This window comes from Cervus canadensis, chromosome 13 (assembly GCF_019320065.1).
Source record: "Cervus canadensis isolate Bull #8, Minnesota chromosome 13, ASM1932006v1, whole genome shotgun sequence".
In the NCBI taxonomy this organism is placed as follows: Eukaryota; Metazoa; Chordata; class Mammalia; order Artiodactyla; family Cervidae; genus Cervus; species Cervus canadensis.
Window position 1 is genome coordinate 19,178,957 of NC_057398.1, and position 117,346 is coordinate 19,296,302.

Consider the following 117,346-nt stretch of genomic DNA (forward strand, 5'->3'; position numbering starts at 1 on the left):
TACATATACAGTCATTTAATTGACAGGTATTGTCATAAATATGGCCATGAGAAGAGATGTTTTTTTATCAGAACATATGAGTAACAGTACTGCAGTAACAGGATACTTTTGTCAAGAAGTCTTTTGCTGCAGTAAGAAATGAACTGAGCTCAGTCTTTGGTTTCTACTATGGTCCTGTGGAATGACAGATTAAGGAAGAGTTTGTACCAGATATCACCTAAATGGAGTTGAGAAGTACCTGGAAATACTATGCTCTAGGCAGAAGAGCTACTGCAGGAAAGTTTCAGTATGCGGAATCAGGAAATGCAGGAAGTGACTGAAACAGCACCGAACTCCTGTCACAGCAAGATGGGATGAGGTTTGGTGATCAGTGTGTAGAATAGTCCCCAGAGAGCATTTAAGAAACTGGGAGACAACTTATAAAGATTCGATAACATTGCTGTGAACAAGAGAAAGAAAACGAGTCTTTGAGTAGCTGCCAAGTACTTAAAAGGCTCCAGTGTGAAAGAATCTCCAATTTCATGGAATTAAGGTATTTATCTACAGGATAGCAAAGATTCACAAAGGTCAAAGTAAGTGAAGAATAAAGAGGTCATGCCCAAAATGAAGACAAATATTTTAGTCAAGAAGAATGTCAAATCTTTGCTTTTACTGTATAATGGAACTTTGTATTGTACTCCATTAAGTTCTTTAGGTCACACATTTAAGTGAAATTTTCATTCCTGCAGAATCATCACAACAAAAAGCACATAAAAACACCTCGACATTTTTGACAAAACAAATTCCAACTTCATAAATATTTAAATAAATCAAACAAAATGCTATTTCAAACTCCAAGAATTAGGCTGATCATAATTCTTTGAGACCAATAACTTCCCATGAGTTCTGTAACAGAAGTTTAGAGGGCAGAGAATCATATCTTGGTTTCCTCATCAATTTTTTATCTAAACTGTACCAGAAATAATAACCAAGTAAACACTGGTTCCTATATAACCATTTTCCATAAATTAAAAATTTAACAGAAATATAAGACAAAGTTTATACCAAACAGAAAAATAAAAGCATTTCCTGAAATCTATGCTTATAACCAAGAAAATTTAGTTGTGAATAAGTTCTCTATTCAGTTTTGGGGTACATCAAACACTCAATTTCATGTGAAAAGTGGTACACGATGATTTTAATGTTAAAGGAGCCCTCGACTGAAAAGTTAAAACAATTTCTGACTACCATGGTGTGAAGTACAGCAGAGATTAAGGTATTCTGGTTCCAAAAGGCTTATGACACCAAGAACTTACTCGGCTGACTGGTGACCGAGACAAATGACACCTGGCTGTTAGGAATAGGGTTGCGTTCAAAGCATGTGGACAAATTTAGTTCATAGGCGCCTTTGCTGACATCCTGAAAAATGTCATAATCTGAATGGACTATAGGAAATGAAATCTTTTAAATGTCTTGGTGATAGCTCCCGCAAAATTATGAACAATGTAGCACTGTACATATAAATAAAACAAATTTTAATTCTGAAAAGATACCAAAAGTTTGTTAGAAAGGCCTTGTTATCTAATATAGATGCTAATAGGAAGCCTCAGAAGGACTGCTTTGTAAGATTCTAGTTTCTCATCTCCCCAAAGATTCCCCTGTCCAGATTCTTCAGCCGCAGAACTGGCCCACTGTTATTTAAGCTATACACAATGAAGAACATGATATCTTTGTAGATCAACCTCTTTCCCCACCAACACCAGGGACTGCTCAGCTACCTATCAGAATCACCATTATTTTGGACTTAAGTACCAAACTTAAGTATGTTTTCTGGCATCAAATCATTGATATGACACAAGATGGTGTTGCACTATTTTCCTGTGGAAAGGTCCCTGAGCTAGGAGGCAGCAGACATGGGAATTTAAGCTGTGTGACCACAGGCAAGTCAGTCAGTCTAGGTTTCGAATTTCCTAATCTGACATCCTTTCTACATCAAAATCCTACAAATCTAAGTCTTTAGGCTAGACATAGTCTGACTGCAGGCAGAAGTCTCTAGTCACCCCTATGCCTTGAAACGGACAAGGGGCATCTCAAATGTGTGAGAGTGAGAGGGAAAAGGCATGGTTCAGTGCGGCGGGCACGGCCCTCTTTCGACTTCCCATGGTTTGTTTCTGGACAGGAGAGGGGTACTGACTACAAGCCACTGGAGTTAAAACCTGAGTGGCTAATAGTAAAGTCACTCTGTCTTTTCTACTCCTAAGGAGTTTATGGCCAGGAGTCTCCTGTGTGTTCTCAACCCTCCACGCCCTCAATACACACCTCAGGCTCCCACTGCCCCCTTAACATTCCTTGGGGACTGCCACTACTTCTAACAGATTAACTTTAACACCAAAAATATGGGGAGGGGACGGCGGTTTTTCTAAGTGTGGTAGATGTCAACCCCTCTTTTGACAATAAAATACAATTACTCCTAAACCATGAGCATTTCCCTATCTTTTCAACATTTCTTACTGCTACTCCTGCCCATATTCAGAAACCTATTTACTCATTTTCAAATGATCTATTAAATTTGTTTGATGCTTTGAGCTATTTCAGTTAATCACCAAACAAAGCCCACCTCATGGGAGAAGGTAGGGAAACATATTGGCAGATTGGCTGTCCTAGTCAAAGTCAAGTAGTCAAACTGTACAAGCCTCTCAAAGGTTCATTCCTTCACTCTTCTAATTTAAATAAGATCTTAACTATTCATTACCAAACAGGCCTCTGTCAAAGTGTGCTGACACACACAAGTTTGAGACAGCTCTGTTTTAAACGATCTGGTCATTTGCAAAGAGAAAGGACTCTGAAAGAGCCTTAATAACACAGTGATTCCATAATCCCCATCTAACTGGCAAAGTGTAAAATCAGTCACCACCAGGTTACCCAGTGTTGGCAGGGTTCTTGCTGGTACTTTTGTGCTGTTATAGAGAGAGTTACAACCTGACGTAACAAATATGTAAAGACTGCTGCTACCAGATTCACTCTTTCTGGAACCCAGTGACTGTCCATCTGGAGAAGTGAAGGGTAGAACTCAAACTTGCCTTTTTCTCTGAACAATCATTCAAAATGAGTTTTCTTCTTTAGAAACAAATTGGGGATAATTACAAAAACCTATATGAAAAACAGCTGTTCCAGTTCATATCACAGTTGAGTATCATACATGACATTTAACTGTCAAAGTGATATTTAACTGTTAATTGACCCTTCATATAACTCTTCGACTGCCTTCTCCAATAAAGCTGTCTGATACAAAACCCCAAAAACCCAAATGGGAAACCTGTTCTTTCTGGGTCAATGATCGGTGATGTTTTCAGATTACATTTTTTTTGTTAATTAGCATACCATCACTGTTATAGATATATTAGAATTAAAGGTGAATCTGGATTTGAGATTTTTACTGCATTAAAAATGCTCTAAGGTGTTTAAACCAAAACACTCAATAGTTAAGAGACTTTGGGTTTGTTTCATGATCACTTCATCCTAAGAAGGAAGCTTTAACGATTAATACTCTACATTTAAATGCACTCTGATATTTACTCTCATTTCACCCCCTTCCTCAGTAGACATTTTGCTGACTGACTGAGCAGAACAGAGGAGACATTCCTTATTGTAGGAGGAAAGAAAGGAACTAGGAGCCAGCTCTACCACTTAATGTCAAAGCAGGAGGCCTTAGAAGAGGGGCTAGGAGGGTGAGAATCTAGTCACACGCAGCAGGCCTGTAATTCACACCTCTTGCTCTGATTTTACCACTAAGAAATGCTTCCGTATTGGATTTTTTTTTAATTTGGGGATAAGTCTTGTATTTTACCACAAAGAAATTGGTATCATTCACATTCTTTAATTTCACCTTTCAGTCTCTTCTCCTGATGGTTTACACTAAGAGCTAAACAGAGTTTCCTATAATAAAGTGGACTTCAGAGAACATCACGCTCTATAATGCAGGCTTGCCTGGTGGCTCAGATGGTAGAGAATCTGCCTGCAATGAGGGAGACCTGGGTTCAATCCCTGGGTTGGGAAGATCCCTGGACTAATGGCTATCCACTCCAGTATTCTTGCCTGGAGAATTCCATGGACAGAGGAGCCTGGCCCCTCAGGCTATATAGTCAATGGGGTCACAAAGAGTTAGACATGACTGAGTGTTTCACAAGTGTGAGTGCATGCTCTATAAAAGCTTAAACAATACCACTGTTTAGCTACTGTTACATTAAGGCTCCAGAGAACTATGATGACTGCAGAGATGGCTCAGCTAGTTTCAACAACTAGTCTCTAATTTTCTTGTTAAGTCTTCAAGAAACTGCCTACACTGAAAGATAGTTTCATCTTTTTTTTTTTTAATGTAAAAGGGTTCACATGACCAAAGATTCATGGTGTGGATTTTTTTAGTGATCCTAGTATTTCAAAGAATTAATGATGGCAATGATTGGAGCCGTAGATTACTTCTATGGTATAGAAGTTTTCAAATGAGGAAAAGCAGCCTTAAAAGTCAGATATCCTCTTTCTGGAGACAGAGCTGCAACAATTTTTTTCTAACTAAATATGGATCACAAAACAGTTTTTCAGCTTACATTTATCAGTCATGATATATACAAGAAAAACATTTATAGAAACATAGAAACTGAAAAGTCCTTTAAACTTCTACATTGAACAAAGGTGAACAAAACTCTGAGAAAAATAAACATCATCCATGAAAATGATAATGAATGTTAGAAATCAATACTTACACAACAAAGGGGACTGTGAGCATAATAAATCTAACAAAGGGTTTCACAGAAAGACAAAGGCATCAACTTTGTCTAGAAACTTTGTCAACAAAATACTGTTTTTGTCTCAATACCTCCTTCTAGGTTTGGCTTGGGAAGTCACCACGCCCTAAGCCTCTGGTTGATTTTTCCCTCCCCACTGCCCTCATGTCTCCACCTTTTTCACACTGGGGTACCAGTGCAGGAGGCTCTTGGATGTGGCGAGCCTTGCGGCAGCTCCTAAGGCAGCAGTAGCTGTGCTTCGAGGAATGTAGAGCTTCTGGGAAATCTGGTGCTCAGGAGACAAAATCAAAGAGAGCTGGTCCACGGCTCCCTGACTTGTATCTTTGAACACTGTAATAGCAGAGCTACTAGAAAAATCTTCATTCTCTAGGCTCTTTGGGGAGCCTTCCACTGAAAAAGAAAGAAAACAAAGGTCTTTTCAGGAGGTCCTCACACTCTCCCAGTCTACATCTTTACTAACATCTGTTACAATGATCTTTTGATTTGTTGTTGTCATTGTTGAATTGCTAAGTCATCTGACTCTTTTACAATCCCATGAACTGTAACCTGCCAGGCTCCTTTGTCAAGTTATTTTCCAGGAGAGGGTAGCCATTTCCTTCTCCAGGGGACCTTTCTGACCCAGGAATTGAACCCACGTCTCCTGCATTGGCAGGCAGACTCTTTACCACTGAGTCACAAGGAAACCCCATTTTATGGTTAGGTGGTGAAATTACCAATGGCAAATCAAGAGAGAATGAAGCTCAGAAACCAGTCAACAAATGGAAAGGAAATGAGGATGGGGGATCATGCATCGAGATAAATTCTTGTCAGAGTGAGGTCAAAGGAGGAGGAAGGTCAGAGTGAGGTCAAAGATGAGAGGAAAAACATGTATTTGTGAACAAGGAAAGGGAGATCTCTTTCTAGGACATCATAAAAATAAACTGGGTATAATTCCAATTCCAGGAAAGAATCCTTAAGCTCTCCTACTTCCTTCCGGCAGTGAGCAAAATAGCGTCCCATAGGCCTTCTCTATTGCCAAAGTCATTCCAATTCCACATCTGCCTGTGTTAAAAACAAAACTGAACAAGACTGTGTTTGCTAAGAAATTCCAAAAACCAGTTATCAGCCATGAAAAGAATTCCTTGGGAATTAGTTTAACTTAGAAGGGTCTTTTCCATGAGATAAATTGCTGGGAATTCCAATGCCAAGAGCTCCTAAGAGCAAAGAAGAGGATACGAGGCACCTTGTGTGTGTACTCTGGACCAGGGATACTGAAGGAGCTGGTCTATGAATTGTTTCTTACCTGCCTACAATGGGAGGAGCTGGTGCCAGCACCTAAGCCAACACACTGCTTCCTTCAAGAAGGTCCTGCTTTAGGGAAAAAACTCTAGGTGAGCTAAGCAAAGTGCTGCTGTGTTGTCCATCATCACAAATGCTTCATAGACAAGTACTGGTACGCTGACTACATGCTGAAAAGCATTGCTCTAGACCCTAAAATTACAGACTTCAAAAAAAAAAAACCTCAGAAAAATCAGGTACAATCCAATATCCTATCCATCTTTCTATCTTTAGCATCTAGTGCACTAGGCGTGTGATATATGTGCCATACATTTGTGATAAATTAAGGAGAATTTGACAGGATATTCTCAAAAGTAAAACTCTGAACACAAGACTATCATTAATGCCCACTGGAGTGGAAAAGAGATGGTGAGTCCTAGTAAAATAATGGGTTTTATATGAAGCTGTTTATGAGTTCAGATTTTAAAAGTTATAAAAATATGAAAGCAGGGACACATGAAAGAATTTAAGAGTGCAACAAAACTTCAGCTTCCAGACATGATGCTAATTAAACCGGGATTGAAAAACAATCTCTCTTGCTTAAAACAACTAGAAAACTGGACAAAATAAATAAAACAACAGCTCTCAGACGTTGATCAACAAGCTTACGTGACAGCAATCCCTGAGAAGTGGGAAACAAATGGAGTAAGCTTTATGAGTGCCTGAGTTCACGGCCAAGATAAAGCCCAGGCTGAAGTACACGGAGGGTGAGTCCACACTGAGCCTGGAGGTCTCACTGCAGTGAGAAGACAGAGCGTGGAATTCAAGAAGGCCAAGGACAGAGGAGCCTGGAGGACTACAGTCCACGGGGTCGCAAAGATCGGACACGACTGAGTGACTAAACAACAAAGGTGTCTGGAATTAGTGGGGAAAGTACAAGCGAAAAAGCAGCTAGCTATAGGCAGAGAAGCAGCTGGAGGCCTGCAGAGAGGTCCCTTTGAGGCTCAGGCTAGGGAGTGACCTGGCTCATGCCTGTGAGAAAACCACCAAGGCCAGGGAGAAAACCTATCTGAAAGGAGTAGGCACAACAATCACTGCAGTTTATGTTGGGGCAAAACAGTCTGTGTTCCCTCTAGCTACAGTGTAAAGATACCTGTAGGACATCAAGTCCCATCAATGCCCTCAGAAAGGTACTGCCTAGCAGGGCCAACAGACTAAAGGCTTTTCTAATCAAACAAATGAAATCTAAAATAAATGCAGAAATAGTCAAATCAATTTCAGATAATTTAATTACCCCCAAACAATTGATAGATAGATACTATATACACAGCAGGGAGGGAGGGAAGAAAGGAAGGAAAGAGAGAAGAAAAAGAGATTCAGTCATTCAGTCAACAATCTGTAATTTGCAAAAATAAACTCAAAATGGATTAAAGATCTAAATGTAAGACCAGAAACTATAAAACTCCTAGAGGAGAACACAGGCAAAACACTCTCCGACATAAATCACAGCAGAATCCTCTATGACCCACCTCCCAGAATATTGGAAATAAAAGCAAAAATAAACAAATGGGACCTAATTAAACTTAAAAGCTTTTGCACAACAAAGGAAACTATAAGCAAGGTGAAAAGACAGCCCTCAGAATGGGAGAAAATAATAGCAAACGAAGAAACAAAGGATTAATCTCAAAAATATACAAGCAGCTCCTGCAGCTCAATTCCAGAAAAATAAATGACCCAATCAAAAAATGGGCCAAAGAACTAAACAGACATTTCTCCAAAGAAGACATACAGGTGGCTAACAAACACATGAAAAGATGCTCAACATCACTCATTATTAGAGAAATGCAAATCAAAACCACAATGAGGTACCATTACACGCCAGTCAGGATGGCTGCTATCCAAAAGTCTACAAGCAATAAATGCTGGAGAGGGTGTGTAGAAAAGGGAACCCTCTTACACTGTTGGTGGGAACGCAAACTAGTACAGCCACTATGGAGAACAGTGTGGAGATTTCTTAAAAAACTGGAAATAGAACTGCCATATGACCCAGCAATCCCACTTCTGGGCATACACACTGAGGAAACTAGATCTGAAAGAGACATGTGCACCCCAATGTTCATCACAGCTCTGTTTATAATTGCCAGGACATGGAAGCAACCTAGATGCCCATCAGCAGACGAATGGATAAGGAAGCTGTGGTACATATACACCATGGAATATTACTCAGCTGTTAAAAAAGAATTCATTTAAATCAGTTCTAATGAGATGGATGAAACTGGAGCCCATTATACAGAGTGAAGTAAACCAGAAAGATAAAGACCAATACAGTATACTAACGCATATATATGGAATTTAAAAAGATGGTAACGATAACCCAATATGCAAAACAGAAAAAGAGACACAGAAGTACAGAACAGACTTTGGAACTCTGTGGGAGAAGGAGAGGGTGGGATGTTCTGAGAGAACAGCACTGAAACAAGTATACTATCAAGGGTGAAGCAGATCACCAGGCCAGGTTGGATGCATGAGACAAGTGCTCAGGGCTGGTGCACTGGGAAGACCCAGAGGGATCGGGTGGAGAGGGAGGTGGGAGGGGGGATCGGGATGAGGAACACATGTAAATCCATGGCTGATTCATGTCAATGTATGGCAAAAACCACTACAATATTGTAAAGTAATTAACCTCCAACTAATAAAAATAAATGAAAAAAAGAAAAAACAACAACAACAAAAAAACAATGTGTAATTTGGTACCTGCCATCCAATAAAAAACTATCAGATGTGCAAAAAAGCAGAAAAATATGACTTGTAATCAAGAGAAAAACCATTTAGTAGAAGCCAGTTCAGAAATGACAGATGACAGAATGCAGAAATGATACATATGCTTGAATCACAAGATAAGGGTATTAAAACAGCTGTCACAAGAACACTCAAAGTATTCAAGAAGTGAATGATGAGTACACTGAGGAGAAAGAGGGGAGATACAAAAAAAAAAAACCCCTAGAGATTATAAATTGAACTTCTGAGATGAAAAATACACCAGAAAGGAAAAGAACATATTAAGCACAGAACAAGAAAAGGTTATATTATGCTCATAGAGAAGGAAACTCAATACTGTTAACACATCACTTCTCCCCAAATTAATCTAGAGATTTTTTTTTAATCTCAATAAAGATTTTAGCAGCCTTTCTGTAGAAATTAAGTTAATCCTAAAATTCATATGGAAAATGACCTGGAATAGTCAAAACAATTAAAAAAAAACAACAAACAAATCTGTATGATTTCAAGACTTATTATAAAGCCACAGAAATCAAGACAGGGGTATAAAGGCTGACCTAATCACAGGAGAACATAATTAAAGTCAGGAAAAAGACCCTCACATACACAACTTATTTGCTTTTGCCAAAGACATCAAGGCAGTTAAATGGAGCAAGAACTGCCTTTTCAATAAATCATACTGGAACAACTGAATACTTATATGTAATCAAAATAAACACTGATCCTTACACCACACACAAAAATTAACAACTGGATCACAGACCTAATGTAAGACCTAAAACTATAGAACTTTTATAAGAAAATGTAAGAGAAAGTTAATTATTTGAGTTAGGAAAGATTTCTAAATAGGACACAAAAAGTTCAAACCATAAAGAAAGAATAATTAACAAATCTGATTTTATCAAAAGGAAAACTTGCTCTTTCAAGAACACTGTTAAGGAAATGAAAACGCAGGCCATATACCTGGAAATATTTGCAATATAAGCATCTGACAAAGGCTTTGTGTCCAGAATGAAGAATTTTTACAAGCCAATAAAAACATAATCCAATAGAAATACACAAATACTTGAACAGGTAATTCAAATGGCACATAGACACAGGAAAACACAGTCAACGTCACTGGTAAACAGGGAAGTATAAATTAAAACCACAATAAGATGCCACTACATATCCACTAAAATGAGTAAATTCAAAAGATTGGAGATATAGTATGTTGGCATGAATATAAAACAATCAACAATCAAGTACATTGCTGATGTGAATTACCAAACGGCACAGTCACTTTGGAAAATATTTTGACAGTTCTTAAAAAGCTAAACATGCAGTGAGCATGTGACCCAGCAATTCCACTCCTAGGTACTTAATGAATAGAAATAAAAAATACATGTCTACACAAAGAGCTGAACATTCACAGCGGTTTTACTCATGACCCAAATCTGGAAATAACCCATCATCTGGTGAACAGATAAACAAACTGTCATATGTCCATACTACTGTGTACTACTCAGCAATAAATAAGAAAAAACATTAGACATTGGCAACAACATAGATGAATCTCTAGAACACTGTGCTAAATGAAAGAAGTCAGCCATAAAAACTACATACTGTGATTTCCTTTATATGAAATTCGAGAAAAGAGAAAGTAACATGCCAGAAGCCAACGAGAAGTGAGAGAGAATGACTGCAAAGACACATGAAGCTTTTCAGACTGACAAAAATGTTCTATTACCATAATTGTAGTGCTGCCTACAGGACTGTACACTTCTGTCAGAACTCACAGGATTTCCTACTTAAAAACTGGCAAACTTTAAGGTGCATAAACCTGACCATCTCCCCAAACTGCAGAAAAAAAGAAGAGTGGCAAAGTGAAAAGGAAGAACTAAGTCCAAAAATAACACGAGGATTTGAGACAAACGCTAACGTTTGTAATTTTTCAAGTTATGTTCTGAAAAAGATAAAGTTTTCAGCAACACGGCAAACCACTGCATCTGCCAACTGTCAACCTACCTGGCCCAGAAGTGACCAATGCAGGAGTTGAGGACAGCTGGATTTGCTTTGGTGGAGTCTGAATGCTGCTAGGCTCAAACTGGCCGCTTTCTGCTGACTGCTGTGACTGGATAAGAGAGATGTAGAACTCCTCTAGTTTGGGCAACATGGGAGAATCTGAGGCACTCTTTACATTTGGTTGCTACAGAATGGGGGAAATGGGGCAAAAGCGTGAAAAGTTACTATTAATTTAACAGTAAGAACTATTTTGTTTCCTCATTTATATACAAAAGAATATTTTTGTATCATAAATAAAACTCCCTACTTTTAAGAATCGAGATACTCTCTGGAAAACAAGTCCTTCTCCAACTGAGGGACCATTAATTTAAGAAGTGTTTATTGAACAGGTATTATGAGCAAACATGGTACTCAGGGCTGCTAAACATGGCAGGGAAGGACAGAAATAACATTCCCCGAGCACTCGTTGTCAGGCACAGTGCCAGGCTGTTAGCACATGTTTCTTCACCGAAATATCAAAACATTGTTCTAGGTTAGGTGTCATTGTGTCTTCTGTATTATGGCTTCTTTCACTTAGCAGAAAGCTTTTCGCAAGAGACGGAGCAAGTTATCCAGTGTCAACCAGTAAGGGACAAGGCAGAGATCCAAATTCAGGCTCGCCTATGCACTCTCTGCTCCATCACACCACCTCCCAGTAGATACGAACCCTGTCCCCGAAGAGCTCGTGATTCTCAGCTAGGGAAACAGAACCTGGCCTGTAGGTGCCTGTGAAGGAGGCATTAACTGCGTCTGCAGCATCAACAACACGCTAGGAGAACACACCCGCTTTAAAGGAAGGCTCCTGAGGAGAAGTGACAAAATGGAGTACCAAGAACCAAGGTTTGAGAGGAAAAGATGGAATTCCCAAACAAAGCCTCAATTTGTGCTAAAGTAAATTGCCCAGTTTTAATCAATAGATCCTATATCTTCCGACAGAGCATTGCTGAAATAGTTACAGCCCAGGGTGACTCAGCGCATTTATCTTCTAACTGGCATTAACACAACGAGCTGGGCCACACTAGGAGCTGCCATAATAAACCCACATAAGTGGCTTAGGGCCTGGGATCTGCCTAGAGTAAACTGAAACAAAAATTATACGAATAGAAAATGTAGCTTTGTGTGTTTAGACTGGTGTGTTAAGACATTCAATATCAGCTGGCTTTCCTTTTCTCTTCCATGACAAAAAAGCTTGTTCATTTTTAAACATGGCTGGCAAAGGATATGGCTTATATAATTACATTATATACAAATGGCTGTGCTTCTTTTTTGGGGCAGCAAAAACGAAATCTCTAAAAGCCCACATAGTTACCTTACCATTTAATATGCTACTTCAGGAAAGCAAAGACCTGGATTCAAATTTTTGATTAATTTATGCAACTTCATGTGTGTGCTTTAGTTACCCATTAGGTTTACTCTCTCTTGAAATGAAGCTTTGATGATAATTAGGTAAGTAAACATTAATATGATAAGATTTTATGGCTGGAAATATCATTAGTCAAAATCAGTTTTTGCAGATGGATACCTTAAGGCCCCAAAAGGCAACTTGCTCAAACTTGTGGTAAAGCTTAAGCTCTAAATTATAGAATTCCCAGGCAAGTGTTTTTTTACACTAAGCCCTGCTGCCTATTTTTAGCAGTGTGTCAAAGTATGTGTTAGTTGCTCAGTCGTGTCCGACTCTTTGCAACTCCATGGACTGTAGCCCACCAGGCTACTCTATCCATGGAATTCTCTAGGCAAGAATACTGGAGTAGTTACCATTCCCCTCAGTCAAAATCAGAAATAGTTTTCTAAAAGCTGCATTTTTTCCTTTCCTGATAAATATGATTTTGAAGAAAGACAAATTGCTAAAACACATTTAAGATGCATTCTGACAGTTTTTCACTCTGAAAAAAAGAAAAGAACATGGGTGAATGCCTACTAAATTTGTATGCCACTATGAAAGCAAGTACCTGTGGGCAGTTTAAGCACGTAAGTGAAAAGTTAAGAGTCTCTTCCTCCACACAGCAGTTTAGAGCACTGCTGTTCAAAGTGTGATTCACCACCAAGCAGCGTTAGCATCACCTGGAAGCTTCTAAGACATGGAGAACTTTAGTCCCCAGCCCAGTTCTGCTCAATCAAAATCTGCAGTCTCACAAGATTCTCAGGTGATCACTATGAACAGTGTAGTTCAAGAAGCATTGCTCTGCCAGATTCTCGCTCTGTAGTTATCAAAGACTCCTTAATGGTTGTCTGAAAATATACCCTTACGGGACCAGAGGTTAGTGGCAACTTTCAAGAAATATGTTCATGATTTATAAAACATTAACACATGTAATCAAAAGCACAGCCCCAAACCACAATAACATAAAACTTCATGCCCACTAGGATGGCTATAATTTTAAAAATTAGATAATAACAAGTGCCGGCAAAGATGTGGACCAAATTGGAACACTCTTAGATTGCTGGTGGGAATATAAAATGGTGCAACTGCTTAGAACAGTCTGGCATTTCCTCAAAATACTAAACACAGAGTTACCACGTATGTGTATGTGTGCTTAGTCACTTTAGTCATGTGCTACTCTTCATGACCCTATGAACTGTAGCCCACCAGGCTCCTCTGTCCATGGGACTTCCCAGGCAAGAATACTGGAGGGGGCTAGCCATTCCTCTCTCCAGAGGATCCTCCCAACCCAGGGATCAAACCCACATCTCCTGTGTCTCCTACACTGCAGGTGTATTCTTTACTGCTGAGCCACTGGGGGGTGGGATGGGGTGGGGTGGGAGGGGCTAGATTTATTACCACAGAACCTAGTAATTCAACTCCCGGGTATATACCTAAGAAAACTGAAAACATATGTCCATGTAGAAACACATACACACACGTCACAGCAGCATTATTCATAATAGCAGAAAAGCAGAAATAACTCAAATGTCCATCAGCTGATGCATGAATAAACAAAGCAAAAAACTTTATCTTAAAACTAGATCTGTGCTTTAAGAAACCTACATTTACGACACAGACTGTTTTATGTGATACAGCATACTTTATCAATAATCTCATGCAAAGTAATCACATTCTGCAGAAAATATATCACTCAGAAGGTTCATCTTCCACGACTCTGCTTTTTTAACAAGTCTAGACATGATGTCCTTCATTTTCAGTGTACTGCACAAAAGTACAGAGACCATTAGCCAAATTTCATGATTCACACAAATTATCCTTCTATTTTCAGGATGCTCATAATATATTTGAGAAACACAAAACAAATGGATTTTATTCCAGGGTTAGTGCTTTCTACTAAAGCAACAAAACAGAAAAAACTAGCCTAGATAATTGGGCAGCTACAGAACTTAAAATGTATGGCTAAGTAAAAATACCTGTTTTCTCTATCCCTAATGTTTCATCAATCTTCTAATTCTAGGCTCAGAATTTTCTATGAATAACTATAGTAAGATAACTGAATTTAATTTTTAAATAAACATACATTTTTACGTACATGTATTCTACCAAATGCTAAGATCATTCACCAGAATCTCACCTTCTAAAACTGAAAGCACTTCCTCAAAAAAACCTTGTCACGGTAACACTCATTAGACACTTACCTTCTGAACCCTGGTTGTGTCAATATGTTTTTCTTGACCACCCAGTCCTTCTGGTATTTGAACTTCTTTCATTCCATTCACAAGGCCTGAAGGCTGCCATGAATCATCCCATATATCTTTGGGTGTAGAAAAACACCAGTCCTACAGAGAAAAAAAATACTGTGATACTAAACCGAGATACAGTGCCACATGATTCATATGGAGGATAACCTGGGCAAGGCAAAGGCAAAGAGGTAGTGTATGCTAACTAAACAAGAAAAGATATTTATTAACTTTCTTATCAATGTGAGTTTTCCCTCTTGCTTTACTGGTCCATACTCAACACACTGAATTCCTTTGAACACACAGATCTCATAAAAGTGTAGTATCACCTTTAATACATTCTTCATGGCTAGTTGATTTTTCTAATCATTCAGTATTAAAATGGCACAAATAACAAGCAGAAACTTAAGTGTTGATGTATCTTCTTTCTGATAGCCAGGGTGATATAAATTAAAATTTAAATATATAGGGTCCAATATTAGTAAATATACTCAGATCCAGACATTACAAGGTTAAAGCAACAAAAATTAAATTAGGGAAAACACTTTATTTCTAGTTTCTAAGACCCTGACTAGGTGCCAACAATAAAACAAAAATCATAATGACTGATAGGGTAGATAGACACAATATGTCCATGGTTTATTCTCCCCTGTTTCATCCTGTCTCCCTCCCTAACACTGTCTTCTTTGCAGGGAGGAAGGGGCCAGGAAATGCATTCTTCTGAATTACTGTCTGAGAAATCCTCATGAAATGCAGAATGTAAAGCTTTTCTGAGGCTTGGGTAATTACATTAACAGTAATGATTTTCTTTATGTTTTTCCAAGGATCTAACCTTCTGTGGCAATTCTTTACGTGATGAATATGGTTTCTTTCCACCAAGGCTTGAGGTAAATAAGTGAGAGGCAGCACCACTTTCTTTTCCCATTTTAGCCTGCAAAGGTAACCAGTTCTCATCCCAAATATCATCACCTATGGTTACTGACTCCAGGCAAGGCATTCCAGTGGGGATCTCATCCTAGGAAACAAAGAAGAACTTTAATTTATTGTTCCTATATGAATACATTTTGATGTTTAGGTTTACAATTTTTCCTGACTCTGGGTAAAGATGGCAGTTTGAATATGCAATTCATTATGCTCTCCCCTTCTGACATAGCACCAAAATAAAATAGATTCAAGGTATAAACTTATAGTCAAAGAGAAATAAGAGGGGAAAACATCACCTATGTTCTGGATACAGGAAATCAGACAAGGTACAACTTATTAAGTAGTCCTGAGAAAGTGTAATCCTGAGCTTTCAGGAGGAAAATCTGAGAAGCAACCCAACTTATACCATAAATACTGCAAAAGTTCAGGAACTACTACTATGAAGTTTTTTGGAATTGAGGGTATAAAGTGAGAATGAAAACAAGAGCAACTCATTTAATGTCAGCTCATGAGGCTCAATACCAGAAAAACAAACAATCCAATCAAAAAGGGTGCAGAAGACCTAAACAGACATTTCTCCAAAAAAGACAAGACATATGGCTAATAAACACAAGAAAAGATGTTCAACATTGCTCACTATCAGAGAAACGCAAATCAAAAACTACAGTGAGGCATCACACTGGTCAGAATGGCCATCATCAAAAAGTCTACAATGGTTCAGCATCAGTTTTGCAAGAAATGTTAAAGGGACTTCTTAAAGCAGAAAAGATCACAACTAGACATATAAAAATTATAAGAAAAATCTCAATGGTAAAAGCAAACATATGGTAAAGGTAATAGATCAACTACTTATAAAGCTAAGAATAACTTATAACAACTACCTATAAAGGAAAGTTAAAAGTAAAATTGTCTATATCTACAATAAGTAGTTAAGAGATACATAAAACAAAAAGATATAAAATATGATGTCAAAAAATATTTTAAAATTCAATAAAGCATAGTCTTTCCAACAAATAGCACTAAAACCACTGAACATCCATAACCTTAACCTAAATCTCACCCCTTATACTAAAATTAAATCAAGATGTTTTGAAACTGAAAACACAGTACATAAAAGAAAAAAAAATGATGTACTTTGTCAAAATTAAAAACCTTTCCTATATGGAAGACACCATTAAGAGAATGAAGCTACAAGTGGGAGAAACTATTTGAAAATCACAAATCCGACAAAGGGCTATCCGGAACATATCCAGAACATATCAAGAATACTCAAAACCCAATAGTAAGAAAACAAACAACTCATTCAAAAAATGGGCAAGAGACTTTAACTGGCATTTCACCAAGAAATACATGTGGATGGCAAATAAGCACATGATAAGATGGTCAGTATCACAGTCATCAGGGAAATGCAGATTAAAACCACACTGTCATACTACTATTGCACACCTATGAAAATGGTTAAAAATAAAAATTCCTGACAATATCAAGTGCTGATAAGATATGGAACAACTGGAACTCATATACTGCTGATAGGAATGCAAAATGGTACAGCCAGTCTGTAAAAATCTGGCATACATTTACCACATGAACCAGCAATCCGACTCTTGATTATGTTTATTAAAAAGCCTGTACATGAATATTGATAGAAGATCCATTCATACCAAAATATAGAAGATCAGTTCATACACTAAATAACCATAATGTCTTTCAATGGATGCATGGATATACAAACTGTGATATATCCATACCATACTACTCATCATCAACAGAAATGAACTATTGATACATGCAATGATTTAAATGAAGGTACTGTGCTGAATCAAAGAAGTTTCTATTGGGAAGTTACATAGCACATGATTCCACTTAACTGACAGTCCTGAAAAGGTAAAATTATGGAGACAGAAAACAGAAATGCTTGCTAGGATTAGGGATTTGGGGAGATGTGATTATAAAGGAGTAGCATCAGGGAGTTTTTTCAGATGATGGAACCATTCTGCATCCTGATTATCGTGGTGGTTACATAAATCTATACATGTATTAAAGTTGATAGGACAGTACCCCGAGTACAAAGTCAATTGCTTACTGTATATTCACTTAGAAAGAAGTATTAACACCAGAGAAAATAAAAGTTATGCAGGAAAGGAAAACCTGACATCACATATTACTTAACTGTATATAGCATTTACAGAGTCACAATAACAAAATATTGAATGAATGGTGACCTAATGGAAAGTTTGACATATTAGTAAGATGATGAGAGAACAGAAAGGATATTTTTGTCTGGGGTGGGGGACAAGAGATGAAAGAGAACTAAACCTTCATCTCTCATGCTGGGAAGGCCATACATATGTAAAACTGAAAAATAAGGAAATAACAATATAAGCATGCTATTTAATGAAAGAAATAGAGACAAATTCCAAAAGAAGACATTAAAAGAAATGAAAATGATTGCTCTGTGAAATAGGAAATGAAGGGGAAGGGGTTATGGGGAACTCTAAGCTGTGCGTACATAAACATTCGATTTTTTCTTATTTTTTTTTGAAAAAAAAAAGAAAAAAGCTGTGAGCACATGGACATTTGATTAAAATATGTCCTCCAAAGAGAGCTGTCAAACATTTTTCTTGATGGGTCTTCCTAATACTATATATCAATACTACTTTCTAATCACAGCATAATTCTTCAAAATTGCCCAGGAGTCAGATAATGGCTTTTCTTTTTTCTGATCGAGGCTACATTGCTGAAACTTTGGTCTTGGTGATTGCTGAAGAGTTTGTAATTCATCTGTGGGAGATGCTCTGATGGCACCACAATGAATACGTCATAAAGAGCTATCTTACTTCAGTCTCCTTCACTTATGAATTTATTAATTACATTTTTAAAAAGCTATATCCCCTTCTCCTACCTCATTTTCTTCTTTCAGATCCTTTAGCTCTGGGATGGACCACTTTGAATCTTCTTCAGAGCTCTTATCTTGTATTTTCAAAGAATTTAATTTAGAATCCTTTAATGGCTCCTCTGAGGTGACTGATCTAAGGTGACTGAAAGTCTTTTCATCATTAATATCTTGCTAGTAGATAAAAAAGAGAAATTATTTTTGTTTCTATAGTAATGCTGTTTCCAAAATTTACACACCTATAAATTCTGGGGGCAATTTTTCACTATGGTTCATGCATATGCAACATTATTTTCTAACTTTATGCACTGACCCTAGGCATTCCCGTCCTGTTAAATTAGTTCAGACCAAGGGGTTCCCAGGCGGTGCAGTGGTAAAGAATCTGCCTGCCAATGCAGGAGACATAAGAGACACGGGTTCAATCCAGGGTCAGGAAGATCCCCTGGAGGAGGAAATGGCAAACCACTCCAGTATTCTTGCCTGGAGAATCCCATGGACAGAGGAGCCTGTGGCTACACTCCATTGGGTCGCAAAGAGTTGGACACAACTGAGGACGCATGCACCGGTTAACAATCATTGAGTACATATTATGTAATGTGTACAGGGTAGCTCTGTGGGTATAAAGATGAATGCAACAGGGGCCCAGCTCTAAGAGCTCAAATATAGCATGAAGATACACAATCAGATAATCACAGCACAACCTTCATGTAGAGCCAACACAGAGATGTCACACTGACCAAAACAATACTGGAGGAGGAAGATGTCTGAGAACATGTAATAAAGGAGATAAATCAAACTGTTAGGATGCCTAAAAGAAAAGCAAGGATTAGAGGGAATCAGATGTATAGAGGGGCTTCCCTGCTGGCTCAGCGGTAAGGAATCCGTCTGCCAATGCAGGAGACACGGGTTTGATCCCTGAGTTGGGAAGATCCCCTGGAGAAAGAAATGGCGACCCATTCCAGTATTCTTGCCTGGAGAATCCCATGGACAGAGAGGAGCCTGGTGGGCTATAGTCCACGGGGTCACAAAATAATTGGATATGACTTAGTGACTAAAAAATAACAAGGTGTTTAGAGGTAGGTTTATGTGTGTATGTAGCATGTGGGAGTCTTGATATGTTAAAATACAGGCTGGGGTACAATAGAGAAGCTTTAGGCCTTATCTCTTTGCAGAAAAGATGGCCTTATTTCATTTTCAGGACTTAACTATGATTAAAGACATCAACACAGTGATGATAAGATATTCTAAAAACTCTTAAGGCTGAAAATTCAATTCCCTATTTAAGAATCAGGAAACATAACTTCTAATCAAGTAATAAGGATTAACAAAAATTCAGATTTCAGAAAGTTTGACAGGTTAAACAAGCCCAATTAATTTTAACTAGCTTTAAACTAAAATGAAATCTAAAACGTTGATATTGCTTTAAACGTGTAGCAGTAAACATTCATACACATTTTTCAGAGTAGGTTAATCTCCCAGTAGTCAAATGCTCTTTTGAAAAAAATTTTTTATTGAAATATAATTGATTTACAATGTTGTGTTAGTTTCAGGGGTACAGCAAAATAGCCTTTCCTTTTTATCTTTTCTAAAAATGCAAGTCCACTAACAAAACAACGTTATCCCTATAATTTAAAAAGTCAGATATATAAAACATACTTACGAAACAATATTTTCATATTTTACTCAAAGAAAAAAGCTTTGTTGTGTCCGGAAAAAATAAATTTGGGGACTCTCAAACTGAGCCCAACCTATATTTTTAGCTCAGTACTTATTGCCATGAGGCATATGAGAGACTTCGAAGACATGTCTATTTATTTGCTCATTTGTTGAAAAGTCATTTAACTTATTATTTACTAATGTGCTTCACTTTACATATATGTAAAATGGGGATCTTAAAGAAACAACCTGGTAAAGTGGTTGTGAAGATTAAATTAACGAGTACATGCAAGTACTCAGAACAGCACCTGCCACACAGTACAAGTCCAGTGTCACTGTGATCTTTTTATCACGATGGTGCGATCACTCAACTAGAGTCAGACATCCTGGAGTCCAAAGTCAGGTGGGCCTTAGGAAACATCACTACCAACATAGCTAGTGGAGCTGATGGAATTTCAGTTGAGCTATTTCAAATCCTGAAAGATGATGCTGTGAAAGTGCTGCACTCAATATGCCAGCAAATTTGGAAAACTCAGCAGTGGCCACAGGACTGGAAAAGGTCACTTTTCATTCCAATCCCAAAGAAAGGAAATGCCAAAGAATGCTCAAACTACCGCACAATTGCACTCATCTCACACACTAGCAAAGTAATGCTCAAAATTCTCCAAGCCAGGCTTCAACAGTATGTGAACCGTGAACTTCCAGATGTTCAAGCTGGTTTTAGAAAAGGCACAGGAACTAGAGATCAAACTGCCAACATCCACTGGATCATTAAGAAAGCCAAGAGAGTTCCAGAAAAACATCTGCTTCTACTTTATTGACTATACCAAAGCCTTTGACTGTGTGGATCACAACAAACTGGGGAAAATTGATCAAGAGATGGGAATACCAGACCACCTGACCTGTCTCCTGAGATATCTGTATGCAGGTCAATAAGCAACAGTTATATCTGGACATGGAACAACAGACTGGTTCCAAATACGAAAAGGAGTATGTCAAGGCTGTATATTGTCACCCTGTTTATTTAACTTATATGTAGAGTACATCATGAGAAACGCTGGGCTGGAGGAAGCACAAGCTGGAATCAAGATTGCCGGGAGAAATATCAATAACCTCAGATGTGCAGATGACACCACCCTTATGGCAGAAGGCAAAGAAGAACTAAAAAGCCTCTTGATGAAAGTGAAAGAGGAGAGTGAAAAAGTTGGGTTAAATTTCAACTTCAGAAAACTAAGATCACGGCATGTGGTCCCATCATTTCATGAGAAATAGGTGTGGAAACAGTGACAAACTTTATTTTTTTGGGCTCGAAAATCACTGCAGATGGTGATTGCAGTCATGAAATTAAAAGACGCTTGCTCCTTGGAAGAAAAGCTATGACCAACCTATACAGCGTATTAAAAAGGAGAGACATAATTTTGCCAACAAAGGTCCATCTAGTCAAAGCTATGGTTTTCCCAGTAGTCATGTATGGATGTGAGAGTTGGATCATAAAGAAAAATGAGTGCCCAAGAATTGATGCTTTTGAACTGTGGTGTTGGAGAAGACTCTTGAGAGTCCCTTGGACAGCAAGGAGATCCAACCAGTCCATCCTAAAGGAGATCAGTCCTGAATATTCATTGAAAGGACTGATGCTGAAGCTGAAACTCCAATACTCTGGCCACCTGATGTGAAGAACTGACTCATCTGAAAAGACCCTGATGCTGGGAAAGATTAAAGGCAGGAGGAGAAGGGGATGACAGAGGATGAGATGGTTGGATGGCATCACTGACTCAATGGACATGAGTTTCCGCAAACTCTGGGAGTTGGTGATGGACAGGGAAGCCTGGTGTGCTGCAGTCCATGGGGTTGCAAAGTGTTGGACACAACTGACCAACTGAACTGAACTGTGGTATGGAATAATACATAATAATATTATTGTTATTGCTGTAGGTAGGAGTTGCCATGAGGTTACAGCAAAGTTAGAAATGAGAACACTTCAAAAACATCTCAAGTGTGGAGAGGGAAGAAAAAATAGCATTTGGATCCATGCAGGTAAGGTCACAACTGCACCAAGGTGGTGGCAGAATTCAGTATATGAGAGAAATTATGCAGGAAAAATCATGGCTGAAATCAAGGTTTAGACCAGCAAATGATGAGAGAAAAGGTAACTGTTGAGATTACAGTGTAGTTTCCAAACTTCCCCACGTTTGCAAATGCCTCAGTTTCCTCATTGCTAAAATAAGGTTAATTATAGTCACTACAACTTCCCTGGTTAGCTCAGCTGGTAAAGAATCCACCTGCAATGCAGGGACCCTGGTTCAATTCCTGGGTCGGGAAGATCCTCTGGAGAAGAGATAGGCTACCCACTCCAGTATTCTTGGGCTTCCCTGGTGGCTCAGATGGCAAAGAATCCACCTGCAATGCAGGAGACCGGGGTTTGATCCGTGGGTTGGGAAGATCCCCTGGAGGAGGGCATGGCAACCCACTCCAGTATTCCTGCCTGGAGAATCCACATGGACAGAGGAGCTGGGTGGGATACAGTCCATGGGGTTGCAAAGAGTCGGATATGACTGAGCAACTAAGCACATAGTCACTACATCACAAGCATTTTATGAGTATTAAATAATATAAAGTGCCTTTTATAGTGTTTGGCATACAGTAAGTACTCATTAAATATTAACAATTATAAAAAGAATATGACAATATTTGCAAAAACCTCTTACCAGGGTATATAAGTCACTCTCTTTTGATTGTGGACTGATCTCTCGGTCTTCATTAAAATAGTGCTGCTGGGAAGAATAGCCCAGCTCTTTCAGGACAATGTCCTCAGGCCTCACACTGGATTTAGTGTATAAAGCTAAAGGGTTGAGGTCTCTGAAACCCTAGAATAAGAAAAAGGAGGAGGAAGAGTTTAGTTTCTCAGAAAAAAAATGGAAACAGCACTCCATAATCCTCAAATGTTGTGGAAATGTATTATCTTCTAAAATTTAATAGAATTTTTCCCATACTGATAGTGCCTGCTAGCCACAAAAATGATCAACACCAATATTAATGGTGATGTAGACACTGCTATCAATAATTAGAAAATAAGAAAGTGTTGCTCTTCTCTAAGAAAACTTCAGAGAGTCAAATACTTGAGGGTAAGACAGAATCCTCCATTATTTAAAATAAAAGCACTCACATTCTAAGAGACAATAAGCCAAATGTAGTTTTCTGTGGTCATGTGAAAATTAAGAAAGTGCTGTGCATTCAGTAAGCCAGGCATCTCACAGATGTCTCTTAAAGAATCAATCAAATAACCTTCTGTATTAAATTCTCTTATACCTTGAAGGGTTGAGATTAAACAAAATACATTACAAAATACATTCAGACTGCTCCACCTTAGAAGGGACATTTTCTCGGCATACAATAGCATGACCCTCTGTCCTCAAAACATGGTGGAAATAGACATCTTCATTTGAGGATGTATCACACAGGAAAATGTTCAGGATCCCATCTACATATTCATCCACTACCCCTACTAATGGCTTCAAACCACACAACTTCTGGAACTGCAAAATAGCTCTGGGTGTCCAATGTTCCTGAAATACAATCAAGATATGAGATTCAGATGACAGCTTCAAACATCATTTATAAAAACCAAACCACAAATTACAAGTGAATTCCTAACGAACTAAAGATTTTAGTGGAAAAATCAAACCATGAAAATATCAGAATAACACAAGGATATTTATGATTTGGGGATGATAAAAGGTAGAATAAAGGAAAAATTATGAAAATGCGATTATGGGAAAAACTTATCTTAATGTGATGAAAAACTTCCATGTTTGGAAACGATTGGGTTAAATTATTGGACCAACCCTCCCACAGAAACTAAAAATTTTAGATAAAATATTTTTAAAACATGTCCAAAAAACATCAGAGAGCTAACAAAAGAGTAACAAATTAACAGGTCAAAGTTAAAGGGAAAGTGGCAACTCTTTTTGTCTTAAGGTTATCTGTTAATCCAGGCTAATCTGAACTTTGGTTTCAATGATTTTACAGGTCAGAGGACAGAAATTCAAGCCAGTATCCACCCATGATAGGGAGTGGAGAGGAGTTTATTAAGTTGAGTCCCTAGGGATACATGCTCAGACTAAGGCAAAAAAAAAAAAAATAAATTAGCCTTCACATGGATTTGCAGCTCAATTTTCACATCAGCTGGGTGGTACACAAATCTTCAGGTTGTTCATTTAAATTAACATGGTTCTAGACTGCTAGGTACCTGGCAGAAGAGAATGTAAATCTTTCTGGAGGCAGGCAAACTCAATCTATATTCCAACCAATTTTACAAAAATTTTTTAAAAAGTCAATGAGCAGGACATAGGCAAAGATAAAAAGTATATAAAGAGACAATGAATCACAAATAACAATATAACTAATACAAAACCTCAGAAACTTTAGATATCTGAATTTCCAGAGGAATTACAAAACAACTAAACTTACTACATGTAAAAACAAACAAAAAATGAAATTAACTTGAAAGCTTCTGCAGAGATCTGAAATCTATTAAAAATCGATCTAGCAGAATTAAATCATCAAGAGAACTTTTAGAAAGTAAAAATGTAATAATATTAGAATTAGAAAGTAAAAATAGAGTAATAATAACCAAAAGTAAAACCCTAATATGTGTATTCAATAACAGATTAGGTAGAAATAAAAAATAAACAGCTATGGCTGATTCATTTTAATGTCTGACAGAAAACAAAATTCTGTAAAGCAATTATCCCTCGATTAAAAAATAAATTTTTAAAAAATTAGTAAACTGGAAGATAATTTAGAAAAATTATCCAGAATGCAACACAGAAAACAGAAATGTATATAGACTACAGAAGAGAGGTTAAAAGATATGGAAGGTAAACTGAAAAGGTTTAACATATTTTTAATTATGGTTCTACAAAATGAGAGAAACGGGGGGGGGGGGCTATAAATATGAATATAGGGAAAAGATAGTAACTGAGGAGATAATGGCTAAGAATTAGCCAGATTTAATGAAAAGTAACAATGCACAGATAAAAATTCCAATGAACCACAAAGCAGGATAAATAAGAATAAATCGACACATAAACATATTAAAAATGAAGAACACAGTTTTCAGACTTCAGAAACATGGCAGAGTGGTAAAGACTACCATTGTCTCTCCCCTTCAATCTATATCCAGTGAAACATCCACAACTCAAAAAACGTACTTCTGCCCAGCACAACAGGGCACTGCAGAATTCCACACATCTGCACACCCAAAGGGGGATGGACTGAAATGCACAGAGGAGCGGGGCAACTGCAGAGTCCATGCTGGCAACCTGGCCCTCTGAATGAGGCGGTGGAACACACAGCTTCAGAGAAACTGGTAGCCACAAGGAAGGCGGTGCGCCCAACTGTGGCCGCCTGACCGCTCCTGGCACCCACGGCCTCAGGCAGGAGCAGCAGTGGGGCCTGGGGCCCCGGCCCTCCAGCATCCAAGGCGCCCACAGCCCCGCCTGCACCCTCTTCATCACCTTTCCCCACAGCAGGTCCTGGGCCTCAAGGGGAGCCCTAACACAAGGAAAGAGCCCACCATCCAGATGACAACAGCGGCTACGGCAGAAGCAAGGCAGCAAAGACCCTGGTGGCACAAAAAGCAGTGACAAATGAGGCGTGGAGCCACACCTCTTACAGGGAAGGTGGCGGCTGGAAAGGGCCAACTCTCAAATAAAACCAGAGGCAGCGCAGGTTAAAGAAACCCAAAACTTAAATGGTTGCGCCACCTACTGGAGGAAATCAAACTCCTACTCTGTCATTCAAAACCGGCTCAGGAACACTTCATCAAACAACACGAAGACTCACAGCAACACTGTACCACAAAAAGACAATGACAATTCTCCAGAAACCAAAGTTATAGAATATTTCAATTTAACTGTTAAAGAATTCAAGATAGCTGTTGTGAAGAAATTCAATGAGCAGTGAGAAAGGCAGTTTAATGAGCTCATGAATAAAATTAATGAACAGAAGGAATATTTCACCAAAGAGATTGAAACTAAAAAGAAAGAACCAAACAGGACTTTCTTGGTGGTCCAGTGGTTAAGACTCCACCTGCCAATGCAGGGGACATGGATTTGATCCCTGGTCCAGGAAAATCCCACATGCTTCAAGGGCAACTAAGCCTGTGGGCCACAACACTGAGCCCTCATGCAACCACTGAAGCCTGTGCAGCCTAGGGCCCATGCTCTGCAACAAGAGAAGCCACAGCAGTGAGAAGCCCACATACTGCAACTAGAGCATAGACCACTGTCTTACACCATACACACAAATTAACTCAAAATGGACTAAAGGTGTAAATGCAAGTGAAAGTCACTCAGTAGTGTCTGACTCTTTGTGACCCTATGGACTATACAGTTCTGGAGTTCTCCAGGCCAGAATACTGGAGTGGGTAGCCTTTCCCTTCTCCAGGGGATCTTCCCAACCCAGGGATCAAACCCAGGTCTCCCGCATTGCAGGCAGATTCTTTTTCAACTGAGCTATCAGGGAAGCCCAAGACTAAATCTAAGACCTGAGACTAAATAAAGCTCCTAGAAGAAAACACAGGCAGTATGCTCTTTGACATCGGTCTTAGTGATCTCTCTTTAGATATGTCTCCACAGGCAAGGAAAACAAAAGCAAAACTAAAACTAAATAAAAGGGACTACATCAAGCTAAAAAGCTTTTGCACAGCAAAGGAAACTAGCACTACAACAAGACTGTCTACCAAATAGGAGAAGATTTTTGCTAATGATATATCTGATAAGAGGTTAATATCCAAAACACATAAAGAACTCATACAACTCAACAACAAAAACAGTCTGGTTTGAAAATGGGTAAAGAAACTGAAGAGACATTTTCCAAAGACAACATGCTAAAGGCCAACAGGTACATGAAAAGATGCTCAACAGCACTAATTATTATGGAAACGCAAATCAAACCCACAATTTGACAGCACGTTACACCTGTAACAATGGCAATTATCAAAAAGGTAAGAAATAGAAGTGTTGGCAATGATGTGGAGAAAAGGGAACTCTCATATACAGTACTGGTGAGAATGTAAATTGGTGGACAGACAGAGACGGTATGGAGATACCTCCAAAAATTAAGTATAGAACTACTATATGATCTAGCTATCTCACTTCTGGGTATTTATCCAAAGAATATGAAAACACTAATCTGAAAATATATCTGCACCCTCACATTCTTTGGCATTATTTACAATAGCCAAGATGTGAATTAAGTGAAGTGCCCATCAATAGAAGGATAAAGAAGATGTGGTACTGCTCAGCTATAAAAAAAACAAAGCTGTTACCTTACCGTTTGCAACAACATGGATTGAACTTGAGCATTTTATGCTAAGTAAAACAAGTCAGATGGAGAAAGACAAACATCACATGATTACACTCTTGTATTTAAAAACTAATAAACAAAAACAAAATGATGAACAAACCAGACACATAAATACGTATATACAGAGAACAGAGTAATGGTTATCAGCAGGGAAGGAAGACGGTGTGGGCAAAATGGGTAAAGCAGGTTGGGTCATCTGATGGAAAATAAACTTTTGGTAGTGAGAACGTGGTAGGGTATATGTATATAGAAGTGGAAATACAGTGTTGTACACATGAAACATATAATGTTATAAATCAATGTTACCTCAATATAGTTTTGTTTCCTAAAGAGTAAATCTGTAAGCTTCAATTTCATTAGCAGATAGTTCTAATACTATATTGAAGGCAAAAGGAGAAGAGGGTGGCAGAGGATGAAATGGTTAAATAGCATCACCAACTCAATGGACACGAATCTGAGCACACTCGGAGACAGTGAAAGACAGGGAAGCCTGGTGTGCTGCTGTCCTTGGGGTCTCAAAGAGTGATGCACAACTTAGCAACTGAACAATCACAACAAATGGAAGCTACTGATAAGTTATTTAAACTAACAAACATGGGATAATAAATGTGTACCTTATGTATAATTAAGAGTTCTGAGGGGAAAAAGACAAAATTAGGTGCATAATTATAACTACATAAATATATGTATCTATATGGATGAAAATGACTCCTGTTCCATCCCATACCAATCATCTCCCATAACAATGTCAGTAGAGAATTCTTTAAAAAATGTATTTCTAATTGTGGCAGTTCCCTTTAGTTGCTTCCCAGAAACTAAAGGACAACGTCTAGCATGTACACACTGCTATATTTAAAATGGATAACCAACCTAACCTAAGATAAGTGAACTCTGTTCAATGTTATGTGGAAGCCTGGATGGGACGGGAATTTGGGAGAGAATGAATACATGTATATGTATGGCTGAATCCCTTTGCTGTCCATCTGAAACTATCACAACATTGTTTGTTAACTGGCCATACGACAATACAAAATAAAGTTTTTAAAAAAATAAAGGACAATGTCCAGACTCCTGCACATGACTACGGGTCTCCACCTTAGTCCCTTATTTCTCCGACATCATTTGCCATGCACCAACTGCAGCTCGTCCTCTATTACATAGCCAAACAGAACCACTTAAAATTCCTCAAATTTGAGATCTAACATGCTGCTCTTCCTTTGCCTGGAATGTCTTTCTTGTTTGTTCAATTATGGTGCTAACCTTCCTTCAAAGTTTCATGCAAATGTCACCTCTTTTAAGACACCGTCTCTGATTACCTTGAACAGAAACGAGGGCTGTTCCTTCTGTATCTCTATCATACACTATAAAATTCCCTAGGAAATCTGACACAGTACAATTAATTTTGTCTACATGCCTTTCTCCCATACTGTCTACAATGACTTTCTTTTTCATGTTTTATTTTTTTATCCTGAGAACTCTGAATTGTCCTTGGCATCAAATGTTTGCTGATTAAATGGGAAGCAAACAAACATACCTCTACTGGTCTCACCCACGCCAAAGAACAAGGGATCGCCTGAGCAGGAAGCTTGGTGTAACAGCACCTGCAACAGACAAATATATGAATATTTAATCATATTTTAAAACTGCATTTTATGGAATCTCTTATTTTTTAATCCCTTTTAAAAAATTATGTATTTTTGAGCACACTAGATCTTCTTGCTGCATGCGGGCTTTCTCTAGTTGCAGCGAGTGGCGCTACTCTTCACTGCAGTGCGCAGGCTTCTCGCTGAGGGGGCTTCTCTTGCTATAAAGTGTGGGCTCCAGGCATGTGGGCTTCAGTAATTGTGGTGCAAGTCTTATCCACTTCTTGATTTAAGTTTTTTATACCATTTCAGAGTATTTAATGCATGCATTTTTAAATGAAATGTCTTAACACTTCACACTAATGTCTAAGAAAGAAATTTGTAAAACATAACAGTCTTTGAAAACCATGAAATTAAAATATAGGTGGAAACAGTCCAAACTTCATGATATATAAATGCAACTCTTAGCAGGACCCAAAGCATCATTTTCTTAATAAGAGAATGAAATTTAGTCTCATGGTCCATTCAGATTCACAGCCATGTGAGAGAAAACATAAGAGATCCAGCTGTGAAACTAAATGACCATTTGCCAAATCTGCACTAAGAAGAAAGGAGGGTAGAAAGAAGAGAGGCAGGAGAAAAGGAAGAGAGGTCCTCACTCCCCCACAGCCTCAGCATTATGGTTCAAACCTAAATTGTTCTTAATGAATTTATGAACTCACTTGAGGAATCTCAGGGAAGACTTCTGAACAGTTCCAATGTTTCCAAAATCTGGATAGAACACTTCAACTTCCTGTCTCCCGAGAATTCGATGGATAATGACCCGATACCACCACTTATCCTCAGAAATCCTTACACAACAGAGATGTCCTGGCTGGATAAAACACTCTGGCATGGCATATCGATCAGAAACCAACTGATTAGAATAACATCGCCTGCAGAATTCCATAAAAGAAATCCATAGAAAAAGAAAAAAATTAAAGATCCTTTTTATTGATGTATCAAGAGCAGGAAAGTCTTGGCAAAAGGCAAAGAAAAATTCTCACTTTTTCTGATTTGGTAATGCTTATTACTGATACCAATTAATCTTCTTTTTCATATCCAAATCCTTTCTCTTTACCAATAAACTTCTTCAAATAGAAGTTTACTAAGTGGTCATTATGTAACATTATACCAAGTATTCTTGGCATATAGTATATAATATAGTGATACAGTTGACTTAGAAAAAATACAGTATGCTTTTGGAGAGATACAAAATAAATTACTCTTATATGTGACACCAATGTAAAAATCAGATTGCTGTTCATGAATAAATCTAAAGTGAATGAAAACATAAACATTTTACACAGTGTTTACTACCAAAAGACATCATTATTCAATAGAGAAAAGATAATTTAGAGCAGTAATTCTCCAAGTGCAGTTTACAAATTCCTGGGACCCTGACACACTTTCAAAGAGTTCATAAGATCAAAGCTATTTTAATATATGTATTATTATGAAAATAATTATTTGTCCTTTTCACTGTGTTAATATTTGCATTGATGGTATAAAAGCTACGGTGCCTTTGCTTTTACAAAGTTTTACAAAAGGGTAAAACTCCAGGTGCCTTTGCTGAATCAAGCCAGTGGCATTCAACTGTACTAGTCGTCATTTATTTTTCACTGCCATGCATTCCAATTAAATTTTTTTAAAAAAGAAAAAGGCTAATTTCACTTAAGAATGTCCATGATAAAGCAATAAAAATTATTAAGCATATTAAACCTCAAACACAGAGTGACTATCTTTTCAATGTTCTCTGTAACAAAAATGGAAGTACAAGTAAAATACTTCCTAAGTTGTCTTAAGGAAAAGCACTTATGGATTTCAGTTGTGAACTGAACTAGCTGCTCTGTGTGTGTGTATGTGCGTGCGGAGTATTGTTTTTAGTTGGAAGATGAATAAGACACTATTAAACACCATTTTTGCTTGAAAGGTCCACTCAGAAACTATGTTTATTCAGATTTGGGTATTTGACACACACTTTCTCAAGAATGAAGTGGGCTTGTCACTTTCAGGAAAACATTTACAGTATTTATTGTCAATGATAAAATTCAAAAGCTTTCCAATTAAAATTAGGATTTTCCAAATGTCATATCTAGCACCGTGAGCTTGATAGCTTCTTAACGCATAATACTTTTCTGATGATATCAGAGATACTAATGAGTGATATTTTTAAATATATACTGTGTGATGAAACATCCACATTTGGAACATGTATATAACTCACTGCACCAGTATTTTCCAAAAGACCAATGCATGATGTTTTAAAATCACAAATGGTGGTAAAATTGAGGGCCAGTTCCATTGAGTCCACACTTAGAAGGTCTCTATGCTTACTTATACAGTGGAAAGTGACAAACACACTCAAGGGATTAGATCTGATAGACAGAGTGCCTGAAGAACTATAGATGGAGGTTTGTGACACTGTATAGGAGGCAGTGATCAAGACCATCCCCAAGAAAAAGAAAGGCAAAATTGTTGTCTGAGGAGGCCTTACAAATAGCTAAGATAAGAAGAGACGCTAAAGGCAAAAGACAAAAGGAAAAATATGTACAGTTGAATGCAGAGTTCCAAAGAATAGCAAGGAGAGATAAGAAAGCCTTCCTCAGTGATCAGTGCAAAGAAATATGGGAAAACAATAGAATGGGAAAGACCAGGGATCTCTTCAAGAAAATTAGAGATACCAAGGGAACATTTCATGCAAAGATGGGCACTATAAAGGACAGAAACGGTATGGACATAACAGAAGCAGAAGATATTAAGAAGAGGTGGCAAGAATACACAGAAGAACTATACAAAAAGATCTTCATGACCCAGATAACCACGATGGTGTGATCACTCACCTAGAGCCAGACATCCTGGAGTCTGAAGTCAGGTGGGCCGTAGGAAGCATCACTACCAACAAAGCTAGTGGAGCTGATGGAATTCCAGTTGAGCTATTTCAAGTCCTAAAAGATGATGCTATGCAAGTGCTGCATTCAATATGCACAAATTTGGAAAACTCAGCAGTGGCCACAGGACTGGAAAAGGTCAGTTTTCACCCCAATCCCAAAGAAAGGCAAACAAAGCATGTTCAAACTACCGCACAATTGCACTCATCTCACACGCTAGCAAAGCAATGCTCAAAATTCTCCAAGCTAGGTTTCAACAATACATGAACCAAGAACTTCCAGATGTTCAAGCTGGATTTCAAAAAGGCAGAGGAACCAGAAATCAAATTGCCAAAATCCACTGGATCACAGAAAAAGCAAGAGAGTTCCAGAAAAACATCTACTTCTGCTTTATTGACTACTCCAAAGCCTTTGACTGTGTGGATCACAACAAACTGTGGAAAATTCTGAAAGAGATGGGAATACCAGACCACCTTAACTGCCTCCGGAGAAATCTGTATGCAGGTCAAGAAACAACAGCTAGAATTGGACATGGAACAACAGACTGGTTCCAAATTGGGAAAGGAGTATGTCAAGGCTGTATATTGTCACCCAGGTTGTTTAACTTAGTTACATGCAGAGTACATCATGTGAAATGGCAGGCTAGATGAAGCACAAGGTGGAATCAGGATTGCCAGAAGAAATATCAGTAACCTCAGATATACAGATGACACCACCCTTATGGCTGAAAGTGAAGAGGAACTGAAGAGCCTCTTGATGAAAGTGAAAGAGGAGAGTGAAAAAGTTGTCTTAAATCTCAACATTCAAAAAACTAAGATAATGGCCTCCAGTCCCACCACTTAATAGCAAATAGATGGGAAAACAATGGAAATAGTGATAGACTATTTTCGTGGGCTCCAAAACCACTGCACACAGTGACTGCAGCCATGAAATTAAAAGACACTTGCTCCTTGCAAGAAAAGCTATGACCAACCTAGGCAGAATATTACAAAGGTTTGCTGACAAAGGTCCGTTTAGTCAAAGCTAAGGTTTTTCTAGTAGTCATGTATGGACATTAGAGTTGGAACATAAAGAAAGCGGAGTGTCAAAGAATTGGTGCTTTTGAACTGTGGTGTTGGAGAAGACACCTGAGAGTCCCTTGGACTGCAAGGAGACCCAACCAGTCCATCCTAAAGGAAATCAGTCCTGAATATTCATTGGAAGGACTGATGCTAAAGCTGAAACTCCAATACTTTGGCCACCTGATGCAAAGAACTGACTCACTGGAAAGGCCCTGATGCTGGGAAAGATAGAAGGCAGGAGGAGAAGGGGGTGACAGAGGATGAGATGGTTGGATGGTATCACCGACTCAATGGATATACAAGCTCTGAGAGTCAGCGATGGACATGGGAAGCCTGGCGTGCTGCAGTTCATGGGGCTGCAAAGAGTCAGACACGACTGAGCGACTGAACTGAACTGAATGCTTACTTTAATAGTGCTCTGCTACTGCTGTCTTGAAATTCATTTTTTTTTTTTTTTGAATTGTAAATTTTCATTTTTTTTTTTTTTAAATTTTTTTATTAGTTGGAGGCTAATTACTTCACAACATTTCAGTGGGTTTTGTCATACATTGATATGAATCAGCCATAGATTTACACTTATTCCCCATCCCGATCCCCCCTCCCACCTCCCTCTCCACCCGATTCCTCTGGGTCTTCCCAGTGTACCAGGCCCGAGCACTTGTCTCATGCATCCCACCTGGGCTGGTGATCTGTTTCACCATAGATAGTATACATGCTGTTCTTTTGAAACATCCCACCCTCACCTTCTCCCACAGAGTTCAAAAGTCGAAATTCTTCATTTTTAAACAAGAAGTCTTGCATTTCAATTTTGCACTGGAGCCTGCAATTATATAGCTAATCCTGGACTCATTCAAAGTGCAAAGTTAGAAAATGTATTTTAACATAGTAGAGTTTGAAAAGTTCAAATTCCACATTACATCTAACTTTAAGACACCACTACTTGTCAAGTTTTCATATACCATCAAAAGAGTGTTCACAATTTTCTGAAAAGGCTGTTAAAATACTCTCTTTCCCAACTAAGTATCTATGTGAGGCCAGATGTTTTCATAAACTTTCACCAAGAGAATGTATCTCAAGAAATTAAAGACAGAAGCAGATACTGAAATACAACTTTCATCTAGTAAGCCAACTACAGCTATTTTCCATAAAAATGTTATTTATATTCAGAAAAATGAACTAATCATGATTTTTAAACAACATTTTACATTTTCGCAGTTTTATTTTTGGTACAATAAATACTGATAAGCAAAGGCTCTCCTGAGTCCTTAATTTTTAAAACCCATGAGACCAAAATGTTTGAGAACTGACTTAACAAGGTACGTGAAAAATACATTGAAAATAACAGATTCCTACCGCATTTCAATCATCATGTCCTCAAGTAACTCTGATGAATCCCTGCTGTAGATTCGGATGTAGAATTGACTAGGAGAGATGATATACTCCACAAAGACACCCACGAGGGTACTGGTATCTAATGGAGGCAGTCTGCATAACTTCTTGTCCCGCACAGCATCTGGTGGGATGTCATGATTTGCCATTGCCAAGTTGAGCTGGGATTTGTTAATTTCTACTTGCTACAAATTAAACAAACAAACAAAGAAACCACTATAAATCTTTGAGTAACATGTCAAACTTTGACAATGTTTCTTAAAGTTTGTTTCATGAGTTACCTTTACAAGATACACCTTGCAAATTATAAAAATGAAAAGTCTTAGGCTCTAGCCCAGATTCAGTGATTCAGAATATCTGGAAGTGAGACCCCCAGTTATGCCTTTAAAACAATTTCCAAGATGATCCTTACCTACCTTAAAGTACAAAAAGTACTGTCTTACATTATTACATAAAGAGAGTTAAAAGTGTATCACACACAACCGCCCTGTGCAAAACGGAAAACATGCTGCTTCAAATACTGAGGGTGAACTAAGTTACAGCCTCATCCTGACCAATCCCACCAACAAAGGCAACTTTAAAGAATGGATTAAGTTTCAGACTACTCTTCCAACCAAAAATGGGGCTTCTCAAACACTTTTATTCTAAAATATACTATTTTCCATTAGGCTTTTCTATCATCCTCTAGAAAACACAGCAGGCTCTCCAAACTAAATGTTTTCCCTCCACGGAAGAAGCCAGGTATAAAGGGCAAAAGGGAAGAAGAGGAAGCAACTAACACCTTAATAATGACAAAGCAACTAACAGGAGATGAGAACACAAAAGCGGAGAAGTGTGTGTGTGGACATCAAGTAAAAGAGAAAAGCACCCTACAACTGAGGCTAGCTGCAGGGGAAACCTGCAGCAGTACTGAGAATAGTTATAGCCAAGCTTCTCAATTCTTCCCACTGAAGCCCTGAAAGGTTTTCAAGCCTACTGAAACACATGGACAGAGAATCAATGTCTGTCAAGCAATGTCATCCTCAAATAACAGTCAGGTCTTCAAAGCCAATTGAAAACTTTGAAATGAGACTCAAGGAAAGCTAGTTATATAAAAGACTGAAAACCAGAATAAACACTGTATAAGATGACTTCAGACCAAAGTTCTGGTCTTGTCTAAGAAATCATATGTCCAGAAATAAGACTTTTTCTCAAACAGAAATTTTGTCTAAAGAAACACTCATTCAGTTACTTTTCATAATGCAGAATCTCCAGTACATGGAGACAGACATCAAACCATACTCACCAGCTGCAAAGGTTTTACCACCAGATTAGGCTTCTTGAAAATCTTCTGTTCTGGTTCCTTATGGTTTTTTGAAGGGCAATCCCAAGTAGTCTCCTTGATAATAGCAGTAGACAGTGAATTTCTAGGGGGACTGGACACACGAGCTTTGGCTTCTATTTTCTTATCTGATTGAACTAAACATGAATTTCTGACTGATGACACAGATCCATCTGAAATGACCAATAGAGAAGCCTATGTGTATCTATTAAAATAGTCTGTAAACTATTACTAAGCACATTCTATGTGCCAGGCACTGGACATATAATGATAGATACGAACCTGTCTTTGCAGACCTTTCAGTATGAACAGACACAAGGGAAGTTCCAGATGGGAACAAATCTTACATTATTTATGTTGGGGGCGGGGGTTGGAAGAGAAGTCTGGTAAGGTTTTTTAAACTTTGGTGAAAGGTTTTATTTTTCAACATCCTGATTTCAATGTATTTCTTGTTCAACTTTAGCTGTAAACATTCACTGTTGCTTAATGTACAATATAACTACTTGTACTACTAATGTACAACAGAACCCCAGTGTATGTAACCACTTAATATTCCATAATACAATCTCTTAGTTTTTAGGGAATTCCCAAACCAATCACATATTTTGTTCAAATTTACATGTTTATGACAATTATAAGAGGTTGACACCCTAACATGGATTCCAGATAGACATAAAACCATAGTAGCTCCTAAAGAAATACACTAGTAACTATACAAAGATGTAGGCACAAGGATATTGAACACTGTATATTTTGTAATATAAAAAAAGGGATACTCTCTACATGTCCATTGATAAGAGACTGGCTAAATGGACTATAATGTAGTTACATAAAAGAATTACAGATACTACTCAGTGCTCAACAACCGAGTTAAGACCCACTGAACTACCTAGTGTTTCCCCATGAGAGCATCGTTTCAGAAAATTTATTTCTTCAGAATTATTAAAAAATCTAAACAATGAAGAAAGTAAACTTTAAAAACTCAGATTTTAATACAGCAGCATTATTACAACATACATCATCAGGAAGGAGGTCATTATATACGAAACATTTTCAAGGCTAACATGTGATCTATTTAGTTGATGTGGTTACAATTAAGATTGTTAGCTAAATGATGCTTTCTTTTTCCTTGTCCTTACAGAGATAATTAAACATCAGGTTTGCATCATACTGTAATACAACTCACCAGATGCTAGAGGCTTCATATCAGCATCAAACACCAGCAAGTCTTGTTGTCCTTCCCTGAACTCAACATGGAGAACGTCACTAAGTGCTCCAACAAGCTCTATTACATTTAAGAAGCCCAGTTTTTTGGGTGAAAGTTGCTCTTTAAAAATTAACTGTCACAAAAACAAACAAACAAAAAAACAAAACAGGAATATAACATACATATGCTTCATGGACAATGCTTTAATCTGGACTTGGACTCCAAACTAAATTTGTAGGGGTGAGTAAATTCAGGCATTCAATAAATACTTGCTTCCATGTGAGTATAATACAAACCAAGCAACCTATAATCCCTCACCATAAACTTCTAGGCCAGCTTCAAGTTCCTTTTAGAGCATATGGTAATTAAAAAGAAAATTAGAGGATATTTTTACCTCTCATTTTTCACAATGTATGATTATAAAGCAAAAGTCTTTTTTAAAAAAGAGGGGAACACACAAAATACAGAAATCATAACTAAACTGTTGATATCTATGTTCACAGAAAGAATATTCACTACCACTTTTCACATGCAATAAAATAACACTATTTTTAAACATTTCCTTAAAACTATGCTTATTATTTCATGCTTGAAGTTAAGATAAATAGGTAAGTGTATTTTCTATAGCAAACTGATTTTCTTACCTTGGGAAAAAGAAGAATTATACCAAATAGAGACAGAAGAGAATATATATAAAATAAAAAACAAATATGTCTGGTTTAAACTGCATGGTGAATTAGTTAAGTTTGTCCTTGCTAATAAAGTGAGTGTGTGTTCAGTTGCTCAGTCATGTCCAACTCTTTGTGACTCCACAGACTGTAGCCCACCAGGCTCCTCTGTTTATGGGGTTTCTCAGGCAAGAATACTGGAGTGGGTTGCCATTTCTTCCTCCAGGGGATCTTCCTGACCCAGAGATTGAACCCATGTCCCCTGCTTCTCTTGCATTGGCAGGAGGATTCTTTACCACTGCACCACCTGGGAAGACTAATTAGGTGTTAGAAGGAAATAAATCCTTGCCCTGACTTAATCATCTTAGAGAAGATCACAGGAACACAGAGTGCAAACACTTTTAAAGGAATGACCCTTGACAAAGGGTGGGATGTCTTTGTTTTAGAGGCATTTTATTGAGACAAGGCAAAACAATTATATGTTCAGAAGTAGTGTACAATGAAAGAGAAGTCAAACCCATTGCTTTAATCATGTATTTCCTCTTCTTTGTAACTACCAACCAACCAACCCAGCTTTCTGCTTTAAGGGAAGAGTCAGAAAAATAAGCCAATACATTTCCCCTCTTCATAATAACATAAACAGCTACCAGAAATCTAACTGTAATAAGAGAGATTGAATGCTGGCTTATACAGATTCATTAAAAAGACAACAGACCATTGGACTACAAGAGTATAACTCCATCTGTCTTCATCTGATACTCTTGTGTTTTCACTGATAGGTATCACCAAGTTGGTAAGTTCTAGCACTGGGGCTTATTCATATTCCTCATTATTTACTGCTCATGTTTGCCTTAAGCAGAGAGTAACTCAGAGGCTGATGCTTCTCTGTGCTTGTTTTAGTCTGTAATTTGTGTACTATCTGTGGCATCTGTCTGATGCTCAGGCCATAACTTCAGGAGTTGAACTATAGATGGAATCTGAATTCTCTGAAGCAATTTCTTCACTCTCTTCTTCTGCTGTCTCTGAAAAACTGATCCTCAGGTTTGCCAGCTCACTACTATCTTCAGGAAGCACACCTTTCCAAAGACCATAGGTTTTCCTACCATAATCTGCCACAGTCTCTATGTTCCATCTTCAGAACCACTGGCATAGAGTTCTCCATCAGACTAAACCTCACACAGTGGATGGGACCAGAGTGTCCTTTGTAGGATTTAATTCATCTTTATAATCATATTTATAAGGTTTAAAATCTTCATTTGCTGCTACAAGAAATTCTCAGGGCGAAGAGATGCAGAGTTGATGGTTGCAGGAGCTTCAAAGGATTTGAGTCCAAACTTACTGCACTATGAAAAGCAACAGATGGTCCATACATTATTACCAGGCATTCCCTTGGGAATACATCCCATACTACTAAAGACATCAAAATTTAGAGATTTCACCTCTGTCATAGTAGTGTGATCCCAAAGTAGAACAGTTTTATCAGCAGCTGAAAGGATCTGTTTATCCTCACAGCACCACAGAGCCTTTTTAATACCAGAGGTATGACCATTGATTTCCTTAGGTTCTGTCTGGAAGACCATGTTGTCATCGTCCTTGGACCTGAAGAACATGGACACAAAGAGCACCCTGCAGGCATCCTGGATGCTGAACACAGACCTGCTGCATCACATGGCTGCCAGTATACCAGCCAACTCAGTTACTCTCAGGGGCTCGAGGGGCTTAGTACTCACTGGCTCTGCCAGTTCTATCTCCACCTTCTCAGTCACTGCCGCCAGGCCCAAAGGGTGGGATTTCTGCAGTGCATACTTCTTGTTGGTGTAATGCTCTCAGATCCAAGTCAACTCTTTATGACTTCTCCCAGGACACTTGTAAATGTGGTGCCCAGTATCAGTCAAGTCATACTTTAAAAGGGTCATTATATAGCCAATCATGAATATCCTGAGAGAGAAAGAATTGGTAGAGGGCAGCAGAAGGGTGGTAATGAATTAGATTTGGTACCTCTACTCACTTCTTTGTACATCACATACTATGGCTTCTGTCCTTTTTATGTTCATTAGTCTCTTTAAGGGTTTCTTTACGTTCTCTGTAAGTGCCTAGTACTATGAATGTGCAATTTAGCTGAACATAAGACTAGGTTGGGAAGGATTTTTTTAAATATAAGTTATTAATTTTTTGAATAAGTGATATTCGGAAGTTTTTTAAAGGTATATAGCAAAAACTAAGTCTCCAGTCCACTCCCATTTCTCAGCTGACCAGGAGAGCACCTCTTTGGAGGTAAGCACTACTAGGAGTTTTGTGTGGAAACCATCACCAGTAGATTGTGAAACTTGCCAGAAATTGTCAAAACTTGAATGTACATCATCCTTCAACATAATAGATTACACTTGTATTTTTTAATGAGTTAATACAGAGACATTTCCAAATCAGTACATGAAACATAGTTGAGTTTTGCTTTGTGATCCTCAGAATCTTGTAGTAAATTAGTTTAGTCCATCAACTGATATATCAGACACATTGCCCTAATGCCTTTGTTATGCTATCTTCTCTATATACTCCCACCGTAAGCAAGGAAGCAATTGACATTTATTTCTACTTCCACTCTCTTCCATCTCCAATCCATTTTAGTTATCTTATGTTTTCCTAAGAGTTTATATTTATGCCTTCAAATATATTACATGATTTAATTTCCTCAGAGTAGATTTTGCAGATGACATTTTCATAGTGCAAATTCTATTTTTTGCAAATTGGTAGCTGGACCCAGACACTTGATCAGGCTCATGCTCCATCCCTTTGACAAAACTATTGGTGATGTCATATTCTAAAAAGAGGAACACATAATATCTAGCTGTCTCTATGTTGGTGTTGTTATTGGAGCCATTACTGGTCAATGCCTGATTTACTATTCATTGAGAGTTTTAATATAGTGATATTCTAACTCTATCGATTCTTTTTTATTATTCAGTTGGAATATTTCATAGAGATATGGTCCCCTCAATCTGTTATTTGGTTACCCAGTCCTACCAGTTCATTCAGGAAAGCCAGGATAAGTGACTGGTTCTTTCTCTTTGTTTACCATTTTTTAAGAAAATGAATTAGTTCTCCATCATCTTCCATGATAACCAATTAGTTTTTAACATCATATGAGCTCACAAAATTAAACATATTGGATGGGCTTCAAACCACTGCAATTATTATCCTTAGTGAAACTTGAAATAACACTTCAAGTGGATTCCTAAGTCCTCCTGATGTGAACCTAATCTTTAATAGTCCTTGCTGGTCTGGAATGATAAGATGTTCCAGGTTCAATTTATGCAGTTAGAATATCCTTACACATACCATTTAAGTGATCTCATAATTACCCCCATATATCCCAAAATTATTAACATGCTCTGTATCACATTACTCAGTAGTCTCAGAAAAACAGTACTACTGTTTTTAAACCATCACCAGTATAATTAATAAAAGCAGTTGACATTTTTTGTTTATGGTTATCCCTTCCCAGTCATTTTATGTAATTGTCCTTTATACTGTCAGAGTATATAGCCGTGTGTGTGTGTGTCAGAGTATATAGCCGTGTGTGTGTGTGTGTGTGTGTGTGTATACACACACACTTAGCTAGACAGGGAAGCCTGCATGCTACAGTCCACGGGGTCATAAAGAGTTAGACATGACTTAGCAACTGAACAACAGCCTACAGCCATTACAGACTGTATTCTCTTCTTTCTAACCGCCATCTGGTCTTAGTCTTACGAGTGGCACTCACATTCAATTCTTTTGCTGCTGTCCCTCTAGTGATTTTGGTTCTTTGAAGTTCATCCTTCAGTTGATTCCCTGAGGGTCAGTCAGGGAAACAATGATACTTAAATTCTTGCATGATGGTAATAGCTTGTCTAATTTTGTATAGTTGAAAGTCGATTTTGCTAGCCATAAAATCCTTGGCTAACATTTTCTTTCCTTGAGTGTTTAAAACATGTTAATTTTTAAAATTTCTTTTCCTCCAAACACTGCTATGAAAATGTCTATAACGTAATTTTGTCTCCCTTATAAGTCATTTGTTCATTTGTTTAGAAGCTCAAAGGATTATTTAAGTCCAGTAATGTCAATCATCCTTGGTTGATATTCTCACGTATGAGTGTGCTCTTTCAATATATAATTTCAAGTCTTCCACTTCAATAAAGTTTAGTTAAATTATACTAAAGTACTCAAATTATATTTGAGTATATACTCAGTATTTGTTCTGTTTCATCTTGGTTTTATTTCATATGTTGACTCTTATCTGCCTGTTTTCAATACCTGTTACTTTCCTTTTTGTTCCTTTTTTTCCCTAGTATTTTCTTATGAAAAACTTTTAAACACAGAAAAAGGTGAAAGACTTGAACAGTGAACATCTGCCACCCAGATTATATAATTTTTAGTATTCTGCTATATTTGCTTTATCATCTTTATATCCATCTACCTACCAAGTCATCTTATCTTTTTCATGCATTTCAACAGGAGCTGTAGATGTCAGTACACTTTATCCCAAAATATGTCAGTATGCACATAATTAACTGAGTTCAATATCTGTTAGTTTTTTCCTGGTAAAACTTTCATACAGTGAATTGCACAAAACTTAAGTTTACCATTCAATTAGCTATAATAAATGCAAAATTGTATACCCCAAACACACATTTAAGATATAAAACATCTCCATCACTTCAGCAAGTTCTTTATTTCCCAGAGACAAACTCCTCTCTTTTTCTACCATAAATGAGCTTTTGCTATCCTGGGAATTCACATAGAAGGTATCCTACAATGTACACTTTCTGTTCAGCAGCAAATGTTTCTCAAATTCATCTATTGATGTGTTGGCTCATCTATCACAAGCTGATTTATTTTTAATGTTGAATAATTTCATTGTAGAATATACAATTTCCTTATTCAGTTTCATACTAATGAATAATAGGGTTGTCTCCAGTTTTGGCTATTAAGCATAAAGCTGTTTCAAATATAACTGTACAAGTCTTCTGGGGTAACACAGGCTTTGATTTCTCAAGTAAATACCTGAGAGTATAACTCTGTATCAAAGGACAAATATATACTTCTCTTTAACAAACTGTCAGAACATCTTCCAAAGTAGTACCATTTTATACGTGCAACAAAAATATATGAGTTTACTAGCATTTATGTTTATTAATCACTCATACATCTACATTTGTGCAGTATCTGTTCAAATATTTTTTTAATGGAGTTATTTGACTTTCTACAATGGAGCTAGCTATATAAGGTTCCCTATGTATTCTAGATATGAGTCTTTCCTCAGATGTATGACTGTAAATACTTCTTCCCAGTCTGTGGTCTGCCTGTTCAGTTTACATGAAGGCTCCTTAACAGTAAAAGTTTGATAAAGTCTCATCAACTTTCTTTTAAATGACTATTGTTTTCTATGTCCTAAGGAACTCTTAAATATCCCCAGTTTGTAAACAAAGTTTTCTTTTAGGAGGTTTAATTTTTTATTTTTCTCATTTAGGTCTAAGATATAACTCTAATTTTTGTACATGGTGTGAGGTTGGGGTTGGGATTTGTTTTTGCCCTATATAAGTAATTGTTCCAGCATCATTTGTTGAAAAAAATATCATGTCCCCACTGAATTCCCTTTGGTACTTTTGTTAAAAATCACTTGAGTGTGTAAGAACTGAACTCCTTATGCACTCTCATAATGACAAACTCATGGATTTGTCAATATTTACAAATATCTGATAAGAATTATGATGAGGATGAAACATTCTATAGATGAATAACAATACTAAGACTTCTTACCCATGAATGTTACAGCTGTTTAGTTTTCTTAAATTTCAACAATGTTAGTATTTTTCATTATAGATGCATAACTTATGTTTCTTTTGTTAGACTTATTTCCAAGTAATGTGACAGTATTGTAAATTTAATTTTAAAAATTTCATTTTCCAATTGTTTGCTGTCTACACATGTAAATACAGTAGATTTTTATACTAATCTATATTATACTGGGCTTCCCAGGTGGCATAGTGGTAAAGAAATCCTCCTGCCAATGCAGGAGATGCAAGAGACATGGGTTTGATTCCTGAGTCAAGAAGATCCCCTGGAGTAGGAAATGGCACTCGCTCCAGTATTTTCATCTGGAAAACTCCAGGGACAGAGGTGCTGGTGGGCAACAGTCTATTGGGTCACAGAGTTGGACATGACTGAGCAACTGAGTACATATTATATTATTTTTATTGTTAATCTATATAATTAATACAACATATATTTTTTAATATTTTATCTTTGACCTTAATAAATTCGCTTATTACTTCTAATAGATTTTCATGGATTCCTTAGTATATTCTATGCGGACAATCATGTATTCTACAAAAAATGAGCATTTCACTTAAAGTTTTTGTACCTTTTTTCTTATTTTATTACACTGTCTAGGACCTCCAGTACAACACTGAATTAAAGCAGTGCAAATGGACATAGTAGCCTTGCTGATTTTAGAGGGAAAGTCTCCACTGTTTTACCATTAAGTATGACAAGTATAGGTTTTTCATAGCTATCTTTCATCAGACTGAAGAAGCTCTATTCCTACTTAAGAGTTTTATTGCAAATGGGTATTAAATTTTGGTAATTCTTCTTCTGCATCTACTAAAATGACCCTAAGACTTTCTTCCTCATTCTGTTACCAAGGTAAACTATATCAGCTCCTTTTGAGACGTTACTCCCACTTTGTATTGCTGGGGGGAAGATATCCTCTTGTTTACATACTGCTGGATTAAATTTACTAGTATTTTGTAATATTTTTTATCCTATGTTATCATAAACATGATCTAATTGGGGTTTTTTTGGTAATGTCTATGTCAAGTTTTGGTAGCAGGATAATGTATTCATAGAAAATACTCCCAACTCATTCTATTTTATGAGAGAAAGAATGTATGATTATTAAAATCTCCCCCTTAAAAGTTAGATGGAATTCACCAATGAACCATACGGGCCTGGAATTTTTTTCTTCTTCTCCCTTCCTTTGTGGAGAAGTCTTTTTGTTTTATAGTTTTTAAATAACAAAAATTCATTTCTTTGATACAGGGATATTCAGATTTTCTTTCATCTTGTCTCAGTTGGGTAATTTGTGTCTTGTGAGGAATTTTTCCATTCCATCAAGTTGTCAAATGACAGGCACAGTTGTTCATAAAATTTTCTTATTGTCCTTTTAACATCTGTAAGATGATAATGATATAAACTCTTTCCTGACATTGGTATTTGTGCCCTCTTTTCTTCTAATTTAAGAAGCTAACGGTTCATCAATTTTGGGATCTTGCAATGAATCAATACTGGCTTTCTTAATTGTTGCTATTTTATTAATGTCTATTCTTGTTTTTATCATTTCTTTTCTCCTACTATTTTGACTTTATGTCATTCCTCCTTTTTTAAAAAATTTATTTATTATAATTGGTGACTAATTACTTCACAATTTTGTGGTGGGTTTTCCTTGTATATTTTTAAGATTAATTCTTTGTCAGTTGCTTTGTTTGCTATTATTTTCTCCCATTCTGAAGGCTGTCTTTTTGCCTTGCTTATAGTTTCCTTTGTTGTGTAAAAGCTTTTAAGTTTAATTAGGCCCTATTTGTTTATTTTTGCTTTTATTTCCATTACTCTGGGAGGTAGGTCATAGAGGATCCTGCTGTGATTTATGTCAGAGAATGCTCTGCCTATGTTTTCCTTTAGGAGTTTTATAGTTTCTGGTCTTACATTTAGATCTTTAATCCATTTTGAGTCTATTTTTGTGTATGGAGATAGAAGTGTTCTAGTTTCATTCTTTTATAGGTGGTTGACCAGTTTTCTCAGCACCACTTGTTAAAGAGATGGTCTTTTCTCCATTGTATATTTTTGCCTCCTTTGTCAAAGATAAGGTGTCGGTAGGTACATGGATTTATCTCTGGGCTTTCTATTTTGTTCCATTGATCTATATTTCTGTCCTTGTGCCAGTACCATACCATCTTGATGACTGTAACTTTGTAGTATAGTCTGAAGTCAGGCAGGTTGATTCCTCCAGTTCCATTCTTCTTTCTCAAGATTGCTTTGACTATTCAATGTTTTCTGTGTCTCCATAAAAATTGTGAAATTATTTGTTCTAGTTCTGTGAAAAATACTGCTGGTAGCCTGACACAGATTACATTGAATCTATAGATTGCTTTGGGTAGCATATTCATTTTCACTATATTGATTCTTCCAACCCATGAACATGGTACATTTCTCCATCTATTTGTGTCATCTTTGATTTGTTTCATCAGTGTTTTATAGTTTTCTATATACAGGTCTTTTGTTTCTTTAGGTAAATTTATTCCTAAGTATTTTATTCTTTTTGTCACAATGGTGAATGGGATTGTTTCCTTAATTTCCCTTTCTGTTTTCTCATTGTTAGTGTATAGGAATGCAAGGGATTTCTGTGTATTAATTTTATATCCTGCAACTTCAGTATATTCATTGATTAGCTCTAGTAATTTTCTGGTGGTGTCTAAAGGGTTTTCTACGTAGACATTCCTCCTTTTTCTGACTTATTCAGGTAGACCTTTAGGTCAATGATGATTTTATACCTTTCTTTTCTTCTAATTTAGGCATTTGAAAGCTATAAATTTCCCTTTGAGCACTGCTTCAGCTGCATCTCACAATTTTTGATATGTTATATTTCAATATCAATGGAAAATACTTTAAAATTTCCCTTATTCTATCTTTAATAAATCATTTAGCTATATTCAATATTTTAGCAATAGAAAAGAATATGAAAAAGTATACATATATATATATATATATATATATTTGAATAACTGTGCTATACACTAGAAACTAACACAACATTGCAAATCAACTATACTTCAATTTAAAGCAGTAAGTTATCTGGAAGAGAACTATTTAATTCTCAAATTTTCTGGAGGGTTAATACTTAGGGAACTTATTATATTGATTTGTAATTTAATTCCATCTTAAAGAACATACTCTAAGATTTCACTATTTTGAAATTTGTTTAGACTTATTCTATAACCAACTACATGGCCTGTCTTGGCAAATGTATCTTCCATGTGTACTTGAATACAATGTGTATTCTGCAGTTGTTGGGTATAGTGTTCTATAAAAGTCAAACAGATCAAGATGATAGAGAGTATGGATAGAGATTTTCCAAGTCCTTATTCATTTTTTTGACTATTTTATCAATTGCCAGAAAGAGAAAATCCCTAGAATTGTGGGAGTTAATTCATAATTAGTTCTGTTAATTTTTAGATCATTTATCTTAAAGCATTATTAGGTGAATACACATTTGACCACTGTGTCTTCCTGATTAATCCTTTATTCTTACAAAATGTCTCTCTGTCTCTGATAATACACTTTGCCTTGAAGTCTCCTTTACCTGATTTTTTTTTAGTCTTTTTAGTTCTTTTATGCTTATTATATATATATCTTTTTCATCTTTTACTTTCAACCAACTTATGTCTTTCTACTAATAGTATATTTCTTATGGACAACATTTAGTTGCATTCTGCTTTTTCATTATATCTCATAACTTCATTAATTTTAATAGATGCTCCATTATATTTATGAAATTATTAATATAAGTGGATTTACAGACACCATTATTTAAATTGAAGTATAGTTGCTTTACAATGTTGTGTTGCTTTCAGGTGTATAGCAAAATGGTTCATTTCACATATACATTTTTTTTTTCAGATTCTTTTCCTTTTTAGGTAATTACAAGATATTGAATACAGTTCCCTGTGCTATAGAGTAGATCCTTGTTGTTTACTTATTTCATATATATTAGTATACATCTTTTAATCCCAGATATATCCCTCTTTCCCTTTCCCCTTTGGTAACCACAGATTTTCTATGTCTGTGAGTCTGTTTCTGTTTTGTAAAGAAGTTCACTTACGTCTTAAGATTTCACACAGAAGTGTTATATGATATTTGTCTCTGACTAACTTCACTTGGTATGATAATCCCTAGGTCTATCCACGTTGCAGCAAATGGCATTATTTTATTTATTTTATGGCCGAGTAATTCCACTGAGTGTGTGTGTGTATATATACATACACCACATCTTCTTTATCTATTCATTTGTTGATGGACACTTAGGCTGCATCCATATCTTGGCTACTGTAAATAGTGCGGTGCATGTATCTTTTTGAATTATGGTTTTCTCTGGATATACGCCTAGGAGTGGGATCACTGGATCATATGGTAGCTCTATTTTTAGTTTTCTAAGGAACCTCCATCCTGTTTCTCCATAGTGGTTCCACCAGTTTACATTTCCACCAACAGTGCAGAAAAGTTCCCTTTCCTCCACACCCTCTCCAGCATTTGTTATTTGTAGATTTTTTGATGATGGCCATTCTGACTGGTGTGAGGTCATACTTCATTGCATTTGCATTTCTCTAATAATCAGTGCTGTTGAGCATCTTTCAAGTGCCTGTTGGGCCTCTATATGTTTCTGAAGAAATATCTGTTTAGGTCTCCTGCCCATTTTTTGATTGTGTTGTTTTTTATATTGAGCTGCATGAGTTGTTTGTATATTTTGGAAATTGAGCCCTTGCTGTTCATATTGTTTGCAAATATTTTATCCTATATGGCTACCATTTTTTGCTATTTAATTTCTGCTGATTTTGTTTCTCTCAAAATTTGTTCCTTTGTTGTCTTTCAAGCAAAAGAGCTGAACAGTAAACCTAGTCTTCCTTTGAGTTTATTATTTTTATACAATTCCATTTTAATGTATCTAGTGCCTTTATACCTATAACTCTGCATTATTTATTGTTCTCTACACCCTTAACTTTTCAGTATTACTGTACTACTTCACAAAAAACACAAGAAGCTTGCAAACTATAGTTCCATGTGCTTATTGCCCCTCTGTCTATTCAAAGCTATGGTTTTTCCAGTAGTCATGTATGGATGTGAGAGTTGGACTATAAAGAAAGCTGAGCGCTGAAGAATTGATGCTTTTGAACTGTGGTGTTGGAGAAGACTCTTGAGAGTCCCTTGGACTGCCAGGAGATCCAACCAGTCCATCCTAAAGGAAATCAGTCCTGAATGTTCACTGGAAGGATTGATGCTGAAGCTGAAACTCCAATATTTTGGCCACCTGATGCGAAGAACTGGCTCATTAGAAAAGACCCTGATGCTGGGAAAGATTGAAGGTGGGAGGAGAAGGGGACGACAGAGGATGAGATGGTTGGGAGGCATCACTGATTCAATGGACATGAGTTTGAGTAAACTCTGGGAGTTGGTGATGGACAGGGAGACCTGGCGTGCTACAGTCCACGCAGTCACAAAGAGTCAGACACAACTGAGCAACCGAACTGAACTGATTGCCCCTCCACTCATTATGCTATGGTTTTCACAGGTACTAAATCTGTATGTTACAAACCCAGTTATACAATGTTGTAATTTTTGCTTTAAACAGTCACAGACTTAACTGATTGAAAGTCTTTTATATACCCACACATTTTACATAAGATTTCCTCTGTATTCATTTTGAGGGCTTTTCTGGGCTTCTTAAATCTGTAAACTCTTTCATAAAATTTATGAAATTTTCAACAGTTATTTTCTCAAATTTTTGTTACCATCTTTCTTTCCTCACAATTATACATGTTAGACCACTTGATACTGTCCTGCAGGTCTCTCCAATTCTGCATTTGTTTTTCTTTCTGGCCATGCTGCACAGTTTGTGGTATCTCAGTCCCCATCCAGGGATCAAACCCAAGTCACAGCACAGAAAGTGCCAAATTCTAGATATTATGCCACCAGGGAACTCCCAGATTCTGTTTTTTAAATTTGTTTATTTTATTTTTGGTTGTGCTGGGTCTTTGCTGCTGTGCATAGGCTCTCTTGGGTTGTAGTAAGCAGGTGCTACTCTCTAGTTGTGGTGCACAGGCTTCTCATTGAGGTGACTTCTTTTGTTGCAGAGCATGGGCTCTAAGGCTTCCATAGTTAAGCTTAGTTGGCCCACAACAAGTGGAATCTTCCTGAAGCAGGGATCAAACCTGTGTCCCCTGCACTGGCAGGTGGATTCTTAATGGCTGAACCACCACAAAAGTCCCCCGGTTCTGCTTTTTAAAAATTTGTTTTCATTTATTCTCTCTCTGTTCTTCAGAATGGATCATTTCTACCAATCTGTCTTGGGGTTCACTGATGCTTTCTTCTGCCATTTCCAATTTGTTCTTAAGATACTGCAGTGAATTTACTTCAGATATTTTATTTTCAGCTCTAGAAAATCGTTTGGCTTTAGTTTCTTTTTCTCCACTGAGGTTTCTTATCCATTTGTTCAATATGAATACATATTGCATTATACTCTTTTTAATGTGGTTTTAAGAATTCCTTTAAAACCTTTTTTGCTAACTTCAACATCTGCATTATCTCAGGATCAGTTTCCATCAATTACTTTTTCTCTTCACCAAGGGTCACATTTTCTTGTTTATTCAGTAATTTTCATTTGTATTTGGGACATCGTAATAGGTAAGCTGTAGACTGTGGGATCTTTTACGATTCTTCTGAGAGTACTGCTTTTTGCTTAGTTTTAGCAGGGAGTTAACCTGACTAACCTTAAACTCAAATTCTGAACCCCTGTGGTGAGCCACAGCTGAAAGAGATTCAGTTCTTTTAGTCTTACTAGGCTTCTGTGAGTCTGCCCCAGGCATGTGCAATTCAATAGTCAGTCAGAGATTTGAGCAGAATTTGATGCTCCCTCTCTATCCTATGATTTCTTCCCTCATTTTCCAACTGCTTGGCTTCCCTGGTTGCTCAGATGGTAAAGAATCTTCCTCGAATGCAGGAGACCTGAGTTTGATCCCTGGGTGGGGGAGATTCCCTGAAGAAGGGAATGGCAACCCACTTCAGTATTCTTGCCTGGAGAATTCCATGGACGGAGGAGCCTGGTAGGCTACAGTCCATGGGATCGCAAAGAGTCAGATACGACTGAGCAACTACACTCACTCACTCTCTATAGGTGGCACTTCAAGAAGATCCAAAACCTATGCTGCCTCTGCACTATTTTCTTTCAATCAGCAATTTAACAAAAGATCCTGAAAGAATGTCAGACTGGTGTTCAAGTATTTCAAGAGGACAAATCACAAGATAGCTTTTATATCATGTTGGATAAATAAAGGGTTAGTAATTCTACACGTTAAAATAAAGATTAAATTAAATCTGTACTTATATTTTTTTAATAATAATGTTGAATTTCTGCAAAAGTTTGTTTACTACGAAGGGCAAAGAGCTTTCCTGTTACATTAAAAGGTTTGTTTTACAGACTCACAGACTTAGAGAACAAACTTCTGATTACCAGGGGCAAAAGGTGTGACTGGGGTGGGGGGAGGGATAGATGGGGAGTTTGGGATTGACGTGTACACACTGCTGTATTTAAAATAAACAACCAACAAGGACCTACTGTACAGCACAGGAAACTCTGCTCAATATTCTGTTATAACCTAGATGGGAAAAGAATTTGAAAAAGAACAGATACATACATATATATAACTGAATCACTTTGCTGTATACCTAAAATCAACACAACATTGTTAATCAACTGTGCTCCAATATAAAATAAAAATTAAAACAAAAAATCCTGTTTAAAAAAGGGTTGCTTTAATTTCTCCAAAATTGTTGACTTGGAACCTTAACTCCATGAATCTTTAATACAGGAAACTACTTTTTCTAAAACATTCATGGTGGGAAACTATTCACTTTGAGTTGTGAACCTAGCATAGGAAGTTTATTTTTACCCATAAATTTTGTAATAATTAAGTCTTATGCTATTACTTTACTACTCTATTTTATACTTTATTCTGTAATTTCATTATTAAGTGACTTGACTTGTTAATCCAAAAGATATCAAGACTGTTTAAGCTTTCTCTCATGGGCCTATCTGAAATAAACTTTGAGGTTTTAAAGGAGTCATGGCTTTAATTCATAATATGAAATTAAATTTTCTGCATTACTATCTGAGGGGTGATATGTATCTTTTCTAAAAAAGTTTTCTTCTTTTTCTTCTACTAAAACTAAAAGTTTTAATGTTTACCAAACAATTACTACGCGGCAGGCACCGTTCTAATTATTTTAAGCCATTTAAACTTCACAAAACTTTATCAAGTAGATATAACATTATACACATCATCTGTAAAATAGCACACAGAGTTGATCTATCAATCATTACGCTATATAGTATCTCAAACAAACTTGTTTATATGTACGAATATATGATAATGTTCATGATATAGTAGTTAAGAGTTAGGATACTGAAGTCTGAAGCTAGGCTGCCAGGATTTCAAATCCTGGCTCCTCTCATTACAGGCTACCTATTTGGTAGGCAAGTTACTTTTCTATGCTCCAGTCTGTTGTGAAAACAAATGGACTACTATAAGAAAGGCATTCTGAATAGAGCCCACCACACCTACCCCTTTTTTAAAATTAGGCATATGGCAGTATCTGAAATATCATTCTGCAATGTGATTTTTTTTTCACCTAACATGATGGGTTCCAAAAATGATCCATGTTGCATGGGTGAGCTAAATCTTGGTTGTTTGTTTTTTCTACTACATATTACTCCACTGTATAAGTATCAATCTCAACTTATTTATCCATTCTCCTATTGACAGACAGTTAATTTATTCCCAGTTTTTAACCATGCTGTAAAGTATGTGTCATTTGTATGTCTTCATGTGCACATGTTTAAGAGTTTCTCTAAAATACGTCTATAGAGGTGGAACTCCAGAATTATCAGCGGTACATTTTGTCAAGTAAAGCCATATTGCCAAAAGCTCACCAAAGAGGTTTCGTCCCACAAGCAGCGTATGAGGTATCCTGTTTCTCCATATCCCCACTGACACTTGGTATTATCAAACTAGAGAAACAAATTAACTCTCATTCTAATTATATAACAATAGTGGCAAAAACATTCTTTTCATGCATAATCAAGTATTTATTAAAAATCATATTAACTCTTTGAGTAAAAAAGCAGCTACCAAAATACAAAACAAAATGTTTAAGTTCTAGAGCACAGACTTGGAGGATCCAAGGAGTAGCAACAAAATTTCCATCAAGCATGAGAAACATATGCAAGCCATAAAAAACCATGGTTGATGCAAGAGAGAACACTCACCTCAAACTCTCTTAGCAGTTTAGAAATAAGCAAACCCTCTGGAAACTTGGATACAACCTAATAAATAAAAAGTGAAATACAATATAAATAGAGACAATGGGAATGCTGGGTGACAAAATATCAAAATAAGAAAGTATAAATTTACATAGCAACAAAGACAAAAATAACATTATTAAGTGAATGAATTAAAAGTCACAGTAATTTTTAAAACTCAGCTTCTAGTTTTAAAAAAGTTGTAACAACCAAAAATCGCAGTGAATTCCAACATTTCCAGAGTTGAGTTGAGAAATCACTCCTGCATAAAACAGCAGTGCCACAACTCCTCAGAAATTCCTGAGTTCTTTAGCTCAGCTAACATATTTAGCTTTAACTCACGTAAAATAAATATTCTATGGCATAATTTCAAGCATTTTAAAGGGCAGAGAAGAAATACAATGCACACTATAAAAAACACTGGAAAACACAGTTAAGCAAAGATACTGGCCACTGTTGTCCATATGCACATAAAAATATCTTTAATATGAAAATAAGGTCATTGCTTCTCTAGATTTTTAATATCATCATGTAGACCTCTTTCCATACCAGTAAATATGGATCAACATGTTTACTAGTGAAACTGAACTGGAGACTGTGGGGCTCTTGGGCACAGAAGTCTTTCCATGTCCCCCATTTCTTGCAGGGAACAGACTCCAGCCTCCATGACCTTCCCCGAGTTCCAAAGAACAAATCGGAACTGAACTGAGAATTAAAATTCAATAAACAGAAGGTATCAGCATTCTTCATACCAGGAAAGACCACCTGTTCAGTTCAGTTCAGTTCAGTTGCTCAGTTGTGTCCGACTCTTTGTGACCCCATGAATCGCAGCATGCCAGGCCTCCCTGTCCATCACAAACTCCCGGAGTTTACTCAAACTCATGCCCATCGAGTCGGTGATGCCATCCAGCCATCTCATCCTCTGTCGTCCCCTTCTCCTCCTGCCCCCAATCCCTCCCAGCATCAGGGTCTTTTCCAATGAGTTAACTCTTCTCATGAGGTGGCCAAAGTATTGGAGTTTCAGCTTCAGCATCAGTCCTTCCAATGAACACCCAGGACTGATCTCCTTTAGGATGCACTGGTTGGATCGCCTTGCAGTCCAAGGCACTCTCAAGAGTCTTCTCCAACACCACAGTTCAAAAAACATCAATTCTTCAGCGCTCAGCTTTCTTCACAGTCCAACTCTCACATCCATACATGACCACTGGAAAAACCATAGCCGTGACCAGACAGACCTTTGTTGGCAAAGTAATGTCTCTGCTTTTTAATATGCTATCTAGGTTGGTCATAACTTTCCTTCCAAGGAGTAAGTGTTTTTTAATTTCATGGCTGCAATCACCATCTGCAGTGATTTTGGAGCCCCAAAAAATAAAGTCTGACACTGTTTCCACTGTCTCCCCACCTATTTCCCATGAGGTGATGGGACCAGATGCCATGATCTTAGTTTTCTGAATGTTAAGCTTTAAGCCAACTTTTTCACTCTCCTCTTTCACTTTCATCAAGAGGCTTTTTAGTTCCTCTTCACTCTCTGCCATAAGGGTGGTGTCATCTGCATATCTGAGGTTATTGATATTTCTCCAATCCTGATTCCAGCTGAAGCCAGACTAAAAGAACTAGAGAAGCTTATTAAGAAGACTACCCAAGATTAAAGGAACAGCAGGACCTTCACACACCCCTATCTTATCAGCAACCCCACCCTTGAAGCACTGCCTTAAAACTCCTCACCAAACTCCCTGGGTTGGGACACACAGTTTCCAAGGCAAAAGCCTACACTGTCTCCCTTTGCCTGGAAAAGCCATAAAGCTGTTCTTTTCTGCTTCACCCAAAACTCTATCTGAGATTTGATTTGACACCGGTGTGCAGAGGCTGAGCATATGGCATCACTAACTATAGTTTTTTCAAATATTCACTATAATTAAATTTATTTAATTAATTATTTATGGTTATTTCCTATTTTTCATCATCACAAATATCACATAATTATCTTCATATTTGCATTCTGCACACTTATACAAATATTTTTAGTATAAATTCCTAGGAGTGGACTTACAAAGGAAACTCACTAGTCATGTATGATTCTTTGCGACCCCTGGACTGTAGCTTACCAGGCTCCTCCATCCATGGAATTTTCCAAGCAAGAGTACTGGAGTGGGTTGCCATTTCCTATCCCAGTAAGGTATAAAAAGCTTTATGTTTTCCTAGACTTTTCCAGATACTATATATCTTATTAAAAATTCTAACTCAAGCTTCAGAAAAATATAAAGTAAAAATTATTTCAAAATCCTGTGACCCAGAGACAGTTATTTGTTGCACTTCAGAAAACATCCTTTCAGAAACCTTTCTATGCCCACACACACTCATATCATTCATGATTTTACATGAAAAGACAACACTAAACATGTTATTCTATAAACCCTGTTTTTCATGTTCAACAATATGTCAAGAAGATAATTCTTTGTAAATTAATCAAGATAATACATAAATTTTATGAGCTGCATGATACTCCCTAGTTGAGTGGCTATTTTAAGCAATCCTTTTTCAATGAACACTTTTGTCTAATTTTTTGTTACCATAAAAAAAGTCATATTGGACATCCTTGAATAAATTGTTGGACACTTAGTCAAACATCCAAACAAAACAACAGGGCCTGAATGCACCAAGGTTTTTGCATTTCTAATAAAACCACAACAGCTAAAACAGAATAAAATAAGGCAGTAAAAGCTGTAATGATGCTCTGACCATTCAAATCAGAATTAACAGCTCCCACCAAAATTTTGGGCTTCCCTCATAGCTCAGTTGGTGAAGAGTCCACCTGCAAGGCAGGAGACCCGGGTTCAATTCTTGGGTTGGGAAGATCCCCTGGAGCAGGAAATGGCAACCTACTCCAGTATCCTTGCCTGGAGAATCCCATGGACAGAGGAGCCTGGCAGGCTACAGTCTATGGGGTCAGAAGAGTCAGGCACGACTGAGCAACGCACACACCAAAATTTTAAGTTTACATACCCTTTGGCCCAATAGAAAACTGCTAAAGAGTTTTCACAAACTAATAAGGAAAAACAATGAATTAGGCCAAGGACATGAACAGGCAATTCACATAAGAAATATAAATGGCTATGAAGCACACAAAAAGATGCTCAATGTAAAAATCAAGAGGCATTAAGTTGAAACAAGATGATTAGATAGTGTCATTTCATTGTCAGTGGGAATGTAAATTTGATCAAACCTCTTAGAGGGCAATTTAGCAATATTTATCAAAACCTAAAATATTCAATACCTTTGGCAACTCTACTTCTAGGTAAATGTTCAAGGACATTAACTACAGCATTTTTTAATAGCCAAGACTAGAAATAACCCCAAATGTTAACTGATAACAGATCATACAAGTGAAATATGGTATATCAACACAATGGGATACCATGCACTATTTAGAATAATATTTGACATACATACATATAAAATTGGTATTGGAAAGACCTTGAACTATGAACAATGATTTAAGGGGAAGAAAAGAGAATTTATGGAGGAATTACAGTTTCTTAATAATTACATTAAAACTTTTAATTAATTCATTTTTTCTGATCTTAAAAGATTAGCCACTCCATTTGCAGTATATATGAAAAGATCAAGAATAAATATAAAACTAAAATACTTGTAAGCAAGTAAAATTAACCATAAATGATACCTAAATGTATAATCAATTATTCCCATCCATTTCACAAAAACAAAAAATACTTACAAATTTTATCTTATGTTTTAGTTCTGGATTAATAGTCCCTCCAGGTCCAATCTGTGCAATAACTGATTTGAAGGTATTCTCCAACTATGAAAAAAGGGGGATAAAAGTTCAAATTATAATAAAAAAAAATTTTTTAAGTCAAAGATAAATCTAAACAGTAAATAAAGGAAACATCTATCAAAGAAAACACATTTCATCCAAATAGATAGACTATTGTTATTAAGAAACACTGTAACATTTCATACTCTATAAAATACATTCAGAGTAGGCGAACTCATTATAAGACTAAACACTGACATTTCCCAGGATAATTAGCATTCTCTATAACAATTAGGTTTAGAATCTTCAAACAGAAAATCCCACACTCATACCCAGAAAAGATTTTTGTTACTAATTTTCTTCTGTTTATAAAATTATTCAGTGTTTATTAAACACATTAATGCAGGGAAGAGATGGGATGAATCAAGGTCCCTGGGAGCCAGGGCAGTGGTGGAATGTCTCGCCCTAAAAAGCAGGAGGGTGAGCTCTTCCACCATCACAAAAATGAAGGAGGAAAAGGACCAGTATGGATTCAGAAAAGCTCCGTAAATGTAGGGTCAGCAGGTGGAGAGAGTCACTACCTGATAGCTTCAGCATTCCCTTTTTGAGTTCAGAAGCAAGGCCCACTCAACAGCATGAAAGGGAAGGGAGCTCAGATAGTTGAGAAAGTAGAAAAATAAATCTGAGGATAAGGGATGGTTATTTAAACTCATCAGGTAGGGAGTAAAGATAGGTGAGGCCTGGAGATAAGACAGTAGGGGTCAGAGGACTTTAGTAGAAAAAAATAGATGGTACAGAGAGGTCCCAATATGGTAAAAAAAAAAAAAAAGACAATGCATGGGAATAATTGAAAAAATAAGCTGGAAGCATAGGAGGTTAGGAGTAGAGAGTATCATAGAGCATAACCAGACACCAAGGTCCAGTGAAGAGCCATGGAGTGGAGACCTGTAATAGAATGAAAGATCATGAAAAATGGAAAAAAAATAAATAAATAAAGACCATGGAGTTATATTTAAAGCTAACTAAATGTGAAAAAAATACATATACATATGTACACACACATATGTTAGAAAAGACACAAAAGTATAAAGAAAACTACCTAAAATCCTATCACATAAACACAATCACTATTTGTTTTTTCCTTTTAAACTTTTATTTTTTAATATTTCTTCTTATTGTCACTTGGCCTGCCATTACTTACAAAGTATATGAACTTTTAAGGTTTCAGTTTCTTCATCTGAAAAATGAAGATAATCTCTGTCTCCTAAGGTTGACAGGAAAGTGGGATCTGGGAAGGGGGGGTTAGATTCCTAAGACTGTATAACTTAGCTTTCACAAAATGTCTCAGCCGTTGGTCTTAGGTTCTTTGTATTTCTTCTAGAACTGTCATGAGATAATTCCCTAAAGATCTTCCAGTGAACAATAAAAGAATCTAAAGATAACTGATTCTTCACATCCCAACATTTGAAGATTCAATACAACTACTTATTATCACCATGCTAGGTATTTCAGGTGACAAAAAAGTGTCACTTTTGACAGCATCATTCCTCTCAAGCCACTTACAATTAAGTAGAGAAACGAGATAAATGCATGAACAGCTATAACCTTAAGGCTGATTCTGTATGTGTGTGTGTGTGTGCGCTCAGTCCTGTTGGACTCTTGTGACCCCACGGACCGTAGCCCACCAGCCTCTTCTGCCCATGGATTTCCTAGGTGAAAATACTGGAATGGGTTGGCCCTCTCCTTCTCCAGGGGGTCTTCCTGACCCAGGAATTGAACCTGTGTCTCTTGCACTGGCTGACTCCTAGCGCCATTAAAGAAGGACAAGAATGCAGAAGGACATATTATACCAAGTCATACAGAAGGCTTCCTTTCAGGAAGGCCTTGAAGGATGAAGGATATTGTAGAAAGAGATGGTAACGGGGACAATGAAGGTAGAAGGAACGTGGTAACAAAGGAGAAAAGAATGAAACAGTTTGCCTGAAGGCATTAGAAAAGTAGTAGAAAACTGAAGGCAGGCTAAGGTCATATTGTAGCCACTCCTCAAAGCCAAACTAAGGAGTTTTTCTTGGTTACATAGACAAAAACTGGTATTAGAGAATTTTAGCAAAGAAGAAACATTTTCAGAATTTTAATCTGGCAGCAGAAAATTAGACTGTCGCAGTGCATGACCAGTTAAAACACCACAGCTCTGAGGTCAAGAGTTTTAACCAGGGTGCCAAGACAGTAAGAAGAGAAAGAGGAGATAATCAAAGGAGGATTCCACAGAAACTAGGGAAGAATATAATAGAGAGGAAGGAACAGCTGATTCTACAGGGATGAAAAAAAAGAGACCAGGGAAACAGCCTCAATGACCTCAAGTTTTATGCAGAAGGCTAAAGGATCTTAAAACACAGAGGCAGATTTTTGATGGCTTTTAATCAATTCCAAGTTTGGGAAACTAGGAGGTAAGTGGCAGGATGGTGATTATAAGCATGAGTTATCTCTATGGAGCATGGCTTGTGACACAGTCAGCAAACTACGGCCCATGGGTCAAAACTGGCTAAGAACTGTTTCAGCATTTTCAAACTGCTAGGAGAAAAAAAAAAAGTAATTTTTGTGACACATGAAAATTTTATGACATTCAAATGTCAGTATCCATAAATAAAGTTTTATTGGAACATGGCCATATTCACTCATTCATATAGCTTTTTAATTTATCTACTTTTAATTGGGCAACAATTGCTTTATAATATTGTGTTGGTTTCTGCCATATATCAACATGAATCAGCTATAGCCATATATAAATGTCCCCTCCCTCGTGACCCTTCCTCCACCTCCCCTACCACCCTACCCTTCTAGGTTATCACAGAGCACTGGATTTGAGTCCCCCGTGTCATTCAGCAAATTTCCCCTGGCTATCTAATTTTACATACGGTAATGTGTATGTTTCAGTGCTACTCTCTCAGTTCATTCCACCCTCTCCTTCCCTCTCTGTATTCACAAGTCTGTTCTCTACGTCTGCGTGTCCACTGCTGCTCTGCGGACAGGTTCGTCAGTACTGTCTCTCTAGATTTCACATATATGCATTAATATACAATACTTGTCTTTCTCTTTCTGACTTATCTCTGTATAATAGGCTCTAGGTTCATCCACCTCATTAGAACTGAGTCAAATGGGTTCCTTTTTAGGCAGAGTAGTATTCCATTGTGTATATGTACCACAACTTCTATATCACTCATTCACATACTGTTCAAGGTTGCTTTAGCACTATGAGGGCAGTGATTGGTAGTTATAGTGCAGATCATTAGGCCCTACAAGTTTCAAATACTACTGGTCCTTTTGAGAAAATATTTGCCAAGCTTGGGTTAAGAGGTCAAAATGACAGACTCTTAGCTAAGAACAGAAAGCATCTCAAGATAAGAAAAAAAGGTTTTTTGCCTCAAGCTAGAAGACTAAATTCTGCTGACTTTATACCGAATGGGGTGAGGGAGATCTATTAAAGTCCAGGTTATCTTGGAAATATCTGTAAGCAGAGGTTAATAGTTACAATGTGGGAGGGCGGGGAGTAAGACTAGAGGTCGGGCTTCCCTGGTGGGTCACCGGTGAAGAGTTAGCCTACCAATGCAGGAGACACAGATTTGATCCCTGATCTGGGAGGACCCCACATGCTTCGTAGAAAGTAAGCCTGTGTGCCCCAACTATTGAGCCTGTGCTCTAGAGCCCGGGAATGGCAGCTACTGAAGCCCGCGAGCCCTAGAGTCCATGCTCAGCAACAAGATAAGCCACCACAACGAGAAACCTGAGCATTGCAATAGAGAGTAGCCTCTGCTTGCTACAACTGGAGAAAGGCCTGTGCAGCCAAAAATAAATTTAAAAAAAGAGTGAGAGGCAATCAGTGATTGACATGAAGAAAGTAATCAAGAGGGGACCCTGATTTCAACAGTGCTTTAGTCTCAGATGCCTACACACCAAACAGAAAAAAATGGACAATAATCAAGTGAACAAAGGATTATAAAAGGGGATAAAGATGGAAAATAACACACTATATATATATATATATATATACACACATATATATATTCAGATAGGAACCTACAGGACCCAAGAAGAAGCAAAGAGCTTTGAATAAAAAAGATACACTCCCGAAAAATGGACAAAGATATAAAAAGGAATTGATTCAAAAAAATTAACACGAGCTAGCCAGTAACAGAATAAAAGTTCAACCTCTAATAAACGGATATTAATAGTCAGATATGGATATTTGCCTATCAAATTGGAATATTATTTTTACAATAATGCTCATTTATTCACTCAACAAATATGTACTGAACACATACTACACACTTCACATTGTACTCAGCACTAAATATACAGGGGTAAATAAACTAGGTATGTTCACTGCCCTCATGGAATTTTCAGTCTAATGATGAGAGACCACCATGAAACAGTCATATAACTACATAATTACAATTTTGATAAAGATTATGAAAAACCCACAGGCTTGTCATAGAATACTATATAGCATCAAAGTGTCAAATACTTTGTCAAATATAGCGTCAAATACTATAGTGTCAAAGAATACTATACTTGAAAGTATTAGGAAAGCAATGGGAGCTCTAACTTAGACAAGGGTTGGTAAGGAGGGAGAGGTCAGGGGACAGTGTTCTGATGAAGCATCAATTTATACTGAGTACTAGCAAAGGTACAAATTAAAGAAGCCCATTCACAAGCATCTTACGTGAATGTTAACTGAAACAACTTTTATGGAGGACAATTAACTACATACGTCATGAGTCGTAAGAGTACACATTTCTTTAGATATAGTGATCAGTGGTGGTGGTGGTGATTTAGTCACTAAGTTGTGTCCGACTCTTGCGATCCCGTGGACTGTAGCCTGCCAGACTCCTCTGTCCGTGAAATTCTCCAGGCAAGAATACTGGAGTGGGTTGCCATTTCCTTCTCCAAGATGTAGTGATTACTTATCTAGAATTTTATCCTATGGAGAAACTGAGATTTGTACAAATTTGAGTAAGATTTTCAACAATAAGGTTATGTTTAATAGCAAAAATAGCAACATCCTAAATCCCCAAGTTAAAAAATTATGGCATATCCATACTGCCATTAAAAATTATGTTGTACTACAATATTTAACAATGTGGAATATTCATAATTCATAATCCTGACTTAGAAAAGCAAGTCACAAACCTGGACCAGAATGATGCTAATTTTATTTTCTTTAAAAGAAAATGTCAACTTTTCTGGGTGGTAAAAGAGTAGGTGATTTTCATTTTCTTCTGTGCTTTTCTGTATTGTAAATCTTTTGCAATCAATCTGTATTACTTTTGTAATAAGAAAAGTTTTTTAAAATGTAAGACACCTGGGTGATATTTAGAAACTTGAGGGTGGAAGCATTTTGGAAAGAAGATGCATGAAGCTAAAAGCAGAAAGGAACAGAAGTAACATCTTTAGAAGAATATATTGCAGACCGTTTGGCCATATGGTAAAACATTAATATATTTCTGATTAAGATCACAAAACTGGCACAGACACACACAGAGGTGATGCTTTCAACCGCTCAAATACTTGCTAAGTATCTCATCTGACTAGAAACTAGGTAAGTATGGAATCTGACTTGCCAAACTAAAAATTGCATCTGAACTCATGGAAAAAACAGGCAGGGAACAGCTACTCTACATTGGACAGAAAATGTACCTTTCAGAGAACCACATAACTGTGTAACATATCCAGTTACTTGTTGAGGTTACTCTTCCGAGACAGTTAAGCCAGGTCACCAAGTAAAATTTTTAAAGTTTCTTTTCTTAAATAAATAAATAAAAAGTTTCTATTCTTATATACAACACCAATCACAGAATCTAATTTATGTAAAAACTATCAATTGTTTGAGTGCAAAAGTCAGTTGCAAACTAACACCCAGCCCTGATTTTCAATTCACTCAAGACCAGAACTTTGTTTATGATTCCAGGTTTACCTACTTTAAATCTCATGTTGAATATTACAATAAAGTTTTCTAAATGTGGGGTAGGACAGGGTACTGTGAAGTAAAATTATTTTAAGACAGGACAGGAAAATGAAACATAAATTTCTCTCTCTGCCCATTTGAGCTATTACTCGCTTTAGTGTGTACTGTATGTCTGCATTATACATTAATTAGGTTCCCTTGGAAGACACAGGAATGCCCACTTGCCAAAAAAAAAAAACAACAAGAAAACACACACAATTTCCTTCTGGCTCCAGCAAAGTAACTCCCTAGGAGACAACATTCCTTTCTCAATCCTAGAGGGTCACAACAACCCACTACTTACCTTGTTGGACTATGTAAACTTCGATGTATAACTCTTGGTCTCAAAACTGATTTAACTGTGCCTTGACCTCTAACAAGTGGAACAGTCTTCAGAACTTTCTGAAAGACAGCCTCATGGGTTATAATCCTCAGGTTGGCTCCAATAAAATTTCTCATTTCTTAGATCAACTATTGATTCATTTTTTTTTTTTCACTGTCAGTACTCTTGGTTGTAAGGCTAAAGAACAAAGAAGTGCCAGATCCCTGTACTTGAACCAAACACTCTTCCAGTCAATAACCTATTAAGTAACATCACTGTTAGCTGTGCTCTAGGCTTACACACTCAGGCAAAGAATTCTGAAGAGCTGGACTGGCTAGAGTATCCGAGGCTTCATTCACTAGAATGATAATGGCTAACCCATACTTGCTAATTCACATTTTCATCTCTCATCTAAACTTACCCTAAAAAGATCAAAATAAAGGAAACTGAATAGAATGTGGTAAAAAGATTATTCATGTCTTGCAAAAATAGTTTAAATTATTCTAACCACTAGCTTTTGTGAAATAAAACAGGAAAATGGGAAAACACAGGATACTAATGAACAAGTTGGCCTGTTCCTCTTACAGGTGAAAAAAATGAAGAAACTCCAGTCCTCATTTTACAAAGGAGAAACTGATTTAATAACATGTTTTTCTTATTACAAAAATAATATATGCTTACTACAAAAAAATATAAAACACAGATGATCAAAAAATTCTCAAATTAACAAATTTGTCACAAATGTATCTATTATTTTTCTATGAATATAAAAACACATACATATACTTGTAGAGTTCTGAGGCAACACCTGGCAAATTTATAGGTCTACAATTTTAAGGAATAGAAAGTTGTACTTTTTATAAATAGAATTATGTAGGATCTGATAATTATGTAGAGTCTGTCCAACCAGGAAATTCAAATATATAATTTAGGAATTAAAGCCTACTTCTTAGAGAAAGATTTAAATAGTTTTGGTGGCAAAAAGCTCCAACGAGAAGTGAAATGTTGTGATCAAGTTGCATCTATGAAGAATTCTTAGGGCTGCAAAACACAGGATGAAACTCAAAGGAAAATAAATATAGAAAAAGTGTCTCTGTGTCTAACTCCTCTCCTTGGAGCCATGCCAGGTGCAAATGTCCTAAACTTGGCATGCCCTAGAGCCCGTGCTCTACGAGAGAAGCCACCTAGATTCCTAGCCATAACCACAGAAGACCCCACAGAGCCTGTGTGCTAAGTCAAGAGTCCACGTACTGCAGCAAAACTTTTTAATAAAATAAAAGAGAAAGAGTCCAACAGTTAGTTCATTGTAATCTTCTGAATTTCAAAGATAAAGACAGGCATTGACAAGCATATAACAAGTTTACCTATAAAGGAAGATGAGTAGATTGGTGTGAGGTCTCTCCAGCACAGGAGATGCCAAGAAAAATAAAAGAGATCTAAAAAATGGGGAAATCACTATGAAAGGAATGGAGTGAAAACTATCTTTTGGTAGTAGGACTATGAATACCTTTTTTAGGCCGAGTTTTCTGTATTAAAACATCTCTATCATTCCAAACAAAGTTATGACTCCCACCCTCCTGCCATAAACAGCTAGAGTTACAGACGAGTTACAGATGTTAAATAACAATGCACAACTGGGTGGAGGGCCCTAAACTGCCCCACCTGGCAGCCTGGAGAATTTTCAGTCTGCAGCCCAGAAAGAGGTAATAGAAACAGATGAACTGAGAAGGCAAATTCGAGTTTGGGAAGGACAAGGATGCTAATATATGTACAGGCATAGAGAAGAGGGACTGGCACAGACAGTGATAGCTCTGGAGATCTGCAGAGGGACTCCTGAAGTTTCTGGATGACGAGTGATCTATACATAAGGCAGGGGAAGGGGACGCTCTCTGATTCTGGTGAAACAAACAAGAAGCAACAGGCCACACAACACCCAGAGCTCACATGGAGTTGAGAAAAATTAACTGTTCCCACTAAGGAAGTGGTCATGTATGGAGATGAGAGCTGCACTATAAAGAAAGTTGAGCACCAAAGAATTGATGCTTTTGAACTGTGGTGTTGGAGAAGACTCTTGAGAGTCCCTTGGACTACAAGGAGATCCAACCAGTCCATCCAGAAGGAGATAAGTCCTGGGTGTTCACTGAAGGACTGATGCTGAAGCTGAAACTCCAATACTTTGGCCACCTCATGCGAAGAGCTGACTCATTGGAAAAGACCCTGATGCTGGGAGGGATTGGGGGCAGGAGGAGAAGGGGACGACAGAGGATGAGATGGCTGGATGGCATCACCGACTCGATGGGCATGAGTTTGAGTAAACTCCGGGAGTTTGTGATGGACAGGGAGGCCTGACGTGCTGTGATTCATGGGGTCGCAGAGAGTCGGACACGAATGAGCGACTGAACTGACTGAAGGCAGGATGGAAGGACCTTCTCTTAACACATCCAGGTGACTCCTCAGAAAGGAAATGCCTCAGTGGTGGAGCCAAATTAGCCCTAGACTGAAGGTTTCTTTGGATTAGAAGTCTTAGTCTACTAAGGGTTCCAGAGCAAAATAACAGACACTAGGTGGCTGCAAACAACAAAAATTCATTTCCTCACAATTCTGGAGGCTGGAAGCCCAAGATCAGGCTTCCATCTGAAAAATAAAATTGTTGTTTAGTTGCTCAGCCGTGTCCAACTCTTTGCAACCCCACGGATTATAGCCTGTTCCTCTACAGGCTCCTCTGCCCATGGGATTTTCCAGGCAAGAATATTGGAGTGGATTGTCATTTCCTTCTCCAGGGGATCTTCCCGACCCAGGGATCAATCCTGTCTCCTGCACTGGCAGATAGGTTCTTTACTGCTGAGCCACCAGGGATAAAACATTGCTTGCCATATCAGTAAATAAAGGATGTTGCAGTCATCAGCAATTTGCAGCCACCCCAGACATGAATCCTAAGGGAGAAATAAGGAATGCCCACCATCAGAACACAGCTACACCGGACAGAAGAGCATAAGAAAACACAGAGCACTGGCCCCAAATAGCGGAGGTGCATGCCAAAGGAATGATTTCAGTGAGCCCAGACTCTTGCATCTTCCCCTATACAGAAAAATGCTAACTAAATTCCATAACTTGAGCTATCTAGTTTTCTTTTATTAACAGTAGTCTTTTGTTCCGACTACCTGGTATTATTACAAAAACTTCTATATATCCTTCCTGCCCCCCACCCCGCACCTTCCTGTTCAGAACAGTCTCCTCGGCATTTATCTGAAAGGCTGTCTCCGAGGCTTGAAATACTAAGAATGTCTGCTGAATAAAACATAACTCTTAGCTCTTGGGTTGTGCTTTTTTTCAGTTGACACAGCACAGTTGGATCCTGGTTTGGATTCGCTTTCTTGCTGTATGCTCCCACAGCCTTTCCTCGTTATATGCACATGGAGAAGGAGAGCAAGCTCTCTGGTTTCTCTTTTTACCTGTCATGAGGGTTCCACCCTCACAACTTCATCTAAACCTAACTGCTGCCCCAAGACTCCATCTCCAAATACTAATACATTGGGGGTCAGGGTTTCAACAGATGAATTTTAAGAGAACAAAATTCAATGGATGGTAAACCCTCTAACCTAACCATAACCCTCTAGGGCTCAGTAGTATCCAACTCTTTGCAACCCCATGGACTGTAGCACGCCACGCTCCTCTGTCTGTGGAATTTTCCAGGCAAGAATACTGGAGTGGGTTGCCACTTCCTACTCTTGGGGATCTTCCTAACCTAGGGATCAAACCCACGTCTCTTGCATCTCCTGCACTGGCAGGCAGATTCTTTACCAACTGTGCCACCCAGGAAGCCCCAGTACTTGCCCTAACAAGTCTTAAAAGCAAAACTCAAAATAATCAGTTGAGTCCAAGTAAATTAACTGAGTGAAGCTCAACAATGAAAAATTCATAATGTCTAGCAGCTAACCAAAGTTGCCGGTCATGCAAAGAGGTAGGAGAATATGACCATATCAAAAAGGAAAACAGGGAATTCCCTGGCAGTCCAGAAGTTAGGGCTCCACGCTGCCACTGCAGAGGAAGCAGTCAAGGAATTAGGTTCCTTAGTCGAGGAACTTCGATCCTTGGTCAAGGAACTAGGATCCCACATGCTGCAGTGCTTCCAAAAAATAGTTATATATATAAGGAAAGTATGAACACAATAAAGAGATAAAGGATATAAAAAAGATCTAAGTGGAATATGCAGAAATGAAAAATATCTAAAATGAAAAATAATCTAAATGGGATTAAATGCAACAGAAGATCACTGTTATCAAAATAAATACTTTAAAGCAAAACAAAAATGTGTTAAGGAACATATAACATATATATACAATTAAAATGTATCACAACAGCACAAAAGATGGGAAAAGTGAAATGTAAATCTATTGTTCTAAAGTTCTTAATCTACATGAAATAGTGTAATATTACACAAGGACCAACTTTGATAAATTAAAGTATATGTTGAAAGCCCTAAAACATCCAAATCCCCTAAAAATGTTTTTTAAAGAGTTACAACTAATAACCAAATAACAGCAATAAAATATAATCATAAAAAACAGTTAATCAGGAACAAGGTAAGAATGTCCTCTCTCACTGTTGCTTCTCAACACTGTTTAAGGAGGAAATGGAAAGCACAGCTGACACTTGAACAACATGAATTTGAACTGCATGGATTCACTTACAGATTTGTTTCAACAATATATAAAATGATGGAGATTTATGAAAATCTGAATGAACTTGTAGGTGAACTGTGTAGCCCAGAAATATTCAAAAAAATTTAAAAACATATGTCATGAACATATAAAATACATGCAGATACTGGTCTATCCGTACACAGGCATAAGATGAGTGACATTTAAGATAAAATTAACAATGTGTTCATTTTCTTACTGCTTTATAACTGTACTTTCAAAGAATTATATTACTGTGCAATATACCTTTCCTAATTGGAGAAACTGCTCATCAGCCTATAGTTACAGATAAGTGGTTTTTTTAAAAAATGTAGCAATGTTCCCAAAACTGTATTATGAATGTAACTATAAAGTTGTATGTCATAAAAATTTTATGACAAGTCATAGTGTTGTATAGAGGCTAGGCAACCATGAAGCAATCATATCAATTACTTTAGGTTATCATAAAACAATCATATTGCTGCTTCTACAATATCAATGTATGAATCACTGTACCTATAATTAACATTAATTTTGTTTCACATTATCTTTTCATTTTTGACAGCTAGTGTTAATAATATGTAAAATACATACAATGTTTTGTATCATGTAAGACATTATTGCTATAAGTACTGACAGATGATTCATCCTATAAACAATGTAAACTTATGATATTGATAAATACAATAGAGTTCTGTAAATACATTTTTCTTATGCTTTTCTTAAAAACTTTTTTCTCTAGCTTCCTGTATCATAAGTATGTGCTTAGTCACTCAGATGTGTCCAACTCTTTGGGACCACCTGGACTGTATCCTGCCAGGTTCCTCTGTCCAGGGGATTGTTCAGGCAAGAATACTGGAGTGGGTGGCCATGCCCACCTCCAGGGATCTTCCCAACTCAGGGATCGAACCCAGGTCTCCTGCATTGCAGGCAGATTCTTTACCATTGGAGCCGCCAGGGAAGCTCTGTATCATAAGTAGACAGTATATAATAACACTTAATATACAAAACATGTTAATCAACTGTTTATGTTACCAGACTTCTGGTCAACGGTCGGCTATCAGTAGTTGTTTTGGGGGAGTCAAAAGATATATGCAGATTTTTGACTGTGCAAGGGGTGGGAGCCCCCAACCCCCACAATATTCAACAAGGGTCAACTGTATAATAATTCAGAAGGAAGAAATATAACTACCTCTGCTTGAAGATGACATATTTGTCTATAAAGAAATCCCAAAGAGTCAACAAAAAAAAACTAGAATGACTATGCAATGATAGCAATGTTGCAGAATACAACATTAATAAGACAAAAGTTAATCACTTTCTTATATACCAGCAAGGAAGAAGTGGAACTCAAAAGTAAAAACACATGACCATTTAAGTCAGTGCACCCAAAATGAAATACTTTGGTATAAATCTAACAAATTATATGAAGAACAATACAAAACTCTGATGAAAGATATCAAAGAGCTATTAATACTACAAAATAAATGGAGAAATGTCCATGTTCATGGACAGGAAGACTTAATGTCATCAAGAGGTCAGTTCTTCCCAACTTGATCTACAGATTCAATCCAATCCCAATCAAAATCCCAGCAGGCTTTTTGGGAGATATCAACAAACTGATTCTAGAACTTATATGGAGAGACAAAAGACCCAGGATAAGTAACTCAATATTGAAGGAGAAGAACAAATTTGGAGGACTGGACTTTCCTGGTGGAACAGTGGCTAACACATCCCACTCCCAATGCAGGGGGCCCAGGTTCAGTGCCTGGTTGGGGAACAATGAGACCCCACATGCTACAACTAAGAGTTCTCATGCCACAACTAAAGAGTTTGTATATAAAGAATCTGCGTGCCACAACTTAAAAAAGAAAAAGATCCCACTGCTACAAACAGAAGACCCCACATGTCACAACAAGTATGGAAGATCCTGAGTGCTGCAGCTAAGACTCGGCACAGCCAAATATAAACAAATACTTTTTAAAAACTGGAGGACTGACATCATCTGACTTCAATACTTACTATAAAGGTACAGTAATCAAGATAGCTTGGTAATGGCAAAAGAATAGACAAACAAAACAATGGAAGGGAACAAAGAATGCTGAAATAGGTCCACAAAAATACAGCCAACTGATCTTCAACAAAGAGAAAAAGCAATACAATGGAGTAAAGAGAATCTTCAACAATGGTGCTGGAACAACTGGACAGCCACACGCAAAAAAAACTTGACTCTAGACAGAGACCTTACATTACACCCTTCACAAAAATTAACCCAATGTGGATCACAGACCTAAGTGTAAAATACAGACTATTAAAATTCCTAGATAATAACATTAGAGAACATCAAGATGACCTTGGGTATGACAATGACTTTTTAGATACAACACTATAAAAAAAATAACTGACAAGCTGGACTTTATTAACATAAAAAGCTTCTGCTTTGTGAAAGACAGAATATAAAGGCAGTGAAAAGAAAAGTCACAAACTGAAAAAAAAAAAAAAGAAATTACAAAAGATATACTGATAAAGACTTGTCAAACAAAATATACAAAGAACCATTAAAACTCAACAATAAGAAAACCACCTAATTAAAAGCAGGGCAAAAGATCTGAACAGACATTTCACCACAGAAGATATATAGACAAAAAAAAAAAAAGATATATAGACAGCAAAGTAAGCATATTAAAAGATGTTCAGCATAATGTCATTAGAGAAGTGTAAGCTAAAACAACCGTGAGGTATCACCATACAGCTAGTGTGTATTAGTTGCTCAGTTGTGTCCGACTCTTTGCAACTCATGGACTGCAGGCCACCATGCTCCTCTGTCCATGGGATTCTCCAGGCAAGAATACTGGAGTCAGTCGCTATTTCCTTCTCCAATACATCTAGTAGAATGATCGAAATCCAAAACACTGACAACACCAAATGCTGTTGGGGATGTGGAACAAGAGGAACTCTCATGTTGGTGGGAATGCAAGATGATATAGCCACTCTGGAAGACAGTTTGGCAGTTCCTTGCAAAACTAAACCAAACTCTCATCATATAATCAAGCCATCATGCTCCTTGGTATTTACTCAAAGGAGCTGAAAATTTATGTCTACACAAAAAACTGTACACAGATTGTTTACAGCAGCTTTATTCATAACCAAAACCTGAAAGCAAACAAGCTGTCCTTTGGGAGGTAAATGGATGGACTACAATATATGCACACAATGGACTATTACTCAGCACTAAAGTGAAATGAGCTATGAAGCCATGAAAACACATGGAGAAACTTTAAATGCATATGATTAAATGAAAGAAGGCTATAAAAAGGCAACATACTGAAAACTGGTCAACCACTTGCAAAAGAATGAAACTAGAACACTTTCTAACACCATACACAAAAATAAACTCAAAATGGATTAAAGATCTAAATGTAAGACCAGAAACTATAAAACTCCTAGAGGAGAACATAGGCAAAACACTCTCCGACATAAATCACAGCAAGATCCTCTATGACCCACCTCCCAGAATATTGGAAATAAAAGCAAAACTAAACAAATGGGATCTAATGAAACTTAAAAGCTTTTGCACTACAAAAGAAACTATAAGTAAGGTGAAAAGACAGCCCTCAGATTGGGAGAAGATAATAGCAAATGAAGAAACAGACAAAGGATTAATCTCAAAAATATACAAGCAACTCCTGCAGCTCAATTCCAGAAAAATAAATGACCCAATCAAAAAATGGGCCAAAGAACTAAACAGACATTTCTCCAAAGAAGACATACAGATGGCTAACAAACACATGAAAAGATGCTCCACATCACTCATTATCAGAGAAATGCAAATCAAAACCACAATGAGGTACCATTACACGCCAGTCAGGATGGCTGCTATCCAAAAGTCTACAAGCAATAAATGCTGGAGAGGGTGTGGAGAAAAGGGAACCCTCTTACACTGTTGGTGGGAATGCAAACTAGTACAGCCACTATGGAAAACAGTGTGGAGATTCCTTAAAAAACTGGAAATAGAACTGCCATATGACCCAGCAATACCACTTCTGGGCATACACACTGAGGAAACCAGATCTGAAAGAGACACATGCACCCCAATGTTCATCGCAGCACTGTTTATAATAGCCAGGACATGGAAGCAACCTAGATGCCCATCAGCAGATGAATGGATAAGGAAGCTGTGGTACATATACACCATGGAATTTTACTCAGCCTCAAAAAGAATTCATTTGAACCAGTCCTAATGAGATGGATGAAACTGGAGCCCCTTATACAGAGTGAAGTAAGCCAGAAAGATAAAGAACATTACAGCATACTAACACATATATATGGAATTTAGAAAGATGGTAACGATAACCCTATATGCAAAACAGAAAAAGAGACACAGAAATACAGAACAGACTTTTGAACTCTGTGGGAGAAGGTGAGGGTGGGATGTTTCAAAAGAACAGCATGTATACTATCTATGGTGAAACAGATCACCAGCCCAGGTGGGATGCATGAGACAAGTGCTCGGGCCTGGTGCACTGGGAAGACCCAGAGGAATCGGGTGGAGAGGGAGATGGGAGGGGGGATCGGGATGGGGAATAAGTGTAAATCTATGGCTGATTCATATCAAAAAAAAAAAAAACCTAAGTTCAAGATTCTTGGTAGATAATGGCTTCCCTCCACTCAGTACTCTGCATACACTAACGCTTCATATACATGTTCTCATCATTTAATCCTCACACAAGCTTTATTAGACAGAAGTTATTCCCACATTACAGATGAGAAAGAAGTTTGTGAGAAATCACAACACCTGTCCAAGATGACACCCTGGCAGAACTGAGATCAGATGCAGAGACTACACTTAAGTTAAAATATATTTGGATTTCAAATGCAAATATTTCTAAAAATGATCTAAATTTCTTCATCACTGAGGATTATCCAGACCCCTTTTACAAAATGTGGATTCTTGCTGAATGGCTCCAATTAGACTGATATTATAGCATTTTACTTTTTTGAGCTCATCTTCCAAAATATCAGTAAATTTAGCAAACTGATGCCGAAATCTACAGGGGAAAAACCCTCTCCCAAAGCAGAACCCTCTTCACACCACAGGCTCAGGCATTTCTGAAACTGGAGTAAAACGGAGGCTAAAAAAAAAAAAAAAAAAGGCAACATACTGTATGATTCCAACTATATTACATTCTGGAAAAGGCAGAACTATACAAACAGCAAAAAGATCAGTGGTTGCTATGGGCTAGAAAGGAGGAAGAGAAGAGCTGATAAGAGCACAGAGAATGTGAGGGGTAGTGAAACTATACAGTGTGGTATTACAATGGTGGATATATGTCATTACACATTTGTCAAAATCCACAGAATTTACAGTATCAGGAGTGAACCCTAATATAAACTATAGACTTTGGGTGATTATGGTGTGTCAGTAAAGGTTCAACTGTAACAAAGGTATCACTCTATTGCAGGATGCTCATGGTATAGTGAGAGACGCTGCCTGAATGTAGGGGCAGGGAAAATATGGGGACTCCCTGTATTTTCTGTTCAAGTTTGCTGTGAACTTAAAACTGCTCTAAAATTTTTAATTTTAAAAATTAATCCAAAAGAAAAAATAGGGAAAAACCTGTAAAAATTAGATTTAAAACACAAAAATCATTTTTAAAAAACTAAATATACATGGTATAAACATGCTCATTAAATGACAGAGACTAACAGAGTAAATAATAAAGCAAGACAACCATACACTGTCTTAAGGAAACACATTTGAAATATAAAAAAGTATGTTAAAAATAAAAGTATATAAAAACACACAGTGTTAACATCTAAAGAATGCTAATATCACTATGGTAATATAAAACAAAGTAAACTTCAAAACAAGGAATATTGTGAGCAATAAAAAGGGGTATTTCATAATGATAAACAGCAATTCATCAGGACACGCATAAATCCTAATTACTGGACTGACTAAAATAGTTCATTCAAGTTATTCCATAAGATGTTATGGAACAAACTTTTTGGCCAACTCAATATATATGCACCGAGCAGAGATTTATTTTTGTTTTTATTTTTATTTTCCAAACAGAGATTTATATCTAAGGCTAAAAGGCAAAATGGCATGGGTTTGGGTAGACTCCAGGAATTGGTGATGGACAGGGAGGCCTGGCGTGCTGCGATTCATGGGGTCGCAGTCGGACACGACTGAGCGACTGAACTGAACTGAAAAGGTAAAATAAACAAATCCACAACTATATTTAAATATTTCGACACTGATCCTGCAGCAATTAAAGGAAAAACTAGGAAAACATCAGTAAAAATAAAGAATTCCTAAATGATACTATAACCAACTTTACTGACATTTATAGAACACTCTACCCAAATATATTAGGTTGGTGCAAAATTAATTGCAGTTTTCCATTGTTGAATTTTGCTATTTGATATTGGAGTACATTCTTAAATAAATGTGGCTATGTTATACATCATTTTAATGTATACATTGCTTTATGCTTTTTTGCTAATGACTTATTATTTGCTATGTATCCTAGAATTCAACTCAATTCTGACACTGGAGATAGCATTCAGATTCCGTGGCCAAGTTCTATAAGACTGAACACCCATGGCATCCTCTGACTTTAGATGACAATTCCAAGTCCAGGTTGCCACCTGAGCGGTGGCTATAAAGCAGGTTTCCATAACCCTCTCCTTGGGTTCAATTTAATTTGCTATAATGGGTCACAGAACTCAGAGAAACATTTCAATTACTAGATTACTGGTTTATTATAAAAAGATATTGGAGAAAGAAATGACAACCCATTACAGTATTCCTGCCTGAAGAATCCCATGGACATAGGAGCCAAGAGGGCTACAGTCCATGGAGGACACAGGGAAGTTGGACACGAGTTAGCAACTAAACAATGACAACAATAAAAGGGTATAACTCCACACCACACACAAAAAGTAATTCAAGGTGAATTAAAAATCTGAACATAAGATCAGAAACCATAAAAATCCTGGAAGAAAACTTAGGTGATACGCTCCTTGTCCTCAGTCTTAGAAATGACTTTTTGGATTTGACACTGAAAGGAAAGGCAGCAAAGGCAGAAATAAACAAGGAGGAATACATCAAACTAAAAACCTATAGCACAAAAAAGACTATCAAAAAATGAATGAGAGAAAATATGTGCAGATCTTATATTTGATAAGGTATTAATGCTCAAAATATATAAAAGAACTTCCACAACTCACCATCAAAAAAAAAAAAAAACCCTAAAATTTCAACTAAAAAAATAAGCAGAGGATCTGAATAGACATTTCCCCCCCAAATACACAGACAGCCAACAGGTAAATGAAAAGGGACTGCTTGATACAAACAATCATCTTCCCTGGTGGCTCACATGGTAAATAATCTGCCTGCAATGCAGGAGACCTGGGTTTGATCCCTGGGTTGGGAAGATCCCTTAGAGAAGGTAATGGCTACCCACTCCAGTATTCTCAACTGGAGAATTCCATGGACAGAGGAGCCTAGCAGGCTACAGTCCATGGGGTCACAGAGTTGGACATGACTGAGAGACTAACACAGGAAATGCAAACCAAACCACAATGAAATATCACCTAACACCTGGTAGAATGACTATTATCAAAAAGACTAGAAATAACAAATGCTGATAAAGATGTAGAGAAAAAGTAATCCTTGTGCACTGTTGGTGGGAATGTAAATTGGTGCAGATACCATACAAAATGGTATAAAGAAGCACCATATATATCATCCAGCAACCTCTCGGTATTTATCTGAAGGAAACAAAAACACCAACTCAAAAAGATATCTGCACACCCATATTGACTGCAGCATTTACACAAACAACTTAAGTGTTCATTGACAGACAATGGATAAAGAAGTTGTGGAATATGTGTATCAGCCATAAAGCAAGGAGGAAATCCCACAATTTGTAATAACAATGAATGAACCTTGAGGGCATTATGCTAAGTAAAACAAGTCAGACAAATACTGCATGGTCTTACTTACATGTGAAATCTGTTCAACAAAAACAACAATAAAGAAAACCAAACTCACAGAAACAGAGAATAGATGGGTGGTTACCAGAGGCAGCATGCAGGGGATGGGCAAGAGGTAAAGGTGCTCAAAAAGTACAAACTTCCAGTTATAAACTAACTAGTCTTGGGGATGTAATGTACAGCATGGTATTTCTTTTATATATAAATATACACACACACCCATAGATATTAACTGTATATTAATAATACTGCATTCTATAATTAAAAGTTGCTGAGAGTAAATCTTAAAAGTCCTCACCACAAGAAAAAAAATTTGTAACTCTGTGGTGATGGATGTTTAGTACACTTATTGTGATCATTTCACAATGCATACATATATCTAATCTTGTTTTAATCCTATTGTATGAAGCTAATATAATGTTATATGTCAATTATATAAGTTTTGTTAATGAATAAAAAATAAATAAAAAGATATAACTCAAGAAAAGTCAAATGGAAGAGATACAGAGGGCAAGGTATGTGGGAAGGAGTGCAGAATTTTCACACCTTTTCCTGGCATGCCACTCTCCCCAAATCTGTACATGTTCACCAACCCAGAAGCTTTCCAAACCCTTTGGGGTTTTCATGGAGTCATGGTTACATCAGCATGACTGAATAACCATTGGCTATGAATGAAATTAATTTTCAACTCTTCTACCCTCCTAGGAGGTTTAGAGCGGGACTGAAGAGTTTCAACCTTCCAATTACACAGTTGACTCCATTAGCAACCTAATGGAGTTAGGTTGAACCTAACTAAGAATTAGCAATTCTTAGGTGCTTTCCAAAAGTCACCTCATCAAAATAACAAAAGCCACCTTTATTGCTCTCTTTACTTAGGAATTTTCAAACGTTTTAGGAGATCTGTGCCAGAAAAGGTTGAAGACCAAATATATATTTCTTATAAAATCAGTGTCTTCCAACACAATACTAAGAAAATTTGATTTTTAAGAGTGAGCAAAAGATATGAATAGACACCTCCAAGGAGATATACAAATGGTGTATGCATGCTCAGTTACTTCAATTGTGTCCAACTCTTTGCGACCCCATGGACTGTAGTAGGTGAGGCTCCTCTATCTATAGGATTTTCCCAGCAAAAAGACTGGATTGGGTTGCCTTGCCCTCCTCCATGGGATCTTCCCAACCCTGGGATCGAATCCATGTCTTCTGCATCTTCTGCATTGCAGGTGGATTCTTTACCCCTGAGCCACTGGGCAAATATACCCAATATTATTCATCACTAGAGAAACTTCAGTTAAAGCCATAATGAGATACTACTATGCACCCACTTAAATGGCTACTGTTTTTAAAATTGATAATACCAAATGTTAACAGAGATGCAAGTGGAACTCTTATACATAGCTCACAAAGTAAAACTGTACAGCCACTTTAGAGTTTGGTAATTTCTTAAAAGTTAAACTTACTGTTTGACTCAACAATCTAACTTTTAGGTACTGACCCAAGAGAAATGAAGTCAATGTTCACACAAAGCATAAGCAAATGTTCATAGCAGCTTTATTCATGATACCCCAAACAGGAAACAATCCAAATATTATCTAATGATGAATATAAAATAAATTGAGGTATATCAGTACAGAGAAACAATACTCAACAAGAGGAACAAACTACTGATACATATTGGGTGAATCTCAAAAGCATCCTGTTAAAGAAACTAGACACAAAAAGTTAAGCATTATTTAATTCCATTCATATGAAACTCTTGGAAAGTCAAAATTATAGTAAGTATTGGTTGTCTATAGGTGTAGTTTGGGAAAGAGATCAACTACAAAGTGGCATGAAGGAATTCTGGGGGGAAGACTGAAATGCTGTTTCTTGACTTTGATGGCAATTACACATGTAGATACATATGTTAAAACTCAAGCTGTACATTTTCAACGGACAGATTTTACTATATGTAAATTAAGTTATACTAAAGCTAATTTTTTAAAGTTATAGAAAAAAGGACTTTTTAAAAACTTTTTATTTTGTATTGGGGTATAGCAAATTAACAAATAATGTGATAGTTTCAGGTGAACAGTGAAGGGACTCAGTTATACACATTACATGTATCCATTGTCCCCCAAACTCCCCTTCCATCCACGCTGCCATATAACATTAAAAAAAGAGTTTCATATGATATACAGTAGGACCTTGTTGGCTATCTATTTTAAATACAGCAGTGTGTACATGCCCATCCCAAATTCCCTAAGTATCTTTTACCCCATTCTTCCCTCCTGGCAACCATAAGCTCAGTCTGTCTGTTTCTGTTTTGTATTAAGTTCATTTGTATCATTTCTTTTTAGATTCTACATATAAGGGATGTCATACAATACTTCTCTGACTTACTTTACTCAATATGACACTCTCTATATCCATACATGTTGCTGCAAATGGCATTATTTCATTCTTTCTAATGGCTGAGTGTTATTCCATTGTATAAATGACAAAAATTCAGCACCCATTTATGATAGAAACTTTTCAGAAAGTGGGCACAGAGGGAACATACCTCAACATAATAAAGGCAATATATGACAAACCTACAGTTAGCATTATACTTAATGGTAAAAAGCTGAAAGCATTCCCTCTAAGATCAGGAACAAGACCAGAATGTCCACCCTTACCACTTTTAGTCAACATAGTTTTGGAAGTCCTAGTTACAGCAATCAGAGAAGAAAAAGAAGTAAAGGGAATCCAAATTGGGGAAGAAGAAGTTAAATGGTTACTGTTTGCAGATGACATGACACTATACATAGAAGATTCTAAAGATCTACCAGAAAACTACCAGAACTCATCAATGAATTCAGTAAAGTTGCAGGTTACAAAATTAATACACAGAAATCTATTGCATTTCTATACACTAACAACAAAAGATCAGAAAGAGAAATTCAAGAAACAATTCCACTGACCACTGCATGAAAAAGAATAAAATACCTAGGAATAAATCTACCTAAGGAGACCAAAGATCTGTACTCCAAAAACTATAAGATGCTGATAAAAGAAATAAAAGATGATACAAACAAGTGGAAAAATACACCACGTTCATGGAGTGCAAGAATCAACATTGTCAAAATGACCATAATATCCAAGGCAATCTACAGATTCAATACAATCCCTATCAAATTACTAATGGCATTTTTCACAGAACTAGAACCAAAAAAAAATCTCAAAATTTGTATAGAGACACAAAAGACCTCAAATAGCCAAAGTAAATATAAAGAAAGAAAAATGTAGCTGGAGGAATCAGGTTCCTTGACTTCAGACTATACTACAAAACTACAATCATCAAAACAGTATGGTACTGGCACAAAAATATTAATAGAAATATAGCTCAATGGAACAGGATAGAAAACCCAGAAATAAGCCCATGCAACTATGGATAATTAACCTATGACAAAAGAGGAAAGACTACATAGTGCTGGAAAGATACTCTCTTCAACAAATGGTGCTGGGAAAACTGGACAGTTACATGTAGAAATAAAGCACTTTTATGTCTTTAATTCCCATGACCTTATTTTGAGCTCTACTTGTTCATCTTGCAAACTTAACCAGGTTTTTATTGGTTCTAGTCTAATAGTTTTAACTCAAAGTCCTTCAGCATTACAGTCACATAAAAATACCAGGACTGCAGTGTCAGGGCCAGCATTCAGGTGAAGATACTCATGAGGTAAGTTGCAAATATGCTCTATAACTCTGATGAGAAGCTGGAACTAGAGATACAGATTTGGGAGTCATCTGCAGAAAACAGTAGAAACCAAGGAGTTGATAAAATTGTACTCTTTTCTCACGGCCAGGTCTCACTTCTTACTAAACCACAGAAAATGCTTAAGTTAAATATGAAATAAGTGAATGACTTGAATTTCAGAAGGGCAATTTTTCTATGAGAGTTAAGAAATAACCACTGAATTTAAACACAGTTTTGGTATATTTATAGCTCCAAACTTGGACATCTTACCTGGTTTAATTTTTCACTCTGATTCAGCCTTGAAGTCTCCATTACATTTGATCTAGTATTCCTTTCCATGCCCAGTATTTGCTTCGGTGGTTCCATGTTTGAAGCAGGTTGTGAAAAGCATGCCTTTGCTACTGGGAAGCCTATGGGACATGACCCTTGTTGCTTCATTCTAAAAGGTTGGGTGAAAATCTTACCTTTTGTGAATAAAAGAAGAGGAGAGAAAAATTGTCACTACCAATTTCTAGTTTACCTTCTGGTGGCTATATATAGAGGTTAGGCCCTTAGAACTAAAAAGTCAGCTTGCATTTTCATGTAAAGCCAATAAAATTTACATACAATGGAAATGATTAGTCATCTACAGAAGAAAAAACAAGAGATAATAAATGTGTTACTGAAAGATTGGGGGTTTCTAAAACTCTACTTAAGGACACCTGAAAATCATTACAAACAGCCAGGACTCAGTAGGTAAAAATCAAAAAAGCTGTATCTTATTTAGGAAACCATTAAGTCTTCAAATAAATAATCTGCTTGAATCATGCTTTTCAAACTGGATAACCATCTAGTGGTATGGGGGGAGAGGTGGAGAATGAAAAGCTACAGAATAAAGAATATTATCCTAGAGTATAGATTCTTTTCTTCAAGGTTAATAGGTAAGGAAGCACTACAGGAGAAAGGTTTATTGTTAAAAAACATGAAAGATAACTGAACCCCAGCAAGGCCTAGCTCTTTCTTTACCCTAAGATCAAGCTGACAAGAGGAAATTACTTCCAAGATAACCTGATGAGGAATAACAGACTATGGGTGGAGAAAATCAACAATTCAATCACTGGGAAGTAATGTCCACCCCCTACAACTCAATAAATTGTCAAACTGCTTTATACAACTCAACCTCATATAAGTTGAATAGCATGAGTTACTCTCCCAAAGTTTGAGCACCTCAAGAATACTGACACAGGGAGTTCCCAGGTGGCCTAGTAGTTAGGATTCAGCACTCCTCACAGCTGTGGTCTGGGTTCCATTCCTGGTCATGAAACAGAGATCCCACAAGTGGCATGGCACAGCCAAAAATTAAAAAAAAAAAGAATAATGATGCTGTTGAGGTTTAGACTCAAAACACTCAGTGGCCCCATAGTCTTCCTTGACTGTAAACCCCCTACCATATCCTTGTCAAATTACACTTCCCATCACAATTTAAATATTGGTTTGTAAATGTGTGATAGTCTCATGATTTTTCTGTATTAATCTAAAAATACAGATTTTTGAGAAAAAGAAAAATCACTGAAATGGACATAGAGTTCCCCAAATAGGCAGTGAATGGATTCTATACTGTCAAGGGTCTAGAGAGACAGTATATCAATAACCATATTAGTCTTCTGAGCTTTTAAGAAAGACAGTAATTGGGGAGGCAAAGCACTGAATTAGCAGTAATGAGTTCAGTACCTAACTTTAGCTGTTAGCCATGAAATTTTTGAAAAGTCACTCAACTTTCTTGAGTTTTGACTTTCTGATCTGTAAGACAGTTACTCAGCCAACCTGTCTATAGTATGAGAATCCAAGGTAAAATGCTATACAGATAAGGTGGTTATTACTACACTACATAAATTAGTACAATGCCTGCTAGGGTATGAAAGATTCAGTGATAGCCAAGATCAGATAGCAAATGCCACAGATCAGTATTATTTTTTAAACTTTTCATTTTCTATGCTATATCTTCTTTACCTGAATACACAGAACTGATGTTCATTTACAGCACTCCAGAGAGGGCTGATCTTATGTTTTCATAATAGTAGCTACCACTTACTGTGGGCTTACTAAATGCCAGGCACTTTACAGATCTTGTCTCATTTAATCCTCAGCATGACTCCAACAGCCAAGTATTATTATTCCTATTATAGAGATGAGGGGACTAAGGGCTTAGCCATTTTAACTCACCTGAGATCACACAGCTAGCAAGTGGTAGAGCCACGATTCAACTTCAACAAACTGGAGCTTAGTCATTACATGCATACATACCTACACATATGTACCACAACAGCTCCAAAATCTGCTGATCTGCAATACAGTTACCTTTACTAATGTGCTTACCTGCAGGCCATCCTCTCTGCTTTTCCTCTGATACACTCTTCTTCAGCGTCAACAAAGAACCTGCTCTGGTCTGCTCCACAGAAATAACATCTGAAGCGGCATTCAGCACTTCGAACATAGAAAGGAAGCCATACTGCACATACTGGAATGATCGTCCAAATCGATTGGCAAATGCCTTTTCAAAATCAGAAAGGAGAACAGGAGATAACGCCAAGAGGTCTTTCAACTCACTCTTCACAACAGCTGGAAGAATAGGGGACACCCTTCCTCGGTAAGGTACTCGCCGGCGAGAGCTGGGACCAGAGCAAACACTGGCCCTTCCCTTCTGCACGGAGTTTCGAACCTTATGGTTGCTCTTCTGTTTTGCAACTAAATTTGCTATTCCTTTGGTGGACTCATCTGGGATGGCTAAGGAGGTGTGAAGAAGAAAAAAAAAAAAGAAATCATATTTAGGTGAAAACTGACTCCCTTCTTCATTCTTTGCACCTGTGGTTATACAATTTTTTGCTCTCCAAGGAGCTGTGTATCTGGGTGGCACAAGAAACGTGAATCCCTGGTTACTCCATTTCTTGCATTTTATACAACTTGTTAGCTTCTCTACTGGAGGATGGAGAACAGTGGAACCCAACTTGTTAACACTGCTGCTAATTAACTCCTGAAAGATCTGAAACTCTAGAGATGAACAATAAACTTCCCTACAATGTTTTTGTGCTTCATGAAATTTAGAACAAGATTCCATAATTAAAAAGTCCCCTTGTTAAGTTTCTCCTGGCATATGTTAAAACATTAAATCATATGAAAAACGTAGTTTTTGTGAAAGCAGAGCATTCTGGGGAGGGTTTCCTGACTATGCTAAAGATCTAACTCTGCCCACAACCTCAAAGGTGCCTATGATCTCTCTTCTCCCTCAAGAAAGTAAAATCCCCTGCCTGGAATGCAGGATACTTGTAGAGCTAGAACAATTCTTTACCAAGTGATTATTATTACAAAGTTCATAGACCTCCAAATCTTAAACCTACCTTTCAGTATTACAGTGCCATCCCCACAGGGGCAGACACTGACAACATCAGGCATATCCAACACCAGCTCCATGGCGGACCGATACCCAAGGATTCCGAGCGGTAAATGGTTGCCAACCATCAAAAGGTACTCCTTTTCCAACTCCTGTGGGGTCAAACCATCTTTGGTGGAAATGAGAAGTGACCTTATTTCCTTCCTCAGGCATTCCTGTATACGCTCTTGTTCAGACATTGCACCCTACAAGATTTAAGACAGAAACACTGCTCATGAGGAAAAGCAGGCAAACCCAAGAGGAAAAATAATAAAAAGTTTAAAATGGCCCAAAGTGGAATATAAACAACTGATGCGCATTTTAAAGGTAAAATGAGGCAGAGACAGTACCACGAGGGTGCTCTGAAACTTGGGTTTGGGAAAGCTCCTACATAATTCAAAGTCTAAATCCCAAACTGTGATGATTAACCTAAGTGTGCCTCGAGAAATCCCTGCCGCGACCTAACGTGTGAAAAGTTTAAGTTCCTGGCTCGTTTTTTGGGTGAAGCCTTAACTCTGCTTGTCCCGGATCCCACTCTACACTGTAGACTTAGTATCAGATTCTCTCTGGCCCGCCATTCGGGAACCAGGACTGGGAAGGAGGCAAACGCAGTACGCCTTCTTCCGCAGTGCGAGGACTGGGCTCCGCGGAATCACGCTCGGATGGGCAGACTTTCTCCAGAGCCCAAACCTACGGAGAGGCTCCCCGCGTCGTCTTCCAAGTCAACCACCTGGTCGTTGCCCGAGCTCTACCAACTGCGCTCGGCTTGGGCGCGGGGTGTTCACCCCTCCCCACCCTATCCCCCAAAGCCTACGGCCCTGGGGAAAAGAGGTAGGCGGGCGGGAGGCAGGCGGAGCACCCTTCAGCGGCCCGACCCTGCCGGCCGCCCCTCACCCTGGCGCTGGCGCTGGCGCTGCCGTTGCGGGCCTGGCAACGTCAAGCGCGCACACGAACTAGCAGCCACCGACCGGCAGCTGGGAGGCGGCCTGCGCGCCTGCGCACTAGTGCCTGAGGGCCCGCGAGGTGCTCTCCCGGCGCCGCGTTCCGGCCCCGAGGGCTCACGGCCGGTGGGACGGTTAGGTAGGACTGGTGGCTCCGGGATCTGGCCTGGGTTCGGTCCCAGTCCTGGGGCGGCCTAGGTCCCCTCCCAGGCAGCCTTCTGGGGTGGCCGGCGCCTACTTCTTGCGACGTGCTTGGGAGACACGAGGTGAGGCAGCGCGCACAAGAACCCCTCCAGACACCTCTCAGCCGGAGGAGAAGGAGGCTGCGAGGTTCTTAGCCTAGGTGTGCCTCTCAATCACCCGTGGGGCTACTTTAAGAAGTGAAAAAGATGCTCGGGTCTGATCAGCAGATACTCTGATTCTAGCAGGTCTGGGTCTATTGGAGGAAATTTCAGGCAATTCTGATGCTTGGTGGAGAAGCACTGCTGCGGAGCTAGATAGATGCAACTTCCCGCAGAGCGGAATGGGTGGGGCAACGAGGGCTTCCCGAATGATTGGAGAACTTCACTGGAGATGAAAGAGTTGGGAAACTAAAGAGGAGGATGTACTTGAGGAAATAAGCTGGGGTGTATTTTACTGGATAGGTGGAATGAGCCAGATGTATAAGGGCCTTGAAAACCAGAAAATGGTAGTTTAAGAGGTGTAGACTTGAAAGGCAGAGTATGAAGACTTTTACCTTAAAATATATAATCTAATTAAAGGAACAAGAAAACCAAAAGGTAACTGAGGATGAGTCAAAGAAACCAGAGCGCACACATCTACTTTCACCTAAAATCCCACGACATTAAGAAAAAGGCTCTTAGGAACAAAATGTTCCATCAATGAACCAAGAATACTGAGTAATCTCAAAATACAAAAAAGATTTGTGGGCTGGTTTATAGCAAAACAGACAGGGCTAAGTAGCCAATGAACTAAAAGGAAAGTGATGAGACATGAAGAATGGATCCAGCTGGACACCACTCCAACATCTGAATGACAGGTATTACACAAACAACAGAATGGTGGTGAGGGTTGGAGATGTGGAAAGAAGAAAATGTCTCAGATTTGAAGAAAAACACAAATTTTCAGATTAAATGGTTCCACTGAGTCCTTAGGATAATAAACTTAAGATCCCATTCTAGACAACATCCAGAAGAAAAAGAAGAGCTTTTATATAGAAATAGGTTACCTAGAAAGCAATGGAAATTATATTGCCATTGGATTTCTCAATGGAGTAATGTCTTCAAAGCTGAAACTGAAATCCTTAACCCAGCCAAATCAGCATTTAAATAAAACACACAAAAATTCTGAAAATTTACCATCTCACTAAACAACCTGACAGCAAAATGGACAATGAATTGAAAAACCATATCCCTAATTTTCACCCCATTATCTACGATAATAAGTAACATATGGTGCATTTACTACATGCTCTTAACGGAGATTATCAAATTTTAACAATCTGAAAAAGTACAATTATGATCCCCACTTTAAACTGAAGAAACTGACAGAAATGAACAAGGATATAAAAAAGTGATGGGCAATAAAAACAAAACTCTGGATCGAGTCTAGAAAGTTATTGGTGCATAATGTGAAAATAAGAGATTTTTACCAAGATATTCTGGAGCTAAATCTCAGATCAATAACTGCAATCTGAGTGTCAGGGGCTGAGTTGCTTCAATAAGGGGACCCCATTTGGAAGAGTTAAGCTACACTTGAAATCATGACTTGCTTGGGTTTATAACGCACTGTCATTCTCTGAGAACTATCAGACTTATGTAGTCGCTACCTGGAATGAGGTGAGAACCATCACCTTAGCATCTTTCTTGCCTTTGATGGAGACACTCTGTAGGTATGTAATGCTTTTGATGTACTATTTTGGCACTTCACTTGGCATTTTCTACCAGAATAGCCCTTACTCAATGAGTGAATGTGCCCATGTAAGAATTCTGTCAGTTGCCAAGATTACCTATTCCAACTATTCACTTGGCAAGTAGGGTACTAACCACAGGATGAACTCACAGTCCTACTGGCCCTGCCCAAAGGTCAACTTGGCCCAGAATTTAATTCATTTATCACCTAACCCCTACATGCTCAGAATGTTGACAGCACACAGTGACATTTGTGTTCTTTTGAAATTAGTGACAGTTACTAAGAAGTTTGAGTTCCTCCTTTTTTCCAGAACATTTATCCATAAGGGGTTCCAAGGCCTTTGGGGAAAGGCTGGAGAAAAGGTTTGCAGTACTTAAGTACAGTGTTTCAGCAGCATCCTTCTTTAAGAATATTTAGGCTACACTCCTGGGATCTGATTTAGTTCTTGGAACAGAACTGACAAGTCATATTTCTCACTCCGAGTCCTCTGTTCCCAGACCTAGAACTGTGTTTTGTTGGTTTGAAATTACACAAATTAAAAAGACTTAGTGAGTTGTTTGTTGATTTCATCCCTGGGACCCTACAATTAATTACCACAACCAGACCAATGTGTTTTCCATCCTGCCTATTATGATGACCAGAGAACACTTGTCTTTGTTAATTAACTGTCTCCACCTGGTCTCCTCCCATCCCCTGCTTGTATCTGGGAGTATATTTCCATTGCAGCTGCTCCTACCAGCATTCCTGCCTTAGAAAACAGCCAATAATGAGTTTTGTGTTGTTGTGTGTGTTTTAAGCTTCTGAAGCTTTAATATATGCCCCATAACAAGTATGAGAGACTCTTTTGAAAACACTGTCTGTGAAGGAGGAGGTGAGTTAGAAGCTCATGATAGAACTTGGGCAGCATTCCAACCTCCCAAAGTTTAACACTATGCCCAACTTGGGGCCATTTGATGTCACTGTTCAATTCTATTCCTCACAGCAATTACGCTAAACCTTTGCCATCCCTATTAAACTTTTGTACATATTCCTGCCTCACCACTAGAAAATGACTTGGCTCTGACTCCCAAAGACAACACACACAGAGAGGGAGAGACAGAGCGAGAAATACTTTCTAACATCCTCCAGCCATTCCTTCTTGGCCAAATCCTTGAATAAACAGTCCACGCTCACTTTTCCCCGCTTTTTCATCCACCATTCCCTACTCAATCTGAAGCACTAGGTCTGCTACTCTGAACATCTTAGTTTTATCAAAACCACCAATGACAAATCTGACAGATCGTAAGGACTTTTCAATATTTCCATGGTCGGTGATGGCTGCTGTTTCCTCTCTGTGTCCCCTCCCTTTCTGAAAATCTCTCCTGAGTGTCTATAATGCTGCTTCATTGAGCTTGGCACCTAGGTTTCTGCTCTTATTTCCTATTTCTGTTATTCCATTAAATGTCCACACCTAGCAGGGTCTGTCCTTGGCTTCTCCTTTTCAGTCTTCCCCCTCTTCCTGAGTGACCTTTTTCACTCTCACACCTTCAGCTTTGGCTCATGCCTTCCGAAACACATGTTCATGCAAATAATACAGATTTTCTAGTTCTTACCATGTGCCAGGCACTGTTCTAGAATACAGAACTACAAGAGCAAGACAAAGTTCTGTTCTCCTGGACCTAACTAAGGATAAACAAAAAGCAGATAAATATATAAAATGTCAAGTAACGATAACTATTAAGAAAAATAAACCAGGGTAAGCCAGACTGAGAAGGGGCTGTTTTAAACAGTATTTATAAAACACTTTGTTTGACCTCTAAGAACTTGTGGCTCCAGAGCATCAAAACAACGTAGAAACTTGTTACAAATTATCAGACCCCACCCTCCACTTGCTCAACTAGAACCTGGGAGAAGGGGCAGAAAGAGCCCAACAAGGCAGTTTAATTGGCCCTCCAAGTGATTCTGTGCTGTGCTTAGACGCTCAGTTGTGTCCGACTTTTTGTGACCTCATGGATTTTAGCCCACTAGGCTCCTTCTGCCATGGGGATTCTTCAGGCAAGAATACTGGAGTGGGTTGCCACGCCCTCCTCCAGAGGATCTTCCCAACACAGGGACCGAACCTGCGTCTCCCACATCTCCTGCATTGGCAGGCGGATTCCCCACCAGGGAAGCCCAAGAACACTGGAGTGGGTACCCTATCCCCTCTCCAGGGGATCTTCCCAGCCCAGGTATGGAACAGGCGTCTCCTTTATTACAAGTAGATTCTTTACCAGCTGATCTACCAGGGAAGCCCCCAGGTGATTCAGATGGCCGCTAAAGTGAGAACTGCAGTGCCTACCCTACCCCCAGCCCTGATGCATTGTCCTAAATAGATGACTGGTGTGTGGTCTATCGGATTGATTTTCTCAGCCTGTAAAGGTAGCTTGAGGGTTGGGGGGAAAGGAGATGCTGGGGACCCCTCCGGTCAAAAGTAACCTCCACCCAGACTTTTCAGAAGGCAACCAAGTGGGGTCAGCTGACCCAAGGAGGGTCAGCTCCCTGGAGGTCACAGGCCTCCAGGGAGCAAGATAGAGCCAGACACTCACTGAATCTGCTGCAAGAAGCTGGGTGCTGCCAGTTTTCTTCCGAGTCCAGGAGCGCCAGAAGAAGCGCGGATGAACTTCCCTTCCGGTGCGCAAGGAGGCTGCACAGCATAAAGTGAGGCCCACGAAGGCCGGGGGAGCGAGTGGGGTTCCTGCGCAGCGGGCATTTGCCCTTGCAACCAATTCCATGCCTGAAGTTTTGTCTTTATTTTGAAATACTGGTTTGGAAAAAGTTTGATTGAATTTGAAATCCACTTGTACCATCACAGTTACTCCGAAAGAAGAGAAACCATTACAATGAGGAGCCTGCACACTGCAACTGGAAAGTAGCCAGGGATCGCTGCAACTAGAGAAAGCCTGTGGACAGCCACCAAGATCCAGCCCAGCCATAAATAAATCTTTTTAAAAAATCGTGTGAACACATTTCTCATCCATGGTAACAAAAAATATTTAAAGCTTATCAAAAACCCTTGATTAGGAATTTCATGTAGTCGTTTGATCTGCTGAAAGGCCCAGTTCTTGAAGCCCTCTGAGAATCACCTGCCCACCTCTTAATATGGTTTAAACTAGGTTTTCTCTGACTTCACTCAGGATTACTTGTCCCCTCCTTTGGGTCCTCATGGTAACATATAGATATCTGTGGTTCTCAACCAGGAGCAACTTTGTCCCCATGGGACACTTGACAATGTCTGGGGGTTGGTACTACTGGCATCTCGTGGTGGGTAGAAGTCAGAAATGCTGCTAAAGATCTTACACAGGAAAGTCCCCTGCAACAGAGAATTATCTAGTCCAAAAGGTCAACAGTGCTGAGGCAGAGAAAACCTGCTGTAGATCCTTCTGTCATAACATACACTATCACACCTATATGTTTACACATCTGTTTCTCCCTGTTAGACTCTCAGGTTCCTCAAGGACATGTCTTACCTTTACATTCTCAGAGGTGAGCAGTGCTAAACATACAGTAAGTGCTCACTATGTATCTGTGAAGTGAATTCATGAGAGAAAAGGCAGTCTTACCTACACCTAACAAGGAGACAACTGCCTCTCCAGGCAAAGAAGGCCAGAACTTGAAACACTTGAGAGCAGTATAATTAGGGGAAGTAGGTCTGACAGAGATGCCTGCAGTTATTTACCAACTGCTCAACCTATAAGGGTCAAAATCTCTCAAGTCTTCTAACCCCTCACCCCCACGACCCACTTCCTAACTCCGTGCAGTCACCAAATTCTGCTATTTCTCTACCTCATAAATTTCCAGAATCTAAACCATCCCCACGGCCAAAGCCAGCTCTCATCAGCATCGCTTTCCTAGCCCACTGCTGTGCCCTCCTGGTTGGTTTTTCTGCCACGTACAAATTGAGAAAGTCAAATTTAAGTCCCTGTGGTTTCTTCCAGATTTAAAATAATAATTGCAATTTTATCTGGTGATAATGAATTCCAACTTTTCCATTAAATAAGATGTATAAATATTCACTCTTCATTGTAGATATAAAATTTCAAGCTGCTAAATGAGAATAAGTATATATTAATTTAGAAAGCCTCGAAATCTTTCATGACCTTTGTCTTAGAAACAAACTCAAAGCCAGTGACTTTAATTGGTCCTCTCCCTCTCCTAGTAACTCCGTTCCCACAGGGGTCAGCCTCATAACAAACCCAAACAAGGGCTAATGTATTAAGAGTTTAAAGCTGTGCACATATAATATTTTCAGCAAAGGGATGACCAACACACTTTCAATTTAAAAGGAATCTAAAAGAAAACAGCATCATTATTTTCAGAAGAGATGAGGCCAGCCAGCTAGAGACTCATGCTGCTACCTCAGCACTCAGCATGTTGACTTTTTTTAAACACGGAATGTTACCCCCTTTCTCAGATATTGTCATGTCATTCATAATCCGAAGAGCCTTGGGATATAAGCAGATGCTTGTGCTACTGTTATAAATGGATATAGAAAATGAAGTAGTGATTACATAACAGCAGAGGAGACTGAGAACAAGTACCCAACATGGGCTGCAACAATCAAGTATGGCTTTTTCTCATCAATTTTTCTCCTACAAGAAATCTTATTGGGAGAGAAGGTACAGCTTTGAGAATGTAATTTGGCCAGATATCCTGCCAATTCTTGGTTCAAAAATTGAGGTACAATTTTAGTTTAAGAGTCTACAGCTAGGACTCTAGGTCAAATTAATCCATAACAGAATCAAAAGATAAGAAAAAATTAATAAATGCTACAGTTTCATGCTTTTCCAAATAGGAAAATCTTTAAAGATGATAAACTAGCTATGTTTAATAGCAACTATTAATTTTGAGTGAATACTAAATAATCATATTTTCCCCCCTTTGGGCCAAATGCAACTTCAAAAACTTTTTCAGTATACCGTTACGGGGAAAAAATACTGAGTCAGGCACTTGAAAAGAAACATTTACCCTCCCTATGTAGTCCACACAATAATTAGGTTTAGACAGTAAAAAACAAATCTATTTGAATGACTTTATTACTAATCTTTTAATTATTATATTCCCAGTGACCTAACTCAGAATATATGGAAGAAAATAGTGGAATGGTTTTTCCAGAGTCAATTTAAGTTACTTCAGAAACTGCAGTCCCTGCTTTGGAAACATGGAGTCTTACCCAAAATTACCAGGGAAGTCTCCCAGTCCTTATTCTTTAATAAAGTTTTTGAGAAAGAAAAAAAGCTATCACTAGTGAACTCAATAAATATTGGAAAATTAAAACTAAGTGATTGTTATCTCTACCATACTGTAATGAACTATTTGAGTAGAATCATAAATCTTGAGTTTGGTTATCCACACCAACCTCCTATTCGGTGAGAAATTATTAATAGAGAATAAAAAAGAAATAGATCCATTCAATGTTTCAAATTCCTCAGATGCAGGTGGGGCAGCTACCCCAGTGTACTGCTGAGTGGAGATGGCCAGTAAGGCTTAAAAAAGCAAAACTCTTGCCTTCATGAAGGAAGCATGGGAACAGGGTTTAGCCAAGAACAAAAGTAGTCCTTTCCTAAGAAAAGTTAAATCAGATCCCTTCTCTTCTGATTCTTCAAGAAGCAACATCAGCAGGCTTAAGCATTAGTAAAATAATAATAAATTAGTAAAAAAAAAAAAAAAAAAGAAATATAAATAAGAGAGCATGTGTGTGTAAGTAGAGGTCTGGGAGAATTCCGCACCCCCCCCCCCCACACACACACACCCCCGCTTCGCCTCTTTTAAAATGTGAATCTTCCCAGGAGTAGTCAGCCAATACCTTTACCTGCGAAATCTTCGGCGGAAAGAGTAGGGCCAGGACATAAAGTAAATTAGGAGAGAGAGGAAAGGTAACCTTGAGAAGATCTTAAGGGAGAAGGCGGGGGGAGAGGTGGTGCTTGGAGAGAAGTTTCTCATTTTACCTTAAAGTTACCCTAATTGGACAACCTTTTCTGCCCCTTCATCTCTCTAGCCTTACGCGGGGACCACATATTCTAATTCATACAATATTAACAAATCGTAAAGCAAAGTGCCATCACACCTTCAGCAGTTTGCGGGCCTGCGTGGTATTTCAGCTCAAATGTTCGTCTCTAGAAACAGATTTTAAAACGTTGTAACCTGGCACACGGGCTCTCACACAAACTCACTGCTGAAGGTGGCGCCGAGTCTCAAGGGCGCGCGCCCTGACCCCGGCTCCTCTGAGAAACAGCGGTCGGGTTTCACCTAGAGCAGAGCCCCGCCCGCACACCTCTGGGGTCCCGCCCCCGGCCACAGTCAGTATATTCTCCCCCGGGGGCGCCTGCATCCCTGCCAAGCCACGCCGCAGGAACCGCACTCCCGGGCCGCGTCACTCTGAGGATGGAAAAGAGGGCTAGGAGCTCCTCCAGAGACGCCCACAGGAGAGGCAGCGGCTCCTCTCACAAGGAGGGCAAGAGGGCGAAGACAGACAGGGGCGGCCGGGGCCGCGGGCGCCGGAATGCCGAGCGGGAGCAGCCGGCTCTCGGGCGGGCAGGGAGCCCGGGCGAGCCCCGAGCGCCGGCAGCCACTGTGGTGGACGTGGATGAAGTCCGGGGCTCTGGCGAAGAGGGCACCGAAGTGGTGGCGCTGCTGGAGAGCGAGCGGCCCGAGGAAGGTACAGTGGGCAGGCTGAGGCCCCGGGAGGGGGTGCGATCTTTCCAAGTGGTACCCAAGAAATGTCAGTTGGGATGCAACAAGTCACCGCCCTGAGAGCGATAGAGGTCAGAGCAGCCGGCTGGACCTGCTCAGATTGCCAGGAAATGAAAGACAGCGAGTTAGGACCCGCTGACCCACCAGTGGTGGAGACCAAAATGCATCAGAAGAAATACAAATAACATCCACTAAATACCATTGTTCGCAGGGGTCAGCCAAGGTTGGGAGGTGGGAGGGAGTGTGGTCCAGGTTGGGGACCAATATGCCAAAGGAACCTTGCAGCTGCTTCTGTGGTTGGAAGAGTATGTGGGCCCTTAGTTTAAGAAATGCACGAGCTGATGATTCAGGGTAGTTTGTAGCTTATTCTCCGCTTTTCATCAGACTTAACCTAAAAGCATTTTACACTTTCCTTGCGCTGATCATTCTCTCTAAAAAGTAGAGACATAGAGCCAAGTAAAGAAAAACCACGTCTCAGCTAACCATTTGATCATAGGCAGAGCCTTACCCATCTATCAAATGGGGACACCAACAGTACCCACCACAGAGGGTAATTGTGAGGCTAAAATGAGCTAACATAAACATTAAAATGAGCTCACATAAAATGAGCTAAGATAAACACTCAAAGTGCTTATCTTACACAAAACCTGGAAAGTATACATATAATATAAATGCTCAGAGCAAGAATCTTTGCAAGCTAAAAGAGGCAAATTAGACCAAAGGGAGGGAATCACAGGGAAAAGGGTCTCTGGCTTCTGCAGGTGAAACAACTCTTAGGAACAACTTTATCTGCTTCCAATCCTTTTTTTTTTGGGGGGGGGGGGGCACATCTTGTGGCATGTGGAACCTTAGTTCCCTGACCAGGGACTGACCTCATGCCTCCTTAAGTGGAAGGTGGAATCTTAACTACTGGACCACCAGGGAAGTCCCCGATTCCAATCCATTTTATAATGAATGAAGAAAAAACTCATTACCTTAATTACAGGATGAAGGAGGTTTAACTTTAAAGGAAGGTAAATAAGGAATAGTGTTATACTACTTTCTGCTGACTGCTAAATTTTAACATTTCCCAGCTAACAGCACCGCCCTATATGCTGTAGCATTGAAAGCTTTGACTTGAGAAAAATTCCAGCAGTTGGGCTGTGGTTTATGTTGACTATGTAAATGCTGTTTTGCCTACCTGATGCCTTTTCATGGATCAGAAATTTCTGATTATTGAAGGGTTATTGGATTCACTGCTACATTAATGCTGAGGTTAGAGATCTGGTAAAAATTGTGCTTCAGATCATATGGGTGGGGTAGGAAAGGAAGGGAGCCCCATTTTTGGACCCCTCCTTTGTGCCAGGCGCAAGCTAGGTGCTTTACTGAGTAGTATCATTCCTATGGCACAGATAAGAAAAAATGCTGAGAAATTAAGTAACTTGCCCAATACCTACAGGTGGAAACTAGAGAAGCCAGAATCCCAGAATAAGTCTTACTGAAAAGCCCATCCTTGCCGGGTGCTGTGCCTGATTTCTGGTCATGGTTCCAGCACTGCCACCATCGAGTGGTGGCCTTGGGCTAGTAGCTTCACCCTGTGGGCCTCATTCAGTCTCTTCAGCTATAAAGTGACTACAGCTAGCAGCCCCCCAAGTAGTGGATGAGTCATCTTAAGGATGAGACCGGCTTGCTGAGTCCTTGCCTGGGAGCTTTCTGTGGTTCCCAGAGGAAAGGGGAGCAGACACAGCAATACCCCCTCTCCTCCTCATATAGCACCACATTTCTACCGTTTCTACCAGGCTACCTAAGATTGGGAGAAACAAAAAGAAGCTTCACTTCATTGAAATGTTGGGGATTCTCACACTATGGCATATCTAAAGGCTCTTCTGGCTTTAACTTGTAATGTTTCATTATTCATTTAAACCTAACAAACTGGATGTTCAAGGAACTCATTCTAAGAGAAAAATGTTAGTAAAAGTTATAAGTTATATTTGGGTACAGATATTAGTTTTCTGTTCATATCCCTAACTATGATATAAAGGAATTTTGAGGACTTTCTTGACTTACAAAATGTAAATTTTGTCTGTATGTGCATTTATTTATTTTTACTTACCATGGTTATCACTGGCAAGTGAAATATTATTATAAACATGTTTACACATGGCAAGAACACTACTATTGCTCTCAGGAAAGAATATTGTAAAAACCAGTGTGATGCTGATAGAGTCATCTCTCCCCAGACAGGTTGCATGAGAAATAAATTCCATGCAACATGAATTTGTTTGGAGAAAACATCACCTAGTCAAATTTTGGGAAATACTAGGTTAAAGTTTAGAAGGCTTCTTTGCTGAAGGGATTCTCCTAGCTTCAATATGCCCATGACTGTTGGGAGCTGTAGGAAGGGAACACCATAAACAGTATTTTCTAAGCTCATTTATTCCGGGAACTCTTGATCTGTGGAGCACCCTGTGGGACTAGTGTTCTTTGGGACACCATTTGGGAACCGCCACAGATTGGCATTTAGCACTGAGGTTAGTTTTGTGCTGGTGCATCTTGTTTATCTGCCCTCTTCAATTAATCTGCACATCAGTTTGGTGATGACCTTTCCAGTTATTTTCCCAGCATGGAAATAAAATTTTCAGGCCCACTAATTAGTTATCCATTTCCATCCCTTCTCTTAAAAATAGACTTCTTATCATTTGTAATCTTTAGTCACATTCTAGTTCTCTATGAGACTTTTTTAAAACTGACAAATAGTGTCCCTTTGGCCAATATTCTAGTACCTAAAGATTAAAATTCTTGAGATTTCTGTAACTATTGCATTTAAATCACTTTCAAGAATTATTTACTGAGTGTATGTTTCAGGCACTATTCTAGTCCTGGGACACAATGTAAATAAGACAAGGCCCTAAGAAGCTTGTGTTCTTGAGATGAACTTTCCCTGATATAAATACCATTTCATTTATCACTCAAGCAACCTGAATGGTCTGTAATCCAGTTCCTTATCACCTTTTGATAGGCACAGATGGGCTACTATTACCCCACAAAGGTGATTTTCAGAGATTGTCTAAAGATCCGCACCTTTACCCGAAGAAGGGGCTCCCAGGAATTCTCTGGTAGTCTAGTGGTTACGAGTTGGAACTTTCCCTGTGGGGGCCCTGGTTCTGTCCCTGGTCAGGGGGATCTAAGATCCTACACACTGTGGGGGTGCAGCCAAAAAAACAAAAATAAAAAACAACTTGAAAACAAGAAGGGGCTCTCATGGAGAAATTTCAGTTATTGGAGCAAGTGATAGATGGGGTTGTAATTTCAGGGAAGATAAGCCGCTGGACACATGTGTTTTGAATCACTTCAAATAACAACACCACACACACACAAAAGAAAACAGTTTAGTGCTTTTATGTGTATGTGTTATTTCATCCTTATGCCAGATATGAAATATCCCATGAGACAGTTATTATGAAATAGTCATGCGATGAATAGCATTTCCTTGAATAGATGAGGAAACTGAGAGGTAGTATGCCTTGCTTAAGGCCATTTGAACAGAAATGGTGGCACCAGAACTGGAGCCCAGACCACATGTCCAGATACTGTGCTTGTTCCGGGGTACCCACCGCTGCCTTTCCGGGAGCCTGGTCCACCTTCCATTGGCCCCCAAAGCCCATCACACTGACAGGCTCTGGGAAACGACCACACTGACGTCCAGCTCATTCTACTGTTTCCAGCAAAGTCTACAAACTGATCCGACCCTAATATCAAGGACTGAGCTACAGGTGCTAGTCAATAAATGTGGTGAAGTTCCAATATAATTATTCTTTTTCTTTTTTCAAGGTACCAAGTCTTCCAGTTTAGGGGCCTGTGAGTGGCTTCTTGTCCTCACATCCCTGCTCTTCATCATCGTGACCTTCCCTTTTTCTATCTGGTTCTGCATAAAGGTGAGATTCCATGAGGACCTAACAAGTAATTTCCTGGCGCCTCTCACTGGCCACCCCATGTACACTCTCATTTCTGTGTTTTGGTACTTGCTGTCTGCTCTGCCTGGAATGCACTCATTTCCACTCACCTTGCAGAAGAGCTCTTATTCTTTTATACCTGCTCAAAGATAACGGAGAAACTTTCCTTGATACCTCCAGACTGTCATTCCCTTCCTTGTGCTCGCATCTCCCCCAGCTTTCACATCCCTTCTAGCAATTACCACAAGTATAATATTTGTGGATACCCAGTTCTCGCACCAGTATTCTTGGACTTCACTGGTGGCTCAGCTGGTTAAGAATCCCCCTGCAATGAGGGAGACCTGGGTTTGATCTCTGAGTTGGGAAGATCCCTTGGAGAAGGGAACAGCTACCCACTCCAGTATTCTGGCCTGGAGAATTCCGTGGACTATATAGGCCATGGAGTCCCAAAGAGTCAGACATCACTGAGCGACTTTCACTCACTTAAATCTCTGCCATTAGACTGAGAGCCCCTTCAAACAGGACCTATATCCAGTTGATCTACACTCTATACTAACACAAAGACCGGCCCAGAATAGGACATGATGCCTGTTATTAACACATCCAGGAAACCTCAGGCAGCTTTAAGAGGTCACCAATGACAAACATCTTGGGCCCATAGGTGGCGCTAGTGGTAAAGACCCCTCCTGCCTGCCAATACAGGAGGCAAAAGAGTTGAAGGTTCGATCCCTGGGGCCAGAAGATCCCCTGGAGGAGGGCATGGCCACCCACTCCAGTATCATTGCCTGTAGAATCCCATGGACAGTGGAGGGGCAGGCAACAGTCCATAGGATCACAAGGAGACACAACTGAAGTGACTTGGCACGCACACACATGTGGTTACGTGTGTCTGAAACTGCCCCTGAAGTAAATGAAGACTTGGGTCTGTTCGGGAAGAACATACCAAGATGAAATTAGAAGTGCAAGGGATGAAAGATTGAGAAGTAGGGAAGGGAAAGCCTTCAGAGAATTATGCAGATCTAACACCTGTGATCTGAGAAGGGGAAGGAAGGATTGGACAGAAGGAGCCTCAGGCTGTGGGGCGCCTTCAGGAAAGTCTTGGCCCTACTGAAAGGGATCTCCTGAGCAAAGTTTGCCTGGTAGATGAGTCTCACAATGGACAGAAATGGCCAGGCCCTGGTATCCCTGCCATTCTTAGTCACTGGCCGGAGCAGCCAGGAAGAGCATGTCTTTGGCGGGAATGCTGCAGATGCTGCTGAGGCTGTTGCCAATTTCATGCAAGCTCTCCTTCCTCCTCTTCTTCTCCTTCATCTTCATAAGAGGGTGTTGGATTTTGTCAAATACCTTTTCTTCACCCATTGAGACGATGACATATTTGCTCTTTATTCTCCTACTGTGGTATATTATATTCATTGAATTTTGGGTGTTAAATCAACTATATATTCCTAGAATAAGTCCCATTTGGCTAGGGTGTATAAACCTTTTAATATGGTATTGGGGTCAGATTGCTTGTTGTCTTGTTGAGGAGTTTTGCATTTATATTCATGAGAGATATTGGTCTATACTTTTCCTTTCATGTGATGTCTCTGTCTTGTTTTGGTATCAGGGTCATCCTGGCCTCAGAGAATGAGGTGGGAAGATTTCCCTCCTCTTCAACTATTTGGGAAAATTTGTGAAGAACTGCTGATAATTCCTCTTTCAGTGTTTGGCAGAATTTACCAGTGAGGTCATCTGGCCCTGGACTTTTCTTTGTTGGAAATTTTTAAACTACTAATTCAGTCTTTTAATTCTGGGCCTTTTTCACTTTTATTTTTCCTTCTTGCATCAGTTTGGTAGTTTATGACTCTGTAGGAATTTGTTTATTTTTACTTGTTATCTAATTTGTTGGTGTATAGTTTTTCATAGTATTTTCATCTATAATCTTTTTTATTTCTATAAGGATAGTAGTGATGTCTCTGTCATTCCTCTTTGGCTCCTGATTTCAGCATTTAAATCTTTTTTCTTGGTCAGTCCAGCCAAAGATTTGTCAATTTTGTTGAACTTTTCAAAGAACCAGCTATGGTTCTTTGGGTTCAACTATGGGTTCAATTAATTTTCTCTAACGTTTTTCTATTTTCCATTGCATTTATTTCCACTATAATCTTTTTTCTTTCTGCTTACCTTGGGTTTAGTTTGTGCTTCTGTTCTAACATCAAAAAATTAGTGTATTATTTTCAGATATTTCTTCTCATTTATTATAGATATTTACAGCTATAAATTTTCCTCTAAGCATTGCTTTAGTTGCATCCCATTCATTTTGGTATCATGAGGTTTTGTTTTCATTCATCTCAAAGTGTTTTTCAATTCCTTTTGTGATAAATTCTTTGACCTGTCGGTTAGAGTGTGTGATTTAATTTCCCAAATATCCTTTTGTTATTGATTTCTAACCTCATTTCATTGTTATAGGAAAATATACTTTGTGTGGTTTCAATCCTTTTAAATTTATTGAGGTTTTTTTAAATGGCCTAGCATATGGTTTACCCTGGAGATGTTCCATGTTTTCACGAAAAGAATATGTACTCTTCTATTGTTGAGTGGAATTATGCATAGATATCTGTTAGATCTAGTTTACTTTTTTTTTTTCCTGTTAGCTCTAGTTTACTTATGGTGTTGTTGAAATCTTTTCTTTCTTTGTTGACCTTCTGTCTAGTTCTTTTACCCACAATTGAAAGTGGGATAGTAAAGTCTCTATCATTGTTGAATTGTCTATTTTTATCTTCTTTTGGTTTTTGACTTATATATGCTGGAGCTCCATTTTTAGGTACATACATGTTTACTGTTGTTATACTTTCCTAATGCATTGACACTTTTACCATTTCACAATGTCACTTTTACCATTTCACAATGTCCCTCTTTATCACTAGTAACATTTTGGTGTGTTGGTTTTAAACTCCATTTTGTCTGATATCAGTGTAGTCAGTCCTGCTATTTTTTGGTTACTCTGTGTGGTATAGTTTTTTCTATCCTTTTATTTTCAAGCTATTTGTACTTTTGACTAGAAAGTGTGTCACCTACAGACAACATATAGTTGGCTGCAGGCTCTTCTTGAAGGGTGATCTGAGCATCTGCATGGCTGCCATAAGGTTTGTATGTAGCTAATAAGGGATTCATGTAAAAGCTATTAATGCATCAGTCACAGCAAAAATACAAGATTAAATATGCTGTGATTTCTTTGATTTGGTGGAAGCGATTATTTTTTAGACAATCATGAGTCCTTAGTCAAAATTCTGTCCATAGGCTCAAAAATTAACATGGCCAATATACTTTTTCATTGGTTCCTGAAATTCTACATTTACTAAGTATGTATTTTGAAAGTGTAAGTTTTAAGAGAAATTTTTTCTTGGTTCTCAAAACAAGAGATTTCTGATACTTATAATCATTGTCATGCCAAGGTCTTTTGAAGACTTCATTTTTCTCTCTTAGAGTAATTCAAAAGTAATTACATTTCTGTTTAGGTTGTACAGGAGTATGAGAGAGTAATTATATTCCGACTGGGACATCTGCTTCCTGGAAGAGCCAAAGGCCCTGGTGAGAACAATCTTCTTTACACCCCACCTCCCGCAAGAGACTTGCCAATTTCATCAATTCATGTATATTTGTAATATGGCCCTCAGACTACATGAAGTATCATGACTCATGATATCTTCATTTTTCAGTCTGTTATTTGTAACACCGATTATTAAGAAATTCTTCAGAGAGCATTACTACCAGGTCACTAGTGACCAAAAGAGAGCCATATGCCAGGGCCAGACTGGCTGAAGTAGGAAATAGATTAGGACCTATGGTCAGACACCCTATACATTATACTGGGTGGGTGAGAACTAACTAGCCAACCAGAGGCTGGTATCATGATGCTGCTGTTCTGTTACCTCTGTGGCTCCCAGTATAAGAAAGACCACACAGAGGCTGCTGGCTCTAAAGTTTGTCACCTTGGTACACACATGGATTCAAAAACTAGTTTTTTATAGAGCACCTAAAAGGCACTAGTTAGGCACTAATGCTAACAATAACGCATAAGACACTCTTGTTAGAGAGTTTAAATCTGGTGAAGGAGACAAATGTGTAACCCAGTCTGGACAGGTCAGCACCATGACCAAGCTGACCATACAGCCCATTTTACTGGGTATAATCCCTGATTATGCCTGTTGTCCAGTGTAGTCCTTTTCTTTCACCCTTAAACATGTCCCATTTGGAACAACAAATTATTTGGTAACCTTAGCAACAACAAACACAACACAGGGTGGAGGTGTGATGGCCCAGTGGTCTATGCATAGACCATGGAGGCTAAGAAAAGTGATGCAGCATTCAACTTGACACCAAAAAAGTGAACCCCAAATAGCCTCCATGCCAGCTATTCACCTGTCACTTCCTTTGCCCCCACTCCCCTCTAGGCCTTTTCTTCTTTTTGCCCTGCCTGGATACCTACCACAAGGTTGACCTTCGTCTCCAAACCTTGGAGATACCCTTTCATGAGGTAAGCCAAGTGGGGGATTTTGCTTTCTGTCTACATTTTTCCTGGCTAAGCACTCTACCAGTTCTGGCCTAGAAGAAAATGACTATTCTTGCTCAAAAGCAGAAAAAAAAGAGAGAGAGATTACCTCAAAATTTAAAACTCTTATACATCAAAGGACACAATCAGCAGAATGAAAAGACAACTTATAGAATGGGGAAAAATTGCAAATATTCTCTCTTATAAGAGGTTAATATCCAAAATATATTAAACCTTATAACTCAACAAGTAAGCAAACAATCCAAGTAAAATGGACAAAGGCCTTAGTGATAGTTAATTTTATGTGTCAACCTGACTAAGGCATGGTACCCAATAATTTGGTCAAATACATCTGGATGTTGCTGTTTATGGTATTCTTTAGATAAAATTAGTATTTAAGTTGAATGAATGAGTAAAGATTGCCCTCCGTATATGATATATTGTATATACCTTGACTTGAATGGACATATTTCTCCAAAGAAGATATTCAAATAGCCAATGAACATGTGAAAAGATGCTCTGTGTCACTAAAATCATTAGAGAAATGCAAATAAAAAACACAATGAGATACCACCTCACATCTATTGGGATGGCAATTATTAAGAAAAAAAACAAAATAATGTGTTGGCAAAGATGTAGAGAAATTGGAACCCTTGTATACTGTTGGTGGGAATGTAAAATGGTGCAGCTACTGTAGAAAACAGTTACTCAAAAATTAAAAATAGAATTACCATATAATCTACCAATTCTACTTTTGGGTATATAGACTCCAAAGAATTGAAAGCAGGCTAATTGAAGAGCTGCTTGTATACCTGTGTGCATAACATCAGTTTTTTACAATGGCCACAAAGGTGGAAGCAATCCACGTGCCCATCAATGGCTGAATAAACAAAATGTGGCATATACTGACAATGGAATAATAATCAGCCTTAAAAAGGAATGAAATTCTGGCACATACTACAACATGGATGAACCTTGGGTAAATTATGCTAAGTAAAATAAGCCAGTCACAAAAAGACAAATACTGTCTGATTCCTTCTGTATGAGGAACCTGGAGTAGTGAAATTCAGAGCAACAGAAAGTGAAGGATGGTTGTAGGGACTGGGGGAGGAGAGAACTGAGAGGTGTTCAGCGGGTTTCAGTTTTGCAAGACGAAAAGAATCCTGGATGCTTGTTGTTCAACAGTGTGAATGTACTTAATTCTACTGAATTGTGCATGTAAAAATGGTTAAGATGGTGAATTTGATGTTCTGTTCATTTTACCACAATTAAATGTTGAGTTAACATCTAGACTTTCCTGTTACTGATTCAGATTTATAAGCCTTTCCTAAATGGTCTTCTACTTTCAGTTTGAGGTTCTTTCTCATTCTTTCTTTTGGCAAACAGAAATGTGAATGAAAATGATATATATTTAAAAGGCTTATTTTAGATAATAAAATGTAAAAAAGGAATAAAACATACACCTAATCCTGTTACCCATAGAGTTGATATTTTGGAATGTATCCTTCAAACTTTTCTATATATGTGGTTATACTTTGAGACAAGTATATATATATGTATATATACACATCATATATATATATATACACACATCATATATACATATATATATCATATATACATATGTACATCATATATATCAATTATACCATACATACTATTTGGCCACCTGTCCTTTTTCACTCAAAAATATACTGTTACCATCTTTTTATATATTAGCTATGTTTCTACCTCTGTTTTAAATAGACACACAGCATTTCATTGTGTGGATTTTACTCAATTAATTTACTTAACTAATTGAGTTTAGTACCTGGAATTTACTCAACTAATTCCCTATTGTTGATATTATTTCTAAACTTTTTTGACTGCTGCACTGCATGGCATGGGCTTCCCTGATGGCTCAGCGGTAAAGAATCCACCTGCAATGCAGGAGACACAGATGTGGGTTCGATCCCTGGGTCAGAAAGATACCCTGGAGAAGGAAATGGCAACCCGCTCCAGTATTCTTGCCTGGAAAACCCCGTGGACACAGGAGCCTGGTGGGCTACAGTCCAAAGGGCCGCAAAGAGTCAGACATGACTAAGCACACAGGCACTCGTGGGATATGGGATCGCGGTTCTCAGACCAGGAATTGAATCCAGACCTCCAGCAGTGAATGCTCCAAGTCCTAACCACTGGACTGCCAGGGAATTCTCTATTTCTAATTCTTTCATACAATAAGCAATACTATGAATCACATCTTTACAGTCAAATCCTTAAAATATATCCTTTTGTCTAAAAAAGGAAATGTTGTACACATACATCTCTTAGGGCTTTTGATATGTATCACAAGCTGCCCTCTAAATATACACTCAATACACGTGAGTACTGGTTTCCCAGAATGTGTTGTCCTTTTAGCAGATTTTTTTGGCGTCAGTTTAAAAAGACCTGATATACAAATCAACTGGATGTTTTCATATAAGAAAATTATTCCTGATTTTTTTACAAAAGGATTTATAACAGGATTCCTTTAAATTGACTTGTTTAATGTATTTAATACAAACTCCATAATTTTTTTCAATATCTATTTTGATTAAAGACTGAGCCAACTACTCTTCTTTTTTTTTCTTACTATTATCTTTCTCTGAGAAAATATCCTTTGAACATATTTAACCCCTCTATCCTTATGTGGGAAAGAAGCCCAAGAATCAGGCCTGTCATCCAAAATTTTTTTTTCTGCCTAGATTGTAACCAAAGACATGTTTGTGATGGAGATAGATGCCATCTGCTACTACCGCATGGAAAATGCCTCTCTTCTCCTAAGCAGTCTTGCTCATGTGTCCAAAGCTGTCCAATTCCTTGTGCAAACCACCATGAAGCGTCTCCTAGCACATCGATCCCTCACGGAAATTCTTCTTGAGAGGAAGAACATTGCTCAAGATGTAAAGGTACTTAGATGAATTTAATACCAAGTATATTGAAATATCCCTTTACCTTTTATTCCTTTCTTCGTTGACCATTTACTGAATCTTCCATGTGCCATGCATTCACTGTTAAAAGTACAGTCCCGAAAGGAGCTGACAGTTAAGAGGCTGCCAATCAAACCCTGGACCGGTCCTAGTCAACCACCTGTGCGATTAATCAGTCATTGCCACACTTTTTCTTCTCACCCTCTCCCAGTGGCTGGAAGGAGGGGTCGGTGAGATAAAAAGATGATAAGGAATGAATCTGGGGACCTTACAGTCTAGTTGGGGAAATAAGCAAAGTTAAATAATGATAAAGACTGGAAAACTTTATCAGGTTAAAAGAGGCAAAATATCACAGACCTTTAAGTGGTTAATTACCCAATCAATGATCCAGATTTGATTGAGTTGGGGTGAAAAGAGAGAAAAACAAGAACTGCCTCACAAGCAGCAGCATCTAGCCCTGCAGAGAGCAAGCTCAGCAGCTTTGCTCACAACCAGGGTGGGTGTCTGCAATTCTTACCAAGACAAATTGACAGGTGTTCAGAAGAGAGATGAGAACAGAGCAGCATTCTAGGTAGCCGGCCAGTCAAGTGGCAATTACCATCAGTGATGGAGGCTGTCATTGAGGCCAAGAGGCGGCCAGGCCCTGAACTGAGTTAGGAGGTTACAATCAAGTCTAGCTAAAGGAAGACCTCCAACAGAAGCAACAAAGGATCGAAGGCACTGATAATGATTATTCTTTTTCTTTTTTTTTGTTTTAAAAATATGGAACGCTTCACGAATTTGCGTGTCATCCTTGCGCAGGGGCCATGCTAATCTTCTCTGTATCGTTCCAATTTTAGTATATGTGCTGCCGAAGCGAGCACGATAATGATTATTCTTGATGAGGCCTAGGCAGACACAGCTGAGACAATGAGGTGTCCGAATGTTTGTGGCTTGTCCAATTCATCACTGATAAAACTGCGATTAGCGTCCTAGTGAAAATGGAAGAATTCAGGAAATAAGAGAAGCTGAAAAGAGAGAGTTAGAACAAGAAGACACAGGGAAGTTGCTGCTCTGGAATTTAAAAACCACTCTCGTGTGCTCCCTCTATCCTCCCTTCAACCCTTTCTTTCTGTTCATCCCTCCTCAAGGGATAATGGATAAGGTCCAGATGCTTGACATTCAAGGTTGCCCTTGTTATGCTGAATTACAATTTATGTATTTACACATTTGTTTTCCCAGACCTTGAACTCCATTCTGTCAGGGGTCACATTTATTCATCTTTTTGTCCTTAATACTTTGTTCTGGGCTCTTACACAGAAGCCAGATACTGGGTTTTTGCATGAGTGAATAAATGACCCAACTGTTGTAGCCTCACCTTTGCCATCTTCCCTCTGGTGTGTCTGATACCCTAGGCGAGTGTTTCTCCAGCATTCAGTGTATCTGTGCTTCCATGCCTCCTCTTGGGCTGTTCCTCGCGGAGTCGGACGTGGTGAGCGACTACGCACGGCACAGCACTGCACCAAATACTTTCCTTTTCCCCACAGGCAAGAGTGTATTGTTCTTTAAGATGCCACCTCCTCTGTGAAGTCTTTTTCAACATTTCTTCCTCTCATCAACCCCTCAAATTAGTCTTCTCAGGGTTCCCAGTGTACTAACTATCTAGTCCCCAAGAAATCATCAGAAATAAGTTAAAAAGGAAAAAGAGCATGGCCCACCTGTTGCTCCATGCCTGCCCCTCCTTTCCAGAACCCACAGTTCATTTTCTTCCTACTCCTGGGATGGGGAGGTAGGAGAGATGGGTGCCACCAACAGGAAGTGAAAGCTCTTGTAAATGAATATTATATGGAAGAGAATTTCCTATGAGAGAGAGACTAAAAATACTGGTTCCCTAACAAATGCATTTTAGAACAAATTTAACAAAAGTGCTGCGTGCTAAGTTGCTTCAGTCATGTCCAACTCTTTGCAACTCTATGGACTGTAGCCCGCCAGGCTCCTCTGTCCATGGGATTCTCCAGGCAAAAATACTAGAGTGGGTTGCCATTCCCTTCTCCAGGGGATCTTCCTGATGCAGGGAGCGAACCTACATCTCTTACATCTCTGCATTGGCTGGCAAGTTCTTTACCACTAGCGCCACCTGGGAAGCCCCAATAATAAATGTATTTTAGAGCAAATTTAACAAACATACCATCTCTATTATTTCTCATAGGTTTTGTAACAAATTACCACAAATCACCACCAAATTTATCTTATGGTTTCAAGGCCAGAAGTCCAAAACACGTCTCACTGGGCCAGAGTCAAGGTGTTAGCCGGGCTGGTTCCTCTGGAGGTTTGGAGAGGAGACTCCATTTCCTTGCCCTTTTCAGCTTTGGGTGGCCGCCTGCATTCTTTAGATCATGGCCCCTTCCTCTGTCTTCAAATCACAGCACTCCAACCTCTGCTTGCATCATCACATCACCTTCTCCTCTTCTGTAGCCAGATGTCCCCACCCCAACCTCGCTTCTCTCTTATAAGGACTCTTGCAGTTGCTTTTTGGGCCCACTGGGAAGATCCAGGATAAGCCCATCATTTTAAGAGCCTTGAACTTAAATTGCATCTGCAGAGTTTCTTTTAGGGTAACATTCACAGGTTCCAGGGATGTCTTTAGGAGCCATTAGTCAGCCTACCATACCATCTTTAATTCCACAAGTATTTGTTGAATGGCACTGTGCAAACTAAACAGTTTTTTTGCAAGGCCTTGTAATGTTAAGGACTGATGCTAAAGCTGAAACTCCAGTACTTTGGCCACCTCATGTGAAGAGTTGACTCATTGGAAAAGACCCTGATGCTGGGAGGGGTTGGGGGCAGGAGGAGAAGGGGACGACAGAGGATGAGATGGCTGGATGGCATCACCGACTCGATGGGCTTGAGTTTGAGTAAACTCCGGGATTTGGTGATGGACAGGGAGGCCTGGTGTGCTGCGATTCATGGGGTCGCAAAGAGTCGGACACGACTGAGCGACTAAACTAACTAACTATAATGTTAAAATGAAAAAGGGAAGGACATAATGTCCTTTCAGAAGAAACGTACTTTCTCAGTGCAGTGGCCATCGATGCACCCAGAGGTTCTCACTGATGTCTCAACTCTTCCCCCCACAGGTTGCCTTGGATGCAGTGACCTGTATTTGGGGAATCAAAGTGGAGAGAACAGAAATGTGGGTAGGAAATTAACCAGGAAGAACAATATGATAAAGGGAACTATTTTGATTTTATTTTTTTATTTATTTTTTTAATAAATATCAAGTGTTTATTTTTTATTTTTTTTATTTTATTTGATTTTATTTAAAAACTTCTATTTGAAAAATTATTTTCATTGAATGAGTACTGTAGCCATATTAGCATAAATTTGGAAGAAAGAAAAATTTACATATTATCTCATAACTATAACACAACCACTATAAACATCTGGGTAAATAACTGTCATAATTTCTATGAATTTAAACATTTTCTAAGGTAAAATTCACATAACATAAAACTCATCATTTTTAACCATTTAAAATTGAAACTCAGTGGTTTTTAGTGTATTCACAGAGTGACACAACCACCACTCCCATTTAATTCCAGAATATTTTTATCATCTCCAAAAGGAAGCCTGTATCCCTTAAGCAGGAACTCTTCATTTCTGCCTCAACCCCCAGCCCCTGACAACCACTGACTCCTCTCTGTCTCTCTAGATTTGGCTATTCTAGGAATTTAATATAAACATAATCACACAATCTTTGGCCTTTTGTGTCTGGCTTCCTTCACTCACCATAATGCTTTCAGTGTCCCTCTGTGGTGTAGCATGAGTCAGCACTTCATTCCTTTTTACAGTTGAATAATATTCTATCATGTGACTGGCTACTCCACACTTTGTCGATCTGCTCTCAGTTGATGGACATTTTGGTTGTTTCCACTTTGAGGGCATTTATGAATCAGGCTGCAATGAACATTCATGCGCAAGTTTATATGTGAACACGTTTTCACTTCTCTTGGGTATGTACGTAGGTGTGAAATTACTGGATCATCTGGTAATTCCATATTTAACTTTCTGAGGAACTGCCAAGTTGTTTTCTATGTATTTTTTATAGTTACAATCAGGGGGAAAAAATCCAGTTTTGTATCTTTTATTCAGTACATTAAGTACTTGATCAGTTCTACCCTTTTCGATTCAGTTCTCTTTTGTCAACTTAGATGACTTCCCTCATTATTAATAGTATGGCTCTTCAAGGCTGTTGTTCATTATTCAAATTTAATAGCCAGAGTTCAGATTAAACTTTAAGTGGGAAAATTATCATAGTGTTATGTGGGCCAAAAAGTTCATTCACATTTTCTGTAAGATGCTATGGAAAAACCCAAACAAACTTCTGGGCCAACCCAATACATCAACACAAAATCTGCTTTACTTGTAAAGAGAAAACCACAGCTCTACTACAGCATCAGTGATAATAAAAATCCACATTGGAGGCACTGATACTTAAGCCCCTCTTCTCTGCCCACTGTCTGTGCAGAGGTCTAGAGCGGTGCAGTCTGCTAAATCAGAACCCGCTGTGTATCATGAACCGAGCGTAGAGAAGGTGGCAGGTCTGTCTGAAAGCTCCGGCTGCTAAAGCTGTGCTGCACACACCTGCCCACCCGCTTTCTCTTTCAGTAAGGACGTGCGCCTGCCGGCCGGGCTGCAACACTCATTGGCGGTGGAAGCTGAAGCCCAGAGGCAAGCCAAAGTGCGGGTGAGCCAGCCCTGAGCAGGCCGTCATCCCGCACAGCGGAGGACCATCAGAGAAGCTCCAGAGAACCCAAAAGAAAGCCTCCTCATGGATAACATTGCCCCTTCGCTCCTTACCTATCCATCCAGGCGCTGGGGGGATTCTGGCTTGTGCACACACCATGCTATTAAGATTATTCTCCTTGAGCATGCTCACAGCCTCCTAACTGACCAGTGCAACATCTCTTTCCCTGTTACACCCTCTCTCTGACACTATTGCTAACAGTGACCTCCTCCTCCCTGAGTCTTGCCTTCACTCCCTCTCCCTAGATGCATCTCCCCGAATTCCATCCCTCTTCTCTAGCACTGACATCTCTCCCTGGGTGATATCCGTCACCTGTCCCCTCTAGGTTAATGACAGCCAGGCCTGTATCCTTAGCTCTGTGCAAGCTCTGGAGGAACAACCATGTCAGAGCACACTTCCCTCATCTCTAGAGCCCAGGGGAGGCTGTGCTACGCATGGCCTCTGCTCAGGCGTGCCAGTGAGAAGATGTGGCTACCAGAGGATTGGATGTGGGTGGGAAGGGGGTCAGGAAGAGGCAAATGAGGGCTGGAGGGGAGGCAGATTTCCCGTTAAAGAACAGAAAGTAGCTAAGGAAAAACCCATAACTACCTAAGAGGAAGGATAACTTTGGAGCATTGGTGGACAAGGATGGGGAGGAAGGCAGTCCTCTGGGCAGAGCTGCTTCTAGACCTCTGAGTCTACTGCCCTTTGCCCACTTTAAGGGGACATTCGGGTGGTGACCTTTTTCATGCTTTTTCTTCTGAAATGCTAACCTGAGTTAGGAGTCATTCTTTCAGAATTGCATGTCTTTGCCTAAAATGCTGGCCAACCTTTCCTCTAAAATGGCAAAACCCTACTACTCTTCCAAGGTCCATCGGACATAGTAACTCCCCTAACACTTCGTCTCTACTCGTCATGGCTCTTAAATTCTGCACCAAGTTACAATGGACTCTTTGTGACTCCACAGATGGTAGTCCACCAGGCTCCTCTGTCCATGGAAGTTTTCAGGCAAAAATAACTGGAGTAGGTTACCATTTCCTCCTCCAGGGGATTTGAACCTGAGCCTTATCTCCTGCACTTCCAGGGGGATCCTTTACCAAGCGCGACCTGGGAAGCCCATTACAATTAATAGTATATCTCGCTCCCTAGATCAAGATCTTAAGAAAAAAGGCAGTCTGCTCCCCTGTGCTTAGCAGCACCTGTCCCATAGTAGATACTAATGCCTGTTTGTTGTGTCACCCTAAGTAGGATTAAAACCTTCATGGAGCGAAGAAGGAAAATCACACATTGTTTTTCCTCGCATCCCTTGTCTAGATGATCGCTGCAGAAGGGGAGAAGGCCGCCTCCGAGTCCCTGAGGATGGCGGCCGAGATTCTATCAGGCACGCCAGCTGCTGCTCAGCTTCGGTACCTGCACACCCTTCAATCCTTGTCCACAGAGAAACCTTCCACAGTGGTCTTACCTTTGCCATTTGACTTGCTAAATTTCCTGTCTTCTCCAAGCAATAGAACTCAAGGAGGCATCCCCTTACCAAATCCTTCCAAACCTGTTGAGCCGCTGAATCCTAAAAAGAAAGACTCTCCCATGTTATAGGAGGAAACAAGGATCATGTGACTGCAAAGAGGGCTCCATATAACAGCAACATCCCCGAGCAAGGCCCTCGGTCCTCAGTTCCCGCTCTTTCTTTTGTTGCCATGTGAAATGCCCTTGGAATGCATGAAGCCCCAGTGCGGCGACACACACAGGAAGACAGTGAAATCATGTAATGACAGAGAAGCCGTGTATCATGTTTAGGTGGATCATCTGATCAGAGGAACTGTGGGGAAGAGCTTTAGCCAGCATTCTACTTTGGAAAGAATTTTGAGTCTACATCTGGCTGAATTTTGACTTCTGAAGATGTAGTTCAAATGTCCTTTTCCCTAGATGCCCTCTAGCCCCTTTGGGAAGGGTTCTGTTGCTCCCACAGCCCTTTCTACATGCCCCTATCATTATGCTTATCACACTCTGTTGTAATCTCACACTTATGATTCAGGCTTCTCTCCTACTATGAACTCCTCAAAAGCACGTCTTAATAATTCCCTGTCATTCCACACTTTAGCTTGTATGCTCCACCCAAGGTGTTTTGCACCTGACTCTGATAGCTGCACCACAGTGACACGTCTGTATTTCTGAGTGAAAGAGAGAGAGATACTTATGAGCACATATGCCAGTACTTGAGCTGGATATAAAATGTATACCTAATTAAAGAATTTCAAATGAATTATTTTTATAGAGACTCTTTTTTTCTAAATAGAGAAATAAAAGGATAAAAACCCTTACCTGGTACATGTTGCTTATAATCTAAGGAAGCATTGTGATAAATACAGGGCTGATGTACTTTCAGTATAGAATTTACCAGTTGTTGGCTTGGCCAAAAAATTTGTTTTGGTTTTTCTGTAACATCTTATGGAAAAACCCAAATGAACTAGTTTGCCAACCCCATATTTATTCTTTAAATACTAGTAACATTATGTGATCTACCCATGCCCTAATTTAAGTCTTACTTTCCATTAACTTGTCCTATATAAGTAGAAGTATATAGCTACAGAAAAAAATTAGCCAAGTAAATAAGCATAGTGAGGTATATAGGAAATTCTCCAAAAACTTAAAAAAAGTAATAACATATAGAACATTACTAAATTTGCAAAACTATAACAAACCATGTTAGTAAAATGCTACATATAATGGCAATTTCCATACTGTTTGTACAGAGGGAAATGGTGGTAGCTATCATCAGTGGGTCACTATTTGGTGATTTTTTTGTCCTTCAATCTCCCTCTTTATTCCCCATGTTATTTGATGTTATTATTTTATATTGAGTAAAGGGGCTCAGCTACGTGGTGACAGATGGAAACTAAACTTTTGATGGTGAGTATGCTATAATACATAAAGAAGTCAAACATAATGTTGTACACACAAAACTTACATAATGTTATATACTAATGCTGCCTCAATTTTAAAAACTTCCTAATAGCACATTATAATAAAGCTGGACAAAATGATGCCAACCTTAGGGTCATCACTGTCATACATCTCTAGGCTGCCTCCTCATCTCCATTCACAGCTGGGAAAACTACACATTCTCACCCAATCTTACTAACTTAGGATTTCAGCCAAGCAATCCATCTTCCCAAGGTTACACTGGACGTATTAGATGACTTCAAAACCCATGTATTCCTACACCATGCCAAATTAATTTATTGATATAACAATCTGCTTATACTAATTATTGAGACTATAACTTTCAATTTTGTTTCAAAAGGCTGTTTCATCCAATTCTGAAAAATGTTTCCATATCTTATTAAAAGTCTTTCCAGTCCTTCCTCCCAAAGATCATACTAGTTAGCGGAGAAGTGGCAGTGCTGAAAGTCATGGACTGAGTCACCTCTGCTGGAGGAAATGCAGGATTCTAAAGCCAAAGGAGCAAGAAAAGTTCTAAACCATGCAGAAGTGCCAAAATACAAACTGTGGAATCCAAATGGCTGTCAAATCCAAGTAAGTCAAAGGCAGCTGACAAAAATTGCCAGAACCAGGAATATGATGCTAGAGAGGAAACCAATCACTGATGAGGCAGTGATAGGATGAGAGTCGGGGTGGGGTTGGGGGGAAAACTCCTGGGTGATTTCCTAGAATAACTAATATATTAGGCTTGCAGCTTGCTTTTGTGGACCAGCTAGGGCACGGTCATAGATGGTCCACCCCATTTAAAGGACCAGTGGCAATTAGAGCCTCCTTGAAGCAGGAAGTATTTCTCATGACCACTGCCCATACCCATCCAAGTGTACTGGTTACTGGAGTTAAGGTGGCATCAAGGATAGCTGGTCACTTTTTGCCCCATACAGATGGTTCCTAATTTCAGGGTGGCAAGTGCTGGCATGAGCAATGAAAGAAGTGGTAAGATCATGCTGGTTCAGGCATAACCAGAGGCAGGAATAGAACAATAAGTGAATGCCAGGGTAATAATACAATGATGGCTTTTAGGACTCTTAATAATTCCTTAGAGCATGGTTCTTTTTGTCAATGGCAGATTTGTCTATATATCTGGGGAATGCCTATGGGTGATATCTGGGGTATCACCCATTGGTTGGTCTCCTCTGATGTCTGTCTCGAGTCAACATTTAAATTGTTCACTGCCTTGCAGAGGGTACCTTCCAGGTGTTCTTGAGTGATCTATGGCACCTTTAGGTATTAACCAACTTTTAGTTAGGGTAGGAGGGCTTGATGGGAAGGAATAATGGGGATAAGCTGCTATGTAACTGTTCTGGGTGAAAGGGCATAGTGAGTAGTCAAAGGCAAATTCTTCAGAGACTACTTAGTGAGCTGATAGTGCTGTCCACAAGGTCTCAGCAGGAGAAGTCTTATTTCTTGGAACAGTAACATTCCAACTGTTACTGATCTTGAAATGATAGTAGAGGACAAGCTGGACAGTATAATCCAAAACTAGGATACATACTAGGGAACAGTTTTTCTCTGGAAATTTACTTTAATGTTAACAGAGTAGCAGTATCTTAGTTCAGGCTGTTACAACAGAATACCATATACTGGTGGCTTATAAACCACAGGAGTTTATTTCTTACTGTTCTGGAGTCTGGGAAGTACAAGATGGAGATAACAGCTTATACAAGTCAATATCAAAAACAGAGGACACCCTAAAGGGGCTTAGGAGGCCTTCCTCGGAACTTCAAGGGCAACACGCACATCACCATTATCAGGGTAAGCCTGGAACTCTGCAGTTTGGACTCCCCTGTATCTGGGAGCCTGGTCGGTCATTCTGCCTATGTTTCTGCATTCCACATCCTTGGGGACCATTTCTGGATGATAGAGTAAATATGTTCCCCCTCATTAGGTTGCTCCTGGTTGCTGCAATGCTCTTTGGCAGCGTCTATCAGGACTGGGAAGGTTCTGATGCCCTCTAGAATTTTGCGTGTCAGTGCATTTACTCAGTATTTGAGCTGAACAGTACGTAGAGAATGTAGAAATCAAATCCTTTTGAAGAGGGTTCATCAACAGCACTTCTAGTTTTTTCTGAGCTTGGAGGGAAAGTAGCACTGTCAACTGACAGCTTGGGCTCTGCTGTCAGCTACACCAGATTTGATCCAGACTCTATAACTTACTAGATGTTTAACCTTGGACATGCAACTTATCCTGACATGAATGGGGATGACAGTGAAACCACCTCACAGAGTTGTGACTAAACACAGTAATTTGTGTGCAATGCTTAGCCCAGCACTTATAAACTAGGTAAGTGCTCAATAAATCATGACTATTATTATTTCCCTGATTTTAGCCCAGTAGATCTCAATGACAGTAGTTGGATCCATCCAAACAGGAGCCTGGCCCCTAATACAGGTTGTCCCCATGCTTCAAAGTTAGCCCCCAATGGCCAGGAACTCATGTCCCCACAGTGGTTTTTCTTGGATAGAACCAGCTTAAGAATCTGTGCATGAGGTCTCCTGTATTAGAATCCCCCCACCCTGCAATATTTCAAGCATTTGTTTCAAAGGTGTAGAGCTCTTCTTTATGAAAATAACGCAAAAGCTAGACAGAAGAGAGGAGGTTCTCCTCTTGATCAGCAATAGTTCCAGCCATAAATCAGACATGCTCCTCTTTCTTACTTTGATTATTTGGGGGACCAGAGTAGAAAATGGGAGATGGATTACTAGCTGTATCTTATAAACTCTAGGATCTGCTGGACATCTGAGATGGAAATATATTGTCTTCCCAAAATCACTGCCCTGGTGAGACAGATGATGGGAACTGCTACTCTTACCTTTAGACTTTCAGAAGTTTTCTCACAGCTGGCCTAGAGGTAGCCTAAAGTATGCTTCTGTCAGAACAGGGGCTCATGGGATCCAACTCTGCAAGTACAGGAGGATGCTCTCCATACAGAAGCCACTGCAATCCAGAAAGATGTGTAGGAGCCCTTTCATCAGCCATTCCAGAACCACAGGAACACTGCCCAGGCCAATGGCACCGCTGGGTACTGGGATTCTTTACGAACCTCTGGAAGGCTGCCTTCATTGGTCTTGCTCTTAGATGCCCCATCTTGGACAAGTTGCACCATCCAGGAAGTCCTGCTTCTTGAAAGCCTGTACATGGCAGAGCTCACTTTTGAGGCCGGCGGATTAGTGGGCTTGCTCAACAGTCCTGAATAGGAGACTGTCTTGAGGCTGTGGCAGACTTGGCTGGAATGAACTATCTGTTATCCAGAGTAGAAGTTCTGATGAACTCCAGACATTCAGCCTCAGGCTCAGAGAGCAAGCACCCCCGGTTTTGGAGGAGCAGGCCCTAGGCCACAAGACTACAACAGTTACGCTCCTAATTTCAGAGCAGCTCCTCTGCTTCCTGTGGGAAAATACTTGCTCATAGGTGGCAGGCTTATTTGGAATTCCAGAAGTGGGTACAAGGTGCTCTAGATTTGGGGCCCTCAAGCAGAATTCTGAGCAGTCTTTGAAAGTGAAATGCAAAATGTAGGTTACCCAGGCAACATCTGAGTCATTGATCTCCGGCTGGGAAAGGCCAAAAACAAGAGGAAAGACTAGCTAATGTGTGCTAGAAAGTACTGACAAGTGACTTGACCACGGTCAAGTGGGTAGAACCTTAGTGTAGAACCAGAACTCTTGGGAGAGAGTTGCACGGTGCCCACATGTGTCGGGTAGGTCTGGGTGTATGGTGAAGAGCCAGGCCTGGCAGATTTGGGACTTGCTCACCAAACTTCCTAAGGTCCCTAAGACACTACCACCTCGGCTTCCTAGGGATGTGGAACACGTCACCACTGAGACTGGGACACTGAGGAGTGTGATGAGGCCCATCCGGTCAACACAGCTTTGTCTGAAGAGCTGAGCACAGAGTGGCTGGTCTCCTTTGTCACAGTGAGGCACAAGAGCCTCACTGCCAGAGAAATAGTAAGAGCTCCTCCCTCCATTCTGCTCAGGAGACCCCCTCAGGGTCATCTTAAGAAGGTGCTGCCGTACCTTCTTAGTCTCCTTGAGACTACCTAAAATTTCTCACAAGTCAGCTACTTCTTGGGAGAGTGAAGATGCCCAGCACAACTTCTGGAAAGTCGTAGTGCAGAGGCCGTCTCTGCAGAATACTTTTTTTTTAAACCACCAAATGTTCATTACACCTTCCTACCACCAGCCTGATTTTATCTGGGTATTTCCTTTCCCTGTACTGTGTTCCGTCTCAATGAAACCGAAGAGCCAGGTGTCCTTCCTTCCCTTTTAAGAAGCTAGAGAGATCCCTGCCGTCTTCTCACCATCCCTGGTACATCCATGGGTGGTTTGCGACTACAAGGTGGCCTTTCTCCCTCGTGGGACTTTAAGAATAACATAAGGATGGAAGAAATGACTGGAGTTCAATTGGTGATTGCAGCTGGGTGAGATGGTGAAGCAATCTGTGCTTCTGATCTAAACTACCTGATCCTATCTTATTCTTAGCCTGGTTCTTCAAGACTTTCCTTCAGTCCTTCAATTTGAGCTCCCCAACATGCTTTCAATAAATTGTTCTTTCATTTGGGGTTTGCAAGAATGGGTTTTTGTGACTCACAACCAAGCCACCCCAACTAGGTACCCAACATCTCATTCTAATTGTAGTGGCATCTGGCATCACTCTGACCTTTAAGACAGCCTTCCACCTAATGGAGCTGACACATTCTGAGGGGCCAGACTCTTGTGTTCAGGCACAGGGGCTGCTGATTTCTAGGAAAACGACCACTCATTCCTACAAAGCAGTGAATTATTTTTTTTCAAGTGTTCTGAAATTTCACCCCAAATCCCCCAATTTGCTAGAATCATTCAAGAATCTCTCTAGGAAAGCAAAAAGGTGGGGCTGGCTCTGCCCTACCAAGTGGTACCTGGAAGTGTGAGCCCGTAGCCTGATCTGTGGCTTTCAGGTGGACCATGAGCCTAGTCAATTGTCTGAAGAATTTCATGTTTTCTTTCCCCAGAATTAAGGAGTCATCCAGTAGGCCTAGATTGACCCCAAGCAATTTTGAAACCCACCCCACAAACACTTTGGTATGTGTGGGTCAAGGCAGACCTGACCAGGGGTTGGGCTTAAACAGGGCTGAGGACTCTGCAGTCAGAGGGTTTCTGAGGCATAAGGAACAGACAAAACCCTACAATTCCAGGAGATAAATTCAAAGGAACAGCAAAAATGTAGACCCAAAGCAGGTCAAGAAATCTCACAGGTCTGGAGCCAGGGAGAGATAAAACAAATGCAAGAGAGCCCGGAGCAGTGAGGTAGGAGGGACCCCTGGTTGAGTGACCACCCAGATGTCCATTTGTCATTTGCAACATACTTTTGCAGCTTGGTCCATTCTCTAATGCCAAGATGCATCCAGGGTCATGAACAGAGCAGACAAATGAGGCAATAAAAGTGAACAATGGAGATTCTGGGTGAATCTTCAATAACTCTGACCCGTGTGGCGGAATCCAACTGAGCAAAGGCCTGGTGGCCCATCACCATCATCGGACAATCCACACAGAGCCAGCAAGCTGGGGTTTCTGACAACAATTAGCTCTGAGGCCTTGAGGAGTTTTTGCCCATTTGGGGCCTCAATTTCATCTTCTGAGAAATGGGGGTAAACAGTCTCTCTTCCACCTACTTTGCAGGGTTATTGTGAAGACCAGATAAATCTTAAGAATGCCTGGAGTAAGGGTCTTCCCTCCTGGCTCAGTGAAGAATCCGCCTGCCAATGCAGGAGAGACGGATTTGATCCCTAGTCTTGGAAGATCGCACATGCTGAGGAGCAACTAAGCCTGTGTACCACAACTATTTGAGCCTGTGCTCAGGAGTCCGGGAACCACCAACCACTGAGCCCATATGCTGCAGCTACTGAAGCCCCCGCACCCTACAGCCCTTGCTTCACAAGAGACACCACAACAATGAGAAACCCATGCAACTCAAGAGTAGCCCCCACTCACCTCAAGTAGAGAACAGCCCACACAGCAACGAAGACCCAGCACAACCAAAAATAAATAAATAAAATTATTTAAAGAGAAGAAAAAAAATTATTC

General features: G+C 38.9%; 2 protein-coding genes, 1 non-coding gene and 1 pseudogene across 5 annotated transcripts; 1 reads left to right on the plus strand and 3 right to left on the minus strand.

The window, feature by feature from the left end:
• Positions 1–4,663: 4,663 nt before the first annotated feature.
• On the minus strand, positions 4,664–108,016 carry TDRD5 (tudor domain containing 5). 3 transcript variants are annotated; one of them, XM_043486144.1, is made up of 19 exons: positions 107,291–108,016; positions 106,571–106,658; positions 82,523–82,760; positions 81,504–81,911; positions 79,419–79,612; positions 56,386–56,469; positions 52,617–52,673; positions 36,795–36,948; positions 35,573–35,781; positions 34,252–34,472; positions 29,630–29,842; positions 28,859–28,925; positions 23,319–23,519; positions 22,662–22,820; positions 18,310–18,474; positions 15,316–15,498; positions 14,442–14,582; positions 10,824–11,004; positions 4,664–5,171 (listed from the first exon to the last, which is right to left on the minus strand). In XM_043486144.1, the coding sequence occupies exons 1-19, from the start codon at positions 107,323–107,325 to the stop codon at positions 4,924–4,926; spliced, it is 3,246 nt and encodes a 1,081-aa protein (XP_043342079.1). In that variant the 5' UTR covers positions 107,326–108,016; the 3' UTR covers positions 4,664–4,923. The 3 variants fall into 3 exon arrangements, with proteins under 3 accessions (XP_043342079.1, XP_043342080.1, XP_043342081.1); XM_043486145.1 differs by lacking the exons at positions 106,571–106,658; positions 107,291–108,016 and adding an exon at positions 83,449–83,573; XM_043486146.1 differs by lacking the exons at positions 106,571–106,658; positions 107,291–108,016 and adding an exon at positions 83,249–83,421.
• LOC122452493 lies at positions 38,423–39,304 on the minus strand (annotated as a pseudogene).
• On the plus strand, positions 91,772–110,547 carry NPHS2 (NPHS2 stomatin family member, podocin). The gene is made up of 8 exons (XM_043486148.1): positions 91,772–92,079; positions 95,925–96,028; positions 99,541–99,613; positions 100,477–100,559; positions 103,298–103,501; positions 106,639–106,694; positions 108,170–108,248; positions 109,602–110,547. The coding sequence occupies exons 1-8, from the start codon at positions 91,806–91,808 to the stop codon at positions 109,878–109,880; spliced, it is 1,152 nt and encodes a 383-aa protein (XP_043342083.1). The 5' UTR covers positions 91,772–91,805; the 3' UTR covers positions 109,881–110,547.
• Positions 104,279–104,385, minus strand: LOC122452683. Its single transcript, XR_006272831.1, has one exon. It is a non-coding gene; the product is annotated as a U6 spliceosomal RNA (small nuclear RNA).
• Positions 110,548–117,346: the final 6,799 nt, after the last annotated feature.

Excerpts from the sequence above, each read along its gene's own strand:
- NPHS2 (XM_043486148.1), top strand. The coding sequence starts at position 91,806 with ATGGAAAAGAGGGCTAGGAGCTCCTCCAGAGACGCCCACAGGAGAGGC. Across the intron at positions 96,029-99,540 it reads CTATCTGGTTCTGCATAAAG|GTTGTACAGGAGTATGAGAG; the intron begins GTGAGATTCCAT and ends ATTTCTGTTTAG. Across the intron at positions 100,560-103,297 it reads TGGAGATACCCTTTCATGAG|ATTGTAACCAAAGACATGTT; the intron begins GTAAGCCAAGTG and ends TTTTCTGCCTAG.
- TDRD5 (XM_043486144.1), bottom strand. The coding sequence starts at position 107,325 with ATGCTACACCACAGAGGGACACTGAAAGCATTATG. Across the intron at positions 81,912-82,522 it reads TGGCACTGTAATACTGAAAG|CCATCCCAGATGAGTCCACC; the intron begins GTAGGTTTAAGA and ends ACACCTCCTTAG. Across the intron at positions 18,475-22,661 it reads AGAGTGACTTATATACCCTG|CAAGATATTAATGATGAAAA; the intron begins GTAAGAGGTTTT and ends TTTATCTACTAG.